Source organism: Carcharhinus amblyrhynchos, chromosome 3 (assembly GCF_965287045.1).
Source record: "Carcharhinus amblyrhynchos chromosome 3, sCarAmb.v2.hapA, whole genome shotgun sequence".
In the NCBI taxonomy this organism is placed as follows: domain Eukaryota; kingdom Metazoa; phylum Chordata; class Chondrichthyes; order Carcharhiniformes; family Carcharhinidae; genus Carcharhinus; species Carcharhinus amblyrhynchos.
This window is the reverse complement of record NC_137326.1, coordinates 117768305-117912483: the sequence shown is the minus strand read 5'-3', so window position 1 is coordinate 117912483 and position 144179 is coordinate 117768305. Positions and strand designations below refer to the sequence as shown.

The 144179-nt window shown below is 41.3% G+C and overlaps 5 protein-coding genes across 12 annotated transcripts in view; 2 read left to right on the top strand and 3 right to left on the bottom strand.

The window, feature by feature from the left end:
- The window catches only part of meltf (melanotransferrin), a 53664-nt gene extending 3719 nt beyond the window's left edge, over positions 1 to 49945 (bottom strand). The window contains exons 1-14 of one of the 2 annotated variants that reach the window (XM_080185839.1): positions 49575 to 49945; positions 43194 to 43348; positions 36302 to 36401; positions 34832 to 35017; positions 30837 to 30993; positions 25884 to 25951; positions 23671 to 23858; positions 20932 to 21106; positions 17481 to 17632; positions 15363 to 15459; positions 12268 to 12462; positions 10023 to 10179; positions 4351 to 4415; positions 1201 to 1388 (exon numbers count right to left, since the gene is read on the bottom strand). In XM_080185839.1, coding sequence (XP_080041965.1) covers positions 1201 to 1388; positions 4351 to 4415; positions 10023 to 10179; positions 12268 to 12462; positions 15363 to 15459; positions 17481 to 17632; positions 20932 to 21106; positions 23671 to 23858; positions 25884 to 25951; positions 30837 to 30993; positions 34832 to 35017; positions 36302 to 36401; positions 43194 to 43348; positions 49575 to 49653 — 1962 coding nt within the window. In that variant the 5' untranslated portion in view covers positions 49654 to 49945. Of the gene's footprint in view, positions 1 to 1200; positions 1389 to 4350; positions 4416 to 10022; positions 10180 to 12267; positions 12472 to 15362; positions 15460 to 17480; positions 17633 to 20931; positions 21107 to 23670; positions 23859 to 25883; positions 25952 to 30836; positions 30994 to 34831; positions 35018 to 36301; positions 36402 to 43193; positions 43349 to 49574 lie in introns of both variants that reach the window. The other variant, XM_080185838.1, reaches the window with a different exon arrangement.
- Positions 49946 to 65094: 15149 nt separating this feature from the next.
- LOC145341063 (GPI alpha-1,2-mannosyltransferase 4-like) lies at positions 65095 to 93861 on the top strand. 5 transcript variants are annotated; one of them, XM_080185835.1, is made up of 4 exons: positions 65095 to 65151; positions 65945 to 66123; positions 67344 to 67485; positions 70865 to 73226. In XM_080185835.1, exons 3-4 carry the CDS (start codon positions 67359 to 67361, stop codon positions 72496 to 72498), a joined length of 1761 nt encoding a protein of 586 aa, XP_080041961.1. In that variant the 5' UTR covers positions 65095 to 65151; positions 65945 to 66123; positions 67344 to 67358; the 3' UTR covers positions 72499 to 73226. The 5 variants fall into 5 exon arrangements, with proteins under 5 accessions (XP_080041961.1, XP_080041960.1, XP_080041962.1 ...); XM_080185834.1 differs by lacking the exon at positions 65095 to 65151 and adding an exon at positions 65306 to 65510; XM_080185836.1 differs by lacking the exon at positions 65095 to 65151 and adding an exon at positions 65519 to 65583.
- Positions 93862 to 100692: 6831 nt separating this feature from the next.
- On the bottom strand, positions 100693 to 102454 carry LOC145341506 (protein NCBP2AS2 homolog). The gene has a single exon (XM_080186483.1). It carries the CDS (start codon positions 102434 to 102436, stop codon positions 102128 to 102130), a length of 309 nt encoding a protein of 102 aa, XP_080042609.1. The 5' UTR covers positions 102437 to 102454; the 3' UTR covers positions 100693 to 102127.
- Positions 102455 to 102532: 78 nt separating this feature from the next.
- Positions 102533 to 109467, top strand: ncbp2 (nuclear cap binding protein subunit 2). Its single transcript, XM_080185832.1, has 4 exons — positions 102533 to 102897; positions 105388 to 105569; positions 106711 to 106849; positions 109130 to 109467. Exons 1-4 carry the CDS (start codon positions 102751 to 102753, stop codon positions 109226 to 109228), a joined length of 567 nt encoding a protein of 188 aa, XP_080041958.1. The 5' UTR covers positions 102533 to 102750; the 3' UTR covers positions 109229 to 109467.
- A 4801-nt stretch (positions 109468 to 114268) lies between these two features.
- On the bottom strand, positions 114269 to 143257 carry LOC145341061 (sentrin-specific protease 5-like). 3 transcript variants are annotated; one of them, XM_080185831.1, is made up of 10 exons: positions 143155 to 143257; positions 136435 to 137935; positions 129112 to 129217; positions 127801 to 127846; positions 127354 to 127401; positions 126567 to 126644; positions 125099 to 125236; positions 120905 to 120988; positions 120235 to 120285; positions 114269 to 116872 (listed from the first exon to the last, which is right to left on the bottom strand). In XM_080185831.1, exons 2-10 carry the CDS (start codon positions 137918 to 137920, stop codon positions 116762 to 116764), a joined length of 2148 nt encoding a protein of 715 aa, XP_080041957.1. In that variant the 5' UTR covers positions 137921 to 137935; positions 143155 to 143257; the 3' UTR covers positions 114269 to 116761. The 3 variants fall into 3 exon arrangements, 2 of the variants coding, with proteins under 2 accessions (XP_080041957.1, XP_080041956.1); XM_080185830.1 differs by having other exon boundaries at positions 114270 to 116872; positions 127699 to 127846; XR_013886334.1 differs by lacking the exons at positions 114269 to 116872; positions 120235 to 120285 and having other exon boundaries at positions 125099 to 125238; positions 126568 to 126644; positions 127699 to 127846.
- Between the last annotated feature and the right edge of the window lie 922 nt (positions 143258 to 144179).

The window sequence follows — 144179 nt, the reverse complement described above, 5'->3', positions numbered from 1 at the left end:
TATAACAAGCATCAGGGTCCTAGGGCAATGGCACTTGCTGCAAATTAAGACCCTGCAGGCTAAGTTTGGATGACAAGTTTTTACTGAGGGTAGGATGTAGAGAAGGCAGCCAGTGTGTTATAACTGTTGAGTTTAGAGTAAACAAAGGCATGAATGAAGGCTCAGCAGCAGATAAACTAAAATGTGGCAAAGTTAGGTGATGTTCTGGAACTGGAAACAGGCAATTTTAATAATAGCACAATAAAATGAAATCAAAAGTTCACCTTGGAATCAATTAACCACTGCAGGAGATGCATTCATACTTGGAAAGGCAGAATTAGAAACATGAAAAGGCAGTAGCATGAGGCTGGATGATAGCACAATCACTGGAGGATGTTGCGGTCAACTATCTCCCTTCCTAACAACATGTGGGTCTTCCTGTGCCCCACGGTCTGCAGCAATTCAAGAAGGTGGCTCTCCATCTCTACCTCAAGATCAGTTAGAGATGGGCAATTTTAAAAAAATATAGAAAAATCAAGGCCGATGAGGAAAGATAATGCACCATGGTCACGATTACGCTGGATATTATTTGTGCTTTGGCTACTCAAGTGATGGATGAAGGTCAGAAACCAAAGCACAGTTATTCAAATAGAGAGTTTCAGGAGGATTGGCCATGGAGCTGAGCATGTTCAAGAATCTGACAGATGAAGTGCAGAATGCGATGGGCCAGTAGTTGTACAGATGTATGGATGATGCGATTTTGACAAAGAAACAACAATAGCAATTCTCAAAGGGAAGTATTGTTAATATCTGCTAACATGCAGGCCACGATGGAGAATTAAGTGGTCAGTAATTGAGGGGGAAAGGGAATATGGGATGAGGAGAACAAGTCATTAGCTTAATGGCTAAAGATAAGCATGAAGAGAGCTAGGAAAATTGAGTGAATTTACAGTTTAAAAAAAAATTCAGGACTGGTATGGTGGGACAACATTGGGAACCAGGGAGAGCAAAGGTGCTGGATCAACTTTGAGGTAACAAATTCAAACTCCTCAAAACTAAATTAAGGAGGATTAGGATGAGTGATTCATAGAGATGATTAATCAAGTTGTTGAATCAAGTCAAGGTGTTCAATCTTCCACACTTAGTGTGATATCTACTTTGCTAGCTCTTCATTGCTTGGAAAAGCAACTAAAATACAGAGATGGTGCCTGAACTACTTACCTGTCCTGCATTAAGTAAACCAAAGACAGCAGTAATGGACGTGGAGGGATGAACCATCACTGCGTGTGATGGAACCCTCGCCAAATTACAGTCTTTCCACTGCATCACTTCTGCCCGTGCCCCATTCAGGCACAGTAGCTGGTAATCAGTGGACTTTAGGTTCTTAGCCCATGGTTCCTTATTTTTTCCTAATGATATAAAAAAAAATTACATTCAAAAATCAATGAAATTTGAATATCTGGTACAGCTTAACAAGTATAATTTAAAACAACGAAAAATATTCTCCCCAATAGACAAAAGGAATACATGGATTTTCAGATATTTAAATAGTTACAAAAAATAAATCACTTGGTAGTAAATTATTAAAAAAAAAGACTGCCTGAGTTAGAGAATTGTAAAGGAGCTGAAAGCAAAGCATAAGGCAAAATATCTTTGGCTTGGCAGAATGTGGATATCGGTATGCCCTCGGGGAAAGTGATAAGTTTATTTATTAGTCACAATAGGCTTACATTCACATTGTTATGAAGTTACTGCAAAAATCCCCTTGTTGCCATACTCTGGCGCCTGTTTGGGTACACTGAGGGAGAATTTAGTATGACCAATGCACCAGTACATCTTTTGGACTGTGGGAGGAATCCAGAGCACCCGAAGGAAACCCATGCAGATACGGGGAGAATGTGCAAACTCCACACAGGCAGTGACCCAAGCCAGGAATCGAACCTGAGTCCCCTGCGCTGTGAGGCAGCAGTGCTAACCACTGTGCCATCGTGCTGCCCGGCAAATGGCACGGAAGAATGTAAAAACAAAGGATGCTGTTTGAGAGGGCAGTTATGTGGCAGATGAATTTCAATGCAGAGAAATGTGAAGGAACAGGTCTTGAGAAAAAGAGCCAAGTGAAATCAAAATACGACTGTAATGATAGAAATACATTATTTATGTGAGAGGTATAGAACCCCTGGCAAAATAGGGGTGGAAACAGAATCTATAATAGCTTTTGAAAGATAAATCTTTGAAAAATAAATATTTAAAAAGGGGTTGAAAAAAATAGTCAGGGAGTGCAAGAAAGTGAATGTTTACTTCAGAGCAAGCTTTGGTGTGGTGGGCCAAATGCTGTAAAAATCTATAATACTAAGAAAATATGTGTCAGCAGTTTGTGGAGATGGAAAACGAGACACCATAGCACAAGAAGCTCAAAATGATATTGAAAATAATACAGCAAAGTGCTAACAATTTGACGTCTGATATTAGATACAAGTTGCAAAAAAAACTACAAAAGCTGAACTTGTATACGGTAGAGAAAACTGAGGACCTCAAACCTATTGAGGTACATTTTGCATTAGATGTAACAGTGAGGTTTTCAGTGCTCACCATTATAATGGAATAAGTTGAAAAGCAACACTGGAGTGCCAATAGATGAACAAATATGGAAGTTGCTGTCCAATCTTTCCTCCTCCTCCACAAATCTTGCTACATGAGTAACTCAGTTAGATGCCCACATAAAGGCATGAAGTTGTCGAACTTCCCCACTAGTTACCCACTAAACATGTCAAAAAATGATGTGGAGATGCCGGCGTTAAACTGGGGTGAGCACAGTAAGAAGTCCCACGACACCAGGTTAAAGTCCAACAGGTTTACTTGGAGTCACGAGTTTTCAGAGCACTGCTTCTTCATCACCTGATGAAGGAGCAGCGCTCCGAAAGCTCATGATTCCAAATAAACCCGTTGGACTTTAACCTGGTGTTGTGCGACTTCTTGCCATATCAGAAGAAATTAAGACTAGTGCATTCAAGGTGTAAGTGAATTTCTAGAGTTGTTTAAGTTTTCACTGCTGCCAAACAACTGCTCTATCATTGAATATTTAATTTTGTAAGTGTAGAGTCTCATTCCTTCAGATATTAATTCAAAAAAATTATCTTACTTTCTATACATAATAATACAATTAAATATGCTAATTTATACGGTCTGATTTAGAAGTTCCCTGCCTGAGAAAGGATCCTTCAATCCTACTGGTTGAAGAGTCATGGCCATTGTTTGTCCTGAGCAGAGGGAACTGCACTTGACAAGATCTCCAGTATCCCGAAGTTAGTGTAGCCCATGAAACTAAATGAGGCTGAATATTTTTGGTTTGACAGAATATGGGCATTAAAATGCCCTGGGGAAAATGGCAAACTGCAAGGAAGAATCTAAAACATTGGAGGTTGGTGGAATGTGCAGTAAGTGGCAGATTAATTTCGATGCAGGGAAATTTCAAAAGCCCAAAAAGTTTATAAACCAAGTTTATTTTACTTATTCGTCACAAATAGACTTACACTAACACTGCAATGAAGTTACTGTGAAAATCCCCTAATCACCACACTCTGGCGCCTGTATGGGTACACTAAGAGAGAATTTAGCATGGCCAATGCACCTAATTAGCACGTCTTTCAGACTGCAGGAAGAAACTGGAGCACCCGGAAGAAACCCACGTAGACACAGGGAGAATGTGCAAACTCCGCACAGACAGTGACCCAAGCTGGGAATCGAACTTGGGTCTCTGGCGCTGTGAGAAGCTGTGCTAAACACTATGCCACCGTGCCGCCCCAGACTGTGGGGCAACTGTCAGTGTGATGAAACATTGAACAATGTTCCTTCACAGCTGGCTGCAGAATTGTACTTTTAAACATAGCTGAGAGTATTTATTGCCAAGCTGAATCCTAAGAAATTGTTTAATAATTCTTGATAATAACAATTAACAGTCACAGGATAATGCTCCAAGAGGAAACTGACAATAAAATTAGTCATTTTAAGATGGAGTTGACAGGCATTTGTGATGGGATTAATTAATTAATCCTCAATTGTGGTGAATTGTGTATTCTGTGTTGAACATTAGAGCTTATTGGACAGTTCAATAATGGTATTTTTATGGTCTACCTATTCCAACATTCATTTGACTAAGATAAAGGAATAAAAGTGAGAAAAAAAAAGAAAATACCTGGGCAGGAAGATTGTGAGGGAGAGATTCGAATGGAAGCGGAGAAGGGGAAATATGTAGGACAAGTGTGGAAGAAAAATAGGCAGGATTATAAATTGAAAGGAAATTCATGACTGAAATAGAGGATTTGGAATATCATGGAAGATGGAGAAATAACTAGAAGAGCCAACTAGACTTACCATCAGTGTTATCTAAAACCGTTGTATGTTTAACAAATGCTACGTCTCCTACTTCTGCAAGACACCTATTGATTTCAAAGAAAATAAGTTACTTTCATGTCATTTCTACAACACACAGAAATTATGCTGGTACAGCAGTACTAAATATTCATGCAAGAATGTACTGTGCTAGAAAATTTCTGAACATCATTTCTCCCTTGTATGCAATGAATTCCAAATCTTGAATTGTGTGCTTAAATATACAATTCAGTACGTTTCATCCTCCTTCTCAATTTGTGCCCTTGCCAACTCCGCCGGTGACATATTTATTTGTAATTAAAGCACCTTATCCGAGTGGTACACTGTACAATTAGACTGAGTAGTCAGAGACAAAGTAACACTACTCGTCACCAATCTGGAAGAAAGCTGCCCATAAAATTCTGTCACTTTCTGTGGCATAGACATCCTGTTTTCTGATAATGGTTTAAATTTTGAATCAAGTCATGGAGATTTCCAGGGGTGCAGCAACACTGACATCACAAAAGCAGGATGAGCAGCCAATCACACTGAGGTAGTTTCACCGACAGCAAACCAGGAAGTTAGAAACATTGAATCCCTTCACCGGAACAGTGGTTAGCTCTGCTGCCTCACAGCACCAGGGACCCGAGTTCGATTCCCAGCTTGAGTCACCGGCTCTGCGGTGTCTGCATGTTCTCCCTCTGTCTAAGTGGGTTTCCACCAGGTTCTCCAGTTTCCTCCCACAATCTGAAAGAAGTGCTGGTTAGGTGCATTGGCTATGCTAAGTTCTCCCTCAGTGTACCCAAAGAGGTGCCAGAGTGTGGCGACTTGAAGATTTTTACAATAATTTCATTGCAGTGTTAGTGTAAGCCTATTTGTAACATTAATAACAAATGTTAACTTTTCTAATTTAAATTCTTGGACACTGAAACAATTGGAGTAAGATGGGAACTAAAATGTTATAAACAAACTTCAAACAAAACTTAAAGAACATAGAATTTTATCATAACAAAGAAATTTGATATTTCATTACCACAACATTAGCATTTCATGTCCTGTGAGGGTTTTTAGCAGTAATACAAAAGTCTGATGACACATACCAACTGACTCAAGAACAGCTTCTTCGCTGCCGCCATCAGACTTTTGAATGGACCTACCTCGCATTAAGCTGATCTTTCTATAACACTACATTCAGCACTCTCTCCTTTCCTTCTCTCTGTACAGTATGCTTTATCTGTATAGCACACAAGAAATAATACTTTTCACTGTATACTAATCAATGTTAATAATCAATCAAATCAAAATCCCTCAATGTCAACAAAACGAAGGAGATAGTCATCAACTTCAGGGAGCATAGTGGAGGACATGTCCCTGTCTACATCAACGGGATGAAGTGGTAGTAGTCAACAGCTTCAAGTTTCTAGATGTTCAGATCACCAACAACCTGTTCTGATCTCTCCACGCCAATACTATAATTAAAAAAGCCCACCACACTTCTGCTTTCTCAGGAAGCTAAGGAAATTTGGCACGTCCACTATGATTCTCACTATAGATGCAACATAAAAATCATTCTTTCTGGTTGTCGCCAACTTGATATGGCTCCTGCAAAAAAAACTACAAAGGGTCATGAACGAAGTCTAGTCCATCACGCAAATCAGCCTCCTGTTCATTGATTCTGTCTACACTTCCCACTGCCAAGAAAAAGTTGCCAGCATTATTCAGGATCCCGCGCACCCCAGACATACTGTCTTTCACCTTCTTCATTGGGAAAAAGATACAAAAGTCTGAGGACATGTACAAACCAACTCAAGAACAGCTCTTTCCCTGTTGTAATCAGACTTCTGAATGGATCTACCTGACATTAAGCTGATCTTTCTCTACACCCTAGATATGACTGGAGCACCCGATTCTGTACTTTCTAGTTTCCTTCTGTATGAATAGTATGCTTTGTCTGTATAGGGCACAAGAAACAACACTTTTTACTGTATAAATGTGACAGTAATAAATAAAATTTTGAATTTTGTACACTGTTGCTTTAAAATGATCATATGAAGCACTTTGGGGTATTTTATTATAAAGCGCATTTAAAGTAAATGCTGCTGTGACATCTCATTCAATGAAGTATAACTTTGTCAAGAGTTTTTACAGTGTGACTGAGTGAAAGTTTTTGTTATTTCATTGCTTGCTTAGGGATTGCAACCTGGAAGACCTCAACTGCATACTCCTTGGAGAAGTATAGGATCACTAATTGCAAGTTCTGTTGATCTCTGCGAACAAGTGGACAAATCATTAACAGTAGCATCACAGGTCAGCAAAGCAGTAGCATTCATTCCCAGGAGTTCAGAACTCGAAAGTAGAGATATTGTTAAACTTGTATAAGGCCTGGATCAGATTAAACATAGATTAAGAACATAAGAAATAGGAGCAGGAGTAGGCCATCTAGCCCTTCGAGCCTGCCCCACCATTCAGTAAGATCATGGCTGATCTGTCGTGGCTCAGTTCCACATTCCCGCCCTCTCTCCATAACCCTTAATCCCCTCGCTTATCAAAAACCCATCAACCTGTGTCTTAAAAATATTTAGCGAGGTAGCCTCCACCACTTCAACGGGCAGAGAATTCCAGAGATTCACCACCCTTTGAGTGAAGAAGTTCCTCCTCAACTCCGTTCTAAACCACCCCCCCTTTATCTTGAGGCTGTGCCCCCTAGTCCTACTATCCTTTCTGAGCGGGAAGAGTCTCTCCACCTCTATCCTATCCATCCCATTCATCATCTTAAACGTCTCAATGAGATCTCCCCTCATTCTTCTAAACTCTAACGAGTACAAGCCTAATTTATTCAGCCTCTCCTCATAGCTCAACCCCCTCAACTCCGGTATCAGCCTAGTAAACCTCCTCTGCACTCCCTCCAAGGCCAAAATATCCTTGCGTAAGTACAGCGCCCAAAACTGCACACAGTACTCCAGCTGCGGCCTCACCAATGCCCTATACAGCCGCAGCAAGACCTCCCTACTTTTATATTCAATCCCCCTCGCTATGAAGGCCAGCATCCCATTCGCCTTCCTGACCACCTGCTGCACCTGCAAGCTGGGTTTTTGCGACTCATACACAAGGACCCCGAGGTCCCTCTGCACCGTCGCCTGCTGCAGTTTTTACCAAATATAGGTCTGCTCTCCATCTTATAAAAAGGGCATAGAACCATTAGAGAACATGCAAAATATTTTTTACAAGGATACTACCAGAAATAATACAGCAGTTGGGAAAGATTGCATAGGTTAGAGATTTTCTTCTCTTTAGAAAAATGACTTAGAAGAGACTCCATAGAAGTATTTAAAATTATGAATTTCTTTGATGAGGGGTGAATGTGGAGGAAATGTTTCCAATTGTAGCAGAAGCCAAAACTAAGGGTGATAAATTTGAGATCGCTACTAATAAATACAATATTGAAATGAGAAATTTATTTGCTTGAACAGTGGTTAGAATGTGGAACTCGCTATCACAAAGTGGTTGAGGCAAACAATTTACATGCTAGGAAACCAGATGAGTACACAAGAGAAAAGGGTTCTGCCGCAAGCAGAGTAGCTCAAATCAGACCATTATAAAATGCCAGCGAATGCTAGCTGAGCTATATGGCCTCTTGCTGTGTAATATTTTATGGATCTAATTTTGGATTTCAGCATTGTTCTGCACATGTGCAAAAACACCTGAATTTTGTCTAAGTTTCAGTGGAATAATGACAGTAAATGCAAATTATTTCACTGCCACTAAAGTCCAAACCAAGAAGTCACTTACTAAATATATGCTTTATCAGTAAATGAATGCAGTAATTATTGTATAATTCTGGAAACAGAAACATTCCTTCTAATGAATTTTCTGCTATCAATTTCTGCTTCTCCCAGCCTAGTTAAGCATTAGCCATGTTTTATAGCATGCATACCTTTGGTTAAACTGTGCGATTGCTATGGTTTTATTGCATTAACAAACTTTTATAGCTGTGAATGCTGACTGAGTTTTGTCTTATCATGCAGTATAATGCAGTTGTCTTCTAAAGCTACACATTTTTTAACTATTGCCCTTGGTGCTGACCTATAATCAAATCTGCCTTCACAAACTGCAAATAAATTTGCACTCTGCTTTTTTGCATGCGAGTACTGTCGACTTTAAACTGTCTCACTTAGTATCTGGACAAAAATCATCAAACATCATGCAGAGAGATCAGCAAAATATGTAACTAAATTTTACATGAAAAGACGTAATTATCAATTGCAGTAGCATCCTCTTCAGTTTCTTTGTAACTGTTACCCCTCCTGAGGGGTAAAGGTTACAGAAGAAATAGTGATCTGTACTTTATCTTTAAGTCTCCCATATTCCCTCTCTCCCAATATACACTGCCTAAATGCTGTGGTTTATGAAGCAGTGAGAACAACACGCTTATTAACTGGATGTTTTATATTTAGTTCTGTTCATTTTCCCCACCAATAAAGGGAAAAATGCTTTAAATCATCAATGATGCTAGATTGCTAATTTAGTAGTCTCTTTCAAACAAATCTCTTACAACAAACTTTGCCCTGATCTAAGGTCCCACTGAGGTCAGGTGTACAGATCTCAGTAAAGTAAAAATGATAATAGCAAGGTTATTGGTCCTGTGTTTGTAATAACAAGGTTCAAACGTAGCAATGATTTCAACAAAACCTAACTGGGAAGGAGGTAGGACATTTTAACCCATTAGATTGCACTTAGATTCTGAGAAGCTATTCTGAGGCTTCACAGAATCCCTGCAGTGCAGAACAAGGCCATTCGGCCCATCAAGTCTGCACTGACAACAATCCCACCCAGGCCCTATCCCCATAACCCCACATATTTACCCCGTTAATCCCTCTAACCTACGCATCCCAGGATACTAACGGCAATTTAGCTTGGGAAATCAACCTAACCCGCACATCTTTGGACTGTGAGGGGAAATCACAGCACCTGGAGGAAATGCATGCAGACGCGGGGAGAACATGCAAATTCTACACAGACAGTGACCCAAGCCAGGAATCAAACCCAGGTCCCTGGAGCTGTGAGGCAGCAGTGCGAACCACTGTGCCACCATATCACCATACTTTAGTTTGTAATTCTCACCTTTGTTTCTGGACTTACTTTCCCCATTTCTTTGGTTAAAAAGGCAGATTGAAGATTGCCTTGAAGGACCTTGCCAGAGACGCACTACACTATCATGTGGTGCATGAGAGATTACATAGATTGCCATAACATCACCTTCCAGATTTTCACCAACAGCAGGACAGAGATTCTGGAGTTAAGTTTCCACTTGCCCCCGGGTGTAAAACTAAAGTTGTGATGTTGCTGAAATGGCCCGATTTTCATTTTCGTTGCCTTCAATGAAACGAAAATCAGATCGTTTCCAAAGCAGGTGTTTGGTCCAGAAAACTAGCTTCACACTTGGCTGGCAAGTTGAAAATTTACCCCCAAGACTCTGAGGAATCGTATGTGGAATAATGCCACTAGATATATATTTTATCACTCTGCAACTCACAAGAATTGATGCACCAAAGAATGGGCCCATCAGGTAATTTTTGTTCCTTCAGTTTACAGTGCCAATTAAACAATTGAATGTTAGATCTTGTAAAGGATTTGGATGCAGCTATTATTTAATGTACTTTATTCTCTCAGATTACCTGAATGCTCCTGTATAGCTACTGTATTGCTCCTCTGCACTGGATGCACACCTTGACTTCCCCTTGGCATCTCCGATGCACAATTCACAAAGGCTTGATGGATAACCTGACTTGTTGGCACCTGGCACACAGCTCGCAGAGAAAAACTCACTGACTGCTGTAAAAGGGAGACAACAAAATTGTCAACTATCTCCATATTTGTTATAGTAACTCATGTTACTGTGCATATGAACTTATCTTCTCCAATTGCACAGCCTAGAATGCATGTTGGAACTAATGCCATTTTGATTAGGTTTGCAGTGCTTGCATGCATTTGGGTGCAAATCAGTGGCGGATGGGTCAGGAGAAGTGGTGGTGGTGAGGCAGAGCTGGGTGTCATCAACGTACATGTGAAAACTGATGCCATGTTTTTGGATGATGTTAGGCAAGGATACATCTTTGGAGACACGAGTGGTAATGATGTGAAAATGCATAAAGAAGCCATTTCAGGTGGGTCTTTGGCTATGGTTAAACCAGGCAAGAGAGTCCTGCTCAAATGGACAAAGGTGGAGAGGCACTGGACAAGGGTGGTGATGTCAACCATGTCAAAGGTTGCAGACAGAACGAGGAGAGCTACTTTACCAAGGTCATAGCCACATAGGATACAATTTATGCTTCTGGGTAATATTTATTTTGGTGCAAAAGCTGATTAGAGGGATGCAAATATGGGGTTCTGGCAATGGTGACTAGATTTGGGAGGCAACTACACATTCATAAGAACATAAGAACATAAGAAATAGGAGCAGGAGTAGGCCATCTGGCCCTTCGAGCCTGCCCTGCCATTCAATAAGATCATGGCTGATCTGTCGTGGCTCAGTTCCACATTCCCGCCCTCTCCCCATAACCCTTAATCCCCTCTCTTATCAAAAACCCATCAACCCGCGTCTTAAAAATATTTAGCGAGGTAGCCTCCACCACTTCAACGGGCAGAGAATTCCAGAGATTCACCACCCTTTGAGTGAAGAAGTTCTTCCTCAACTCCGTTCTAAACCGCCCCCCCTTTATCTTGAGGCTGTGCCCCCTAGTCCTACTATCCTTTCTGAGCAGGAAGAGTCTTTCCACCTCTATCCTATCCATCCCATTCATCATCTTATACGTCTCAATGATTCATTGATATAATAGTAAAGTGACCACGATCAGATTCGCTATGTCAGATGTGGCAATACCAATCCTTTGTTGACTTGGAATTTATGCTCTATACTTGAAGGGGAAGAATTTGACAAGCTTTGAGGAAAGGACAGGTGAACTGGACTCATTAGATAGCTCCATCAAAGAGCTAACACTGACTCAATGGGTCAAATTGTCAGCTGTGGTTGTCATTTTATGATTCTATGATGTCCACTGCCAATGCTGGTTAGCTTCCAGTACTACTACTGCACTGTTACACTATTAGCTTCAATAAGGTATCCACCAATAGCCCCATATTGTGTGTTATGCAATGCAACTTATAGCCATATTGGTTATATTCATACTATTTACTTCCATCCCTCAACGTCATTATCTTGCATTAATGCATTTTAAAGGATACTTGCTACTGATTAGATCCTTTCCGACATCCAGATCCTTTTATACTAGATTTGCTTGTTCCCTTTTATTTGAGCAACCTGCCCCAAAATATGGACTCATCCAAGAAATTGGACAGCTTTGCTTCCGTCCCCACCTCTAGTTTATTTCTAAGCCCCATAAGCAACACTATTCCCTGTGTCATCCCACTGGTGACTCTTCGTTCTGTTTATATGGCTTCTTTCACAGCCACCTTTTGCTTTGCCCGGCTTAGTGAACTTTTAATCCATCCAAGGAACCTGTTTGTAATTTTATAGCTCTCTGTAATCCACTTTGTGGATTAATCACTTGTCTACAGAATTTCAGCTGTCAACAACATCCATTGTTTTCTTGCAGAAGCACAGTACATTTGTAAGACAGGAACTCTCCTCAACTAATGCATGCTGATTTCTTATTATCCTGTTTAGTCATTGCTTTTAGGATGTCATCTAAAGCATATGTTATGCTCACTAGCTTGTGATTGTGCCTCTAGTTCTTCTTAAAGAGTTGTGATATACTAGTTACTATTTAACCCTGTGATTTGTATGATTTCCTATAAACATTGATCATGCCTCCATGAACACTCTTTGAGACTAGCCCATGAATAGTCTTTGTTGAGTGGCTAAACAGCAATTACATTTACTGCAAAATAAATGTTTCTCACCTTTGGCAATGTTACATTTGTTGAACTTGATGTCCCCTCTCTCAATCAAGGTACCAATGGGAATGTTCCATCCAGCTGTCCTGTCCAACCCAGTGTGGCAGGACTTCTTTCCTCTCAGCTGATCAATGGTGAAGGAGTTATGACTCGACCTTTTCACTACTGCCACAGCATAATATGATGCTCCATCATCATCAGCTAGAGCAGAAAATACAAATAAAGACATTAATATTGGACCAAAATGCATTTAGAATCAAGTTCAACTTTGCACTCCATACAAAACAAACTTAGCAGGTCAGCTAACTTAGCAGAAATCTCAATGGAAAGAGAAATCAGGAAAGATGTGCAAAAGATAGTCGTTACATCTCTTTTGCCTATCCTTGAATTTAACCCCCACTGTAACTGTTAAGTGAGCTTGTTCAATGAGACTCATGTAGTGGTCAGGGACAGATTTGTCCCCACCAGGATCTTTATAATTCAATACCCAATCCACTCTCTTTAACTGCATTTGACATGGCACAGTGGCACAGTGGTTAGCATTGCTGCCTCACAGCACCAGGAACCTGGGTTCAATTCCTGGCTTTGGTCACTGTCTGTGTGGAGTTTGCACATTCTCTCTGTGTCTGCATGGGTTTCCTCCGGGTGCTCTGGTTTCCTCCCACAATGCAAAGATATGAAGGTTAGGTGGATTGGTCACCTAAATTGCCCCTTAGTGTCAGGTGGACTAGTAGGGTAAATGCATGGAGTTAGGGGCATAGGGCCTGGGTGATATTGTAGTCGGTACAGAGTCAATGAGCCGAATGGCCTCCTTCTGCACTGTAGGGTTCTATGATTCAATACTACTTTCTTTCTTAAAGATCAATAAATAAAATATGGTAAGAGAGCCACTATTTCATTGTCAATTGCCTGGTCCAGCATCACTAACTTTCTGTACATGGCCACATTGTCTATTCTACCCAAAGTTACCAAGTACATCAAATCATGGAATTGCCAAAAGCTCAAAATTTGTCAGGAAACCCTCAATTAACTATTCCTTAAAATCATAACTCAGTCAAATGATCAGAAGGAATACTGAACTCTAATTAATGAGCTTTGGTTGCTGGCACCAATATTAAAAATCACGTGAAAGCAAATTGTAACTGCAAAGTAACAAGGGAAATCCTGCTGCTGAAGAGTGAACTGGGGCCAGGCTGTGGAAATGCACGGAGAGTTAAATTCCTAGTTGACAGGCAGATCTTGCTTTTCCAAACCAGCTTATCTGCTTAATATTGAACAGGCAAGGGTAGCAAATACAACAGTTGCTGCTGGTAAACGCGAACACTTTTAGAAGGGAATAGGAGAGCCTCATGTAAGAGTTTTCCATTTATTTTGAAAAGAGAGGTTCAGCGCCTGCAGAAGTGTTAATATATGCATGTGACATTTGAAAACATGACGACTTTAGGCAAGCAGGCCTGTCCACCAGGTGTCCAAGCTAGAATTTTTGGCTGACATGGAAATACCTATTTTTCTCAAGATACTTTATTCACTGTACTCAACTGACTTCTATGCCAGACTGAGAAAGAAACCAACCAGCAGGATGCTAAGTACTTACATGGATGTCTTCATAGTGAGAACGCCATCTTCCCTTCTACCACATCTTTCTTTCCCAATGACAAAAATTCAACTTTCCAAGCCAGAAGCAACTAACCCTCACCTGATGCCCTACCAGCGACCTTATTTCCCAGTCTCAAAGGCAATTTGTTGTTGAATCGATGCTCTTATGAGCAACTTAAGTGCTCACTTATGCCATGCTTTAGCCTTGAACTGCACAATCTTAATACTAGCTAAAATATTAAACAGAACTGCTCACAATTTATGGCCCTCTGCCGATATTGCCAGCAACATGGCTTAGTGTTTGAATAAGTTGCTCTAAGTAAGAGTACAATCAATCTACTAATTGGGTTTTATCTGTACATCAATTTAGCCTAAGTCAATAATTACTCTTCCCTTGAGATAAAGACTGGCCTGTGGACTGTTGGAGGTTTCTAAAATCAGTATTTTTGTGAAGTGCACTCAAAAAACGTTGAAGTGAATCCACCCATGGAGGACAAAGCGATAGTTTCATGAGACAAGGGAAATAAATTCATGGGTTGTTATTGGTCTAGATTCAAAAGAATAATCTTTCGATTTTGCTTCTCAAAATTTTTTTTGCTTCATACTTTTGTGCAAGTGTAAACTCCTCAGTTTAATATTTCATCTGAAATATTGCCTTTTGAGTAATCCCATGTTGCTGAACCAATTTGGTGGCACAGTGATTAGCACTGCTGCCTCACAGCACCAGGGACTTTGGTTTGATTCCTGGCTGGTGGGGTCACTATCTGTATGGAGCCTGCATGTTCTCCTTGGGTTTCCTCCAGTTGCTCTGGTTTCCTCCCACAGTCTGAAAGATGTGCTGGTTAGGCGTATTGGCCATGCTAAATTCTCCTTCCGTATATCTGAATAGGTGCCGGAGTGTGGCGGCTAGGGGATTTTCACAGTAGCTTCATTGCAGTGTTAATGTCAGTCTACTTGTGACTCAAATAAGGGGTAGATTTCCAATTATACTATTTCCTATGTTATTGCTTATGCAATACAAATTTTTAACCAGCAAGAGACCTTGTATGAAATCTTTTCTCAGTTTGTCTGAATTGAATAATTGAAGGAATGACTGAGAAGAAATCTAGTAATTACCTGCATTAATCTAGATCAAGCAAGGAGTCCCTCATTGTATTTGTCAAAATTAATCAATGCTAAATGTATTTGATAGAGATAGTAGCCAGAATTTTACTGGCATGCCAGCCCCGATTCCGGAGGAGGGCTCGGTTCGGAGAATGGCATTCTCCGTTGGCCTCGGGCAGGATCATGCGAAACTTGGGCAGACGTGCTGGTAAAATTCCGCCCAGTGCGTTTTAGCTTTCCGAGGGGACCCAATGCCTTCTTATCTTCTGGCTGTTATCGTTTCAAGGTTGCAAAGCAGTTTCAGAAGTATAAGAGCAGGTCTGAATATTCTGGCACATGCATCCGTTAAGTGCAGCGCCTCACCGTAAGCATGAGTTCAGAATTACCCTTTCTTTTCTTACCAGTGTAACTTTCAGCTGCAGCAGGCACTAGTTCATACATCTTTCCAGCTGTGTATATATGCCCGGCATCCAGTGTAACTGCATCAATGTCTTTATTCTGTGAAGAAACAAAATAAATTAATGAATCTCTGCAATTAATTAAAGCTTTGTGAAGAAAGTTGATGTGAATTCCATTTTGTTACAAAACTTAAGAAAATATTACAGAAGGTACTTCCAAAATGAAGACCAGCCCACATAGTTGGGAGTGTCAGAAAGGAGAAAAATGCAGGTGTATTCCCTTTTTATCATAAATCTTTTGTGAGTCATTCTCTTATGAGCAGCTTTGGTCGGCCTAGATGTGGATAACCTGTCACTCAATTGATGGGTTCATCCGTGAATGAAGCTGAGAACATTCTTGGTCCAAGATACCGTACATTTGCCTGTCATTGAGTTTTTTTTTAACACTTATGAAGCTCCAGCATTGACATCAATGGTCTGTGTTGGTGAGTTTCACTTCGTGATTGACTCCATTGCGTTTGAATTAAGCAGCTCTTTAAAACACTAATACTCTGATAACCATGAGTCCTGCAACCAACATTTTTATTTCATTGGCAACATTTTGACGTGTTCTCTATTTTTCCTCTTGCCTGCTTTGGCAATGGCTTGATATGGAATGTGGTTTTGAGGATATTTGTACCTGTACAGTACCTTACAGATGAAAGGCCACAGATCTGAAACACTGGGCTGGATTTAATGGCCACACCGGTGTCAACCATTAGACATAGAAATTAGGAGCAGCAGCAAGCCATTCAGCCCTCTGAGCATCGTGTGCAGCATGGTGGCACAGTGATTAGCAATGTTGCCTCACCACGACAGGGACCCGGGTTCGATTCCCAGATTTGGTCACTGTCTGTTCGTGTGTACATGTTCTCCTTGTGTCTGCGTGGGTTTCCTCCAGGTGTTCCCGTTTCCTCCCACATGTCCAAAAAAACATGCTGGTGAAGTGCATTATCCATGCTAAATTCTCCCTCAGTGTTCCCAAACAGGCACCAGAGTGTGGCCACTATGGGATTTTCACAGTAATTTCACTGCAATGTTAATGTAAGTCTACTTCTGACACTAATAAAAAACAAACAGAAAATAAGATAAAATAAAACTTTTTTATTTTGCTTGTTCGCACGTGACTTTATGTCCTGGCTTAGGTGAGGCTCGTAATATCCCGCCCGAGGCCAATGGAGAATTCCGTTCTGTGATCTGCATCCGCCCCGATTTTGGGGTGAGCATAGCGGTAATATTCCATCCAGTTACACCACAGAATTGTAGAATGCCTATAGCTCCTTGCTGGGTGACAAGACCCCTGTCTCCACCCCACCCCCTAACCCTCCCCAACTAACAATCACATTTTCATGAGGCAGGACTGCTGAATGAAAGCCAAGCTGTTCCTGAAGTGATCAGAACAGTGTGCACTTTATGTTGCTCTTGGACGTGGATCATTAAGCAACATTGGCATAGGCTTTGGAGCAGGTCAGCCCCCTGGCAGGAAATGGTCATTGCTATGGGAAAATTGGAACACAATAAAATGACACCTAATAAGAACCTATTGGACTTCCCAATTACTTTCTTGCATAATTAGTCAACAGATGCCATGATAGTAATCTGCTTGTTTCATTGTTTAGATAAGCTGCTGTAAGTTGGTAATATCTCATTCTTCTGAAATGCCTGCTCACTGACTCCTGACAATCAAATTCAATCATATTCCATTCTAACTGGGCAGAGAGAACAACAAAATATATCAAGCAGAGTATTGAAATCTGCCAGCAATGCAGATGGATTTCAACTTAAGAATTAAAGAGTTTTATAATGGTTTGTGCTATTTCTTTACACTCTTTTGAAACAGCCTGAATACACATTTGGAAATGTTTCTACTTGGGATTGAGATCTGAGATTGACCATTTACTCAATGTACACAACTGAAAAATCCAATAAGTTGCCTAAAAGGTTTGAATTGTTCTGACAAATAACAGATCTGGGTTTAGCTTGTTTTGGCCTTTCTTCAAACTCCTACAGGAACTCCTAAATACATATCCACTCACCTTGAACTTTTACTGTTAATGGCATTGTAGCAGATATGGATCCTACCTTGATCATTTTCATGCAGTCCTCGGGATTGTCACCTGACACGCACTGAACTGGTGGTGTCAGGTTTTTGTTACTGAAAGCTTCAGCCATAGCTCCACATTTCAGCAATTCTCCTCTGGACTGTGTGCACCAACGCAGAACATTGGGCATTCCTGTGTGAAGAAAAGTAGCAGAAAACTTCCTGTTTCTCTGTACAGTGCTGATACAATCTCAATAACACAAATGTCTTTTTTTACATGACAAATGTAAAATACCTCCATTTTACAGCACAGAAGAGCACTGGAATTAGCTTCAATTCAAGCACAGCACTGGCAAAGACCTAACACCTAATGAGCCAAATGTCTACCTCTGCATTCCAGATTGTTGCCCAAGCTCTAAGTGAAATGCCAAGGGTGGACTTACAAACTGCTTCACAAGGAAAAAGGGAAAACAATTGGCTAAATCACATAGAGGCATTGCCTTTGTAAATGTCAGGAAATTGACACTCAATTGACATCCATGGCATGCCTGTGCACACTGCCACCTCCTATATACCTGAAGCATTGCTACAGTTAAACCCCACCTGCAGCGAAAGACTCTCAATTCCCATGCCAGGGGAAATGCAGCTTTATGGTTTTAAACTTGGAGACCTAGGATAGGGTAAGATTCTGTAGTGAAAATCCACAAGTCCTACAAAAATGTGGCTTTCTAATATTATCTGTTCTGCAAAAATCCTTTGTTTCAACTGAGAGAGTACCACATGTCTGCAATTAATAGTAGTCATCTAATACACCAAAACAAACTAAAAAAAAATACAGATTTAAAACAGCCAACACATTTTATTTAAAATCTGCTGAGCAGAGAACAACATGCAGTTTATAAATCCATCCTTCACATATCATGTTTTCTTGTGACCAAACAGAGGAGATTAGAGGATTGGGGAAATAATGGACAAATTTCAGAATTGGATACATCAGACACTTAGTACTCAACACTGAAGGAAGCAGAAAGGAGTATAGAAAGTGGAAAGGAGAAATTCAAAAGGAAAGCAAACAGAGGGCATGAAAGAATATTGGCAAGCAAATCAAAGAGAACCCGAAGATATTTTATCAATACATCAAGGGTAATCAGATAGCTAAGGAAAGAGAAGAATTCATAAAAGACCAAAAAGGTAATCAACATGTGGAGACAGAGGGTGTAGGTATGGTTCTGAATGAATACTTTGCATCCATCTTCAGAAGGAGGGGGACAGTGCAGACATTGTAGTTAAGGAAGAAGCATGTGCAGTATTGGATGTGACAAATGTAGGGAGAGACAAGGTACGAAGAGGGTTAACAGTCACAGTCTGAGCATTTGAGGTAGACCATTTACGACAAAGGTGAGAAGACATTTCTTCACCAAAAGAGTGGTGAGCTTGTGGAATTCATTACCACAGGTAGTAGCTACTGCCAAAACATTGAATGTATTCAAGAAGCAGTTAGATATTGCACTGGGGGTGAATGGGATCAAAGATTATGGGGAGAAAGCAGGATTAGGCTACGGAGTTGGACAATCAGTCATGATCATAATGATTGGCAGAGCAGGCTCAAAGGACCAAATGGCCTCCTCCTGCTCCTACCTTCTATGTTTCTGTGTAATATCCTTGAAAGTGAATAAATTATCAGGACCAGATGAAATGTACTCCAGGCTGCTAAAACAAAACCCAGGGAGGAAATAGTGGAGGGTTTGACCATCATTTTCCAATCCCCATTGGAAATAGGTGTAGTGCTGATGGATTGAAGGTCTGCCAAAGTTTGTACCTTTGTTTAAAAGGGGAGTGAGGGATAGACAAATAACTACAGATCAGTGAGTCTAACCTCAGTGGTGGGCAAGTTATTGGAATCAACTCTGAGGGACAGGATAAACTGTCAATTAGAAAGGTATGGATTAATCAAGGACAGCATGGGTGTGTTAAGGGCTAATGTGACTGAATTTTTGAGGTAGAAATATGGAGGATTGATGAGGATAGTGGAATTGATAAGGTTTACATAATTTTAGCAAGGCTTTTGATAAGGACCCACATGGCAGACTGGTTAAAAATTAAAGCCCATGGGATCCAGGGAAATATGACAAGCTGGATACAAAATTAGCTTAACGGCAGGAAACAAACAGTGATTGTCAGAACGTTTTGGGTGTTTCCAGTGGGATTCCACAAGGCTCAATACTAGGTACTTTGCTTTTTGTGTCATATATCATTTTTTTGGATATAAGTGTAAGGGGAATGATTGAGAAGTTCGCAGAGGACACAAGAATTGGCCTTCTGAGTGATAGCAAGTTGTAAACTGCAGGAAAATATGGATGGACTGGTCAGGTGTGTGGAAAAGTGGCAAACCAAATTCAACCTAGAGAAATGTGAGGTAATGCACTTGGGGAGGTCAAATAAAGCCAAGGATCACACAATAAATAGGAGAGTTATGAGAGGTGTAGACGAAGTGAGGAGCCATGCAGTGAATATCCACAGATCCCTGAAAGTAGCAAGATGGATCAAAAAGGTGGTTAAGCAAGGTTTGGTTATAACAGCAGGGAGATTATGCTGGAACTATATAAAACATTAGTTAGGCCACAACTTGAGTACTGTGTGCAATTCTAGTCACCTCATTACAGAAAGGATATATTTATCTGGAGAGGGTACAGAGAAGATTTCAGAGGTTGTTGCCAGGACTGGAAAATTGTTGCTAGGATGAAAAATTGGAAAGGTTGGGTTGATCTCCTTGGAACAGAGGAGGTTGAGGAGGGATTTGATTGAAATGTATAAAATTGAGTGATAGAGTGGATGGGAAGAGCCTATTTAGCAGAGAGGTTAGTAACTCAAGGGCATAAATTTCGAGTGATTGGTAGAAGAATTGGAGGAGAGAAAAAATGTTTTCAACCAGAGTGTTGTGGGAATCTGGAATTCACTGCCTGAAAGCAAAATAGAGGCAGAAGGATCTTCTTCACTCAAAGGGTGGTGAATCTCTGGAATTCTCTGCCTGTTGAAGTGGTGGAGGCTACCTCACTAAATATATTTAAGTCATGAGTAGATAGGTTTTTGATAGACAGGGGAATTAAGGGTTATGGGGAGAAAGCGGGAAAGTGGAACTGATCCACTTCAGATCAGCCATGATGTCAAAGGGCTAGATGGCCTACTCCTGCTCCTATTTCTGATGTTCTTATGTAGAAACTATCAGCTCATTTAAAAGGTGTCTGAATATGCGCCCCAAGAGCCAAAGCCTGTACGACCATGAACTGAATGCTGGAAAGTGGGAGTAGGCCGAGTGGCTTCTTTTTCTGCTGGTGCAGACACAATGGGCCAAGTGGGCTCTTTCAGTGCTGTAAATCTTTTATGAGTCAATGAAATTTTCACTGCTGGTAAACTTGTTGCCACTCAGTAGCAATAAGATCCAGCTCTGTGTTAATGAGTCTGTGATATCCACAACTGAAATGTATTACTTACTGTAGCAGTCAAGTCCATTCAAGGATTGGAGGTATTCGGAGCCTAACCAGGCCTGATAGGTTTGATTCTTGATGAACATGAATTCTTTGGTGGAGTCCTGGAACAGCAAGTCTATGCCATCGTATGAAGCAGAATCAAACATCTTAAAGCCAGTGGAAGTAATGCCAAACTTTTTCTGTAAGTAAAAGATTTTTTTCCCCCAAATGAATTGTTTGATGTAATTATCTTTCTTCAGAGTTACATAATTTACTACCATCACAGGAAAGAGGTAAGCTTGTCTGCATGTCAACCAGTGAGATTGAAGAGTTACATTTTTTGTTTTAACACAGGCTGACTTAAAGCTATACAATTGTATTGCTTTGTGTGTGCTATGCAGTTAGTCGTTCATTTTCTTGTGCTGTTAACTCTCAAGGTGAAACACCACTCCCAAACTTGTTTTCTCAGCCTAAATGCAAATAGATCTCACTTGTACTCCACATGGGGATTTACAAATGACAATACGGCACAATCCCTGCCACTGGACTGCCAAACCTGCCTGACCCACTTCTGAAGTGCAGTATTGACTGAATGCGAGTTGTTGCATTGTGTGTATGGTGTTCCAAATACTTGGAGGCACTTCTCCCAATTCTTTCACAAACCGTCACATAAATCAAATGACCCAACTCTTTGGCATGAATTCTTATTGTCTAGATTAATAAAAATTTAAAGTTTGATGCAAAGCCCTAAACCTTTAAGATAAATTGGATTATCCCTGAGGGAAGCCACAGAGAAACAATGAGGTTGAATCCAGGCTCCCAGGAAGCTTTATTTTCACCCCACCCTACAATGGGTCCTGATTCTATGATTCACCATTTCCTCTCAAGTACCAATTCTTTTTGATTCTATTAACCCAGGTAAACTTGCTGCTGTATTTTGAAAAACGCATGAATCTGCTGATATGAATCAGGGCTGGAGTTCTATCACAAGAAGGTTTCAGTTTACTGATATTTTCAGATACATGTTCTTTCTTGCAGCTAAGCTTTCAAGAGTCTTTTTGCTCCACCTTCACCTCTCAGATAGTCCTTTTCTTTTGTCATTTGTATGTGAGACTGTTGAGCCAGTCCTCTCCACAATTCCACACTGAGAACTTGAAACCATAGAATCCTACAGTGCAGAAGGAGGCCATTTGGCCCATCGAGACTGCACCAACAATCCCACCCAGGGCCCAATCCCCATAACCCCATGCATTTACCTTAGCTAGTCACCTTGACACTAATAGGCAATTTAGCATGGCCAATGCAACTAACCTACACATCTTTGGACTGTGGGAGGAAACTGGAACACTTGCGGAATTGAACCCGGGTCCATGGCACTGTGAGGCAGCAGTGCTAACCACTGTGGCACCATGTTCTGATCCAGTTTCATGAACTTTACTAGAAGCTCAATCATTCTTCCTTGTGATCCCGAGCAGGATTTAAATCTCTGGTTTAACTGACAATTCATCCCACATTTCTTAAATGCTTTTGGACTTTAAACTTGTTCATTGACAATCTGGTACCTCCGAGCACAAAGCACCAGAAACTGTCAATGCATTCTGCATTATCCAATTCCTCTGTAATCCAGTCAAAAAAGAAATGTGTTCACTTTCCAAACTAGCTAGTCGAAATCCTTCAAGCCAGATCTTCCTTCCAGGAATATCATGCACAGCAATCGACAAGACACCTCAAGTGTAGGTATAACCAATACATCCCAAGAAAGGCTACAGGAAGTCAATGAGATGTTTCAGGGAATGATATATTTATCTCAGTTTACTATGGATGATGATTACTTGAACCATCTTTCACTTCTAGGAATAGCAATAGGTCTCACGATACCAGGTTAAAGTCCAACAGGTTTATATGGAATCACGAGCTTTCTGATGAAGGGGCAGCACTCCAAAACTTTGTGATTCCAAATAAACCTGTTGGACTTTAACCCGGTGCCTTGAGACTTCTTACTGTGCCCACCCCAGTCCAACACTGGCATCTCCATCTCACGACTTCTAGGAATGGCACTCCTGAAATCCCTCATTACCAGATGGAAACTAGTCCCAAACAGTACAAGAATCTGATAGTTTGGGAAATAAGGCACTGCGAAACACTGTTGGAATTAACAACGTAAATGGGTTTAAGCAATAATTGGATGTGTTTCTGGAATCTGAAGGGATTTAATTTAAGATGATTGGCAAAAGATCCAGAGGCTTCAGAGTATCGAACTTACTTGGGTAACAGGTGATTAGGATTTGGAATCCACTGCCTACACAGTGGTGGAAACAAATAGAATAGTCGCGTTTAAAAGAGAATTGGATAAATGAAGGATAGAAATTATAAGGATATTGCGAGAATGGAACTGAACCGCTGTTCAAAACCAAATGGCCTCCTTCTGTACTGTACTATTCTACAATGAGATGAGTGGAGTTAATTTATGAAAACATTACAGCTTTGTCAGCCAAGGTGCCTTTACTGAAACGCTAATTCTTGTGATATATGTCCAAATCCAAGAATAAGTTTATAATACTAAGGTTTACCGTCTTAACTTAATACAGTAATTAATTCCACAATTTCTGAAGTACTGTATTACTTCTGCACTTTTCATATTCTTTATTCAAAAGGCATTTCAATGAAATAAATAGATTAATTTTCTCTCGTCCATAAATATTTTTCAAAGTTTTTTTCAAAAGGTTCTTTTATAGTTGGCTCTGTCAACAGAAAATCTCCGTACCTGAGCAGCATCTAGAGCATTGAAGATAGCTGTGCCATCCGTATCTGGTCTGACTACAATTGCACGGGCAGGCACTCTGGCAAGGTGGCATGTCTTCCAATCTGTTACTTCAGCACGGCTTCCATTACGGCACAGAAGCTGATAGTCGCTTGAATGAAGGTCTTTTGCCCATACCGTGGAATTATTTCCTGTAAAACAGTTTATTGACGTCTTCGGACAAATCAGACTATTTTGCTAATCTACATAATTCATATTTCTCAAGTACCAATGCAGTTATAATTTACAGCAGCCAAGTAAAAATTGCAGCTGCGATTGTTACGTTTTCAGAGTCTGTGATACAAAAAGCGACAGCTTATCAGCGCTGCCTCACTCAGTATTTACTTCATCAAACTTTGGGGCAATGCCTAGCATTCATAGACACTATATGCCTCACATTGGCTCAACTGGGGACATGGCGAATGTATCCGAATCTGGAGCAAGCAAACGCGATTGACTTGAGCTCAAGTGTTACACCACTTGAGCTGAGAGATTACATCAGTCTCAAATCTGTTGTTAAAAAGCAAAATCAAGCATTTCACTGGCATGGGGAACAAAACACAGTCAGGAGTGGGGGGAAGGAAGAGGAAGAACAAGTAACCCTTGAACAAACTCACAGCTGTCATAGTAACACAATTACAAACAGTCATTCTCTAGTACCACAGAGTGCCATGCCTCTCAGCCAGGCACTGCTCCAGTGTTCTTGTTTAAGTTACACAAGGGCTTATATCATCTCTGCCATATATCAGATCTGCAGGCTGTGCTAACGTAGATTCTGAATGTGTTAGCTAACTGCTTTTCTTTCAAGAACTCTACAAGCAGGTGCAACCCAGATAGTCCTTCACTGAGAGTAACAAGTGTTAGAAACAATTGCAGATAAGGAACCCAGATAATTAAAATGGGACTAGCATAATGGTTTTGATGCAGACTTATAAAGCAAAGTACTCCAATGATAACTGCATCAGGACATGAACATCCCATGATTTGTCCTTACTCTACAAGATTGCTTGTGCTTAGGGAACTAATAATCATACCTTTCCTGGCATCCAACCATCGAACACAGAATTTGCTCTTTGCTCTCTAAACATGAATTTTAGCCTAGTGAGACTGATAATCTCTCTGTCTCTCCTTTTATGTAAGATACAAAATTTGATCACATGAAAAGCCTGACCATGTGATGATGTCTGTAACTGTTATTTAATTGACCTTTTTGTAGATTGGGTTCCTGTGATTGAGTCTGGTTTGTGGTTTTGTGCCAACTGCAGTTGTGTCCAAAGTCACAACAAACCAGGAGGCCATCAGTGAGCAGGCAAAGAGGTGAAACCCAGAGTGGAGAAGAGGGAAAACCAAAGATGGAGGGGGTCATTCAGAAAGGGAAAACCAGAGATGAGTGAAACATGGGATTCACCAGTAATTAATAATAGTTCACAGAAATTGTGCCGATAATTTAGACTGAAAGGACTCAAATTTCCCTTGGAATCAGCACTAACATAATAGATTACTAAAAATGTTTGTAGTAGGTGTAATGCTCCAATATTCTATCTAAATCGAGAACACACAAGAAATAAAAACAGCAGTTGGCCACCAGGCCCTTCAAGCCTGCCCCACCGCTCAATACCATCATGGCTAATCTATGTCACCCTCAGTGCTTTGCTGTGCCTTTTCCCCATAGCCCTTTATGATTCCTTGATTTATTAAGAGCACAAGAAATACTAAATTGGAATCCTATGCTCCACTGATATTCATCAGAAACTCCCTGCATTGCATAAAGTGCATTCAGGCTCCCTAGTGGAGAACACTTTTAACAGGCCTGATTTCTCTTGCTATCCATGGTTTGGATTCAGTTTGTGCTTGGAAGTAGTGGAAGCTTCAATTAAAGCTGATTTGTACATAGGCTTCACTCCCCAAAACGGTGCCAGCACAAAGGAATCCAAACCACAGGGCTGTGTGTTTGATGTTTGGGAGAGCACACAGAGGGCCCACTGTCCTAAATCACATTCCACGTGTAAGACAATCAGTGAGAAAGACCGTGGGATTTTTTTTCTAACCACCAGTGCCACAATTAGCAAAGGGAAGACAACTAAACCAATCCAGTTTGCATATCATAATATGGCAATATTCCTTTAACAGATCAAACATAAATGGGACAGGATATAGAAAGTTACACTGTTACTCACCATCTGTATTCTCTAGTACAGTCGAATGTTTAACAAAAGCAACATCACCCGCTTGTTTAGCTAGGCACCTGAAATGAAAGAGGGGTATGTTTAAATAGCCAGGTACAGGTAAAATTACAGGTTGATTGTAAGATGTCAAAGCAGTGCCAAATGACACAGTTGTATGTTGTTATTCCCCCAGCTCCCCCACCCTTTGATCTCCAATCCTAAACAGCAAAGCCAAACCATCCATGAAATGTAACAATCAGCATCCAGGACAAAACACGATGTGAACGTTTTTTTGCCAAATTGAGATCAAATATCCAAGAACTTGTGTGCTATGTGTTTACGTTAAATAACTTTTTCCATCAGTGCCATTTACTGTCAATTACACAACTGTAACTTGTGGACTAAGGAGCGGCATTCGACGCATATACAATCCCAGTGGGAGGGGGTGAGGGGAGAAAAGTATGCACTTCGAAAACTCATGTACCCTTGGGTGCACTGAAGCAGAGAGCTTCAATCTCCACCTCTCTGTTGAGTTCCTGACCTCAGCCTCATTATTATGAAGAGAACCAGTAGTTCATAGAATCATTATCGAACCACCAAGAAAATCATTAAAGAGAAGTACTGGCAAAGCTGACACCAGATCATCCAGAGGTTCATTGATGCTTGTATGATCCCTGGGAAAAATAAAGGCATTTTAACCAACTTTTATCCAGGCTAGGTTTGTCAATGATGTATTTGGGAAATCACTTCAAAATATTTATGCCGTGTCTCATGTTTTGACGGTCTGACAAATCACAACACTCAATATTACTCAACCAGCTAAAGTATCTCACAGGTCAGCAGCATGGGTATTCCATGTAACGGAACACAAGTGTGTATAGAACAGGAAAATATAATGGCTGCTAAAGGTCCTCTGAGGTATCCAAGAAGAAAGCCAGTTTTACTCGCCATTTTGGTAAATGGAGTTGAAGCGCACATTTGGGTCAGCTGCCGGGAGGATCACCTAAATCTGATTACCATTTAAACTGCCTGCTGCTGTTGTCAAGTTCTTGACTGAACAGTAACCAGCTACTTGGGAACTAACAAGACACTGATTTCAAGCACTACTTAAAGGGATACTCACCACTTCATGTTTACTTGCTGTGTAAAGGACCTCAGGAGCATATCTAGAATACTTTGTGAAGACTTCACCAGCACTCTAAGAATATTTATTCTGTTAATTTCATAGGATTTTCTAAAATGATTGAATGCTGTCCTACTCCATTTTATAGGATCACCGTGATGCTTGGTCATCAGCATCTGGCTATGGGGCCCCCCCCTGCGTCCACAGCAGGGATAGAAGGAGGACACAAAGCCAGGCAGAGCAGTATCAGCTGCTACTGCAGAGGAGAAAAGGAAGGTGAGATGACATCCTTTCTCTCCACACTGAGAGGACGTCCTTTCTTCTCTGGATGGCCTCTCACCATAAGAAGTCTCACAACATCAGGTTAAAGTCCAACAGGATTATTTGGGCAGCAGAAGCTTTTGGAGTCTCACTCCTTCATCAAGTGAGTGAAGGCTTGTGTTCACAAACAGGGCATATACAGACACAAACTCAATTTACAAGATAATGGTTGGAATACAATTCTTTACAGGTAATCAAGTCTTAAAGGTACAGACAATGTGAGTGGAGAGAGGGCCAAGCACAAGTTAAAGAGATGTGTATTGTCTCCAGGACAGTTAGTGAGATTTTGCAAGCACAGGCAAGTCGTGTGGGTTACAGATAGTGTGACATGATCCAAGATCCTGGTTGAGGCCATCCTCATGTGTGCAGAACTTGGCTATCAGTTTCTGCTCAGCAATTCTGTGTTGTTGTGTGTCACGAAGGCTGCCTTGGAGAATGCTTACCTGAAGATCAGAGGCTGAATGCCCATGACTGCTGAAGTGTGAACTGGAAGAGAACACTCCTGCCTGGTGACTGTTGAGCAGTGTTCATTCATCCATTGTGGTAGCATCTGTACGGTCTCTCCAATGTACCATGCCTCAGGACATCCTTTGGATGGAAGCTGGAGAAGTGGAGCATTGTGAGGTTATCCATGGGCTTGCAGTACTGTGAAGTGCAGTGTATCAGGGAGACAATGTTGGCCGAGTCGCAAGAGTATGTACAGTGTACGTGGTGAATAGTGCTCTCAAGTGAAATGATGGCATCCATGTCAATGATCCGGCAGAGATTGCTGTGGCAGGGTTGTGGATAATGGTCTGTTTGAGCTTGTGCGGTTGTCTGAAGGCAAGAAGTGGGAGTGTGAGGATGGCCTGGGCGAGATGTTCGTCTTCATCGATGACACGTTGAAGGCTCAGGTGAAGCTGTTGGAGCTTCTCTGGTCTGGGCAAGTACTGGACGACGAAGGGTACACTGTCCGCTATGTCCCATGTTTGTCTTCTGAGGAGGTTGGTGCGGTTTTTCGCTGTGGCATGTTGGAACTGTTGATCAATGAGTATGCCAATATCTTTATGCACAGGTTCGAACAAGACCTCTTCGCTACACAGTACCTCCAACCGAAGCTATACACTAAATACATCGATGACACTTTCTTCCTTTGGACTTATGGTGAACAATCATTGAAACAACTATATGATGACATCAACAAGTTCCATCCTACCATCAGATTCATCATGGACTACTCTCCGGTTGGTTGCATTCTTGGTCGCACACATCTCCATCAAGGACAGTCACCTCAGCACTTCACTGTACTGAAAGCCCACAGATAACCTCACAATGCTCCACTTCTCCAGCTTCCACTCTAAACAGTTTAAAGAAGCCATCCCCTATGGACAACCCCTCCATATACACAGGATCTGCTCAGATGAGGAGGATTGCAACAGACACCTACAGACGTTGAAAGATACCCTTATAAGAAGAAAATATGGCGCTCAACTCATTGATCAACAGTTTCAACGTGCCACAGTAAAAAGTGCGCCGACCTCCTCAAAAGACAAACATTGGACACAGCAGATACAGTACTTCCCTGCAGCAGAGAAGCTATGACATCTTCTCTGGAGCCTTCAAACAGACCATTGTCTGCAGCAAACTATCCAGCCTTCAGGAGAACAGTGACCACAACACCACACAACCCTGGCACAGCAACCTCTGCAAGACGTGCCAGATCATTGACATGGATGTCACCATCTCACGTGAGAATACCATCCACCAGGTACATGGTACATACTCTTGCGACTCGGCTAACGTCTACCTGATATGCTGCAGGAAGGGATGTCCTGATGTATGGTATGTTGCAGAGACCATGCAGATGTTACCACATGAGATGAATGAACACTACTTGACAATCACTGGGCAGGAGTGTTCCCTTCCAGTCGGGGAGCACTTCAGCAGTCACTGGCATTCAGCCTCTAATCTTCGGGTAAGTATTCTCCAAGGCGGCCTTTATGACACACGACAACACAGATTCACTGAGTAGAAACTGATAATCAAGTTCCTCACACATGAGGATGGCCTCAATTGGGATCTTGGGTTCATGTCACACTATCAGTAACCCCCACGGTTTGCCTGGGCTTGCAAAATCTCACTAACTGTCCTGGCTGGAGACACTACACACCTCTTTAACCTGTGCTTAATTCCCTTTCCACTCACTTTACGACTTGACTATCTGTAAAGACTCGCATTCCAACTAGGATCTTGTAAATTGAGTTTGTGTCTGTATATACCCTGTTTGTGAACACAAGTCCTCGCTCATCCGATGAAAGAGCGAGACTCCGAAAGCTTATGCTGCCAAATAAACCTGTTGGATTTTAACCTGGTGCTGTGAGACTTCTTACTATGCTTACCCCAGTCCAAAACAGGCATCTCCACATCATGGCCTCTCACAACCATGTCACATCCAATAATCTGTTAGCACTGTTCCTTTAAACCATCTTGCAGACTGCTAATGTGCACTAGCCAGCGCACTCTGCACCTTTAACGGAAGTATATGGGAGGAGTCCATGTGTGTGCTATGAAAATTGCATCTAATTAGCACTTGAGTGCTCAACCTTCAGGTTTCTGGTTTAGCACCTGCAGTCAAATTCAAATGATGGTAATCAGTGATTAGGACCAAAACTACATGCTAAACCATTTTCAGAAGCCTTGATTTATTATCACAGCACTCACTCACTGCCTGTTTTCACCCTCGGGTACTTCTAGGTACTTCTCATTCCACAACATAAAACATTTTGTAATCCCACATTACTGTTTCTCATGTTCAGAGAATAATGAATGCAAATTTCTTGTTGTAGTAAGTTCCAATAACTGAGCTACAGTCATTAAACCAAAGGTTTATTATATATTTATGTTTTTTTTTGTTAGTGTCACAAGCAGGCTCACATTAACACTACAATGAAGTTACTGTGAAAATCCTCCAGTTACCACATTCAGGCATCAGTTCGGATACACTGAGGGAGAATTTAGCGTGGCCAATGCACATAACCAGCACATTTTTCAGACTGTGGGAGGAACCCGGAGGAAACCCACACAGAATAGAGGGATACGGTCCCCAGAAGGGTAGGTAGTTTTAGTTCAGTCAGGCAGTATGGTTGGTGCAGGCTTAGAGGGCCAAAGGACCTGTACGGCACCTGTTGCTATAATTTTCTTTGTTCAGATGAGGGGAGAACATGCAGACTCCGCACAGACAGTGACCCATGCTGGAAATTGAACCTGGGTCCCTGATGTGAGGCAGCAAAGCGAATCACTGTGCCACCATGCTGCTATTTATCAAGACTTTTTTTGCCATCATCATTCCACGACAGTTTTGTGGTGCGCTACAGAGAAGGCTCTGAAACTGGGAACTTGCAGCTGTAAGAATTGGGACTACACCCATTAGGCCAGTAAAAGGGATCATTCCTGTGATCTTTATATTATGTAAAGTGCTTTAAATGGTTGTGAAACTATTTGTTACAATTTACAATAAAAGGACAGATGTTGAAATGTTATACCTGAATGCCCCACTGTCGCTATAATATCTCTCTCCAGCATTGTCTGCACATTTATTTTCACTTTTTTCATCACCGATACACAACTGGCAAAGGCTTGATGGAAAATTTATATGTTGTGCTCCAGGGATGCAACTTTGACTGAAAAACTCACTCACAGCTAGAAAGAAGCAAAATAAATAATTAAGCAGTAGCAATTAGACTTGTAAGGGCATCTTGTTGATAGTTCACCTTAAATCAGAAGCTTCTGTCATTAATTAAAATTGGATTCAGAATTCATTTGCACAAACTTCAGTTTGGATTACTGAATAAAGTTGTGACACAAAGACTTAAAGAAAATTCCAGGGAATCTTAACTGTTATCACAAGGTGGGACATAAACAGTAGTAAAGTAGTTTCCAATTTATACTCTGCCTGATGTCTCTTTTAACCTTAGTCCCTAATTTATAGAGGATCAATGTCAAGTTCCTGGATGCATTACAATTGTTTTATTACTCATTCGGGGGACCTGCATGTCATTGACTAGCCAGCATTTATTGCCCATCCCTAGTTGCCCTGGAGGGCAGTTGAGAGTGAACCACATTGTTGTGGCTCTGGAGTCACATGTAGGCCAGATCAGGTAAGGATGGCAGATTTCCTTCCCTAAAGGACATGAATGGACCAGATGGGTTTTTCCGACAATTGACAGTGGTTTCACGGCCATCAGTGGATTCTTAATCCATCAATTTAAATTCCACCATCTGCCATGGCGGGATTCATACCCGGGTCCTCAGAACATTAGCTGAGTTTCTGGATTAATAGTTTGGCGATAATCCCACTAGGCCATCACCTCCCCTCTGCCCAGCTTTACACTCAAAAAAGCTTTTGATTACCGACTGTCCAAATAAAATGGGGGTCCTTAAAAGGTCTGTTGTTTTGTGGTTCTTCTCAGCTGTCTGCAATTTTCCATCCACTCAGCTGAAAGGCTACAGTAGCAGAGTGGTTATCTTACTGGACCACTGGCCCAAAACTAATAATCTAGGGATGATGAGTTTAAATCCAGCTTGAAAATTGGATTTTGGTTTTTAAAATAATTGCTATCAATAAAAGTGATAGTGAAGCTGTCAGATTTTTTTAAAACCTAGCTGGTTCATTGATGTATGTATAAAGTTGTCCCAGCCTAAATGAGGTTGCAGTCCCACACCAATGTGGGATTGAACCCCCTTCTGTAGCAGCCCAATAAGCCACTTAGTTGCATCACTAAGATGAGAAACAAATAGCATCCTTAACAACAGTGCTCATGTCCTGAGAGCGAATATTTTAAAATGAATCAGGTGGCTCGTGTCAAAATAGAATAACCTGGATGTGTTCATAGGAGTGGTTCTAAACAGTAAGATCTGTAAATTGTACAATCTTTAACTTCTTCCCAATCTGATGTAAGATTATTGACCTGAAATGCTAATCCTGAGCATGTTCTATTTTAAGTCTTGCAGCAGTAATTTGAGATCATGTTTGAAGCTTTTCTCTTGCTATTGTTATTTTGTTTCTTTCCACCTTTTTGGTCAAGGGGCTGTGTGTTTTGGGACTATCATATTTTTGGTATATTCACCATGCCAGGATAGTGATTTTTTCCCCTGGGGCTCCCCACCTGTCCTTATGTTTGTCAAAGGAAAAAGAGGAGCGATGCCAAGCCTGTCAGCTTGCTTCAGAGGCAAACTGTGCTGACTCACTGCTAACCTCATACCCAGTTTAGGGTCTAGCGACCTGACAGTGAATGTTCAGAACTGGCTCCTCAGCAAAAAAAAAAGATTTGTATCATCTGTACAAGTAAGGAGCCTTACAGTTAACATGCATTATGAAGCCAACACTGACTGTGGCTGTGCTCTCAGTTGCATCTTCTGTTATTCTCTGTCATGTCTAAGGCATGTTGAAATGTTTTCCTATGGTGGACGTGCCCTAAAGTGACAAAGAGGATCTCTCTTGTTTCTACTACATCATTGCCAGACATCAAATAGGAATTTCATGTACTTTATCACACTATGGTTTCGCCAGAGACTGTTTCCTACCTTCACATTTGTCACAAAAACTACTGGATACTTTGTTGAAACATATCCAGTTGAAAAATATGAGCAGCTTTTCCAAATGCTGTGAACATTTTTTGCTCCATATGTGGCCCTGTACCTTTAAAGATTCTTTTAAATCTAATCATCAGCTCTTGTAAGTAATCGGTTCTGGGTCCACTGTTATTTGTCATTTATATTAATGATATGGATGAGAATTTAGTAGGCACGGTTAGTAAGTTGGCAGATGACACCAAGATTGGTGGCATAGAGGACAGTGAAGAAGGTTATCTTGGATTACAACGGGATCTTGATCAATTGGGCCAGTGGGCTGATGAATGGCAGATGGAGTTTAATTTAGATAAATGCGAGGTGATGGATTTTTGTAGATTGAATCGGGGCAGGACTTACTTAGTTAATGGTAGGGGGTTGGGGAGAGTTCCAGAAAAAAGAGATCTAGAGGTACAGGTTCATAGCTTCTTGAAAGTGGAGTCACGAGTGGACAGAGTGGTAAAGAAAGCATTCAGCATGCTTGGTTTCATTGGTCAGAACATTGAATACAGGAGTTGGGATGTCTGGTTGAAGTTGTACAAGACATTGGAACACTGTGTACAATTCTGGTTACCCTATTGTAGGAAGGATATTATTAACTAGAAAGAGTGCAGAAAAGATTTACTAGGATGCTACCAAGACTTCATGGTTTGAGTTACAAGGAGAGGCTGGATAGACTGGGACTTTTTTCTCTGGAGCATCGGATGATCTTATACAGGTCTACAAAATAATGAGGGACATAGTTCGGCGAGATAGTCAATATCTTTTTCCAAAGGTAGAGGAGTCTTAAACTAGAGGGCATAGGTTTAAGGTGAGAGAGGAGAGATGCAAAGGGTCCAGAGGGGAAATTTTTTCGCACAGAGAATGGTGAGTGTCTGGAACAACCTGCCAGAGGTAGTAGCAGAAATGATTACAATTTTTTCTTTTAAAAAGCATTTAGACAGTTACATGGGTAAGATGGGTATAGAGGAATATGGGCCAAATGCGGGCAATTGGGACTAGCTTAAGGGTTTAAAAGAAAGGGCAGCATGGATACATTGGGCCGAAGGGCCTGTTTCCATGCTGTAAACCTCTGACTTTAATCTTTAAGGACTGTTTACATGTAAGTTCCCGATCTGCTTTGTGATGAGCTCCTAAGGTAAGGCTCGATCTGGGCCAAGAACTCACCTATGTTGTAAGACAGAAGTCACAGCTGCGAAATCAGACAATGACAGTACGCTCACATCCCAATTAATGACCAGAGGCCTAATCATCTACTTTATGTGTTACCTTTCTCAGTGATTGATCAGTATCAAAAATGATAGAGAAATTCTTCTTTACCCCAATGACGTAAAGGCTACTGAAGCCAAGTCCTAAGACTTTTTATGAATAGCGTTTCCTATATTAAAATAAATCATCATGTTATATAAGAGGATTTTTCATATCTGAAGTTTTGGATCTCCTCCAAAGCCGTGCAATATTTACAAGGAATTCAGAAGTGTGATGAAATTCTCTCCAGTAGCCTAGATGAGGGCAGCTCCAATCACACTCAAGAAGCTCAACACTATCCAGAATAAAACAGCCCGCAATGGTTAAATGATTGTGCCTAAAGTGGAAACTGTGAGAAAATGTAATTGTAGGAAATTGGACACAATGGAATAGATGATAACAGAAATAAGAGAGGCAGAGAAAATTACACAAAAGATTGACAGAAAGATAAACAGATGAGACAGGAAGCAAGACACAAATAGAATGAAGGCGGCAGACTGACAGAGACAGAAAGTGACGGATGAGAGACAGAAATAGCAACAAATGGTTATAGAGTAGTTGATTAGGGAGAGAGAGAGATAGACGCAGCAAAAAAGACAGAAACAGACAGAAAATACAATCCGCAGACATGGCTGTTAAGAATCAATTACTTCAACTCTACCTTGTGGAATGTTACAACCCATTACGGGCATCTTCCCTGTGTTAATCAGATAGCCAATAGGCGCACTCCATCCTGCTGCCTCCTCATATCCAGTGTGGCAGGATTTTAATGCTTTCAGATTGTTGATAGTGATTGAAGAGTTTGATTTTTTGACAACAGCCACTGCATAATAAAGGGTTCCAGCTTCTAAAGAAGCAAGAAAGAAACAGAAATTGTAATAGCGCCAAAATTAGTCAAAATAAATCAAACAGACCAGTTGAATGTGTCAGAATTTCAACAGTACCACTCAATGCCACACCAAACATTGTTTCTACCCATAGAACTGTTAGGAGATCGCAAACATACTTTAAAAAAATTGCTTCTCAGCCTTTTGGCTAAGGGCAAGTGTAGTATCGACATGCTGTGCTTGGTTGAAGTTATACTGGTTACATTTTAGCTTCATTTGAAGCAATTTTTAAAAGTGGCATCTTGGCCTTTTGGCTAAGATGCAAATGAGATGAAGCCTTGGAGGAGGAGCTATACCTACTCCAATCAGCTTGGATCATGTAGATCAAGCCCAAGACAGGAGGTGAGAGCCCTGTTTTGTCAGCTTGGATCGGGAACGTCCCAACTTGTTGAGACTCTGAATTGGACTTGATTTGATTGAATTGGAATAAAAACAAGAAAAAAAACCTTCAGTCTCCATCCCTCTTCCACCCAATATATAAACGACTTATAAACTAACGCAATTCCCTTTGCAGATTCTCCTACAGCTCTCAAGACTTTTTTTGCACAAAAGGAGAAAAAGATGGAGGAGCGTTTTTGCTTCTGATCTTTAAGTTATTCCAAATAGTCAGCTGGCCACTTCAAGTTTTAAAACAGGAGGGTGGGGACAGGCAACCAAACCATCACAGGGAGGCAGGTTGCCCATTCAAGTATTTGAATTAATCCCAGACATCAAGAAACCCATCAGCTAAAGGGAGGTGAAGACTGCTTGTGGGCCAGCAGGGATTGACGTACCTGTTAGACCACTTGAGAGGGAAAATGGGAATCAACTTTGTTGGTATGGGGTTGAGTCACGGTTGGAGCAGAGTTAAAGCCAGCAAGGTTCCTTACGTGAAGGACATTAGGGAACCAGCCGTAATATTTATGGTGACCTACAGATTCACAATCACTGTTACTGATTTCCAGATTTACTGCCATGGTGGGGTTTGAACTCAGGTTTGCTGGATTATAAACCCACACTGCCAGACTGTTAATCCTATAACATGGCCCTGGGTGGCCAGCACATTTCATTACAGCCTTACTCCAAATATAGACAGAAGTGCTGAACTCAAGAGGCGAGGTGAAAGTCGCAACTCTTGACATCAAGGTAGCATTTAACTGGGTGTGGTATCAAGGAGTCCCAGCAAAACAGGAGTCAATAGGAATTATTGGAGTCATAATAGCCATTATTAATGGTAATAATCGCTGGGTCTCTATGTGCTGTACCTTGCTCAGAAGTCTCACCAACGACAGGCTTTAGCTTATGCTCCTTTGCCGCCTGATAGAGAGCCCCAGCATCCAATGACACTGCATCTGCTTCTTTGTTCTGATAAATGAAAGTGACTAGTTAATTAATTCATTTTGAAGACACAGTTTTAATATTTTCAACAGCAACACTGTGTAATAAAAGAAGAGTTAGTATTCATAAAGCACTTTTCAGAACATCCCAAAGCACTTTTAAGTGTATTCACTATTGTAATATAGAATGCACATCAGCCAAACTGCCCACAGCAAGGTCGCACAGTGATATGTGATTTCAGACAATAGTTGAGAGATATACATTGGCTAGGATCTTCTTCAGAATAGTGCTGTGAAATATACACCCATTCTAAAAGACGGGCCTCATTCTAACATTTAATTGTGCATCACAATCACCTGGCCTGAACTCAGTGGCCAATCAATTTAGCTCCTAATAATTCTAGCAAGCAAGAAGATAAAGTCCTTCAATTTTTAGTGATCTGGTCTCAAATCCACCCCAGATTCATGAAAATAAAAGTATTTTTTGGTTAGCTGTGGGGCTGCTGTGTGAAAAGCATGTAGCCAATTTTGACGTAATCCCTTAAAGTTACAAAACTGAATATAATTTTGTAATGACTGGCACTAAACCAGCAATCTTATTCAGAGTGCCCAAAAAATAGCAAGCGTAAGAAATTGAAACAAATATCATATTGCAGTACAGCTTATTTGAGAGTGCAGTCAAGGGACATTGTTAGGGCAGCAAATTATCTTTAGGAAAGATGGTGTCATAATGGTAATGTCACTGGGCTAGTAATCTGGAAGACCAGGCTAGTGTCTGGGGGATAAAAACAAATTACTGCAGATGCTGGAATCTGGAACAAAAACAGAAAATGCTGGAAAACCTCGGCAGGTCTGACAGCATCTGTGGAGAGAGGACAGAGCTTCAGAATCGTCCAGGCTTGAAACATTGTGTAATATTCTGGGGATAGCAGCTATTAGAATTTAAATTCAATTAAAATTCTGGAATTGAAAGCTAGTCTCAGTAATAGTGGCCATGAGACTATCAAATTTTGTAAAAACCCATCTGGTTCACTGATGTTCTTTAGGGAGGGAAACCTGCCATCCTTACGCGGTCTGGCCTACACGTGACTCCAGATCCACAGCAACATGGTTGATTCTTAACTGCCCTAAGAAATGGCTTAGCAAGCTTCTCTATTCACAGGCAATTATGGATAGGTAACAATGCAGGCCTTGCCAGCGATGCCCACATCCCATGAAAGAATTAATTTTAAAAATAGTAGAAGAAGCTTTGATCTGTATCTTGCCATATGTTTTGTGATCGGACTATGATACTGATGGACAAAAGAAATGTTTCAATCAAATTAATGTTCCTTATTTAAATAAGCATTTTTTTTAAAAACATCGCATTCATGGCCCCAATGACTAGTTGCTCATTTGCCCCATCATGTCCGTCCTATCTCTCTGCGAGAGCAATTGATAGTCCCACTCCCACATCCTTTCATTGTAACCCTTCAATGTTTTATCTTCAGGTGCTTACCGAATTCTCTTTCAAAAGCTGCAACTGAATCTGCCACTACCTCTGTCCCAAACAGTGCATTCTAGATTCCAACCACTCACTGCTTAAAAAGTTATATGGCATGTTTCCTTTGCTTCTTTTGCCAAATCACCTTAAATTTGTGTGCTTTGATTCTTAGCCCCTCTGCCAAAAGGAACAGTTTTCTCTCTATCTACTCTGTCTAGACCTCTCATGATTTTGAATGCTCTTATCAGATTTCTTCACAATCCTCTATTCTTTCAGGAAAACAGATCCATTTGGTCCAATTGTAACTTAAGTCACTCATCCCTGTAAACCTGTCTGCACCCTCTGCAAAGTCTTCATATCTTTCTTAAAGTGCAGTGCCCAGAATCGGACACAATATTCCAACTAATGCCAAAATAGGGTTTTATAAAAATTCAGTACAATTGTCCTGCTCTTGTACTTTAAGCACCTATTTATTAAGCTCAGAATTCCACATCAATTTAACTACTCTCTCAACTTGCCTGCTATTTTCAATGATTTATGCACATATTTATAGCCCCCAGGTTTCTGTGTTCCTGCAGCCCCTTTAGAAATGAACCTTCATCTTCCTACCAAAACGTATCACTTCACACTTACCTACATTAAGTTCAATCAGCCACATGTTCACCCATTCCACCAGCCTATCTATATCCTCTTGAGGTCAATCCCGATCCTATTCAGTTCAAAACACATTCAAGTTTTGTGTGATCTGCAAACATAAATTGTGCCCTAAACACCCAAGAATGCATCATTGATAAAAATCAAGAAAAGCATTGGTTCTCATACTGACTTCTGGAAACCTCACAGTATACCTACCTCCAGTCCAAGAAACAACAATTCACCATTCTCTGTTCCCTATCACTCAGCCAACTTCATTTTCATATTATCACTATCCCTTTTTATTCTCTGGATTTCAACATTGCTGACAAGCCCATTGTGTGCCACTTTATCAAACACCATTTCCACCTCCGCACTACATTACCCTTCTCAACCCTCTCTGTGATCTCATCAAAAAAGCTCGAACAAGTTAGTTAATCACAAATTTTCCTCTTCCATGCTGGCTCTCCCTAATTAATTCACATTTTAAATTAAGTCAACTGATTACAATTACACAATTAACTGATTTTAGACTACCAGACTAAAGCAGTCAGTTTTGTAAGGAGGAGGACCTCCTCGTGAACCTGCTCCTGGGCCTGGCAAAGCTTGCCATCTACAGAGCAAGGCAGCAGCGACTGAGAATGTCATTTGACCCAACTGTCTGCCCCTCTACCGTGGCTATATTCATGGCCAGGTATCCCTGGAGAGGGAGCATGTGATGACCGAGGGTACAGTTAAAACCTTCCGTGCCCGCTGGGCACCACAGGGACTGGGGTGCACTACTGACCCCTTTAATCACATTTTGATTTGATGTTTTAAACTTTCTTTCCACTTTGTCTTTTGTTCCCTTCCTTTTTGGGAGCTGCCCCTTTTAATTTGCCCCTGAGTTAATTTGAGTTGGTTTACTTGGTTAGCCAAAAAGATTAGCAGAGAGTTTTGTGTGTAGTGCTGATGAATTAAACAGTTGGACCAAAAATGGTCCCTTCCTGTGCATGTGTGTGTATGTGTGTGTGTGGTGTGTGTCTGTGTGTGACTCAAGTGACCACTGTTTAGTTGGGTTGAGGGTTGTCTGACTAACATAGAAATTATGAGCTGTAGGGCAAGCTGTTTATTACAGCAAGCAACCTTTTCATGTTTTTTCTCTGGTTCATGGCTTCTGCTGACTTGTCTGTTGTATTGCGAAAGTCTTTGTGGTTAGCTATTTGAATAATGTGGTTAGCTGGAGAATCCGTGTCATCCTGTTTTTTTTCCCCACCAGGTGCCTGCGAAAGGAATGATCAGTAAGCTGTATTTCTTTGACGCAGATTTTGCAACAACAAAGAGGCTTCAACTCTGGTTTTTTTTTGTTTCTTTCCTGTTGGAGATAGCTGGGGGACATCTATAGTGGAAAATAAATAACTATGCTCAGTCGTACAAACATCTAGAGAGAACTTGAAATCCCCCAGTACTGGGTGAGGTGGGATGTAAAACAAAATCAATCAGCTCACGTCCAGTTTGTTTTTAATAGAGCTGGGTTGGGAGGAGGGGGTGGAGCAAGCAATGAATGTGCTCTGAGGAGGTGGGTAGCTCATTTAAATGTTTCACCAAGGCTGAATTGCCTCAGGTTTTATTTTTAACCAAATTGGCTGGGTTTTCTAAGTCTCACCAATCCTGGCAACCAAAGAGAGGCGACTGCTCTCTGGAAGAGATGAGTGTCCTTCAAGCCCTGTATGTGAGCCAGGAGCAGAAGACCTAGCTCCCCGAGCTACCCTGCTTCCCTTCCCACAATCATAACATCCCATCGTGTGACTGACTCCCTGGAAATTGGAGGGCCCCCCCACCACACCCCCAAACCCCCTTTCTCCTCCCCCACCCCCCCTCTCCTCCCACCAGCCCCTCCCCCCTACCACTCCCCTTCCTCCCCTCCACTCCCCCTCCCCCCCCCCATCTATGTCCTATCCACTTCCCAGGATCAGCAATTACCCCAAACCTACAGGCTATACTGTATCTACATTGTAGGTTATTTAGTCTCTTGCGTCTGTTCTGCCATTCAATTGAATCATGCCGATCTTCAATCTAAATGTATCTACATACATTTGGCCCACATTCCTTAGTTCTTTGGTTAACCTGCATGTTTCAATCTCTAGTTTGTAACTGATCGTGCATCAATTTCCGTTTGCAAAATCAATTCCAAATTCCTATCACAATGTGGCTCCTAACTGCACTCCTGCATGGTCAGTTCGAACGTTTAGACCATGCCTTCCCAGTACCAGATTCCTCAACCAGATAAAATAGTTTCTCAAAATGATCTGTTCCTCTTAATTCCTAGAGAGCTACCGTTTCAAAATTGGCCTCAGGCTTTACTGTCCTCTATTCTTCTGAATAGGTTCCTTCTATGGTTTTAATGTTCCGAATTGTAGAGCTGAACTTTCTAAACCTCCTGAAGACAGGATTGGAGGCAAGAAAATAAGGACAAGCCATATGTTGGGTTGGTTGCTGCCATGGGACAGGCATATCATCTGTTCTTGGGTGGGGGTTGGGGGGAGGCGGGGGTCAGCTGAGTGTATTTGTTGAGGTTCCAAATTTGGAGGGCTTTGTGGCCAGCAGAGCAGGCCGTGTTATGTGAGGAGACTTTAAGCACAGCAGGCCTCCATGTAGCAGATCATCAGACCCGGAGATTCCATGTCACACCTGCAGACGGCGAGCATGAAAAGTCACAAGTCTGGCTGCGCCGATGTGGGGATTTCCTCTCCACTGCTAGTCTCGGTTTTGTTTATTCATTTATTGCCGTTCAGCCCCGCCTCCATGTTGAAGCACTTTCATGGTCTACAAACTGCCTCAGCTCTGCTCAACTTTCCATGGTGCTGCCAAGGCTCCAGAGCTGCCAACTCTCTGACTGGGCCTGCAGCACAGACAGTCCGGCTGCCGTCCATAACAGGGTGGCAAACTCAGTAGTAACTTATTAGGAGAACACCTTTTGGAAAATACTGAGCCAGTCTCACTACAGGCAAACGGAAGTTTGGGAGTCCCATGTGATCTCAATGTCAGAGTCTGGAAACCGTCAGCAAATCCTACCCAGAGATTCTAGGGATCCAGAGACACCTTTAATCAGGATGTAGAGATGCCAGCATTGGACTGGAATAAGCACAGTGAGAAATCTCACAACACCAGATTAAAGTTCAATAGGTTTATTTGGAATCATGAGCTTTTATAGTGCTGCTCCTTCATCACTCATCTGAAACTTCTTACTATCTTTAATCAGAGCACTCGCTATTTTAGATATAAATATTGAAATGCCTTGTTACCTTTTGAACTAAAAGTGTGCACATTTTGAGTTTTGGGTGACCAATCAATAACCCAGGGCTTTCCAAAATGTGGGTCATGACAGCCAGTGTTGGGAAACAAGATTTTGGAGTTGTGTGCCCCAAGGTGGGAGTGGCCTATTGACAGTTCTCTGAAGTTCAATTGCTGCTACATAAAAATCGGTGAAAAAATAGGTGTTTGTTTTTATTGACACCCTGACTTTTCAATGCCAAACCAAAACAAACCCATATTTTGGGTATTATGTTAAATGCAGAAGCTCACTATCTCATTTGCCATTGCAATAGCCAAAGCTTGTGCAAATCAATTAACATTTGGGAAGTATATGAACAGTTTTAAAAAGTATATATGTTTACACATTATAAGTTTTATAAGCCATAATACACTTGTAGGGAAGGAAAATATTTTATGACTGTATATCACACCGATAATTTCTTATGTATAACTAAAAACCTATTGCAGTGACGATCATAAAATTTGTGTGTAATTTGCAGTCACGTATATAAAATGTCCTGTATGTGCAAGATTTTCAGCACGTAAGAATTATAGAGAGTCAAAAGGAGGATTATAAAGAGTTAATTATGCACAAGTCCAATTTACAACATAGATTTATACTTAGCTTCTTCGAATGCTCTGCGCAATAATAATAGCACAAGGTGCCTGTCTGAAGCCTCCCCAACTCCCCGCCAATGGACCATGAAGAGTGGACAACAAGATGCATGGCATCAAATGAGTATCTCTGTGCATCTCGTCAAATCGATGCCTGCTCCAGCCCACAGTATGCGGTTGGATCTCAGGCGACAGAAGGAGACAAGGGCACCAGTGATCCAGATTATTTCAACAGAGGTTGGAACAGCACACCGCAACTGCTTGCCCCAGAAAAATAATACATAAATTACCTTTATTGCCCATGGAAATCAGAGAATTCTGGCCACTTCCAACTGATGATGGTCCTAAAACCTGAATTTTCATATTGAATGGCATCTACTCCCATAAGCAGACAAGTTCTTTAAATGCCCAGTGGTATGCCTTTTCAAAGTGTGGTGCTGGTCGCATCTCAGAATTAGGAAGACTGTAAAGCTACTGATCAAATTTTGAGGTCCTTAATACCAGGCCATACAGACTAAAATCAACCCTGCCACATGCGTTGTTACTTGGCAAAAGTCTCTGCCAGGTAGTGCAATTTAATCAATTTCTAGAACTTGTATTTCAACAAAGGAAAATAATGAGAAAGTCATGGAAAATCAGCAAGGCCAAATTATTACTTTAGTAAAACATAGCTGTATAGACAAAGCGGTAAAAACCTAACAAATATTACAGAGATTCAATATGCCTCAAAAAAACAAACGAGGTAGATCCATTATTTTGGCAAAAGGAGGAATGAGGAAAATAACCAAAACATACCGCTATCTTTTTTGCACAGTCCAATGCTGAGGTTGCTGTAACACAGGATATTGAAGGATGTATTTTAGCAGATTCAAAAGTTTCCTTCATTTGGCTGCACTTGTTCAACTCAAGATTGGAAATAACGCACCATCGAATCTCCTTTAACCCACATGCTGCAAGCAAGAAATGACAACTGATCAACTCATATGAGTTTCAGGCTGTTCTTTACTATGTATGTTTCACTGCTGGTGAAAAGCCATTCTTGCACTGATAATGTGTAACTGCAAGTTCTGGTTTACAGAGTGAACCACCATTTATTAGAAGACAATTAAAATACTTTGTTTTTTTTAATGCATAGTCTTTTGGTTGTGAATATGCTACTACAGTAAAAGCAGCCTGAATCAGCCATTAGAAGTCAATTTACCTTCTACTCTTTCCTTTGTCTCCTTACCCATAATGTGGCAACCCAATTGACAGGTAAGTGAATTATTTTTTTTTATTCACATTTCACAAGTAAATCCAGCAACTACCTGCTTACAGGACAAAATTTTCATCAAAAGGCATGTGGGAGTGAGCAAGGGCTCAAATATCAAACTTGGGTCACACCCAAATTCAGACGGAATGAGGGCACAGATTAGATGAATGGTGCAACTGATGCTTTCCGTTGTAGTGCTTCCATTCTTTTCCAAAGAGGTTAACCTTACATAGTATTAATATTAGCCACTGTTTCTTCCATCATATGTTTCCCCCATAAAGTTAAGTCTTCAACAGATCCTGTTCACAGGAATAAATGAATGTCACTAAGCTAGGAATGTTGATGATTGTTGGTTGTTTTTAACAAATCTACTTTGGTGATATAGCTAACTTTGCATTTACTCCCATAACAACAAATGCCTTTCCTGATAAACTATTGACCAATTTTGGAATGTGTAAATGACAAAGTTACTTCAACTCCCAAACCAGATAGCAATGTAGCAGTGGCCCTGGAGGCTGTAAGTTACGCTATCAAATAATTCAAAGTTCAAGGCTCCAGCAACTTAGCGCTGCTCAGGGATTTCAAAACTTGAGAAAGTTTAACAATGAGTCTGGCCTGCATCTATTTTTATTCATTCACAGGATGAGGTGCCACTGGCAAGACGACATTTATCACTCATCCAGATTGTTCTTGAGAAGATGGTGGTTACAACTGAGTGGATCACCAGGCCAGTTCAGAGGGCACTTGGGAGTAAGTCACATTGCTGTAGGGCTGGAATCACATGGAGGCCAGACTGAGCAAAAACTTCCTTCTGTAAAGGACACAAGTGAACAAAATGAAGCTTTATAACATTTAAGTTGTATCACTATCACTAATGCTATCTTTTTCTTTATCATTGAAATAAATTCACAAAGTCTGTTGGGAGTTAAACACATCTCGGTTACTAGTGCAGTAGGATAACCACTTTCTACAAGCCTTGACAAAGAGCCTGAAAATATACAACTGGCAGCTAAATGATAAATAATGTTCTAAGTTTGTTGCATTCTAAATTCTTAGCAACCTTGCAGTGAATTGTGGGCACTAATTTCCATCAGCCTAATTGTAATGCTTTTAATTCTTTGACAGACTAATGCTGGCTATGAGACTGAATCCCTTACAGTAGTAGTTCTCAAATTTCTCCGGTCATGTACTCTTAACTCAGACTTATCAACTTTTTGTATATCCCTACAGACAGTTTCTGTTTGCTGCCATGTTGTATGATTATTGGGCGCAAACAATGCGATCTGCGTTCATTGTATTTTCCTTGGTACATTTGGAAATCATTGAAATACTCCAGCTATATTTTTAATATAGCTGGGGTAGCTGGGGTAAGTTTTTCACTCAGAGGGTGGTGAGTGAATGGAATTGGCTGCCGTCAGTGGTGGTGGAGGCGAACTCGCTGGGGTCTTTTAAAAGACTTCTGGATGAGTATATGGGGTTTAATGAGATTGAGGGTTATAGATAGGTCTGTAGGTTGGTGGGTGATGATGTGATCGGCGCAACTTGTGGGCCGAAGGGCCTGTTTGTGCTGTAGTGTTCTATGTTCTAATATATGTGAAGAAGCTAATTACAAAATGTTGAAAAAATATTTGCTAGCTTCTAGATAATAGAATAAACCACTCTCGCTCCTCAGAATCACTCACTCAGCAATGCTTCTTCCCAAACCCCCTCTCTCTCTCATTCAGCAACCCCCAACCCTCATTCACTCCTTTGTGAGAGAACTCCACCAGGGTGGTGATCTTGGCCAAGCAGGCCATGTTCACCTCACAGTCTGGGTCAAGCAGTCAACTCTCCCACTCAGACAGTGTTTCGGCAGCAATTCTAGCATCACCATCCAATAACAAAAAGGATATTATTAAACTAAAAAGAGTGCAGAAGAGATTTACTAGGATGCTACCAGGACTTGATGGTTTGAGTTATAAGGAGAGGCTGGATGGACTGGGGCTTTCTTCCCTGGAGCGTAGGAGACTTAGGGGGATCTTATAGAGGTCTACAAAATAATGAGGGGCCTAGATAAGGTAGAAAATCAACATATTTTCCCAAAGGTAGGGGAGTCTAAAATAAGAGGGCACAGGTTTATAGTAAGAGAGGAGAGATACAAAAGGGTCTAGAGGGACATTTTTTTCCCTCAGAGGGTAGTGAATGTCTGGAACAAGCTGCCAGAGGTAGTAGTAGAGGCAGATACAATTTTGTCTTTTAAAAAGTGCAGACAGTTACGTGGGTAAGATGGGTATAGAGGGATATGGGCCAACTGCAGGCAATTTTGATAAAACTGGGCGGCATGGACACCTATGTCAAACTCCTATTTACTGACTAACTCAGCCTTTAACACTATTATTCCCACAAAACTCATCTCCAAACTCCGTGGTCTCCCTCTGTGAGTGGATCCTGAACTTCCTAATTCAGACCATAATCAGTAAGGATAGGCACCTCCCCCACAATCATCCTCAACACCAGTGCCCCACAAGGCTGTGTTCTCAGCCCCCTATTATGACTCCTTATACACCAATGCATCTCGCAAACCAGCCTCCCACTCACTGACTCTGTCTATACTTCCAGCTGTCTTGGCAAAGCAGCCAGCATAATTAAGGATCCCATGCACCCTGGTTATTCTCTCTTCCACCTTTTTCTGTCAGGAAAAAGATACAAAAGTCTGAGGTGACGGACCAACCAATTCAAGAACAGCTTCTTCCCTGCTGCTGTCAGACTTTTGAATGGACCTACCTTGCGTTAAGTTGATCTTTCTCTACACCCTAGCTATGACTGTAAGATTACATTCTGCACTCTCTTGTTTCCTTCTCTATGAATGGTATGCTTTGTCTGCAAAGCACACAAGAAACAATACTTTTCACTGTATGTTAATACATGTTACAATAATAAATCAAATCAAGTTGGGCCACAGGGCCTGCTTCCATGCTGTAAACCTCTAACTCTGACCAGACTGTTGCTTAGGCTCAAGAACCACTTTCTCATTAGGATGCCTTTTGAAATGGAAAAGAAAGATTTGGAATTGAAGACGCAGCGAGCAGCAGAAGGTGAGTGACAGCAGAGGACCAGACACATTTTCACTTGGGAACTCCTGGACTACAAACAGGAGGAAGTCGAGGTTGGAAAAAAACGTTACCCCTGCCTCACAATACCAGGGACCTGGATTCAATTACGGCACTGGGTTGCTGTCTGTGTGGAGTTTGCACATTCTCCCTGTGTCTCCATGGGTTTCCTTCGGGTGCTCCAGTTTTTCTCCCACAGTCCAAAGATGTGCAGGTTAGCTGGATTGGTATTGGTAAATTGCCCCTTTGTGTCAGAGGATCAGCAGATTAAATATGTGGGGTTACAGGGCTGGGGCCTGGGTGGGATTGTTGTTGGTGCAGGCTCAATGGGCTGAATGACCTCCTCCTGCGCTGTCAGGATTCTATGATTCTATGAAAATCTGAAAATTGCAAAATTAAGAGAAAAGTACTACCTAGAAACATCTGATGTACCCTCAGGGGTATGCATACCCCACAAAGGTAACCACTGTCTTAGTATCAGCATGCCTTATTTTCAAGCAAAATACTGCTGGAGATTTAAAGCTTTAACAGCCTTGTTCTGTGTCAGATTCAACAAACTCAAACTTTACAATTATCTCATCCATCAACCATTCTTCAAAGAATTCTACCACAAGGATGAAGAATGAGCCAATTATTCACATGATGTTCTGCACTTAAAAATTACACAGAACAACGAGAACAGGAAAACTAGTCTAAAATCAAATATGTGACCACAATGTTCTGTTTGGGTGACTTAACTCTGGTTATACAGAAATAGCAATTTTCTGTTCATCAGTCCACCTTCCAATTCTGCGTGGAGCTATATTGAATTTTCATGTATGCATTATTTCTAAATGTAATAGCTTCCTTACGTAAATAAGGCCCACTAAACAATCCATTCAATATAAATGTCAAAGTAGTTAATTCAGGATGCATTTTCCTGGCAAATGTTCATGCTGATCTTTTAAAACTTAATCTAATTAAATTAAGTTGTGTGTGCAATTTCAGCACATGAGCAGTTAACACATCTGTGTGAAATTTATTTGTCCATTATTTTGGCAGAGGCATGAATTTGTTTATATTGAAGGTATCACACGAATAAATTTGTAGGAATGCGTTACATGTTCATATGCAAACGTCTCAACACACGATACAACTTGCAAAGATGTGAAATCCTATTCTGCCCCTGCCTGTCATGGCCTCATTGTATCTTGGCATTTTAGGCATATGTTTCCTTCACTGATTCTTCAGAAAGTAAACACTCGGACAGTCTTGCCGATCAGATGAAAGGTGCTTTCCCTAACGTCGTGTGTATGTGTGTGGGGTTGGGCAGGAATGAGGAGGAATGCTGAATTATTTAGTGCATTGATGTGAATCTTCCAACAACCAGCCAACAGAGACATGGACAGGATGCCTTTGAGCCAGCCTCTTATCATGTTGTCAAAAAACGTCTATGTTTCAACTTGCTGCCTGGTCATGAAACCGGCATTGTGGAACAATCGCCTGATTTTCATTTTCATTAGGGCAAGGCGTTGGTACAGTAGTTGGCACTGCTGCCTTACAGCACCAGGGATGTGGGTTCAATTCCTGGCTTGGGTCACTGTCTGTGCAGAGTCTGCATGTTCTCCCCGTGTCTGCATGGGTTTCCTCCAGTGCTCCAGTTTCCTCCCACAATCCAAAAGATGTTCAGGTGTGATGTTTTGGCCATGCTAAATTTTCTTTCAGTGTACCCGAGAGTGGAGACTTGGTTATTTTCACTTCATTGCAGTGTTAATGTAAGCCTACTTGCACTAATAAATACACTTAAACTTATAAATCTTCCTTGAAATCAATGTGGAAAGATTTCATCAACTGGATTTGGGTGTACATTGAATCAATCAGGAATTAACCAACAGAAAGCATCAATATGGAATCAGCAATATGGAATTCTGAAGGTTCACACCCAAAGTTGGTTTTTGAGAAGTTTTTTTGTGTCTGATTCATTAGTTTATATCTTCAAGTCTGGAGTACTGTAAAAGTTAATGGTTGGGAATTTAATGATGAATAGGGTTTTAATCTGTTTAGTGACAGTGATAGCTTGGATTCTAGATAGTCGCAAAATAGAATTTGGACTAACAACCTATCAGTTTACTAATGGCTATCTATCCAAGTTCCTCATCTGCTATAATGTGACTCCTACTAATTGTGTTGTGGTTACGTGTGGGACTCCTTGACAGTCTATACGAGTCAATGTCTGTCGATCTAATGGTAGGCATGAGCCTGTGTCACAGTCCCAGTCAATCTCATTGGGTGTCTCCCTATTGTACTGTATTATTTTTCTGCTTCTACTGCACATTCACAGACTTTGGATTTAGTACGCTGATTCCAAATCTGAATTTACTCCTGCACTGGTCTTGAATATTTGATTTGATTTATTATTGTCACATGTATTGGTATACAGTGAAAAGTATTGTTTCTTGCGTGCTATACAGACAAAGCATACCGTTCATGGAGAAGGAGAGGAGAGGATGCAGGGTGTTAGTGTTATAATCATAGCTGGGGTGTAAAGAAAGAATATGCGGTGCCCCCATGCGAAAGCAGTCTAAAAGTAAAGAGCCATGTAGTGCAAAGGACAGAAAGTTTAGCAATACATTTCTATTTTACAACAAATGATAGACATTGACTAATATTTCTACTTGTCGTTTGCAAAACATTTACACTAAAGGCAAGGCGCATTGACTATTTTAAAACTGCCCCCTTGAATTCGTCCCCACACACCTTCTCCAAACAGACTGAACATTATCCACTTTCCTTGCCTTTAGCCTCAGATTACATGCCTACAGTTTGCCTAGAAATGAAAGACTTTTTTGTACTTGCCCAAATTGAAAATGCCGACTAAAATGCACACAGCCCACAGAGCGGAACCCTGCTTGGTGCGTCCCATGGTAAAACCCATCGAAGACGTCCTCAACACCTTGATTCCTTCAGCTCCCTTTGTACCTTCCGGGGTTGTCCTAGTTCCTTTTGTCAAGTTAATGATTGTAAGAAGCAACCGCTGAGGTTAAGAATCGGACTTCACCCGAGTCATATTGCAAGTTGCAAGATGCCCTTCAGGGTTTTTTACTTATCGCTCCAAGAAAAATTGTGCAATTTTTCTCTGTCTCTCCGTGTTCCTTCCAACCCAAGGATACCGCCCAGAGCGTGATTTTTCAAACGGCTTAAAAAATAGGACGCCCAGCTAAGCATATCCATGTACCGTGATCATAGCGTGTCTTTCAGATTCTGATACACTGTGGACTTTGTGTTTCACAGATTTTTTTTAGAAGGGGTATGACCTAGTTCGTCGCAATTTTTACTGCGTGTATAATATCAAGAACAACTGTTTAGAAAAGAAATCCTGCTGGATAAACCAAAGTTGTAGTAGAAATAATTCATAATAGTTTAACAACATTGTAGAAAGAGGCATCATTTAATAAGGAGTATTTTCAAACTTTTACCTATCATGTGTTTGCTTTAGAAATGCCTCATAACACAAATATCATTACTTCATTTATTTATAAGCTTAACATACGGACCTAACTGTTTTTGTTTTCTGTTCTTCCCCAAACAATAAATGGTCTTTTTAGTACTTCTCTTTTTAGGGGGAGAGGGTGTAATTGGGAAATAGTCTTGCTGCAAATAACTTATACATCCTATGGGCAGCACAGTGGCACAATGGATAGCACTGCTGCCTCACAGCGCCATGGACCCCAGGTTCAATTCTCAGCTTGGGTCACTGTGTATGCAGAGTCTGCATGTTTTCCCTGTGTCTGCATGGGGTTCCTCTGGGTGCTCAGGTTTCCTCCCACAGTCCAAAAGACATGCTGGTTAGGTGTATTGGCCATGCTAAATTCTCCCTCAGTGTACCTGAACAGGCGCCAGAGTGTGGCAACTAGGGGGTTTTCACAATAACTTCATTGCAGTGTTAAAGTAAGCCAACATATGACACTAATAAATAAGTTTAAATTATGCACATATTTGTAAATATGATCCACTTACAGGGACCATCGGCAAATACACTCCCAGGATCCCTTGTACAACCTTCAGAAGTACAGTGCCAGTGTTCTAAAAGAAAAGAGAAATGCAACAAAAGTAATGCGTCAATAGACTCAGCAAATACAGAAAATTACAGAAATTTCTTAGCCTCACAGGTCACCTGACTTCCCTTCACCAGCACTTTGGGATTGACTAAGTTTGAGAACCTATGATAATGCCAATCCTCCCTCTAGTTAATGATAACATTCTATTTGCCAGGAAACCACTTCTTGTATGTGTTGTTGGTGTCAAGGAACATAGCAGCAGAAGTAAACTATTGACCCCTCAAGCCTACTCAGCCAGTCAAGTAGATCATGACAGTTAGGATTATATTCACTGGAGTTTAGAAGAGTGAGAGGGGATCTCATAGAAGCGTATAAACTTCTAACAGGGTTAGACAGGGTGGGTTCAGAAAGAATGTTTTCAATGGTGGGGGAATCCAGAACTGTTTGAGGATAATCACAGAATCCCTACTGTATAGAAGGAGACCACTTGACCCATTGAGTCTGTACAGACCACAATCCCACCCAGGACATATTCCCGTAACCCCAGGAATATTTATCTTGCTAATCCCCTTGACACTAGGGTCAACTTATCACGGCAAATCAACATAACCCACACATCTTTGGACTGTGGAAGGAAACCAGAGCACCTGGAGAAACATAAGAACATAAGAAATAGGAGCAGGAGTAGGCCATCTAGCCCCTCGAGCCTGCCCCGCCATTCAATAAGATCATGGCTGATCTGATAGTGATTCAGTTCCACTTACCCACCTGCTCCCCGGAACCCTTAATTCCCTTATTGGTCAGAAATCTATCTACCTGTGAATTAAACACATTTAATGAGGTAGCCTCCGCTTCTTCAATGGGCAGAGAATTCCAAAAATTTACTACCCTCTGGGAGAAGAAGCTCCTCCTCAACTCTTGTTCTAAATTGACTCCCCCTTATTTTGAAGCTGTGCCCTCTAGTTCTTGTTTCCTTTCTAAGTGGAAATAATCTCTCTGCTTCTACCCTGTCTGGTCCCTTCATTATCTTATATGTCTGTATAAGATCTCCCCTCAGCCTTCTAAACTCCAACGAGTACAGGCCCAATCTACTCAATCTCTCCTTATAAGCTAATCCCCTCATCTCCGGTATCAGCCTGGTGAACCTTCTCTGCACTCCCTCCAAAGCCAATATATCCTTTCGCAAATAAGGGGACCAAAATTGCACACAGTATTCCAGTTGCAGCCTCACCAGTGCCCTGTACAGTTGCAGCAAGACTTCCCTGCTTTTATATACCATCTCCCTTGCGATAAACGCCAACATTCCATCTGCCTTCTTGATCACCTGCTGCACCTGCAAACTGGGTTTTTGCGATTCATGCACAAGGACCCCCAGGTTCCTATGCACAGTAGAGTGTTGTAATTTTTCACCATTTAAATGAGGATGCAGACTCCGCACAGACAGTGACCTGAGGCTGGAATTGAACCGGATCCCTGGCGCTGTGAGACTGCAATTCTAACCACTGTGCCACTGTACCACCCGTAAGGAGTAAACTTTTTAGGACTGAGGTGAAGAGAAATTTCTTCACCCAGAGTGTGGTGAATGTGTGGAATTCACTACGGTGAAAGTAATTGAGGTAAAAACATCTGATTTCAAGAAAAAATTAGATATAGCTCTTGAGGCTATAGGGATCAAAGGATATGAGAGAAAGGGAGATCAGGATATTGAATTCAATAATCAGCCATGATCAAAATGAATGGTGGAAAAGGCTCAAAGGGCGGAATAGCTTACTTCTGCTTCTAATTTCTATGTTTTTATGACTGTTCTTCTACAGCAACACCATTTTTTTTCATTTTTTTTGCACCATCCCCGTTTTCCTGAACCATCCCCACGCGCCTTAATGACTTTAATATCAAAAACATCTGTCAATCTTTGTCATGAACATACTCAATGACTGAGCCTCCATAGCCCTTTGGAGAAGAGAATTCCAAATATTCACCATGCTCTGAGTGAAGAAATTCCTTCTCATCTGAGTTGTAAATAGCCTGTCCACTATTCTGAAACTATGTCCCCGGTTGTAGACCTCCCATCACACTCAGGTAGGGAAACATTCTTCTGGCATTCATCCTGTTGAGCTCTGTAAGAATTTTGCATATTTCAATAAGGTCATCTCTCATTCTTCTAAGCTCTAGAGAATACAGACTCAGCCTCTTCAATCGCTCCTCACAGGACAATCCTGCCATCTCAGGACTCAGTCTGGTGAACCTTCACTGCACAAATATCTATGGCAAATATATCCTTCCTTAAGTAAGGAGACCAAAACTGCACATATATTCTAGATGCTGTCTCCCCAAGACACTATAGAATTGCATCCCAGACCTCTTTAGGGTGGCACAGTGATTAGCATTGCTGCCTCACAGTGCCAGGATCACTGTCTGTGTGGAGTTTGCACATTCTCCCTGTGTTTGTGTGGATTTCCCCCAGGTGCTCTGGTTTTCTCCACAGTCCAAAGATGTGTGGGATAGGTTGATTGGCCATGCTAAATAGGCCTTAGTGTCAGGGAGATTAGCAAGATAAATGTGTGGGTTTCCGGGAATGGGGCCTGGATCGGATTGTGGTCAGTGCAGACTCAATGGGCCGAATGACTTCCTTCTGTGCTATGAGGATTCAATGATTCTTTACTACTGTGCTGAATTCTTTTTACAATATAGGCCAACCTACAATTTGCCTTCCTAATTGCTTGCTGCACCTGCATGTTAGCTTTCAGCAACACTAGGACAATGGCATCCAGGCTCCATTGGACATCAATATTTACCAATCTCTCACTATTAAAGAAATATTCTGCACTTCTGTTTTTCCTTCCAAAGTGAATAATTCCACATTTTTCCACATTGTATTCCATCTGCCATGTTCGTTGTCCACTCAAATCATTTTGAAATTTCTTTGCATCTTCCTTACAACTCATATTCCCATCTAATATGTGCCATCAGCAGATTTGGAAATATTATAATTGATCCCCACACCCAAATCATTGATATAAATTGTGAATAGTTGGGACCCAAGCAGTGATTCTTGTGGTACCCCACTCACCATAGTCTGCCAACGTGAGAATGGCCCATTTATTCTGACTCAATTTTCAGAATTTTTGGATTATAATCAGAATTATAAATCCAAATCCCTGGAGAACATCCACTTTAGAGTTCACAGGGAGTTTCAGGTTAGTATCAATTCAGTCTATGCTTCTCTCTATAAGCATCAAATCTATATTTCAATAGCATCTCAAGGCACATCATTAGAGCATTGTCAATCAAAGTGGAAGAAATGAAGTGGAACTGATCCACTTCGGATCAGCCATGATCTTATCGAATGGCGGGGTAGGCTCAAAGGGCTAGATGGCCTACTCCTGCTCATATTTCTCATGTTCTTATGTTCTTAAAGTTTGACACAGAGTGACAGAGATATTAGGATGAGTAACCAAAAATTTAGGAAGGAGGAAGGAGTGCCTTAAAGGAGGTGAAAGAGGAAGAAATGAGGATGAGATTAGGGAAGAGAATTTTAGACCTTCAGGCAGCTGAAGACACGGCCAGTAGCCAGGTAATTTTTCTTTTCTTTTGCACAGCTTTTGTTTTTTTTCATTAATTGGTGGGACATGGGCGTCGCTGGTTGGCTAGCGTTTATTGCCCATCCCTAGTTGCCCTTGATTGATACAGTTGAGTGGCTTTCTAGGCTATTCCAGAGGGCAGTTGAGAATCAACCACATTGCTGTGGCTCTGGAGTCACATGTAAGTCGGACTAGATAAGGAGGGCAGACTTCCTTCCCTAAAGAGGCATTAATGAACACTAGTGAATTTGTGGGCTAGGAGAAGCTGGAATTTTTCCCAGGCCCCAGAAAGAAGCCATAGGCCTCCTGTGCCCTGGTCATCTCTTTCCGCAAACCTGATTTCCTTCTGGGAACAGTTCCTACTTTTTAGTCACAGTAACATTTTGGCTAATATTAGCACAGTGAAACCAACCTTTTGACACAGGCTCAGGTGAAAATCCAGTATTCACAGATAAGGTAAAAACTGCTCTGTTGGAGATCTGCAAGGATTCCTACCGAAACTCCAAACAATCTCAACTTAATCCAATCACAAAACTGTCTACGATTCAGCAATATTATTAGCAGTCTTTCTTGGGAAAACTCAAAGACAAGGAAACATGGAAGGCGCAACAGAGCTTAATCTTCTGAAGAGGCCTAAAGCTAAATGTTGGCGCTTTTGTTTGTGATAAAAGTAGGCTTATGTTATACTGCAATGAAGTTACTGTGAAAATACCCTAGTTGCCACACTCCTGCACCTATTTGGGTACACTGAGGGAGAATTTAGATAAAAATAAAATACTACGGATGCTGGAGTCTAAAGCAAAAACAGAAAATGCTGGAAAATCTCAGCAGGTCTGACAGTATCTGTAGGGAGAGAATAGAGCCAATGTTTTGAGTCTAGATGACTCTTCGTCAGAGCTGAGAGCAAAGGGAATCAGCAGAGATTAGGGTGGGTGGTATGTAGACAAAGGGAGTATAAATGAGAATACAGAAGACCGAGGAGGTGCTGAAAGTGTCCACTAAGTGATAAGAATGTGAGGATAGCAGAACAGAGATACAAGTGGTTAAAGGACTGCCTGAAGAATGTGACAGTTGCACTGAAGTGGAGTGGGGGATGACAGGGGAGAGGGGGCAAGAAGGAGAGCTGCAATGAAGAAGTATAAAAATAGCAGTGAAAAAGAATAATGATAAAATGGATGAATGAGATGAAATTAAATGAAATAAAATAAATGGAAATGGGGTGAAAGTGGAGGAGAGAGTTCATCCTCTGAAGTTGCTGAACTCGATGTTCAGTCTGGAAGGCTGTAAAGTGCCCAGTCAGAAAATGAGGTGCTGTTCCTCCATTTTGCGTTGGTGTCTGCTGGAACATTGCAAAAAGCCAAGGACAAATATGTGGTCAGGATTGCAAGATTGTGCATTGAAATGGCAACTAACAGGAAGGTCTGGGTCCTGCTTGTGGACAGACCAAAGGTATTCGGCAAAGCAGTCACCCGGTCTACATTTGGTCTCTCCGATGTAGAGTAGACTGTATTGAGAACAGCAAGTGCAACAGATCAGATTGAAGGAGGTGCATGTGAAGTGCTGTTTCGGAGGTAAAGAAGCAGGTGTTACACCTTCTGTGATTGCATAGGAAGGTGCTGTGAACAGGGGGTGAGGGGTTGGGTGTGATGGAGGAGTGGACCAGGGTATCCCGGAGAGAACGGCCCCTGCAGAATGCTTGCAACAGGGGTGAGGGGAACATATGATGGGTAGTGGCACCATGCTGGAGTTGGTGGAAATGGTTTAGGAATGGCACTAAAATAGTCATCAATGTACCGATAAAGGAATTGGGCTGGAGCAGGACTATCATACATGACCCAGCTAGCCCTCAATATTAAAATTCTCACCCTTATTTTCAAACACCTCTACAGCCTCAGCTGTCCCCATCTCTGAAAACGTCTTCAATCTAATAACATACTCTTCCAATTCTGCCCCCTTGCTGATTTTCTTAGCTCCACAGTTGACAGTCATGTCTTTACCTGCCTAGGACCTAAGCTCTGAAATTTCTTCCATCTCCAGTCAAACAACCCTTGAAGATCTTTGCGCACCTCGAGTTTTGGCCTCTTGCACATCCCTGATTTTCTTTACTACATCATTAACAGTCATGACTTCAACTGTGAAATTCCCTTCCTAAACCTCTGACTCTCCTTCTCTCTTTTCTCCTTCATGACACTTCATAAAACCTATGTCATGGACTAAACTTTTGGCTACCTATCCCAATATCTCCTCTGTATGTGGCTACATCATAAATTTTGTTTGATAAGGCTTCCGTGAAATGCCCTGGGTTATTTTACTACATTGATGGGCCTATATAAATACTAATTGTTGAAAACTGACAAGAAAATGTTAATTAATTCACTTCATACTTTGAGAAGATCCTGACAGGAATTCGGCTGTGTTAGTGAGAATATACTCCATTGGTTGATCTAAGATGGTTCAGTGAATCATCAGTGAGTCAAATTGAAACAGCATTGGTTCCTAGGCTTAGACTGAGTGGTAAACTCTTGACAAGGTATTGATGTGAAGGAGATAAGGATTCATTAATCCCAGTGTTCTTATATTAATTTCCCATACCATTATAAAAGTTCATTTATCAGTATCGCAAGTAACCTTACAGTGATACGGAATAAAGTTACTGTGAAAATCCCCAAGTCACCACACCCCAGCACTGTTCAGGTACACTGAGGGAAAATTGAGCATGGCCAGTACACCTAAACAACACATCTTTTGGACTGTGGGAGGAAACTTGAGCACCCACAGGAAACCCACGCAGACACAAGGAGAATGTGCAGGCTCTGCACAGTGACCCAAGCCAGGAATCAAACCGTGGCACTGTCAGGCAGAAGTGCTAACTACCCTGCCAACCTATCCATTTAAATGTTATCAACATAAGATTTTGTGGCACAGACATTCATCATAATCCAAGTAATAATATGAAAAGTATAGCTTAACATTCATCAAATTTGATATTAATTGTTGTTAAAATATAAATTAGATTTATCTATGTCTATTGGAACACACAATTCTTTACACTGATTTCTCTTAACTGCACAATAATTGTTCAAATGATATTATGTTATATTGATTGGAAATGCACAGTATGCAAATCTAAATTCACAGACCCGGTAATTACACCACCAGAGCAATGGCAATTCAGCTACTGCATCCAAAGAATAGTGTTTGAATTTCAATCATAGCTATTCATAATCTGGTCATCGAGTCCAATTCATTACACAATGGTTGAATGTAACTCTTGACAGTTTGACCAAGGAACAGTACTGATGTCATGTAGGTGCTGGACTGTTAACCTCCTTTGATTGAGAATGAAACTTGGAAGGGATTGGGAGGGGAAAGCAATGGAAAAATGTTCAAAAATAGTAAGCATATGCATTCTTCCAATCCAGCTTTAAAAGAGTTATCTGGTATGTTTTTTATATTTGCTTTGGACTTACAATTTTGCTTGTTTAGGAATATATTAATCAAGATATTCAAGGGTCATTTTTCCAATGTTTGACTAGCTTTAACTACAGAAAGAATAAGCGCTTTGTCTTTCTGGGAGCAGGCTGCATGGTAGAGTAATTAAAGTGAGAATGACAAGATGACATACTGAACAAAACATCTATTGTATCAACGCTCCATATATCAATTTAATAATAATGTTCATTAAAAATAAAGATACTCAAAGTGAAAACCTGTTGAAAACACTGGAGGTGACTTTGATCCCAATTATATTAGACTGGATAGGTTTACTGTTTCAAATGGAATCTCGTGAAATTATTTAAATTCTTTTCAGCAATCGTTTGTGTTATTTTTGCAGTAATTATTAATTTCAAAATAACAAAAACAGATCATAAAAATTGTAGACAAAACTTTAAACTTAATAATTACATCTGTTCCATTGACAACATATATAACTCCAGGAGTCAGCCGTAAAGGAACAGTGCTTTATTGCACAAAATAAAGTAAAACCACATGCCTTTGGTCAATACCGAAAGATCCCGACTGGGACAAGACAATAATGGACCATTCAGGGATGTGCTATATACAGGACTTACTATATGAGCTCCACCTGGTTGGGACTGGACTGATGTGAAGGGAGGAAACGCCTTGTCTTCCTTGAAGAAGCCCAGTAGAGGTTTGTGATTGGTTTCTGTGGTGAAATGCCAACCGTAGACATACTGATGGGCGTAGAACATTTTCACCGCAAACACTGTGGCCAATCCTTCTTTTTCAACCTGAGCTTACTTCCTCTCTGCATTTGAAAGGATTCGTAATGTGTATGTGATTGGACTTTCTGTTCCATCATCCCAACAGCGCGAATATCTTGATTAATATATTCGTAAACAAGCAAAATTGTAACTCCAAAACAAATATAAATACTGCCCCCATCCCATAGGGGAGGTGTTGTTGATTACAATGAGTGATCTCAGGGAGTCATAGTGGGCTAGTATATTTGTTGACAGCATTTGTTGTTTGACATTTGCAAAGACCTTCCCTTGGGGCATTTACTACAACCATTTCTGTTTTTTCTTTAACAGTACGTGGCGAGGACCAATAGGTACACAAAGTTCAGTTTGAATTTTCCATAGTAATTTATGAGACGAAGGAAAGGTCTGTTGTATTCCTTGGAGTCAGAGCCTCTTTTATGACTTTCACCTTCTCTTCGACAGGATATAAATCATACAATCCCACAGTGCAGAAGGAGGACATTCAGTCCATTGAATCTGCACTGACAACAATCTCACTCTAACCTCACGTATTTACCCTTCTAATCTCCCTGACGTTAAAGGACAATTTAGCATGGCCAATCCACCTAACCCGCACATCTTTGGACTGTGGTAGGAAACTGGAGCACCCGGAAGAAACACAAACTCCACACAGACAGTCCCCGAGGCCGGAATTGAACCCAGGTCCCTGGTGCTGTGAGGCAGAAGTGCTAATCACTGTGCCATCGTGCCACCCTTGGCCATCTTGTAATCCATCCTTGTCAACTCTGTACCCAATGTTCGTTAACTCATTCATCTGGAACACGTATTTTTCCCTTTTTAATCGGATGCCTTCATCAGAAAAAAACTGTAAGATATCCTCCAAACTCTCCAAATGTTCTTTTGCAGCAGCTCCCGAGATTAAAACATCATCCAGATAGACTGCCATTCTGGGCAGCCCTTGAAGGATGTTCTCCATTACTCTTTGAAAAATGGCACAAGCTGAAGACATCCCAAAGGGAAATGGATATACTCATATAGTCCTTCGTGAGTATCTATGGTGACATCCTTCCTGGATGACACCTTAAGCTCCAGGTTGGAGGGAAGCATGGCTCATGTCTAATTTGGAAAAGATGTGACTCCCAGCCAACTATGCATACAAGTTTTCTAAGTGTGGATCAGGATATCTTCTAAGTGTGAAGCTCTGTTGACTGTCAACTTAAAATCCCAACAGTGTTGGACTGAATTGTCAGGCTTTAAAACTGGGGTTACTAGGGTGGCCCATTCAGCAAATTGTACTGGGCATATAATGCCAAGATCCTCTGGATGTTCCAATTTGGCCTCTACTTTGGAACATAGGACTTAGAGAACTGGTTGTGCCTTGAAGTGCTTAGGTTGGGTCTCTGAGTCCACGTAGATCTTGGCCGTAGCACCCCTATTCCCAAGGCCTTCTTGGAACACTTCGGGATATGTCCCAATTACTTTGTATAAATTGCCAGTGTCCATTTTAAAGATCTATTGCCAACCCAGGTGGATTTTTTGTAACCAGTCCCTTCTAAAAGGTTGTACCCTAGTCCTTGCACTACTATTAGGGGGAGTCAGACTATCTTTTGTCCTTGTGTAGCTAGGTTACAGTGGTCCCAACAAAACGCAAGGGCTCCCCAGCATATGTGGCTAATCTAGCCTTCATGTCCTGTCGGCTTAAAGGCAAGATGTGCAATTGGAGTTGCCTAAAGGTTTGCTCCCTAATAATAGGTACAGCGGCTCTTGTGTCTACCTTCATGTCAAGAGGGTGGCCATTTACCTGGAGTTTAATCTTAATTGGAACGACTTTGGGTGTCACAGGGCAATTTAGCTGCATCAATTCCTCATCCTCGGGTTGGCTTATTTGTAAAGTCCTGTCCTGAGGTAACTTTGTCCTTCAGCCTGGATGGTATGCATTTTGCCTATTTCGGCAGCCTTCCGAGGGGTTCAACCTATGACTACAAGTGCAGCATGGACGTAATCACTCCTCACTTTATTATGGAGCGTTTTCCCCTCTAGTTCAGGAAACTTGAAGCCTCCGATTCCAATCACCCTTTCTTGACAGCAAATGGGAGATGTGAGCATTGTCCGCTGGAGGCTTGGTTCTGCAATATGGGGGTTGCCCAAGGCTGAGAATGGTACTGTCTATGGATCCCTGAAGCTCCTGGGTCTCTTTTTCCATGCTTTGTTGAGAAAGGGCCAGTTCTATGGCTTTTTTGAGATTCAGAGTTGGTTCAGTCAGTAGCTTCCTTTTGTCGCAATAATATTAATTCCACATACTAAACAATCCCTTTATATTTCCAGAAGTGCTGATCCGTACTCACAGTGTTCCGCCAATTTTTGCAGTCTCAACAAGAATCCAGTGACTCACCAGGGGGTCTGTTTGCCATGTTAAACATGTAGCATTGCAATATAACAAACAGTTTAGGGTCACAGTGGTCCAATACCATATCCACCAATTCGACCAAAGGTTTTGAATCTGGGGCTACAAGGTAGGTTAAACTTTTTATGATGCTGAAAGCCAGGGATGCACAAGCAGTCAGGAGGATGACTTGTTGCTGGTCGTCCCCTTCTACCCCTTTTGCCTAGAAGAAATATTGCATTCTTTTGGTGTACTGGGGTCAATACTCCACACCGACATCATAAGTTTCCAGTTTCCCAAACAGTTCGATTTTGAATATCTCCCTTTACTGTTTTACTGAGCTCATTGAAACTGTCTGAAACTTTTCTTCTTCCTCGTTGCCAATGTAATGACTCGGGAAGACCAATTGAAAAAGAACATAGTTTAATATAGAATGCAAAGGAAAACTATTACAGTAATGTACATATACTAGACTAGTCTGGGACTACCGTTCAGCTGGTCCAGTCTTGGGTCTGCGTTATAAAAACTCAGGTAATGGGTTCCAACTGAGCAGGCTGTTACCAGGGGAACTCATACTCAGTGACATAGGGAGCTCAATCAGTGATTCCCCGTGGACCTCATGAAGGTTATCATTGGAATTAAGAAGAACGAGATGTAATCTTACTGAAACATTTAAGATCCCAAGATGACTTGAGAGGACGCTGAGATTATATTTCCCCTTGTGAGAGAGACTAGAACAAGAGAAATGGTTTAAAAATACAGAGACTTCAATTAGAGACAGATAAAAGAAGGAATTTCTTCTCTCAGAGTGTTTTAGTCTTTGGAATTCCCTGCCACAGAGAACAATGGAGGCTGGGTTATTGAATATATTCACAGTTGAGTTAGACAATGGAGTTAAGAGTTATGGGGAACAGACAGGAATGGAGTTAAGACCATAGCTCTCTCAATCCTAATCTTGTCAAATGGTTAAGCAGACTTCCTGAGCAAATGGTTTACTCCTCCTCTTATTTCTCATGAATCATTTTTATTCATTAAAGGGATGTAGGCTTCACTGGCTAGGCCCATCCACAACTGTCCTTGGAAAGGCGGTGGTGAGCTGCCTTCTGGACTTGCTGCTTATGACCTTATGATCATGGTGTGAATTTAGAATAACTACCCACCATTCTCTTGCTCAAAGGGGTTGCAAAAGTCAGGGTCCACTGAAATGTAAGTGAGTTTTTAAGGGCACAATAAAGTGATAATTGTAATAAGCAACCTCTCAAGACCTGAAAATTTAATTATACAAATGTGGAGTCTCATTTGTTTTGAAGAAAATTAATGTTGCAGATTTTTGAAAACTATATTTTTATTATAGTTTTCATATTTTGCTCTTTTATGTCTTTCCCTTAATCTATTGTGCATGTATGTCATAATCTTTACATTACTTTCAGTACAATGAGTTAAATGTAATCTGCCAATCAAACATTAAGACTGTCATATAATTTTCTACTTTTGCTCATGTCCCGTACTAATGCTCTGCCAAGCCAAGACCTGAAGAGTTTCTAAAACATTATCATGAACTGCCAGATAGATGAGTAAACAGGATGGTGGCGCCCCTCGGAGGACATAGTCTTATGTTGCCTTTGTATGCTCAAGCATGGTTATTTGCTTTCAACTGCAAATGAATGCATGTATCCAGGGGAGCAGATGATCAGAATCCTATTGACTGAGAAATTACTGGTATTCATCTTTTTGATTCAGTTTAATTTAACTATAATTACATTTTATTGACATCAATCTTAAAGTTCCTCAGTGGTGCTCCTATTTAACTATCGGTTAAAATAACTCATGATTAAATGTACATTTTAATCTCTTTTTATTTATTTCACGTTTTGAACCTTATCAGAATTCACTAGGAATAAGTATTGACCTCAGTAAAGAAGGTAAAATGCTGGGCTGTCTTTGTTTGTTTGGGGAGGAAGCAGATTGAAGTAAAGGAAACAGTGGATACATATTAAAGAAGTGATGACATTCTAAATGGAGCATCCCACACATTGGCAGTCAGATCTCCACTGCTTCTAAAACATGCTAGAATGTGCTTCTAGAAACTCAATGCTATATTTGGAGATGCAAAGATTGAGAGATGAAAATGTCAAAAACTATATATATTTGTATTGCTCATTTAATATAATAAAACACCGCAATGTGCTTTGTAGGAGCCTTACAAAGCAAAATTAGACACCAAGCCACACAAAAAGATATTAGGGCAGGTGGGTGAAAGCTTGGCAAAATGGTAGAGTACCTTAAGGAAAAAAGAAAGATATGGGGCGGAATTTTCTCATCCTACCCACCACTGGATTCATGCAGGCGGGACATGGACCATAAGAACATAAGAACTAAGAACTGGAGTAGGCCATCTGGCCCCTCAAGCCTGCTCTGCCATTCAATAAGATTATGGCTGATCTTTTCGTGGACTCAGCCCCACTTACCTGCCTGCTCAACATAACCTTTAATTCCTTTACTGTTCAAAAATTTATCCTTGTCTTAAAAACATTCAATGAGGTAGCTTCAACTGCTTCACTGGGTGGACCATGCAAAGGTCCTTTGTCTTCGGGTGGGATTTTCCAGCCTTGGGGTGAGCGCAGCCATAAAGTCCCACCCCCTGAGTCAGAAAGATTTAGGGAGGGAATTGCAAAGCTTACTATCTGGGCAGCTGAAAGCATGATCAGCAATTATAGAACAAATAAAACTAGGGATACCTTCAGGTACCTAGCACCAATGCCACTGTGGGGCTCAAGGAGATTACAGCGATAAGCAGGGGAAAAGTCAAGGAGGAATTTGAAATAAGGATGTGAATTTTGAAATCAAGTCATTGCTTGGCTTGGAGCCAAGGATATGGGCAGGAGAGTTTTGGAGGACCTCAGCTTCATGGGAGGCAGAATATGGGAGCCAGCCTGAAGTGTGTTGAAATAGTCAAGTCTACAAGTAAAAATGGCATGAATGAGAGTTTCATAGAAAAAATAGAAATCATAGAAACCCTACAGTACAGAAAGAGGCCATTCGGACCATCGAGTCTGCGCCAATCACAATCCCACTCAGGCCCTACCCCAATATCCCTACATATTTTACTCAATAATTCTTCTAACCGACACATCTCCAGGCACTAAGGGCAATTTTTAACATGGCCAATCAACCTAATCTGCACATCTTTGGACTGTGGGAGGAACCTGGAGCACCTGGAGAAAACCTACGCAGACATGAGGAGAATGTGCAGACTCCACACAGACAGTGACCCAAGCCAGGAATCAAACCCTGGAGCTGTGAAGCAGCAGTGCTAACCACCTTGCTACCGTGCCACCCAATGGCAGAAAAGCTGAGAGGGGGCAAAAACAGGCAATGTTACAAAGGTGGAAATAAGTGGTTTTAATAATGACATGGATATTTGGTCAGAAACTCACCTTGGGATCAAATATGATACCAAGGTTGCAAACAGTCTGGTTTGCTCTCAGACAATTGTCAGAGAGAATGGTGGACCCAGTAGCTAGTGAACTGAGTTTGGGTGGTGGAGTTATAGCTAGTGAACTGAGTTTGGGTGGTGGAGTTATAGCTAGTGAACTGAGTTTGGGTGGTGGAGTTATAGCTAGTGAACTGAGTTTGGGTGGTGGAATCAGTAGCTAGCAGCAGGGACAATAGTTTCAATCTTCCCAAAACTTAACTGGAGGAAATATCTGCTTATCCTGTGCTGAATTTGGGACAAAAAGTCTGATTATTTAAAGACAGCGGGGAAACTGAAAGAGAGCTGATGGTTCAAAAAAAGCAATCAAAGATCTGTAAAAAGGCCACCTAGATTTGAAACATTGGCTCTATTCACTCCCCACAGACGCTGTCAGACCGGCTGAGATTCTCCAGCATTTTTTGTTTTTGTTTCAGATTCCAGCTTCAGTATTTTGCATTTATCCAAATTTAATGCTGAATCATTTGGTAAATGTCCAAACTGAAAACTAATATTTATTGTCCACCGGCAACAAAATACTCTTTGCGGAAAGCGCTCGGCCCTGCGCCTTTAAGGAAAAGAGAGTTGGCCGTCACCTTGGCAACGACGGCGCCCCCTACGTCAGAACGCAGGAGCAAGCAGCCAATCGGCAGCCGCCTGATTTGAACCCCAGTTGTTATGGCGGCGCGGCGGACAGGGCGACTCCGACACAGGTAACGGTCCCGGGGGAATGGCGCAGGGCCCCCTCAGCCCCAACCCCGGGGAACGGCACCGGGTCCCCCAGCCCCAACCCCGGGGAACGGCAATGGACCCCTCAGCTCCAACCCCAACCCCAACCCCGGGGAACGGCAATGGACCCCTCAGCTCCAACCCCAACCCCGGGGAACGGCACCGGGTCCCTCAGCCCCAGCCCGGGGGAAAAGGCGCTGGGTCCCTCAACCGGCCCTTCCCATCGCCACCCAACTCCAATCCGCTCCTTACGCGTCAGCAGTTTAAGACCGAAACTATGCGAGGTGTTCGCTCCGGAAGCTTCTCTTGTTCAAGGAGTGAAGAATTCCTCCTGCATTGACCAGCAAGTTGAACCTAGCACCAATGTCATTGTCCAGTGAGGTGAACCTAGCACCGAAGTCACTGTGCAGCGAGGGGTATGAATCATCTACACCAATATTGCTTAAGTGATGCTGCATTTACCACTATTCGTGAAATATTTTTCTGTACAATATCTCATTTTCCTCCGTTTCCACTCAAGGTTCATTTATTTATTAGTGATCTGGTTGAAACACTTCTTAATAAATGTATTTTTGGGTTTTAGTGATTCATGTATATCCAAGTTGTTAAGGATTGTAGAGCAGTCATCCTGAGTATGCGTGGTTGGCGTTCAATAGATGGTTAAATTCTGTGATTAGCAATGTTGTCTATGCTGAATTACTTGAGGTTGTAATCGTACCGTACAGCATATTTAAGTTTATTACGGAGCTTTTTACTTTTTGCGTGTGTGTTATTCAGGTGGGACTGATGTTGTCTGTGTGATTCTGCTGAGAACATAACTCAAGTTCAAAAAAAAGCAGGCCTGGGATGTGCAAAAGACTGATTTAGAAGAGCATAATGCAATTACCTGGAGAGTTCTAGAACTGCAGGAGGTTACCGAATTTGGAGACGCTATGCCATGGAGGATTTGAATACAGGTATGGCAATTGTCTACGATCCGTCAGGGACCATATTCACCTTTCCGTTAAAGAGAATTGGCAGTTTTATAGTTTGGGCTCAACTCTGCATCAAGCATGGGCCAAGGTGAGGAGGCAGGCCTCCATGAACTGCTACATTTGGTCTGGGGATTGGACCTGTGCTTTCAATGTGATTCTGCAGCACATTCCAGCCAACTGAACCAACTGGCACCCACATTTAAAAACAAGGATGAGAATATTTAATTTAAGCTCTTGCAGTACTGGGAACAACTGTAAATCAGTGTGCACAGGGTTAGTTGATGCATAAACAGGATTTGCTATCTGTTAAAGAAAGGGGAACAGAGGTTTGGACAAGTTCAAGTTGGAGGAGAGTAGAAAGTTATAAGCCAGTCTGGAGACCATTGGAGTGGTCAAGTTTAGAAGTAATCGAGGCATGGATGAGGATATCAGCGGCAGATAAGCAAGCAGGGTGAATAAGCAATTTTAGAGGTGGATATAGATGGTTGTTGTTGAGGTGTTATAATGTAGAAAAGAGAGAACCTGGCAAAACGACCCCATCCTGCCCATTCCAGGCAAGTGCCTACAGTTTGTGAGCAGCATTCTGTGAAAGGCAAAATAACTAGGTGTGGACACCACCAAGAAATTTTTTATCACTGAATTTAACTTGTTCTTAAAATTCTAATGTCCTGGCTAATATTTATCCCTCAACCATCATCACTAAAACATATCATCTTGTCATTATTTCCTGGCTGTTTATGGGATCCTACTGTCTGCAAATTGGTAGCCATATTTCCTACGTTACAATAATTACCGCTTAATGTACTTCATTCGCTGTAAAGCGTTTTGATGGACTGAGGCGATGGAAGGTATATAAATGCAAATTCTTTTGTGTAATGTGCCATTATTCAGAGATGACATTCAGTTATTTTGATGTTAAGACCTATCTATTTTCACAGATATTGTAAAGATAAAGGCAATACCTTACTTTGAAAATAAAACAGGAAACACTAGATGTGCACAAGTCCATCAGAATTTGAAAAAACAGATTAAAGCTTCAAGATTATGCCTTATTTTTCTCTTTAAAGATCATGAATTACCTGTTACATCAGTCTTAATATTTGTTCTTGTATAATTGTTGAAGTAATTTTAAGTTTTTTACAAATTGACTCATCTGCTATTTCTGTTATAAAAAACCTAATTAGCATTTTTATTTTAAACAGTTGTGTGAAGTTTTGATGCTGAGGATGGGATTCAAGTTAATGTGGTTGGTACTTGGAGGAGTCAGGGTGCTATGGTGCCTAGCACCACAAACGGGCTACATACATCCTGATGAATTTTTTCAGTCTCCAGAAGTTATGGCAGGTAAAACACCTAATAACTCTTTAAAAATCTGTTTTTCAGAAAAAACTTTCTGTAATTTACTTTCCTTTGTTTGCTTTCAAAATAAACCACTTTATCCCATGCACATAAACATTGTAGATGTGAGGAAATAAGTTAGAGGGTGATATGATTCAACCCAACCTACTGACATCTGCATAAACCTAGAAGTATCCAGACCCAATTCTTTAGTGCGCTACTTGTCTGTAATCTATTGAGCAGCATTGGCTACATAAAAAAACAAATGAGTCATGTTGCTAGAGATTCAGGGATGAGTGTATAACCAAAATAAACTGAATACTTCAAAAACACAATAAATTAACTTTTTATTAAATGGTTATCAATGAAAATGTTTCTTTGTACAATTTCAGTTAAAAACACCTCTTGATTAAATAATAATCTTGCAGTAAAATGCTGCCTTGCAACAAAAACAAAGCGCTGTTATTGTAGTAAAACATTCCAAGGCACTGCAAATGAGTGGTAACAGATAAAATCTGACATTGAGCCACATGAGGATGTATCACGACAGCCCACTAAGAGCTTGGCCAAAAGGGTAAGGTTTAAGGAGCATCTTAAAGGAGCAAAGAGAAGTGGAGAGGTCCAGGGATGGAATTCCAGAGCTTGGGGCTCAGGCAGCTGAAAACAAAGCTACCAATTGTGGGTATTTACAATTGGAGCTGCAAAAAGGCCAACATTTGAGGAGCGCAAAGATCCCAGAGCATTGTAAGGTTACAGAAGATGAGTGAGTTCATTAAATAGAATTCATAGAATCCTTGCTGTACAGAAGGAGGCCATTCAGCCCATCAAGTTTGCAGCAACAACAGTCACACCAAGGGCCTATTCCCATAACCCCACATATTTACCTTACACGAGGTAACACAGCCAGTCAACCTAATGCGCACATCTTTGGAGCGTGGGAGGAAATCAGTATATCCGGAGGAAACCCACACAGGCACGGAGAATGTGCAAACTCCACACACAGTGACCGAGGCCAGAATTGAACCTTGATTTCTGGCACTGTGAGGCAGCAGTGCTAACCACCGTGCCGCCTGTAGTTAGGGAGGGATTTGAAAACAAGGATGAGAATTTTAAATTGAGACACTGAAGGGCCAGATGTGAATGTAGATCAGTGAGCACAGGTGGTGGGTGAATGGAATTTTGTGAGAAATAGGATAAATTCAGCTGAGTTTTGAATGAGTTTATGTAAGGAGCGCAGACAGGAAATTATTGTAAAGTCAAATCTACGTGTGGTAAAGGCATAGATGAGAGTTTCAGCAGCAGATCAGCTGAGGCAGAGCAAAGATAGGCAATGTTACAGTGGTGGAAGTAGACAGTCTTCTTGATCAATGGGTGGGATTGAAGGCTTATCCTTGAGTCAGATTAGATACTAAGGTTGTGAATGATCTGGTTCAGCCTCTGATATTAACCATGGAGCGGGGTGGCTGGGAATGGAGTTTGTGGGGTAAAATTAAGCTAACAACTTCCTTATGCTTAGTTAGAAATTTTTGCTTGACCAGGACTGAAGGTCTGATGAGCGATGTGGCAATTCAGATGGGGTGATCAACAGACGTGATGGAGTAGAGCTGGGTGTTGTCGGCATACATGTGGTTTTTGATATGATTGATATAGCTGAGGAGCAACACGTATATGAAAACCATTCAAAAGCATTTGTATGTTTTATTGACAGGTTCCATTCCTTATTTAGGCAAGGTACATATTCACAGGAAACAAAGGAGTTCAGTTTTTTTTCACTTTTCTATCGGGAAGCAACCTGACTCCTGAACTGTAACCAAGTACCTATTTATGAATGGGATCACTGATTTGATTTATTATTGTCACATGTATTAGTATTCAGTGAAAAGTATTGTTTCTTGCACGCTAAACAAAGTGTATTGTTCATAGAGAAGGAAAGGAGTGCAGAATGTAGTGTTACAGTCATAGCTAGGGTGTAGAGAAAGATCAACTTAATACGAGGCACATCCATTCAAAACTCTGGCAGCAGGGAAGAAGCTGTTCTCAAGTCAGTTGGTACATGACCTCCGACTTTTGTATTCTTTCCCCAACACTTGGAAGAGAGTATGTCTGGGGTGTGTGGGGGTCTTGATTATGCTGGCTGCTTTTCCGAGACAGTGGGAAGTGTAGACTGAGTCAATGGATGGAAGGCTGTTTTATACGATGGACTGGAATTCATTCATGACCCTTTGTAGTTTCTTGTGGTCCTGAACAGAGGAGGAGCCATACCAAGCTTTGAAACAACCAAAAAGAATGCTTTCTGTTGTGCATCTATGTGAAGAGTCATAGTGGACATACAATAGAAGATTAAAAAAAAATTCTGATGCAGTCTGACATTTATCAGCAAAGCGCATGTAATCTCATTAAAATACTGGCAAGACATTTGTATAAGATCAACCTTTATGGGCTGCTTAAAAAATACATTGTGGAAACCGGGTAGTTGTAAGTATTTTAAATTTGCATTTTGTGGATGCTCTCTTATAACACAAGCTTTCACAAAGCTAACCTATAGCAAAGTATCAGTTTTTTTCTTCAGTCTCTGTTTCGTATCCACATTTGTTAGCTCTGTTTATGACTCCATCTTCATGGTGAGACAAGGGGAAATTATAGAGTTAAAGATAGCTGGCAATTTCCAGGAATGATCCAGTAATACTTGCTTGATTAAAATGCTTCAGAGATTTGTTACTTTTGTTCCCTGATATTTTTAAGAAGCTAGAATATTGTTTTTCTTTATTAGAATGAAACCTCAGTGAAGTATTCTACCACAACCAAAAACCCAGAAGAGGAGTTCAATCAGGAATCAATGATTAGATGATTCCAAGTATGTGCTTTGAAAGCTTAGAGATTGTAGGAGCAATTGAAGACTGAAGGGATAAGAATTTTAATAGATTTTAAGTTCTGGAAAGGAATGATTTTGAGCACAAATTAAAGTAGCAAGTCACACTGAGAACACAAGGAAGACATCGCAATTGTCATTTGAAAGGAAAAGAGTAATGACCATATTAGTTTTTGATTATATTGACAAAGGTTGCCCATGAGGGAGCTTGGAGCCCAGAGGTGAGAGAAGAATCATCAATCAAATTTTTCGTATCTGACCAATGAGTGAAAGAGAGAAAAAGAAGTGTTTACCACAGGGGTAAAAAATCTTGTTTCCTTCAGCCAGCTTTAGCAATACAGGAGATGCAGGTCTATTAGAGATCAGTGAAGATAGTGAGATCAAGAATTGGAGGAGACTAAGATGAAATGAGCAAAGGTAAGATATACTAATTTGATGGCAGGATTTTATAGCATTTATAATACTTAAATATAGTTTGCTTTTGTCATTTCAGATGCATCTTTGTTTTCTTTACAGGTGATATTTTGAATCTCAAAACTTTCCGTACTTGGGAATTCAATGCAAGCCACCCCAGCAGATCAGTTCTGTTCCCATTGGTCACAACTGGATTTTCATTCATAATACTTAAAAGTTTACACAATTCTGGACTTCTTGGCAGCATACAAAACAGCTACAATTTGTTGGTTTTCCCAAGATTCTACCTGACATGCCTGTCCTTTATACTAGATTATTCTGTATACCAGTTAGCCTGTCTCTGGGGAACAAATCCATGGCATGCACTAACACTGCTGGGTGGGTCACATGTGATGCTGGTTTTTTACACCAGGACATTTTCAAATGTTATAGAAGCAGCTCTTTTTGCATTACTGCTGCTGTTGGTGGCCATGGACATAAAGCTAGCAAGTATGGCACTGCATCCTGGGAAAAAGGAAAGAAAGAACAATAAACATCTTATTGGGATTGTTTTGGTTTCGGGTTTTTTTAACAGGCCCACATTCATTGCTTACGCTTTAGTACCAATGCTCCGGTGGCTTTCTCGTGATCAGAAAGGAACATTTCAATTTTGTTTAACACAAGTTATGAAGAATTTGTTTGGTCTTTTATCTTCTGTGATTGCAACCAGCTTTCTTTTCGTCATGACTGATGCCTTGTATTTTGGTTCATTGTTGTCTGAAATGGATTGTCTTTTGAAAGATGGGAATACCATGTATTCACTATTTGTCAACATAAGCCAATGTCTAGTTTTAACCCCTGTCAATCTTATTTTGTATAACTTGGACCAAAAAAGCCTTATTGCACATGGTAGTCATCCCTGGTTTACACACCTGACTGTCAATGGCTTGCTGCTGTTTGGTGCTCTTCATGTGTCTGCTGTTGTAACTGGTGTCAAAACAATGGTCAGCAAATTTGCCTGCAAAGCCAACTATCATATTTCTCACAATGACAATTTGGAAAAGAAATTGCCTGCGCAAGGTCCTGCAGCTACTCAAATTGCTGAATACTTATTGTTGGTTTATTTTATCCCTATCATCATTCTGTCAATGTTTAGTCACCAGGAGCCACGGTATATCAGCCCACTCATTGTGCCACTTGTTATTCTCAGTGCTCCAAAATGTGAAATGCAGAAGTGGAAATTTGTAATAGTCCTGTTTAATGTCTTGGGGTCAGTGCATTTTGGTTGTCTGCACCAGGGTGGATTAATTCCTTGTCTGTCCTATTTAGAAAAAACACTTCACTCAAGGAATCCTCTGGCTAACCCACTTGAGCATAGTTTGGTATTTTACCACACCTACATGCCTCCTAGGTATCTCCTGAATGTTAAATCGGATGAGAAGTTTACCCGAATCATTGACCTGGCAGGGTCTGATGTGTCAATGCTCAACAACACAGTGAATGGGCTATTTGAGGATTTCTCTTCTAAACACATGGGCAATAATCAGGAAATGAATATATACATCATCGCGCCTGGCACTGTTCAACATGATATTGATAACTGTGGTTTGCAGTGGAAAACTGTTGCATCATTCTTTCCTCATTTAACTATGGAAGATCCTCCTGACATTCCTTCTCTTCTTTCTGAAGATGGATTGAACCAATTAAGTCTTTACATTTTCAAAGTGCATACAAAGTCAAAGAAATCAGAAACTTAATAGGACTCTGTTCGGTTTTTGGTGTCTTCCTGTTCTCTATTTCTCTAGTGTGTTTGTGGGTATTTTGGTGTAGGATCTAATTGTTAAAGCATCAAGATCCTTTTGTAGAATTTGTGGAAGTATTTGCAGTAATTGAAACCTGAACACAATGGAATAAGACATCTTTTAAACATGATTTTAATCAAAGAAACATGCAAATAATGTACCTAAGTATTGTAGTTTAGTTTCTCATCTGGAGAATGGTTATCGTGTAACCAAAGTCTTCAGAAAACATTATTATTATTATGGTGATCCCGGGCAGTATATTGAAATGGGTTTATGGCCTCTAGTATCCCTTCTGTAAGCTACTAATTTGGGTGTTGTCAGGCAGATCCCCATTGCCTATACTAGTAGTCTATTAATTCGTGACATTGGTGAAAAAGATTAAAGAAACTTTATATTTTGCTATGTAATGATGTGGGGCAAATGGGTGGAGGAATCCTTAAAGGAATAAAACTTGATATTTATGAGAACAAATGTATTGTTTTTGGAAATAAAATGTTACATTACAAAGCCTCTTTGTAATGCTGGGTGCGTCATAATATCATAGTTCTCGAGATCACATTACGACAATTGTAATATAGAGAAAACGGGACATATCAATTATACCATCTATTTCCCTTCCAGCCTTATGATTCTTGTTACTCATATTAAATGAAGTATCTAAAGGTGTGCACACTAGGTAAGATCATTTTTCAGTTTTTCATGTAGTGAATGTGATCCATTTCTCCTTTTTGTCTTATGATGTATCAGTTAGCATTTGGAACACTTTGACCTACATGTGATGGTGGAAGATTTATATTCACTTTGCAATACTTGAGGTCAAAAAGAAATGGTCAAACTGAACATAAGGTGTATATCATCTTTTCAGATTAAGTTACGTTCCAATTTTATGGATGAAGACATTGTGCAATTTGAGAGTTGTCTTTTCTTCCATGTTAGGGTATATGTGTGTAAAGTAGATAATAAGTATAATTTTAAATGGTGAAGGGAGACACTTTCCTTCCTATTGAACTAATGATAGATAGCTATTCCACTATACTTGACAAGATTAATATAGTCCAATGATGTTGTTCCCAGAAAGAAAGCACCAGTTATTTTCCCTTTTCAGGAAAGTGGCTGATATTTGCAAAAAAGATTATCATGCATTGGCAGTGATCCAGTTATTAATGTAAAATGCAATGAGATGGAAAACAAAACAAAAATGATGTGGGGAGGAGAGAAAATGAAAGTGTAATGTACAAGTGACAATATTGAAAGAGGAACTAAATTAGTTGATTGCTTTTGCAAGTGTTAAATTTTATTTAGGGAAATTTGCAGTATAGAATAGTCATAAAGACCGAATATTGGTGATTATTCTAGAGCCTAAGATTTTCAAAACTTCATACAATTCCAGGACAGAGAATATCCTCATTTAATCCTATTGGAACATTCTCATTCAATAAGGAGGCCTTTTAGGCAATTAGAAGGGAAAACAAATTGGTGATCCCCATGTTGGAAAGGGATGGAGATGATAATTCACAAATTTTAGAAATGTTTTGGTAATTAATTCCTTTGACTACAGGAAATGATGCAATTCAAGTGACAACAGATGGGATGTAAATGCTGCTCTTGCCAGCAATGCTGTCATCTTAGGAAGGAATAAAAAGATTGCGAGCAGCATAGCAGCCTTAGAAATCATTGCCAGCTAAAGCTGGGGGGTGAAAACTGAATCATTATAAATATACCAATAAAGTCTGTACTAGACAGAAAAAGTAATCTTTATTTTACGTTAAGGGACAGATGCTAAAGCAGGCTTATCCAGCCTGTGAGCCGAGAGCCACACTGTGGCCCATGAAGCTCCTTTATGCGGTCCCTGGATCCACTAATCAAAATGCTGGGAAGACCAGTCAAAGAATTCTGCAAACCAATTTTGCTGTATAGGGCATTGGTGAGGCCGCAACTGGAGTACTGTGTGCATTTTTGGGCGCCGCACCTGCGCAAAGATATTTTGGCCTTGGAGGGAGTGCAGAGAAGGTTTACTAGGCTGATACCGGAGTTGAGGGGGTTGAGCTATGAGGAGAGGCTGAATAAACTGGGCTTGTACTCGTTAGAGTTTAGAAGAATGAGAGGAGATCTCATTGAGACGTATAAGATGATGAATGGGATGGATAGGATAGAGGTGGAAAGACTTCCCGCTCAAAAAAGACAATAGGACTAGGGGGCGCAGCCTCAAGATAAAAGGGGGGCGGTTTAGAACGGAGTTGAGGAGGAACTTCTTCACTCAAAGGGTGGTGAATCTCTGGAATTCTCTGCCCGTTGAAGTGGTGGAGGCTGCCTCGCTAAATATTTTTAAGACGCGGGTTGATGGGTTTTTGATAGGAGAGGGCATTAAGGGTTATGGGGAGAGGGCGGGAAAGTGGAACTGAGCAGCGACAGATCAGCTATGATCTTATTGAATGGCGGGGCAGGCTCGAAGGGCTGGATGGCCTACTCCTCCTATTTCTTATGTTCTTATGTTCAAAGGGCTGCCCCCTCAATTCACAGCCTGTTTCTCTACTATGTTTGCTGTTGCTATGGGAAGAGACTATGGGGCACACTGGGCCAAACAGACTTTGCCCCCCCCCGTTGCTTTCTTCCCACTCACTTGTTTTTCCCTTGTTCCTACCAGTCTTTGTATCGCAGTCAAGGCTTCCCACCTGGCCCATTACAATACGTGGCAGACCATCAGCTCCTGGGAGACCCAGACTGCTGCTGCTACCTGGGGAACTAGCCAAGCATGCTGTGTTTAAGGGGATAAAGGTGGTGACCAAGTACATCAGCTCCAAGTACAACTGTGCTGTAGTGAAAAACACACCCACCTCTTGATGCTGTACTTCCTGATTTGACTGTAAATATCACATGTGACCTGGTAACTGATCCATGTGGTGATGTCCCAGATCACAACTTTCTGTGCAAAATCTGGACAACCCACAACCACTTGATAGCCTAGTCAAGTTTTTTTTGTCACTTACTGCGCATGAGGAATGGCTCAAATTTGACTCTAGCCATCCAAGTTAGACCATTGCCCATATTCTGAACTTCTGTCTTGAAAGATCCTTTTTTAGTAGCTTAACAATTCACACTGCATCAGCTGAAGCCATTGAATGGAATATTAACATCAACAGCTTCTCCAGCTATTTGAATAAAAAAGACTCCGAATGTACAAAATTAGTGTGCCGGGATAGTTTTCCATATAACAAACCATGATTTAATGGCTCATCTGAAAGATGACACCTCCGACAATGCTGCAGTACCTCACTACTACGCTGCGGTGTCAATCTAGATTTGTGCCCCACTGTCTGGAGTGGGAATTGAAGCTACAAGCCTCTAATTCATAAGTGAGAGTAGGGAAATGTGATACATTAATAATGCCAGATGTAATGAACTTACAAGTGATGAGAATCACTCAAAGAGCTTTAAGACAGTTTGGAGATGTAAGTTCGGCAAATTTAAACAACCTAGATTTCTTGCTATAACAAAGGCAAAAAATGCTGGAAATAGCAATTGGTGAAGAGAGAAAGAATTGATGTTTCAGATGGATGATTCGTACCTCATTTTTTAGCATATCACTTTTTTGTACTAAATTTATAGCTGTTTAAATTTCTGAAAATTGCTTGACCGATCATTTTGTGCCCACTCAACAGCGTGTGGAAGCTATATTGTTATTTGTAAAGAGCTAGGAACTAACTGTTTATGCAGATGTATTGGGGGGAGTCAGTTAGCTTAGTTGGTTGGATGGCTGGTTAGTTGAAGTAGAGTGACCATGTAGGGTTCAATTCCTATACTGGCTGAGGTTATTCACAGAGGCCCCGTCTTCCCAACATTACTGCTCTTCTGAGGTGTGATGACCCTCTGGTTAAATCACTACCAGTTAGCACTAGCTCAAAGGGGAGACCACCCTATGGTCATCTGAGACTATGGAAACTTTACCTTTTTAGTGAGCAACAGTCTGTCCAGCAGCCACGTGGGGAGTTGTAAGAAACATAGGTGGTGAAGTGCCAACGTTTTCAATGTTAGTAGAAGTATGATTATTTTGAATTTGAACATATACGGCACAGTAGTTAGCACTGCTGCCTCACAATGCCAGGGACCCGGGTTCGATTCCCAGCTTGGGTCACTGTGCAGAGTCTGCATATTTTCGTGGGTTTCCACTGGGTGCTCCAGTTTCCTCCCACGGTCCGAAAGACATGTTGATTAAATGCACTGATCATGTTGAATTCTCCCTGTGTACCCCAACAGGCAGCTGTGGGTAGCGACTAGGGGATTTTCACATTAACTTCATTCCAGTGTTAATGTAAGCCTAATTTTGACACTAATAAACTTTTTTAAAAAAACTTAAACATAGAAAATAAAAGCAATAGTAAATCATCTGGCCTTTTGAGCTTGCTTTGCCATTCATTTTGATCATCAAAATTAATATCCTGCTTTCTGAGAGTTAGAAGGGATTACTGACATACACAATCCCTACAGTACAGAAAGGGATCATTTGACCCATCGAGTCTGCACCAACCACAATCCCACCAGGCCCTACCCCCCTATCCCTACATATTTTACCCATTAATCCCTCTAGCCTACACATCTCAGGACACTAAGGGCAATTTTTTTTTTAGCATAGCCAATCAACCTAACCCACATCTTTGGACTGTGGGAGGAAACCAGTTTTTTTTTCAGGAAAAAAATTAAGGTGGAGGAGGAAGGTCACAGTATAAAGATATTGAACTTAATGTTGAGCCTGAAGGCTAGGACATGTCTAATTGGAAGATGAAGTGTTGGTCCTCCACCTTCCAGCGAGACGGAGAAAAAAAAGTTAAGTTTATTCATTAGTCACAAGTAAGGCTTACATTAACACTGCAATGAAGTTAGTGAAATTCCCCTAGTCGCCACAGTCTGGCGCCTGTTTGGGTTATTGGACCTAACCAGCATGTCTTTCAGAATACTAGGTGGGTGAAACGATCCATTGAACAGTCAAGACAATTCCTGCCCAAAGATGGAGGTGACAGAAGAAGACTTCAGCATTGTGCCAAGCTTGAAATTGATGAGGTGAGGACATATGGGGATGAAACTGAGTCCTTTGCTGAGTACAGAATGTTCAGCATTAGAAAGGACTAGCTCAGAGGATACAGTGAATAAATGGTGAGGGTTTGAATGAAATTGAGGAATGGTATCTGATGGACTGGAAGAGATGGAGAATCCCACATGGACGTTGCTACCATAAGAAATAGGAGGTTGTGTCCCTTAGTATGTGAAGAGAAGAGAAAAAGCTTGTTAAGGCATTGTATGAGACAAGGAATAAAATGGAACTGGGGATAAGGACTGCTTTGAGAGGGTGAGTTGGTGCTACTGGTGTGTGAATCTGAGTGTACATCAGTGACTGGCACTGAGTGTGGATCTCAGAATATGGAAAGAATGGCTGTACAAAGAGTGTTGCATATCCTGGAGACACCTGAATTCCTGCTTTGATTCACAGCATGAGGGACGGACGTTCCCTTGGGGTGAGTCAGATACAGATACTTCCTGAGCAAGAAAATGTGGCTGTGGAAGTGAGTTTTGTTAAACACCACGAAGGAAATGGAGAACAAACGGGAATCGTTAAAACAATGCAGGGCATCAGAAAAATCTCAAATGTAGATGAGAATGGACTGGGTAAGTGGAGAGAGGATGGAGTCAAGAGAGGAACTGAGAGAAATCTACATTGTAGAGGAAAGATGAAAATGCCAAAGGTCACCACCCGTGTAAAGAAGATGATACCAGATATTTGTCATCAACCATTTCAAGAGTGATGACTTCCATACTAATAGTGACTGACATACAGATTATTGTTCATGTTGAATTTGTTGGGAATGATCAATTTGGGGAGGGCGTGGGGGGAGAAACGTTATGTATTTGTATTCTTTTTGGCTTGCTGAGCTCTGCTGTATTAGTATATTCACCAGGACTGACATAATTAATCCCTAGTATGGAAAACAGGCAGAGAAGCAGTAGCCATGTAAGAGAATGCACACCTGTAAATGAAGCTTTTTTGATTTTAACTTGCCATGCTCTCTGATGTTGTTCTCCAATATACAACAGTTAGGCTATGTATTGATACAGTTCACTTGAATAACTCCTTGCAGGTGAACCTTATGAGGATATTATTGATGATATCATTACTTGGGGTTGTACTATGCAAGAACATGATGCATGTCTTTATCTTGTCTTTGACAGAATTAAGACAATCCAATTAACCTTTCAAAATGCAGATTCAGGGTCAATCAGATTCCTTATGTGGGGGACCATTTACTCACAGTCAATGGTGTAAAATCCAATCCAGAAAATGCAGCGGCTATATGACAGATGGCCATTCACATGGACAAGCATGATTTACAGAGATTTCATGGTGTGACAAATTATCTTTCTAATTCCATGTTGTAGTCAGGTCACTGAACCTCTTTGTTAATGTCTCTACCAGGACATCAAAGGGGGCTGGCAAGAGAATCACGCAGCAGCCTTCAACATACTGGAGCACCCACACAAGCACTTGAGCTCCTGTACTCGTATCAGTAGATGCCTTCCAGTATGGACTTGATACGGTCTGCATCCATAATGACTTTTGCTTCAAGGCCACTGATGCTGAGATGCGTAGACTGAAACATAACTTATATTGCTTTACTCTTCTGTCAGAAGTTTCATTAAGCAATATATGGTTGTCCTGCAGCTATTGAAACAGATCACTCAATTATGGCACTAGAGGTGCTGTGCTGTGCTGTCATTGAATTCAGGAACTTACAGGCAGATATCACATGTAGGCAACTGCATGACGCCATTATGAGGAGCTGGCCAGAATCCTCAAGGAAACTTCCTCATGAGCTCTGCATATTCTTCACCATCAGAGATAAACTAACTACAGGATGAATTTGTACTGCATGGTCTGCAATTTGTTATCCCTAATGCCTTCCAGAGCTACTACATACAATAACTACATCAAAGGCACCCAGGTTGGAAGCAACCAGATACAGGGTCAAAAAAATCACCATACTGGCTTCCCATGTGCATGACATGAAAAGAAAAAATCTCCAAATGCACACTGCAATGTACTCAAGCGCATCCAGCATAGGGAGGTCTGGGACCTCGTGTAAAGCAGCTTCCATGGTCATTTACAGCAGCTGACATCTTTGAGTGGAATAGTAAACAGCACATTTAGTCTTAGTTGATTTATATTCTGGGTGGTTTGAACTTGACTACCTGCCAAACGTGACGAGTGAAACAGTTGGAAAGCTTAAAAGACATAGCATCCAACAAAGACTCATGACAGACGCCATTTGCCAGTTTGGCTGCTGAATTTTACAACTTTGCACACATGTGACTTTGAGCATATGAGGAGCAGCCCCCTTATCTACAGTCAGACAGCCTAGCGAAATGTGCAAGGAATTAAACAGACTACTACGTGCACTCCTTGGCCTGCAAAATTTACCGTGGCAGAATCTGCCTTCATCAGCACAGTAACTCTTCCCAGTGCAGCAGGATTACAGTCGCTACTGCCAAGGCTCTGCTGCAGCTCAAACTTGAAAAAATGGAAATGATGCTCTCCTGCAATACAGATTGAGAAGCAAGATGCAGTATGATCGACATGCCCACAGACTTGGCCTTCTAACACTAGATCAAATGGTCAGGATTCAGACCGCATGTGGCCATGACAAGTTGACGGTGTACACAGCAATGCCCTGCGATCAAAGTTACGTGGCAGCCTCAGGCGGAGGCCACTATGTAAGCAATTACCACTGTTGTAGGTAAAATAATGCCTCTGAGACTGTGGTTTTTATTTCAAAACCCTGGGGTTTATTCCAGAATTTTGGGAGAAACTGGTTCCTTACAATGGACTACCAAACTTCTCATAGAACACAAACACAAGTGGGCATTTATACATTGAGTCTTAGTGTCAATCACGATTTCAAGTTTCCCATTCTGGCCAGAACTCCGGGTTATCCTTCCTTGGTTGTGATACAGCCCCAGATTTAATCATGATTCACAGTCCAGCTGGCAGCTGCAGTCATGACACGGGCTTAATCCAGTACGACTCAAAACCCTTTTGCAGCAGCACTGGCATCCCTGTCTTTGAAGTTACTTGTGCGATCGCGGCTGTCCCAGCAGGAATCTTCCTGTTAAAAGTTGGTATCGCAATCTGCCATCAGCAGCTGTCAGAAGCCGGTATCGTAAACTACCATCTGTGTAACGATGTCCGACTAACACAAATTACAAAGTCTACAAGATAACAGTCACATTAAACTATCTGTCTTTATAAAAATGAGAGTTAAAGCATGTGAGACATGAACAAATAACTTGCTTATACTGCTCTTGGCAGTAATATTTGAGAAGATCAGACATGATGAAGGATTATGTTTGTGACATATTCTAGGTACAAAATCCATTAACCCTTTCCCTACTTCACCGCCATCTCCTGCATGTATCAGATCCACCACAAACAGATAACATGGCACTTAGGTCATCTGGGCCCCCTGCAGCAGCACACATGCCGATATTTACAGAGGCCAAATGTAGCATCCCATGTTCCTAGCAGGACACTGGCCCCAGAAAGACTACAACAACAACACCAACTAGTGTAACGACACACTCAGGACTTCTGAGCAGGCCAAACACGAGATTCCAGGACTTTATTACCACTGTTTTTTCAATTTCAGTTTTCTTTCCAGCAGAAAAAGGGAGAGAGAAGGAGATGGCTATGCACGAATTGATACAATCTGTACCTCCAATATATATATGTTACATATATGTAAGTAGTTATGCATTTTTAGCTCATTTGAGTGTATGTCACGCAGTAGTCTCCTATTACACCCACTTATACGTCAAGTCACCTGGTGTTCCAACTAAACAGGAAAGAAGTCAACCGAATAGTCACAGAGAACGTAATGACACGGCTATGAAAAGAAATCACAAGGGTGGAAAGAGGAAATTATATCCAGGAGAGCAGACAGAGTACAAGTGTTTAAACAGTGAAAAAAACTACCTTGTTGAAAATCCTCTTGTCAGTGATTCAGGGAACCTACAACATCTACAACCTTCTCAAACATCTGTAGGGAAATGGAAAACAATGAAGCTAAGGATGGTAAAATATCCAAGCGGAAAGCCTGTCAGAAGAAAACTAGTAATTCTCCAAGATAGGCATTCCTAGAAAAGAAGTGGCAATGGATTAAAGGGCAAAATAAGCAAGATATTGTGGTTATTGGAATCTGAAACGAAAGCAGAGAATACCAGAAACACTCAGGAAAACTGGTAGCATATTGGGCCCTGTAAAGGTTTTGGGAGGAAGGGGAAAAGGTGAAGGCAGAGGTGCAGGAAATGGATCAAATGCAGTTGCGAGCACTTTCAATCACGGTGTTGGAGGGAACTTTTGTTTGGAAAAAGGCACATATGTCAAAAGTGCCATTTTTAACTGTGATATCTTCATAACACTTGCGACAGAGGTGGAGAAAATGGGATGGAGTCCTTAACAGGAAGCAGATTGCAAGGACCTGTAGTCGAGGTAGCTGCGGGAGGTAGTGTATTTGTAGTTAATGTTCGTGGTCAGTCTATCATTAGAAATGGAGATGGGTCAAAGAAGGGAAGGCAATGGAAATGTTAGCAATGAACCGTTTGAAGATGAGGGACGGTTGGAAATTCAAAGCAAAATTGATACATTTTCCCAAGTCCAGATGAAACTACAAAACAACACTAATACAGTCATTGATGTAACATAAAAGGAATTGCAGGACTGGGCCTGAGCAGGACCTGAACAAGGAATGTTCCACAAAATCCACAAAAAGGCAGGCATAACTGTGGCCCATGTGACTACACATAGCCATACCATTTATTTACAGGAAGTGAGCTAAGTTAAAGTGAAATTAATGGCAGAAGAAGTTCAGCCAGGAAGATGAGAGTGTTAGTGGACAGGGATTGTTTAGGCCTCCCCTCAAGCAAGAAATTTGGAGCTCTCAGACCTTCCTGTTGGGGGATATAGGTGCAGACGGATTAGACATCCATGATGTTAATGTCAGGGAATTGGAGATTGTTTCTGTGACATAGACCATCAGAGGAATCACAAGTGTGGGTGGGAAGAGATTGAAAAAAGGAAGGGGATGGAGTCAAGATGGCAAGAATTAGGTCTGTGGGCAGGAGCAGGCTGATACAATGGTTTACCAGGGCAGTTCTGTTTGTGGATTTTGGGAACAAGATGGAAGCATGCTAAGCGGGGTTTGGGGATTATAATGTTGGAGATTATGGAGGGAAGATTCTCAGGTGATGAGGTCAATGACAGTGCTGGAGACAATTGTTTGTTTAGCAGTGATGCCATGGTCCAGGGCAATTAAGGAGAACTTGTCTGAGAGTTGGTGCTCAGCCTCTGTAAGGTAGAGATCAGTACAGCAGACATCAATGCCACTACCATTGTCAGCAGGTTTGATCACAAGGTCAGGGTTAGGACCTAAGGGAACAGAATGTAGCAAGTTCAGAGGAAAATACGTTGGAGTGGTGAGAGGAACAGAGAGATTGAGAGGGCTGATGTTGTGTGAACAGTTCTCAATGAAAAGATAAAGAGTAGGGAGGAGGGTGAGGCCAAGGCAGAGGGTGAATACTGTAAGTGGGTGAAAAGATCCATTGAATGCGGGGAAGACTCCTGCCCAAAGTAGTGAGCATGGATATGGAGGTGATGGAAGAAGAGTTCGGGATTGTGCTGAGCCCGAGATTGATTGATTAAGGTGAGGGAGTCTGGAGATGAAACTGAGGCCTTTGCTGAATACAGAATCGAAGAGGGGCTGATTGGAGTGTATAGTAAATAAACGAGATGAAAAGAAGGAATGGTGTCAGAGTGTAGAGAAGGTGTGAAGGCTCCTAGATAGGCTTTGCTACCTGGAAATTGTTGGAGTTTGTGTTCCTTAGTGCCTGAAAGGAAGAGAAAAAAATCTCCCTGTTAAAGCATCGGATGTGATGAAAAATAAAATGGAACAGGGGACAAGGACAGCATTGAGAGAGGATGAGTGAGTACATATGGAGGCAATTGGCACTGAATGTAGACCTCAGAATGGGATGAGAACAGCAATCTGAGGAATGTTGTATATGCCAGGGATCATAGAAACCCTACAATGCAAAAAGAGGTCATTGAGCCCATCAAGCCTGCACCGACCACACTCCACCTCAGGCCCTATCCCCTTATCCCTACATATTTACCCTCTAACCTACTTTTCTCAAGAAACTAAGGGGCAATTGTAGCATGGCCAATTGACCTAACCCCCACAAATTTGGATTATGGGAGGAAACCAGAGCACCCGGAAGAAACCCACGCAGACACAAGGACAACGTGCAAACTCCACATAGACAGTAACCCAAGCCAGGAATTGAACTCAAGTCCCTGGAGCTGTGAAGCAGCAGTGTTAACCACTGTGCTACCGTGCCATCCCAATATCTGTAACACTGTGTGGATTCAAAACATGAGGGAAAGAATTTCAATTGGGAACCACATGAGCTGAGATAGAGACAGAGACAGCCAGTGTGGAAGGAAATGTGGCTGAGAAAGCGAGTTTTGGTAAACACCAAGAGGGAAATGAAAAGAAATGAAGACGAACATGGTAAAAGGGACATAGGGAAATCTCATCGGAGAGAAAAGCAGCCTTTCTTTACAGTAGGCATTCCTGGAAGGGAAATGGTGGTGAATTAAACACTAAACCAAGTAAAATACTGTGGATGCTGGAATCTGAATCAAAAGCAGAGAATGCTGGAAAAGGTCAGCAAGTCTGGCAGAATCTGCAGGAAGAGAAAATAGAGTTAACGTTTCAAAGGAGGGTTTTTGCATTGAGGCAAGAAACGTATGGGATATGAAACTAAGGGTTTAAGATGGAGGAGAAAGGTTACAGGGTAAAGTTGTTGAACTTAATGTTGAGTTCTCAAGGCTGTAATGTGCTTTATCAGAAGTTGAGATGCTGTTCATTAAGTTTGTGTTTTGTTTCAGTGGAATTTTGCAGCAGGACAAGGATGGACATGCGGGCATTAGAGCAAAGTGTTGAGTTATTGTGGAAAACAACAGGAAGGCTCAGGTCATCCTATAGGCTGAGTTTAGGTGTTCCACAAATTGGTCACCCAATTTGCATTTAGTCTTTCCATTGTAGAGGAGACCACATTGGAAGCAGCTGTAAAGTAGACCATATTGAAGGAGGTGCAAGTGAAACACTGCTTAACCTGATAGGAGTGTTTTGGCCTTAAATGATGTGGAGGGTGGAGGTAAAGGGGCAGGTGTTGCACCTTCTGCAAGTGCAAGGCAAGATGCCACGGGAAGGGAATGGGAATTTGGCTTGAAAGAAGAGTGGACCATAATGTTAGGGAGGGAGTGGTCCCTGCAGAATGCTAAAAGTGGTGTTGAAGCAAGAATGTGCTTTGGATGGCATCATGTTGGAGTTGGTGAAAATGGCAGAGAATGATTTCTTGAATGTGGAGGCTGGTGAGATGGAATTTGAGGACAAGGGGGACTATATCCTGGTCCTGGAAGGAGGGGAAGGGGTCAGGGAAATGGTTAAATCCGGTTGAGTGTCCAATCAACCACACTGGGAATACCTCAGTTATGCAAAAAAGCAGACATGTCAGTAGTGCCATTTGCGGTGGTGGCATAATCATAACATGTAATGGAGTTGAAGAAAATAGGAGAAAGTGATTATGTCCTTCCAGGAAAGACTTGTCAAGGTAGCTTGGGAGTAGGTGAGTTTGTAATAAATATTGCTGGTCAATCTATTACTGGAAATGGAGACAAAGATGTCAAGGAAGGCAAGATAACTGTTGGTTATGAACTATGTGAAACTGAGAGGGATGGAAATTGGAAGCAAAATCAATACATTTTCCTAATGTCAACACTCTTAGGAGGTCCAAAAAGTTTCCAAGACTGGAAAGGTTTGGGCAATCTCGGCCTAAGACGTGCATATTTCTAAGCCTTCCTTGCTGACACTGTTCTAACTGATATGAATCCTGTGAAGTGGATGCACAACTGTGTTGAAGATTGGCAATTAGTCCTTTGCAACTTCCTGAGGTACAGTCAAATTAATATACTTTTATTGATCTTATCACAAACCATAAAGTACGTCTAATCTGCAAAGGCTGTGCAAGTTGACACATTTTATGGTACATGAACAATATTTACCACCTGGATCAGCATGACATTCAGCTAGAAGAGCGATGTTTATTATGGTCATTTGGATCATTTTTTTATTCAAGCATTTACCTAACTGGCTATGGCTCACATAGGTGGACAAACGTTTTTTCACCTCCCATCCTCCAAGATCTTGGAAAAATTCGTGGAATTTGGAATCAACAGGACCCAGCCCAATGTACAACAACAGCTTGTATTTAAATAATATTTTTAACAGAGTGTCACAAAGTGAAATAAGTACCAAGCCAATGGAGGAGACATTGGTACAAGTAAGCAAAGGTTTGATGAAAGATGTAGGTTTAAAAAAAAACTTAGAGGAAGAGCGAGGGGAGTAAGGAAGGAATTGTAGTGTTTATGGCTTAGATGGCAGAAAGCATGACCATCTATTGTTGGATGAAAGAAGTGAATGATACTTAAAAGACCAGAGTTAGAAGAACAGAATTCTTAAAAGGGTGTCAGGCAGAAAGTGATTACAGATTTAGACATGGGAGTGGCTGTGCAGGCATTTGAACACTAGGATGAAATTTTTGAACAGAGGCATTGGTAACTGGGGAAGGAAATGGGGAGTCCTTGTGTAATGACTTCAATGAGGCCATTGAAATTGGCCTTTTGGAGTATGAACTTACTGATTAAGCATCCAATTGATGGGCCAGTCAGAGAATCTTTTCCTAACCAGAAGTGTCAGTTCCTCTGCTAGCAGTCTGTGTATTGCTGTTAGAGTTTGTAAATAAAGGGATTTTAATGAAGAGACTTCTGCCTCCAAAGAGTTATTGTACTATGTGATACAGCATCTTTCAGAACTGAAGCTCAGCTCAGGGCCAAGGCCAGTGATGATAACAATCTGGTTCAGCCTGACACAGCAGCAAAGAAGGCATTAGAACTTGTGGCTAGGAAAAGCAGTTTGTGATGAGAGCTGGACAGTGGCTTCCATCTTCCTGAAATTTAACCAGAAGACATTTCAGCTCATGCAGCACTGGATGTCAGTCAAGAAAACAAAAACCTTTTGTGTGACCACTAATGCCACAGGGGAAGTAAAAGACAATGAGAAGCCCAGAGTTAGAGAAACAAAGTCCAGGCATGGGGATGCAAAAGTATAAAAGGCACCATAGAGCCCTTCACATCACACAATGTTTAAAGTATCCAGCCCAATTGACCAGTTCCTGGGTTGGCAACCTGTGGTTCATGAGCTACATGGGGCTTATTAAAGATTCACGTGGTTGTTGACCTTGATTGATCAAACATACTTTTTCTCATGATCGATGTTTAAAAAATTGACAACTAAATGTGTTTCTAATTAAAAAGAATATTAGATTTCTATATATCTCCTGGGCAATTATTATTTTTAATGGAACAGCTAGAATTTATGTAAGTTTTGATCACAAAAATAAAATTCTGAAAACTTGCTTGGATCAAAAGTCATAAAAAGGTGCATTATTTTGCCAGCCAAAATGACATCACATATTATGATGTTAATGGCTTATGTATTGTCTGCTATCCAATCATTTAAATCGCTCACAGACATTGATGGTAACTAAAAGACTTGTTTTTGTTTTTTTAACCTTTGATCAACACTGTAATTGAGAGAAAGTATCATTCAATTAACAATATTCTTGTAAAAACCTTTAAAATGGTGTTGATAATCAAATGCCCACTTAAATTTATATTAGTACAAATCCATCAGTGTTCTTTTGTAACCAGTAATGTGCTCTTCACATTTAACCATACTTTTATTTTTGTATCACTTGCAAATTTTAATATCCTCAAGCCCATTTATATACATTGAGAAGAACAGTAGTACCAACACTATTTGCTATGATAATGTTTCTAAATGTGCGAAGATATCAAAGATTTTAGTTTATAAACTGTTGGTTAACACTGAGGACATATAGTGATTATATTAACTGTTTTATTTTGCATTGTTTCAAATTGTTAATACTTCAAGGGGACCTAATCACAAATCACTATTACAGTCAGGACTAAGTGGTAGAATCAATCTAGATACGTGAATATAAAAATTGCCCCAGATTTTATAGCATGTATCAAATTTCTTTGCTATGAAATATTCTAATTAATTTTTCATATTTTCTTTTGCTACACATTTGTTCTACCTACGTCAAAAGGACTACTGCTGTTCTAGTGAGTGTTTGCAAAGATGCTCAGGATGGTATGGTTGGCACTTGGGTTTTTCAGGGTGCTGTGGTGTCTGGCTCCACAAACCGGTTACATACATCCTGATGAATTTTTTCAGTCTCCGGAGGTTATGGCAGGTAAAAAAAATTCTGACAATTTCCTTGAATTCTATTTTCTACAATTTTTTTTGCCGTGATTAGTAATTTTGTTTCCTCCAAGCAATTAGCCTTTTGTATCTCAGGTTCAGAAGACAAAACTCAACATGCCTGGTCCACTTGATTGCAGGTGTACCTCTGACAAATGGAACCCTGCCTGTCCACCACACCGAAAGCAAATGAAATTGAAAAAGTCACCTCTACTCTTTGTGGAAACCCAGTTCCAAATTCCAGTTAAGGGTGGGATTCAAAGTCAATGATGTTTGTTTTGGACTTCTTCCCAATATTTTTACTTAAGTTCAATGAAAACGTCAGCTTCTGTAGATTTGATATAACATAGTCTAATGCATAAAGTATACTATATACTTGTGCTTTTGATATCAGGTTACACATCTGGAAAAGATGCCAATAGATATGCTTTACCTCTTGGCAAGGACAGAAAAAGCAACAATGATAGACCAAAGCTATTGATTAAACTTTGAGAGGTTTTTTTTAATGGAAGCGATGATGATTTAGCAGGTTAAAAATATCAACACTTTTTAATAATTTCAGCATAGCATTATTTTGGGATTCTAGTTATCTTTGGATAATTTTGTCAACATCTCAGCCTCCATTTGAGTTCTGCCATGTCAAACTTGACCTAGTGAATTAGACAAATTAAACAAGTTGCCATCAGCAGTCATAGAGTTCCTAATCACACCAGATTTCAAAGACATATGATGTATCACATACCTGATAAACAGACCTACAAAATCGGCACGTGTCTTTGGTCAGTGATATATTTTCTGGTTAGGCAGTATTAGATTTGGTTTTGTTATTGCACTGGCAAATTGTAATATAATTGAAGGAAGTAGATATTGTCTCAGTGAGTCACTGTTTACAGACATGTCCTCTGCTACATTATTTTATACAGCAGCACAAAGTGCTTCTTTCTTTGTGTATTCAATGGTCTCCATTTTAAGTTGGCTGTCTCTGTTTGACATTGCCTTTTTGGTTCCAGAAAAGGGAAGAGAACAAGTTATCATGTCAGCATTTTCACAAGAACAATAGTTCACAATGTTGTGTGTCAAGATATTGGAGTAAAAGAAAGGTTCAAGAATTGAGTAAAATAAAGATTAAAAATAAAATTTGGATAGAATGAAATGAAGAATGAGATTGATAAGAGTGCATTTGTTTGGAAGGATACTTTGAGATGCAAATTAGCATAGCAGCTGAAAAACAAATGTCTATCTGAGTGACATGGGAATGAACAATGATGTATAAAAATAGAAGTTAGAACTTTTGAAGAGGTTAGTTTAAAGTGGTGAAAGAAGAATATAATTTCACCTAAGCGCTAAAAACCTGGTCCACGGAATTATGTAACGTCAAATAGGAAAGCATTATATCCACAGTAGGGTAACTGAGTACAGCAGGAGAGGAAGAAGAGTACAGCTGAGAAGCAGCAAAAATTATAGCCACACCAGCTGGAAAGGTAGTTTGTCTCCTGGAAACAAGTTTGTGCTGAAAGCTTCTGTTTTAAAAACAATTCAGAGAAAAGAACGCTGAACTGAAGAAAGGTTTTTCTGAGCTGGAAGATAACTTGTGGGTAGTAACTATATGCTGGATTTAGCTCCAAGAGATTTACAATACTGGATTTCGCTTGGAAAAGGGAAATTTCTCAGAGTTCAGAAACATAGATAGCTGAGAGCAGTGGCTGATTTCATAAATTGCGGTGCATGTGAGTAGCCATTACTATAGTTAAATGTACTGTTGTATTGTACTGTTTCTTGTGTGTTTTGTTAAGTTCATAAATATTCTTTATTAACTGATTACAACAAGGCTTGACCGTTCCTCACTGTATATCTTTCCTCACATTATACCAAATTGAAAGTATTCACCACTAAGAACTGGTGTTCCAAGTTACCCTTCTGGGTTTTGGGATACCCTCACATTTAACACGTGTACTTCAGATATTGATTACTGATGTTTTCACTTTCTGCAGTTTGCCAACAGAATATAACAAGACTTTAAATTACATGTACTGCATTTTTATTTGTGTACAAGTGTTGAAAATGTTGTTTAAAATTGTTCAGTTTTTCATTTGAAACACATCTTTCTTTTCATTACAGGTGACATTTTAAATGTAAAGACCTTTCGCTCTTGGGAATTCAATACCAGCTACCCCATTCGATCGGTCCTGTTCCCTCTGATCACTACAGGCTTCTCCTTCATAGTCCTAAAAACATTACACAATTCTGGCCATTTTGGTAGCATTCTAAACAGCTACAGTTTGTTGGTTTTCCCCAGATTCTACCTGACATGCCTGTCCTTTATACTAGACTATTCTGTATACCAGTTAGCCTGTCTCTGGGGAACAGATCCATGGCATGCTTTAATATTGCTGAGTGGGTCTCACGTGATGCTGGTTTTTTACACCAGGACATTTTCAAATGCTTTAGAAGGAGTTTTGTTCGCATTATTGCTACTGTTAGTGGCAATGGACACAACACAAGGATGTGTAGCACCACATCCTAGGAAAAAGGAAAGGAGGAACAATAAACATCTTATTGGCATTGTTTTAGTCTCAGGCTTTTTTAATAGACCCACATTCATTTGTTACACTTTAGTACCAATGCTCCTGTGGCTTTCTCATGATCAGAAAGATACATTTCAATTCAATTTAAGAACAATATCAAAGAGATCCTTAGGCATTTTTTCACCTGTAATTGTAACCACTTGTATTTTCATTATTGTGGATATACTATATTTTGGTTCATTGTTTTCTGAAATTGACTGGTTCTTGAAAGGTGGAAATGCCGGACACAAACACATTGTTAATCTAAGCCAACGTTTAGTTTTAACTCCACTCAATTTTATTCGTTATAACTTGGATCCAGAAAACCTTTCCACTCATGGGAGGCATCCTTGGTTTACGCACCTGACTGTTAATGGGCTTCTGATGTTTGGTGTTCTTCATTTGTCAGCTGTTATAACTGCTTTTAGAATTGTAATCCACAAATTTGTTTGCGCAAACAAATGTCATGTGCCAAGGAAACAGCAGTTTGAAAAGAAATTACGAACACATTTTCCAGCAACTCCTTCAGTTGCTGAGTATTTAATTTTGGTTTATTTTGTTCCCTTAATCATCTTGTCCTTATTTAATCATCAGGAAGCACGGTTTCTTAGTCCCCTTATTGTACCAGTTGTTATACATGGTGTTTTAAATTATGACATGTTGAGAGGGAGAACTGTAATTATTGTGTTTAACATTTTATGTTCAGTACTTTTTGGCTGTTTACACCAGGGTGGATTAATTCCTTGTCTGTCTTATTTAGAAAAAGTTTTACATTCAGAGGATCCTGTGGCTAACCAGCCTGAACACAGTTTGATATTTTACCACACCTACATGCCTCCTAGATATCTCCTAAACGTCAGATCAGACCAAGAGTCTATCAAAATCATTGACCTGGGAGGGTCTGATGTTTCTGTCCTCAATAACACGGTGAATGGGCTACTTGACTATTTACCTTCCAAACACAGTGAACATAATCAAATAAATATCTTTATCATTACACCTGGTACTGTTGAATACACTATGAAATATTGTGATTTTCAATGGGTAACTGTTGCATCCTTCTTCCCTCATTTATCTATGGAAAATCCTCCTGAAATTCCTTTACTTTTTTCTAAAGATGGATTGAACCAACTGAGTCTTTATATTTTCAAGGTGCACAAGAAGTTAAAGACTCTGAATTTTAATAGCTTACAGTTTGACTGACAGCTCCAAATGATTATATTGTTTTTGATTGAGGTTATAAATACAAAAGGTTGTCTTCAAATGGGATTAAGTACTTGAAGGAATTTAAATGCATTGAATAGTTTTTCTCTCAACGAGAGTGTGGTTTTAAAGTGAAGTCATCAGTAGAACAGTTAGAACTTGATTTTATTACATCCCAGTATGCCTCCTGAGGTGTGTCCATGGCAGATACTGAGTGAGTTGGCATGGAGGAATAAAGGCAGAGGGTAAGGGGTTATGGGATTGATATGAGTTGGCACTAAGTTGGCACAGGAGCTATAAAGGGCCTTGAAGGATGGGGAGAGAGGCAAAAATTGACTTGGAGATGTGGGACCATGGTGGGTAGGTAGGGGCATAATTTGTCTTGGACAGTATGAGGGGGTCTCAGAAGGCGGGGATAGAGAGATAGCTTGGCATGGAGGATACGAGGAGCTATGGGTGGGTGTGGGGGGGTGGTTTGGCTCGAGTTAGGATAGAAATGGTATGAGGAGTGTGGGAGGTGAGGGCTAGAGGAATGTGTTATGATTTACAGGGTTTTTTTTCCAAAGCATCAAGGTGTGCCTTTTCACTAGCCTGCCCCAGCACGCAGCAGGCCCTGTGGCTTCCTCCAAATTCTTCTTTTTGGGAGTAGTGAACACGACTTTCGCTATTACTGATCCAACTCCACCCCCAGAATGGAAATGACAAGATCCGCTGAGTTCGTTAGTGACATTGGGAATTTTTCCTGACCCTGGACTCCCAAATTGGGGGAAAAAAAATTGACCCTATAACCCTAATTCCAGCTCCTTCACCAAGGGGAAACAACATTTCAGCATCTACCCTGTCAAGCCTCCTCAGAATTTCTTCAGTTTCTTTGAGGTCACCTCTCACTCTTCTAAACTTGAGGTTTATTTTTGAAAACTTTATAATAGTTAATTCTGTGGGGTATTTGTGAGTGTACTTTTTGCTGATGTACAAGAATGGGAACTATCCAGCAAGAATTGAGAGAGCATAGAGATCTCAGAGGTTTGTGGGGGTTGGAGGAGGCTACAGAGTCTTCTAATACAATCTAATTTGATGGAGCTTTTTTAAATTTAAAACAATTGCTAAACTTAGTTCTATGCTCTGATCACAGCTGCCTCAGCTCCAAATGGCTTTTATGTGACTCTACTGTGGAAAGGATTCAAATAGGAAAACATAATTAGCAGCAAAAGATGGAAATTGTAGTTAATCAATTTACTTCACAGACCCCTGTTAATATTAGCAGATTCTGAGGGGAAAAAAGTGAGTCCTAAACCAATATAGGTTTCTACATTTAGTTTATTGATTTATATCATAATCTCATTAAAGATTTAAGAAATGACTGTCTTTGCAGAGAAAGTCTGTAGTAGAAATGTACATTTGCAATATAACACATCTTAGTAATAAGACATTCAGTGGCAGATTTGTCCTTTATCCTTATGAAATTATCTAACAATGTATGTTCTTTCTTATACCTGTTAATCTGAGTGCAAAGTTACTAAAATTGTCTAAATTACCATGTTCTGTTGCTCTTTACATTCTAGATAAGATGCTGAAACATTGTCATGTAATCTTGATACAGCTTGTCACAATTTGTTGAACTGCCACATTAGCTTGTGGTATTATGCATTGTCAGTTGGAAAATTTGATTCAATTATAAGAATAACAGTAACCAACTATATTGTCTGCATTTGATACAATGAACCATCTGCATAAGTAGACATCTCTTAATACCAATAAACATCTGGAACTCAAACATATTTCCCAAGTATTGTGCAGGAAATGGTTGATTTTTGATCGACTATAAAGGGTGACATTGGGTTGCAACTAATATAATTGTAGAATCATAGGAAATTACAACACACAAGGAGGTTGTTTAGTCCATTGTGTCTGTGCTGGCTTTTTGAAAGACACATCACGTTTTTTGTCTGTAATCCACTAAATTTGTCATCCTAAAGCATCTATCCAATCTGCTAAAATTATTTATGGAACCAGCTTCTGTGATTTCAAGTAGAGCAATCCAGACCTCAACAACTCTCTAAATGAAAAATAAAACTTTCTCTTATGATGATTCCCTGTTATTGATATGTTTTATGTTTGAGGAGAAAAGCTTTAAGATGCAGTGTTTTGTTGCAAGCAGTCAGTTTGTCAGAAAGGAATGTAGCGGATGCTGGAAAGCAGAATAATTATTCATTTTAACCATGTAAGTGTTTATTTATCAGAAGGCTTAATGAGATTTTTATCAAATACTGAGGCAAGTGATCATTGATCAGGAGTGTGAATTTCTGTCTGAACTGAGTCTAGTGAAATTTTTGGATTCCAAAAAGGATCTCCAGTGCTTTGATTTGAACATATCGGCTCTCTGCTTCACTTAAAGTCCGCAATGCGAATGCTATGGGCCTTTCCATGTTAGAGAGTATTATGTGTGAGACGATGGTCTCCATGCCATAAGGTGATGCAGCACATGAAAGTTGTAGGGATATTATGGAGGGGTGCTCAGCAGAAATTTATTCCGATAGTCAAAAAGGACCGTAGGAGGAGAGGTAATAAGCCTTGGATAACGAAGGAGGTGAAGGAAAGTGTTAATTGAAAGCGGAGGCGTTTAGAGTAGCTAAGAGTAGTGGGCGAGAAGAGGATTGGGAGAGGTTTAAATGTCAACAAAGATTGACAAAGAAATTGATAAAGAAGGGTAGGATAAACTATGAAGCTGGGCTAGCGCTTAATATAAAAAAGGATAGCAAGAGTTTTTATAAGTATATAAAAAGGAAGAGGCTGGCTAGGGTGAACGTTGGACCCTTAGAGGATGAGAAGGGGGACTTAGTGGTAGGGGATGGGGAAATGGCTGAGGTCTTGAATAACTTTTTTGTTTCAGTCTTCACGGAGGAGGACGTGAATAATTTGCCGGGTGTTAGCGATGGAAAGGTGGTAGGACTGGAGGGTCTCAATGACGTTACTGTTACTAGAGAGGCGGTGCTCGACAGACTGGAGGGGCTGATTGTGGACAAGTCCCCAGGACCAAATGGAATGCATCCGAGGGTTCTGAAAGAAATGGCGGAGGTGATAGTGGATGCCTTGGTGGTTATTTTCCAGACGTCGCTGGATTCCGGGGAAGTGCCGGAAGATTGGAAAGCGGCTAATGTTACGCCGTCGTTTAAGAAGGGTGCCAGGCAAAATGTGGGGAATTATAGGCCGGTTAGTTTAACGTCTGTTGTAGGTAAAATGTTAGAATCCGTCATCAAGGAGGAAATAGCGAGGCATCTTGAGGGGAATTGCTTGATAGAGCAGACGCAGCACGGTTTTGTTAAGGGGAAGTCGTGTCTGACAAATTTACTGGAGTTCTATGAGGATGTGTCTAGGGTGGTGGATAGAGGAGAGCTGGTGGATGTGGTCTTTCTTGATTTTCAGAAGGTGTTTGACAAGGTACCTCACAAGAGGTTATTGCAGAAGGTCAGGGGATATGGAGTTGGGGGTAGGGTGTTAGCGTGGATAGAGGACTGGTTGTCAAATAGGAGGCAGAGACTGGGGGGTCAATGGGTGCTATTCGGATTGGCGGTTGGTGACTAGTGGGGTGCCTCAGGGGTCGGTGCTGGGGCCTCAGCTATTTACCATTTATACAGATGATCTGGAGGAGGGAACCGAGTGTATGGTGTCGAAATTTGCTGATGACACCAAGATTGGGGGAACGGCAAATTGCGCGGAGGGTGTGGAGAGTCTGCAGAAGGATCTAGATAGGCTGGGCGAATGTGCCAGGAACTGGCAAATGGAATTTAATGTTGGCAAGTGCGAGGTGGTCCACTTTGGTAGGAATAATGGTAGGAAGGATTATTACTTACGTGGAGAAAAACTGCAGCAGGTGACGGTGCAGAGGGACCTCGGGGTCCTTGTGCATGAGTCGCAAAAACCCAGCTTGCAGGTGCAGCAGGTGGTCAGGAAGGCAAATGGGATGCTGGCCTTCATAGCGAGGGGGATTGAATATAAAAGTAGGGAGGTCTTGCTCCGGCTGTATAGGGCATTGGTGAGGCCGCAGCTGGAGTACTGTGTGCAGTTTTGGGCGCTGTACTTACGCAAGGATATTTTGGCCTTGGATGGAGTGCAGAGGAGGTTTACTAGGCTGATGCCGGAGTTGAGGGGGTTGAGCTATGAGGAGAGGTTGAATAAACTAGGCTTGTACTCGTTAGAGTTTAGAAGAATGAGGGGAGATCTCATTGAGACATATAAGATGATGAATGGGATGGATAGGATAGAGGTGGAGAGACTCTTCCTGCTCAGAAAGGACAGTAGGACTAGGGGGCACAGCCTCAAGATAAAGGGGGGGCGGTTTAGAACGGAGTTGAGGAAGAACTTCTTCACTCAAAGGGTGGTGAATCTCTGGAATTCTCTGCCCATTGAAGTGGTGGAGGCTGCCTCGCTAAATATTTTTAAGACGCGGGTTGATGGGTTTTTGATAAGAGAGGGGATTAAGGGTTATGGGGAGAGGCGGGAATGTGGAACTGAGCCACGACAGATCAGCCATGATCTTATTGAATGGCAGGGCAGGCTCGAAGGGCCAGATGGCCTACTCCTGCTCCTATTTCTTATGTTCTTATGGGTCAAAGTGCCTGGTATCTCAGAATCTGTCAGAGTTGCCTGTTCCTTCTTGAATGCAGCATCATAGACTTCTTTCCATTTCCAGGCTTTGTTCTGACACAGAAGCTCACACAAGGGTTTCAGCAGGGAATGAATGTCCCATAATAATTCAGCAAACTGAAGAATGAGCAAAGCTGGCTGATATTATGAGAAGTTGGAGCATCCACAATAACTTTGACTTTAGAAGGTGAAGCCTAGCGGCATCAACAAATTGCTCCAAATATTCCACAGGGCTGAAAAAACTTGCATTTGTCTTTGTGAACCCATAGGCCACACTCCTCTAGCCTTTGTAGGTGGCATCCAAGTTCTTGACATCAGTCTTGCCAGTTAATAAGATGTTGTCAATGTAGCACTCTGAACTCCAGGAAAGCCATTCAGGATCTTGTCCATGTCCCTTTGAAACAGCGCTGATGCTGATTTTATTCCAAAAGGCAAATGGAAATATCTGTACAGTCCCATCTGTGTTGCAATGGTAAAATATTCTTTGATTTCTCGTCAACGTGTACAGTAAGTAGTCCCAGTATAGGTCTATTTTGCTGAATTTCTGTCCACCAGCCAGGCCAGCAGAAAGGTACTTAATCTGGGGAAGTGGATATTATTCAGCACACAGCCTATAAATCTTTACCGATGCACATATAACCATCTTCCCTGAGAACTGGAATGATGGCGTTGCCTGTTCACTATGGGGAGCAGCTACCAAGACTCCTATCTTGACCTGACGCAACAGGTCAGCTAAAACTTTTGGTTGTATGGCATAAGACACGGTTCTGACCTGCTGAGATTTTGGTTGAGAATCAGCTTTGATATTCAATTTTATGGTAATTCCTTTCATGTTTCCTAAATTGCCTTTGAAAACAACAGCACATTTTTGTATAACAGATACCAGACTAGTTTCTTCTATTGCAATGTTATGTTCATCCATCCAGTTTGATCTTCTCCAGCCAGGACCATTCAACAAAAATTGAGTGGTTGCCTTTCACCACACAGTAGTAGCTTAGCAGTCTGCCCATTTAGTTCCACATTAATTTACATTCTGCCCATTATAGGTACAGCCTCCCCTGTATATGTTTTCAGAACGATGTTTGCAGGCATCAAGGAAAGATGTTTAAGCTTTTCCTTATACACAGCATCTGGGAAGCTGCTCACCTTGCTGCCTTCCACTCACACATTCATGTCTCTCACATTCACATATACACACCACTCTCACTCACCCCTGTCACATTCATTCCTCTCACACTCACCAATCTCTCACACATTCATCCATCTCTTTCACACACACTTAACCCTGTCAGACACTTAACTGTCTCACACTCACCCATCTCTTTCACACAAACTTCTCCCTTACACACCCTCACCCCTCTCTTACACACGCACCCATCTCTCACTCAAACACACACATCCTCATACACACACTCAGCCTTATACATACAAAACCTCTCAAACACACTCATCTCCCTTTGAAGCCTGAACACCTCCATTCTCTTCTTGAGGCCCTGCCACTGCCTGTAGGCTGTCCCGCAGCCTCTCCTTGCCTCTGCCACTTCTCCACCACTGCTGCCTCCACCTCTCATTGCCTCTTTTCTGCTTCAAGTTGATCCATCTTCTGCGGGCTTCCGTCTCACTTTTGATCTTCACAGTTGGCTGTGGGCCTTTCTGCCCAGCAACAGCAAGTTTGAGTAAGTCAAAAGGACCAATCAAAGTCTCTTGAAGCACTTGATTCTGGTCAGCTGACTTGATTTCTTCAGTGGTTACCTTTCAGGGTTGGATCATGGTTTGGTAACTCCTGGACTAGTATACCTTCTCTGAACTGTTTCCAACATATTTACATCCTTCCTTAAATAAGGAGCTCAACACTGTGCACAGTAATCCAGATGTGATCTCATCAATACCCTATATAACTGAAGCATAACCTCTGTACTTTTGTATTGAATTCCCCTCATAGTACACAATTACATTTTATTAGCTTTCCTTAATCATTCACGTTACCTGCATACTAACCTTTTGTATTGCTGAAAAAGATACTTTTTCTGTCAAAGCTTTTAATCTTACATCAGGACAATTTGCAAGGACATCAAATGTAAAGGGAGCAGCAATTTATACTAAATGAGAGGAGAATGCTGATTGGTTGACAAGTGGACTCCGGTAGAGACTTTGACATGGATTATACACCAGTTGATGGTGACTGACAATTAATGGCCAAACATTGTTCGAAATTTAAACCAAGCAGCTTCATTCCGATTGGTCAAGGTATTACCCTGAGGAATAATTTAATGGATTGCTGTTGCTTATTGTGTTTAGTTGAAACAGTTGGAATTTGTGTACATGTTCTTTGTTTGCAAAGAATAGGGCCCTGTGTATTAATCTATATAGCGTCCAGTACATACAGTCTTAAATTGGTTGTCAGTGTAATTTTTTAAACAGACTGAGGATTGTTTAGCAAATGTCCAAACCCAGAATCACATCTATTGTTCAACACTGTGTTTTGAGCTTTGCACACAGAGGCTGGTTGGGTATGGCCTAAACCTTGTCCATTGCAAACAGTGGAAAGGGCATACAGTATGATACGATCCTCTACTCTTTGGGACGTATGGCATGCCTACTATCACACTGGCACTGAAATTTATATATATTATTCATTTGTGTGACAGGTAGACAGGTGTTGACAGCAGCATCCTGTTTGTAGAAAATGTTGATGTTCCTCCTGATTAGTAACAGTGTGAAACAACTAGCTTCATCTGTTGCTCAAATTCATGAGATATCTTACCCTTCTAGGATAATCAGAGATAAACTGGACATTTCACAGCCGAAAGCGACAGTTTTAAGCATGTTCATGAGTTTGCATGAAAACAGTGCAATGTCCTGCGGGATGCCCTTGATGCACCCTATTTTGGCATCAAGCTTGTAAGGTAAACAAATAACTGAGGCTCCATATATGTGGTTGCTAATAAAACCAATCTCATCATGCTTAGAACTGTGAGAATTCCAACCCATATATTAACAAATGAAGATATACCTCCAGTAGGCCATGGTAGAGAACCTTCTTGGCAGATTTCCCAACTAGTACATTAAGGAAAGGGAGTTCATTTGACTGTTCCATTTCAATCTGAAGTCTCACAACATCAGGTTAAAGTCCAACAGGTTTATTTGGAATCACGAGCTTTCGGAACACTGCTCCTTCATCAGAGTGACTCACCTGATGAAGGAGCAGCGCTCCGAAAGCTTGTGTTCTAAATAAACCTGTTGGACTTCAACCTGGTGTTGTGAGACTTCTTACTGTGGCCATCCCAGCCCAATGCTGGCATCTCCACACCATGGCTACCATTTCAATTTGAGCACACATTAGAGCCTGTTAAGCGGTGTATGGAAATTACCACATGCAGCGCAAACTCAAGAGCAGGCCCAAGGTGACACCAAAGTTGCAAACAGCCTGGGAAATAGTCTGGTTCAGTCAGTCTGAGTTAACCAACCCTTTAAAATCTTAACTCTGAAGCTTGAAAATGATATCTATAATAGAAACACTTATTTTGTTTCTTATGAGCAAGATTTGACCTCTGAGCAATAGTATTGTGCAACAACATTAGTGCCACACCCTAGTTAGAAGCACAACCTCCATGTAACTATTCTAATTACCCAGGCATCGTCTTCAGTCAATGCCATAAGTACCTCTGCTGGTCCATCCTTTTATGATGGCCTGTCTACAGAATGGTCCAGAGCTTCAGTGCAAATACTTCATGAAAAGGGTACCCTTTCTTATACTGTGCCATTGCCTCGCTATGATTTGAAATGTCCAATAACAAAAAAAAATGATCATGTCCCCCACTCTCCAGTCCAGGTCGGTGTCTCATTGTTTCTGTCATCTGCTTTTCCTACTCTCAGACCCTTACAAACAACAGTGATATTTCTACGTTAGCCACTTCTAAGCAGGGCATCTCACAAGCAGGATTAAAAATTCACTTCAATATGAAGTGCTGTCATTTCACAGACAGTGAAAACTATATATAATGTATAAATATATTATGTAACCATATCATCATATTTAAGTTAGCTTTTATTCATTAGCAATATAATCTGAAGTAGGGATGTTGCTAGGTTCTTAGAGTTGCCGAGAAGGATGGAACTTACATATGTTAAAATTTAGCTGTGGGTTCTGTTAAATGTCATCCCATGCCTACTCCAAACACTGCTGCTGCGTGCCAAGGTGACTGAGACTGCTGGAATCCATAATGCCATATTTCAGATAAAATGTTAATGTTTAGGTGAGTGTTAAAAGATCCTATGACATTTTGAGGAACAGCAAGTTCATATAGTTTATTGGCCTTCAATAAGTATCATAAAAATACTGTCTATTTGTTACAGTTCCTAACAAGTCACTTGCACAGCAACGTTAATTAATTGTGGAATTCTTGTTGAGGTGATACATAACATTCCAGTACTATTATTCATGTTGTGACATTTTTGACACACTGCACATTATTATCTCACTCTTTCTCTTGCTGAATGCATTTTTCACTGTTACTTGACTCCTGAAATCTAGAATTTTTGGTACTAACCAAAGCAGTACCATACCCCATGAAGAAAGTGAACTAATAATCCAGAGAATGTGAATCATGTCAATTTGAGAATCTAAATTCAGGTTCTGAATTTGGGAATAAAAGCCATGTGTAAACTTACATTAGTAGTCATTGTGGATGAATAAATATCCCAAATTCTATTCCATGGGATGGTGAGCTGATTTCTGCAGCTGTTAATCATTGAAATGTTGTGGCAAAGAACAAGAAGCGGATCAGTGCTTGACAACAGGAAAAGTGAGATATGATCTTCTGGACTACATTTTCACCCATAACTTCTGCTGTCTAGTCCAAGCTCTGATACCAGATAACTTCACTAAACATCTCATGCACTTTAAAAGCCACTCCTTAAAATCTACCTCTGTGACCAAGTTTTTGATCTCCTGTCTTAATATCTCTTTACATGGTTCAGTCTCAAGTTTTGTCTGATAACACTCCCATTGGACCTTGGAACATTTAAGGTACCATATTATGCAAGTTATTAAAACAAAACCAGATTTTGTTCCTTTACCTCAATTTCTCATTAGAAAACCTTTTTCTTACATTATGGCTCACTGATTAAGATGGTAAGCCAGCAATTTTCCCAAATAAAATTTCCTTATTATTAACAGCTGTAGAGCCGAGGCCATTTTCCTCTTCTACCCTGCCTTTTATTTCAAATTACCTTGAAACATAAATAGAATCACAATATAAGTTTTCCATTTTATGAAAGAAAATGTATTCGCTTGAACAATTTGTCCATGCAATAAGGCAAACCGACATTTTTAAAAATTCTTCGACCCATCACAGATCTGTCTCATCTGACGAACTGTAGGCACGTAGATTGTCGTTAATTTTAAATAGCGTGGAGCTTCATTCATTTCAAATAGTTAAAAGTACAACAGTGATGAAGGGAGAACGGACAAAAATGGCAAATGAAATCCATTTCAAATCCTGGCGAGCTGGTCATGATCCTGGTCTCATCCTCCACGACAGTATATTTGCACAAATCCCAAACTCATTGGGTTGCATTTCCAATTCAAGCATCACGAAGTCTGAAAGTGATTGTTTCTTGTGGCTGTCTTCGGGACTGTTGTGATAACTGTGTTTAAATTGTCCCTGGTTGCTCCAGCCTGGGTGAACAGAGAGAGAGCCCGGCTCCTTCCTGGGCGATCCCTCATTTCTGCTTCTTGCGTCCCGGGGCCTCCTTCGGGGCCTCCCTCAGCCCCCGGGCCCAGCTGTCCCTCAGGCGGGCCGCCCACTGGCTCAGCCCGCCCAGTTGGCGGGGCAGCTCGGTCCGCTCCAGGAGCTTGCGGACGGCACCGGAGCGGCGGACGCGCTCAGCCGCCCTCTGGCCGGCCAGCTCCAGGCGGCTGGCCAGGGAGACGGTGATGCGGGCCGCCTGGCGGATGGGCTGCGTCTCGGAGAGTTTCTCCACCAGCCGCGCGTTGTTCAGCAGCGAGTGCAGCAACCTGCCGAGCACCATGGTGGCGGTGGTGGCAGCGGGGTGGGGCTCCCTCACCTCTCACCCCTGACCCCTCACCCACTCTCGGCCATTCCCCCTCCCTCCCTTCCTTCTCCGTGGAAACGCTTCGACCACCTCGAATCATTACTAACGATTCTCCTTCCCTCTTTGTTTTCCGCTTACATTTTTATCTCGTTATTAACAACAAAGAAGAAACACCGATCGTTGCCATCTTGTTGGATTCTCCGGCCGGGCGGTTCCAGAGCCGGAACTATTATCACGGCTTTGGTAGCGGCCCGGATGGATTTACGGGCGGGGAGCGTGGGGACGAAAATATGGCACGGTTTCCGGTTCGCGCAGGCTATTTCTCGTTCCGGTTGGCTGAGTGCTGCTGGTATTTCGGCGTTATGTCTGTGTTGCTGAACGCGCTGAATAGTGACTCCCATGTGGAGCTGAGCCAGTACCGGGACCAACACTTTCGGGTAAGGGCACCCCCAAGATAAATGATTGGTAACCAGCTAACCAATGTCACCCTGTGTGATAACCAGTTAACCGATGTCACCTCCACCCCCACCAATGATACTGAGTGGTAATCAGCTAACAGCAGGGTAGCACGGTAGCACACTGGTTAGCACTGCTGCTTCACAGCGTCAGGGACCCGGGTTCAATTCCTGGCTTGGGTCACTGTCTGTATCGAGTTTGCGCGTTCTCCCCACGTTTGCGTGGGTTTCCTCTGGGTGCTCCGGTTTCCTTCCACACTCCAAAGGTGTGTGGGTTAGGTTGATTTGCTATGCTAAGTTACCCCTTTGTGTCCCAGGATGTGTAGATTAGAAGGATTAAATATGTAAGGTGATGGGGTTAGGGCCTGCGTGGGATTGTTGTTGGTGCAGACTGAATGGCCTTTTTCTGCACTGTAGGAATTCTATTCTATGAACCAATGTCACCCTAAGTGATGACTGACTGGTAACCAGTTAACTCCTGTTTTTCCAATCATAATCAATTAATAACCACTAACTGCATTAGTACCAGGGTAAATCTTTGCAGTAGTGACCTGGTGTCTATACTCCCAGTTAGTTTGGCTCCATTTTCTTGGTGGGGGAGCAAAAATGACTGTTTCCTCCTGGCAATGAAGTAGTTGCCTTACATCCTCAGCACAGCTTGGAGTGAGGAACAGGGTTTGTTTTTGACATTCTTATTATGAGGTGCAGTAAGTTTGCAGAAGTGAGAAACAATTATAAAGGGGCCTATATTAAGTCAGTGCAGAAAATTGATAGTTGGAGTTCAGTGTGCACGGGAGTGTGGTGACTTAAGAACATAAGAACATAAGAAATAGGAGCAGGAGTAGGCCATCTGGCCCTTCGAGCCTGCCCCGCCATTCATTAAGATCATGGCTGATCTGTCGTGGCTCAGTTCCACTTTCCCGCCCTCTCCCCATAACCCTTAATCCCCTCTCTTATCAAAAACCCATCAACCCGCTTCTTAAAAATATTTAGCGAGGCAGCCTCCACCACTTCAACGGGCAGAGAATTCCAGAGATTCACCACCCTTTGAGTGAAGAAGTTCCTCCTCAACTCCGTTCTGAACCGCCCCCCCTTTATCTTGAGGCTGTGCCCCCTAGTCCTACTGTCTTTTTTGAGCGGGAAGAGTCTTTCCACCTCTATCCTATCCATCCCATTCATCATCTTATACGTCTCAATGAGATCTCCCCTCATTCTTCTAAACTCTAACGAGTACAAGCCTAGTTTATTCAGCCTCTCCTCATAGCTCAACCCCCTCAACTCCGGTATCAGCCTAGTAAACCTCCTCTGCACTCCCTCCAACTTCTTGTGAGCTGTTCCCAGCACACCCTCTAATTCTGTCTGTTACTCTTGTTCTATACTTTTAAAACTGCTCTAACTCTTAACTCTACATTCTGTGCACACTCCTTTTCTCCTTCCCTATATACTCTATGAATGGTATGCTTTGTATGTATAATGCACAAGAAACAAAACATTTCACTGAATACCAATACATGTGACAATAAATCAAATTGGAGTGGACAAGTGCAAGGCTGTATTTGGATCCAAGAAAGGCAAGCGAAAATAGTTTCTTAATGGTAAGAAAGTCGGGACTGTAGGGGAGCAAAGGGATTTGGACGTCCGTATACACTAATCTTAACAGTTAATGCACAGATACAAAAAGCAGTCAAAATCATTAATGGAATATTGGCCTTCATCTCAAAGGGTTTGGAAGGAGCAGGAGTTGTGCTTTTGTGCAATGCCTTGGTTAGACGATATCTGGTTTCTTGTATTCAGTGTAGTTTTCTTGGTGAATATGCATAGTAAGAACCCACAAAAAGCAATGATATAAATGACCACTTAATGTATTTTTAAAGGTGACAATTAAGGAATAGCTCCACTGTTCCTTTTTCAGATTGTGCTAAAGCATCTTTAATGTTTACCTGAACTGGTGGATTTAATTTAAGGTCTTATCTGAAAGATGACGCTTCCAATGTTTGCTGAAGCGTTAGCTTATGTGCTCAAATGCTTGGTATGGAATAAGAAACTCAGAGTGAGACTGCCATCATTAAACCTGGTTATTGCATTCCACTGTATGTTACTGGCCATGAGTTGGACTTGTGAACTTGATGTCAGAATTAGCAGATAATGGAGGAAAAATTCAACATATGCTGCCTTTTGATGTGATTTAAATCACAATGTATCAACACAAGGTATCTAACATTTATTTCAAGCAAGCACCCAGAAGTCACCAGATTGCACTTTGGTACCTGGCATACTTTGGGCCCAGGTGTTTGAGACAAATTTAATTCTCTTCCCCCCCCCCCGCCCCAAAACACAACTACACAAACACAAGATAGGTGCAGTGTTGAATTTCTCCTTTGATGTTCATTAGATTGTAGACTAGTGTGACTGTGCAGAATGTATTTTGTATTTATTGCCCTGACTTTAAATTTAAACTGTTTTGTTTTTAAGGGAAGTCGATATGAGCAGGACAAATTACTGAGATACAGCTGCACACTCTATGTTGGGAATCTATCATTTTACACAACCGAGGAACAGATCTATGAACTCTTCTCAAAAAGCGGCGATGTTAAGCGAATCATAATGGGTTTGGACAAAATCAAGAAAACTTCATGCGGATTCTGTTTTGTGGAGTATCTTTTATGTGTGACTATGTCCTGACCTAAGTTTAATTTTAAATAACAGTTGGTTCTGTTGGACATGTGTACTGATATAAAATATTTTTGGCCTTTAAAAAGGCAAAACTTATATTTCTGTAGTGCCTTTTGTGACCATGAGACATCCCAAAGTGGTTTACAGGCAATTACGTACTTTTGAAGTGTAATGTAGGAAATCCGGCAGCCAGTTTACATACAGCAAACTCCCAGTACAAGCATCAGGATAATGATCAGATAACCTGATTTAGTAGTGTTAATTGAGGGATAATGGTTGGCCAGGGCATTAGTGATAATTCCCCCATCTTTTAAAATAATGCCACAGCATTTTTGACTTCCAATAGAAAAGCAGATTTTGGCTTAAGCTCACATTTGTAAGACAATTGGGAAGCTCCATGACCCTTTTTTGCCAATGAGTGAGATCACTAGTGTATCTTTATTAGTTAGCATCTAATGCTTTTTGTTGGAAACGGTTCTGCATTCATCTTTTGTATGGAGAAGTGTTTTCCAACTTCTTTCCTAAATGGCTGAACTCTGATTTTTAAATTTGTTTTCTCTTGTCCTTAACTTCCTACCAGATTTCTTTTGGTCTACCCCATGAAAACTTTCAAAATTCTAAAAAGCTTAATCAACTTGTCCTTTAACCTATTCCAGGAAATATAAGCCTACCTGATGTAATTGCTTCTCAGAATCTTAATTAGTGGAGTCACCAGTTACATTCTGGTAACTCTGCGCAGCATTCATTGAAAAAGCAATATAAGTTTTCAAAATTGTTTTGCTCAGAATTGTATACATTATTAGACCATGACTTTGTACAGCTACAACAAAATGTTCTCGCTATATTCTAGCTAACTGGTACCTGAGCCTGGATTTTCAGTTTTCCCTTTATAGGATGGACCCAAAAAGGGAGCTTTATTTTTCATGTGTGCCTGCATTATTCCAGACCTGTTGGAATCATATGTAAAGAGCATGGAAGTGTTCTATTCCTATATCAATACACCTCATCTAGACATATGGAAACTTCATGGAAAAACATAGGGAAAGGTTAATTGCTGATGACTCCTATCTTTATGCCTCAGTACTTATTTAAGTGGTACCTTATCCTTAATGATTTAATTAGATATTACACACGTAGTGATGCCGAACAGTGCATGAGATTTATTAATGGAACACGCTTGGACGATCGAATCATCAGAACAGATTGGGACACTGGCTTCAGAGAAGGCAGGCAGTTTGGACGAGGGAAATCTGGTGGTCAGGTACGTTGTTTCTGTATGATACTGTGCATACAATCAAACCTTCTCAAATGAAAACTGAAAAGAGCAAACAGTCTTTTCAAAGTAATGGAATGAGGAAATAATTTTGAAATTTTTGTGAGAATGTCAACTTCCTTGCAATGTAACTGGAATGACTATCTTATAAAATGTGTGTTAACAGGTAGTGGCATTTTGAGAATTTATCATGTTGTGATGCACTAAAGCAATTATCACCATTTCCCAAAAATGTCTACTTGTGTTTAAAATAAGTGGAGTATCACTTGCATTATTGACTAGCAGTCCTTGTTTTAAAAAAAAGCCAATTCCTGCAGTTGAATTATAATTTGAACTTGTCTGTTAACCTGCAAGAATTGAATGACAGTGCTATCATAATGTGTATCACTGTAGCCATTATACAGTTGGATACACTGTTAATTTCAAGTAAGCTTTAATTGCCCTTTGTTTAGAACACAAAGAGCCATCTCACGCATCACTGAATCTTGCAGGGTTAAAAATATCTGGGGATGGAGCCATGAGACCAAATTGGTTTGCCCCCAATGTCATTTGTCTCTAGTTTTCTTTTTAAAAATTGAATGCATGCCACCCCTTCTGTATAATTAGAACTGTGTCTTAACTAGTAATGTGTGTGTGTGTTTGGAGATCCATTTGTTTTTTAAGGCGGTGAGGAGGCCTATGATGCATGTAGTAATGATAATTCATTTAATTTCTGACTGAGACAGTTAGATTCCTAACCATTTTGATTTATTATGGGTGCACTAACTTTGTAATGTATCTATTGAGCTGGTGTTAAGTTCAAATTTTGTTTAGTTGGTTTTTGAATCGTTGACATTTTGATCAATAGTTAGTATTGTTGGCCTGCTCTTAAAGTGGGTGATGAAAAAATCCCTGGTTTGCTGAAATTTAATCTTCATCTTGCATCGAGTATTAACCATTTTTGTAACAGTTATTCATTTCAATTTAGTTTTTTGTAGCAAAGACTTCAGTTTTACACTGAACATGTATTGACATTTTGGTATTGAGTCCATGCTCAATTAATAAGAATATAAGAACATAAGAAATAGGAGCAGGAGTAGGCTATCTAGCCCCTCGAGCCTGCCCCGCCATTCAATAAGATCATGGCTGATCTGTCGTGGCTCAGTTCCACATTCCTGCCCTCTCCCCATAACCCTTAATCCCCTTGCCTATCAAAAACCTATCAACCCGCGTCTTAAAAATATTTAGCGAGGCAGCCTCCACCACTTCAACGGGCAGAGAATTCCAGAGATTCACTACCCTTTGAGTGAAGAAGTTCCTCCTCAACTCAGTTCTAAACCGTGCCGCCCCCACCCCCCCCCCCCCCCCCCCCCCCAATCTTGAGGCTGTGCCCTCTAGTCCTACTGTCCTTTCTGAGCGGGAAGAGCCTCTCCACCTCTATCCAGGCGTTGCAAACTTGGGTGCTGTCAACATAAAGTTTTGTTTTTTAATTGTTTGGTTGTGAATGTTGCTGGCAAGGTTAGCATCTATCATCCATCTCTAGTTGCCCTGAGAAGGTAGTGGTGAGCCTCCATGAACTGCTGATATAGTGTATCTGAAGGCATTTGAGTCAACCACATTGATATGAGACTGCAGTCCCATTTAGTTATTGAACAGTCCAATCCTGCTGACAGTGTTGGAAATCACTTACCTATAGGGATCTGTGGCTTTAAGAAGGTCCTGCAAAGTGGGTCTTATGACATGTGTACCCTTTCAAACCAAAACTATACACTCAGGATTATACCAAAACTGAAACCTGTTGCACCAGTTCTTGGAGTAACTCTTTATATGATGCAAGCCATGATGGCACTGTTATTTATATTTTATTGTGGGTCACAGTTTTAGATTTATAACATGACCTGGTGATGCAATGAAATATGGTATTGGTCACTTACATCAATCAATTCTCCATATCAAATTTTAGGAGAAGTTGAATAAAGGGAATACTGTCATGTTTATCTGGCTAGGACATAGAACAGCTTTTAGTCAATAAGTGGTTTTATTCCCATATAAGAACTGAAAATGCTCAAAACTCTACCGATCAGGCAGCACCTGTGCAGAAACAGTTAAGATTTCAGATTCATGATCTTTTGTTAGAACAGAAGATAGAAATGTAAAGACTTTTTCCATAGAATCCATTAAATTCTTGCAGTGCAGGAGGCCGTTTGGCCAATCAAGCCTGCACCAGAGCATCTTACCCAGGCCTTGTGGGTAGTTTTATTTGCTAATATATTTGGGTTTTTTTTGCAGGTACGTGATGAATACAGGACAGATTATGATGCTGGCAGAGGTGGATTTGGTAAACTGGTCCAGATGCAGAGAGTCCCAGAACCAAGGCAGAAATTCTAGATTTTCACTGGCTGCACATTTGAGATAATTAAGCTGGAATCTTCACCGAAACCTGGGATTGAAGCATACAGCTAAAACTTTAATGCCTACAGCTTTGTCCTATTCATATTTTCATCGGCCCAACTAACTCCTTTTACGGTTTTGAAACAGTGCCCAGTTTTTTGAGGTGAAATCGTTGTTGAATTTTGGTTCCTTTTAAAGTTGCAATTTTTGTCAATCTAATAAAAAGTGAATAAAAACCTGATTCTTTAAGTTGCCTTTGTAACCTCCCAGCACCTCATGCAAAATAAGTTACAAGGGTTGTATGTATTTTCTTATAATGTAAGTTCGAATTATTGTAACATCAATTTGAAATACTTTAGAAATCTTCAAGATCTATTTCTAAGGTTGAGTGCATTGTTTTCATTACGTTTGTAGATTGATGCTGTGCTAAGTGGAAAATTCTGGTGTTGGTGTAGTACAGCCTGCTCTCTAAATGTACATTGGTGGGCAGTTCTGCTCTGAATCTGGCAACCCCCTTGGGAGAGGCTGGATGTCAATTGCAATATGTTCATTGCTTAATTACAGTGATATTAATGCTGGTTTTGGAATTAGACTTTAACTCCATTGTCTCTGGCTCCCCAAGTTTCCTGGAACTCACCAGTAAAAGCCAGATAAGTAGAGATTATACGTAGAGGAGCATGTACCCATGACCGAAATAAGCCAACAAGTACGCGGCTTTTGTAGCTGTTGTCTTATGTTTTTGTGAAACGTGTCTGGTTCCCAATATTTGTGCTGACACATTGAAAATGTCATTTATGTTTGAAGATCTGTCTGCACATCTCATCCATCTGATGCTATAGGTATTCCTTAAGTGGTGTTATTTGTACCTCCACTGAGAATCAAGATGACCAGCAGCAGCAGGAGCAGTGTGACTATGCTGCCAGTAGATACACAACTCTGCAGAGAGAGGGAAGCAACAATGATGCAGCTCCCAGGAGGCCACGAACATCTCTGAGGATCTGCAGGCAGAGGTAAACTTCCTTGATATGTCTACTCCACAGGAGGTTCACCAGTGTTGTATCAGGTGGTGGCAGATAACTGCACCCTGCAGGAATGAGACAGCTGCTAACTGGCTGCCAAAGTAGCATTTGCTCAATGTGATGGAAAAGTAAAGGCGATAGGGGTGGCCCAGTGGTTAGAATTGCTGCCTAGCACCAGGGACCGGGGTTCAATTCGCGGCTTGACTCGCTGTGTGGAGTCTGCATATTCTCTGTGTGGGTTTCTTCTGGGTACTCTGGTGTCCTCGTACAGTCTGAAAGATTGTTTAGATGGACTGGCTGTACCAAATTCTCCCCCAGTGTACCCAAAAGAGTACTGGAGTGTGGTAATTAGGGGTTTTTACAGGAACTTCATTGCAGTGATAATGTAATCCTACTTGAGACACTAATAAATAAACTTTACTTTAAACTTGCTAAAGACTTCTTGTTCAGGAACTGATTTTGACTACAGGAACAGAAAGCACCATTCTCAGTACTGACTTAGGGGATGAGGTTAGCAGTCAAGTCTCCCTCTCCTAATTCTGCTGGCACAATCATTCAGTTCATGATCCAGCTGTACTCCCTGCTTGCAATGAGTCATAGAACACTTAGTTCTAGATCAGTTGAGGCGATGAGTGGTCAAGGCATCATGCAGCCAATTTAAAGAGGCACTTGCGTGTGCAAGCCATTGTTGAGGGCCTGAAGGCAGCTGTTTGATACCTGTGCTTAATGTTTCATATAGGTAGCCACTCTGTCCATGGACAAAGACCATGGATAGACTCCTCCAATCTCCAAGGCCATACAGTGCAGCTCAATGTTGCTAGAATAAATAAATAATACCTTGTGGATTATTTTCTGCTGTTCTGTAAGTATTCTTGTTCGAATATGGTCACCCCACAGTTTAAGGAAGTACAACCAGAGGGAATGGATGACAACCAGTCAGAAGGAGGAGGAGGCAGGGAGGTCATCAGGAAAGCCCGATGAACTGATTTTTTTGTGTGTTGGAAAACGGTGAGCGTGATGGTTCCTCTGGGGAGTGTAGCCAGAGTCAAGTTCACAGCAGTGTGTGGCTCAGCTGCACAACTGGGTAGGAGTAAGAGTGGAAGAGCAATAGTGGGAGGAGACTCAATAGTGAGGGTGCAGACGGATGTTTCTGCAGCTGCTGTTGTGATTCCAGGATTGTGTTGCTTCCCAGGTGTCAGAGTTAAAGATGTCACTGAACAGATACAGCATATTCTGAAAGGGGAGGGTGAACTGTCAGTTTGTAGTTTTCATTTGTACTGATGAGGAATAGGAATTTTAGGGAGTAAGATCTCAGATTGAATAGCAAGGTTGTGATCTCTGGACTATTCCTGGTGCAACATCCTAATGAATATAGGAGGATAGAGCAGATGACTACATGACTTGAGCCAGTGCAGGGAGGAGGGCTTTAGTTTCCTGGCTAACTGGGTCCATTTTGGGGGAATGTGGGATTTGTACAAGTTGAATGGATAGCATCTGAAACGTAACAGGACCAACCCTTGTGGGGAGGTTTACTAAGTGCTTTTGGGGGGGAGGGTAAACTTTAAACTAATTTGACAGGGATGGGATATGGAATGGAGGTACAGTGGAGGGTGATGCACAACCAAATTATAGACAGAGAATATGGCAAGGCTTGATGGCATTTATGTTAATGCAAAGAATCTTATGGGTAGGACAGATGAATTAAGATTGTTGATTAACACATGGGAGTGTGATATTATTGCTATCATGGAGACATACGTGATTGAGGGAGCAGAACTGGTGGCTCAATATCCTGGGGTATAGAATCTTCAGGCAAGACAAGTAGGGTGTAAAAGAAGTAGGATTGCATTATTAATCAAGGAGTCAAGTTTAAGTTAAGTTTAAAGTAGGCTTATGTTACAGGCAGCACGGTAGCACAGTGGTTAGCACTGCTGCTTCACAGCTCCAGGGACCTGGGTTCAATTCCTGGCTTGGGTCCCTGTCTGGGTGGAGTTTGCATATTCTCCTTGTGTCTGCATGGTTTCCTCTGGCTGCTCTGGTTTCCTCTCTCAGTCCAAAGATGTGCAGGTTAGGTTGATTGGCTAGGCTAAAAATTGCCCCTTAGTGTCCTGAGATGCGTAGGTTAGAGGCAGTAGCGGGTAAATATGTAGGGATATCAGATGGGGCCTGAGTGGGAACAAGCCAGGACAGTGCTGACTCAATGGGCCAAATGGCCTCTCTGCACTGTAGGGGTTTCTGCAATTCCTGGCTTGTTCCCAAAGAGCTGACAGAGTTTGTAGATGATTCATTTGGGAGGGTGACAGAAATACAGACAAGGTCGAAATGTTGGAGAGTGCACAAACCTCTTGTCCCACATGTGTGAGAGACAACACATTGTGCATTGAGAGAGAGCTGCTAAACCCATCAAACCAGAAAGTCATTCTTGATCCTGAGCGATTTGCCTTAGAAGATTAAATGTAGACATTTTAATTGCTGTTCTTGTCCAAGCTACTTTTATTTGTAGGCATCAAATAATCTTTAGAATGAGCACCTAGTGGGTAGTGACTGTTGTGCATTCAAGAACCAAAGGCCAAAGTTTTGGCAATTGAATAATTCATCTCTTGCCTCCCCAATATGTTTGCCATTTACAAGGCACATGAGAGAGGTGTGATGGGATACTCATTTTTTTGAAAGGACCTAGTTGAGCAATGCCATAATTTTAAACTTTTCTCTTTATAAAAGTGTGACATGTCCTTTTGTTGTACATTTGTTAGTGCTGTTTATCATCCAAACACAGCATTGTAGCATTTTTTCCCTCTATTTAACACTATTTTGTGCAAATTAACACCCCATTCATTTATCTTTTCCCTTTCTTATTGATTTATTATCGTCACAGTGAAAAGTATTGTTTCTTGAATGGCATACAAAGCACATAGGGTGTTAAAAAAAATCAACAATGTAAAGTAGGTCCATTCAAAAGTCTGATACAGGGAAAAAACTGTTCAACACTTTTGTATCTTTGTCCTGACAGAAGATAGAGAGAAGAAAGCACATCTTGTGTGTATGGGGTCCTTGAATTATGCTGGCTGCTTTTCTGAGACAGGGGGAAGTATAGACAGGATGGCAGGCTGGTTTGTGTGATGCTACATTCATAACCTTTTGTAACTAAGCTATGACAACCGGAAAGAATGCTTTCTGCAGTGCATCTGTAAAAGTTGGTGAGAATTATAGCCATCATGCCCAATTTCCTTAGTCTTTAAGTAGAGGTATTGGTGGGGTTTCTTAACTATAGTGTCAGCATTTGGGGGGGGGGGGAAGAAACCAGGACAAGTTGTCACAAAAGCACTATTTAATACAAGTCCTTTTTCTATACTCCTTCAAAATGCAGAGCTGACAGATTGTTCAAGTTTCAGACAGCCATCTTATGTAAACTGATTCTAATTATTTACTTATCAACTATAAATAAGCCTTGCCTGAAGATATTTTCCCATTTTAAAAATGTAATGCAAGGTATACACCCTGAAACTATCAGCCATATGCTATACCAAGAGCAAGGTTATGACATTGGAAGGGAAAAAGATGCATTTACTCCACTGTCCAACTGCTCAGAAACTTATTCCCATTCCCATTTTCCAAGTAGTTAATGTGCAATTAAGATAGCAGAAAGACTAGACTCCTTATTGGTTTGTTGCAAATGAGATCAAGCAACAAGAGACCACAGTAGTTTAGAGCTTTTGGTGATAATTGAAACTCAAGGGGTGATGGCTATTGAGAGAGACTGGTACCAATGATGTCTTACTCTACCATATTTGTTGATGAGGAGAAAGAGCAACTTCTCCTTTAAGCATAAGTGAAGCCACCTGTAGATGGCAGGTGTGAAACTATTTCACCGATCGTTGTAAAGACAAGACCATTATTATCAACCACAAGCAATTTGCTGTGCATCAACAAACTAGTTGCAAGTTATCAAGAACATTTAGGATTATAACTCCTGTAAGAAAAAAATCCTTTTTATACTTAAATGGTTTACCATTTAAAGCATTGAAATTAACATGCAAACACCAAATTTCAAAAATTTACATCATTTTTATACTTGCAATATTACTACTTCAGATTTAGGGTAACTTAATTTGATCATGTAGATAACAGCATTATACAAACTCTTCTTGGAATTGTGAGGTAATTCATTCTCAGTTAAATGCAGCACACTTAACCAGAAATTTCAGACTGCGAACAAAGTATGAAAAACTTCCAAACGGTTACACCACAGTGAGGGAAAAGAAAAGATGCAGGTAGGGCAATGAGAAGTCAGTAATAGAGGGTTAGATACTTCTCAAATACTTTATTGTCCAATTTTCAAAACAACATAAAACTAATTACAACAGCTCTGTGAGTAAAAAAAGTCTCTCCTACTTTACTCACAGCTTCTATTATTGCACTAATGTTTATAACGTTACACATCTTTCGTCTCCTAATCTGTAAAAGACTTGGTGGGTTCAGGATACAATGGATGGTGTACCAAGATGCTTTCAGCGCAGTACAAAGTAGATCTTGTATAAATATTTAATTGCATCTTTGCACCTTCCTAAAGGGGACTGGCCATATAATGCACTGCCATTGCTCTCTACCATGAATGCAGGTTCAATACAACTAGATGGTGCCCACAAGAGTCTGGAAATTCAGATTTAGAAACTCCTTCCAGGATTGCAAAATCACAGCACTGAAATAGAGCAGTTTATTTTCAGAATCATAACCAGAACCACCATCTGCAAGTATCCAGCACAAATGAGAAAAAGATCAATTTCTGACAGAAATACTCAAATATAAAAGGAAGTTTGAATAATTGTTTCACTTACTGATTTGATTTCAAGTCATTGGGACAATTAACTGTTGCACTGAAATTCATGCTTTGACCAAAGCAATGAATGTATATATTCTAGGTTTATTCTGAGTTCAGGCTGCAAAGTTTGGGACACATTTTGAAAAGATTTAACTATGGGTGAAAAAAAAGTCAAATACTAAAAATCTGAAACCTATTTGCAATATTGTTGCAGAGCAGTAGGAGGTTAGCAGTCTACACTCCTATCCCTCCATGTTTCAAAATTGACCATTATTTAGAAAAAACACTCACCCTCAACTTGACTCAATTAATTTGAGAATTCCCCCACTTAAGGTTCCATCTTTTTGCTTCAAAGAAACGATGAAATTTAAAAAAAAAGTTTATATTGGTCAAAACTAGTTTCCTAAGTTATAAATTCCATGATTTGACCGATCAAAAAACAAAATTAAATGGAAAACGGAACTCAAAGTAGGTACAAGATACAGTGGTGTAATGGTTGCATTATTGAGCGTGTGCTCAAATTTCACAAATTTTAATTCATGTTTAAAAAAAATTCAGTAAAGTGAGTATGAAGGTGCCAGATTGTCATTAAAAAGTTACAAACCTGAGGGTTATCAGGCTTGGCCTAAATGGGACTGCAGTCTCATATCAATGTGGTTGACTCAAATGCCTTCAGATGCATTATATCAGCAGTTCATGGAGGCTCACCACTACCTTCTCAGGGCAACTAGAGATGGATGATAGATGCTAACCTTGCCAGCAACATTCACAACCAAACAATTAAAAAACAAAAGTTTATGTTGACAGCACCCAAGTTTGCAACACCTGGGTACCTGATGTTTTAAGGGAAAGAACTTCTATATGGAGATTAGTCCTTCAGGGCAAAATGTTCAGAGTTATAAATAAAATACAAAAGAATAATACTTTTCTTCAAGCAGAAAGGGAAAAGGCTTTTCATCAGTATGAAGCGTGGCAAATACACACACCAACTCAGATCAAATTATAATTAGATCACTCTAACAAATTCATTCCATTATTTTACTAATGAAATGGGGAAGCACAGCCCATTGAACGAGAGAGAGAGAAAAATTCAGGAAAACAACTCAAAAATGTGCCTTAGTTTAAACATGTAAAATTTATAGTACTGATGTCCAGTGTTATCATTGCCTCTGCCATTCACAGTACTGACCCCAGAGTCACTGCATTTTCTTGAATGAAACTATTTTCACTTTTAAACATGCTGCAGTCAACACAATGACCTAATGGTCATTAAACATCTGTGGAAAAAGTGAAAATCTCCCCAGTGGATATGAAGAGGGGGGTTGTCACTTAATAATACCTGGAACAATTTCTACACTAAGACTTCAGTTTTCCCCTTAAGTTAATGTAAATTTTACTACTTCCTTTACTTTAGAGGTTCTCAAAATATGCAGACAATAAGGAAGTCTAAATTTATAGTCTACTGCTACATGCAATTTGTCAGCAACAGGCCAATCGAGCAAAGTTGTGCTTTTATTAAGTCTGAAGGTGCTCAGGCCATGCATGCACCTGGAAAGGAGGTTAGCACTGCCACTGTGCCTTCAGTACTTCCTCCCTGCCTTCCACATAGCATGTAACAGTACTGGCCACGCCGGTCTCCTGGAATGCAATTTCCTGGTGAGGAGTTTCCATCAGCAGCTTTTTCTTGCCAGCTCACTTCAAAAGCTTGCACTCACACAGTTCTCTGTAGATCAGCTTTCTTACTTCAGGCATGTCCTTCTGAGAAAATTGAAAGGGTCTGCCTAGAGCCAGGCACTTGCAGTACTAAAAGGGCAACAGAAATACACCATCAGCACATTGAAAAGGTTGCAAATTCTTGAAGGAATTGGTGAGGAGCATGTGGGAAAACACACCACCACCAGCCAATTCAACAGAGAATAGAGGAATCAGAACATGACAAAAACGAGGAAAGGAAGTAATTAAAAAGAACTCTGCCACATTTCTCCAAAACAGCTGTACAAATATTACAGTGGCTAATGCAGCATCCATATCCAACACTACAGGAACAGCAATAAAATGAATAATTTATTTTTTGATGGTGATGGTTGAAGGAGGAACTTTGACAAGAATATTGGAATATGTGCCTGCCATTGCTTCTGTGACATATACCAGCAGAACAGACCCTGGAGAGTGCAGAGGAGGTTTACCAGGATGATGCCTGGTATGGAAGGACTGGGTTATGAGGAAAGATTGGGTAAACTGGGGCTCTTCTCCTTAGAAAGACGGAGATTAAGAGGGGATCTGATACAGGTGTATAAAATAATGAAGGGTATAGTTAAACATTGGCAGGCTTTTTCCTAGATTGGAGACAAATATCACGAGGGGTCACGAGCTAAGGGTGAGGGGGGAGAAGTATAATTTGGATACTAGAGGGAGGTTTTTCACACAGAGGGTCGTGGGGGTATGGAATGCACTACCAAGTAAGGTGGTGGAGGCAGGCATGCTGGACTTGTTTAAGGTTTACTTAGATAGGCACATGAGTGAAACAGGGATGGAGGGTTATAGGAGACGGTTTTAAATAAGGGTCAGAGCCTCAGGACGTTACTGGAAATCTAATGCTACATGTGTTGATGTTTTATCTCTTTTACTCCGCAGGTGTGTTGGTCCACCTTGTGTCTAACGAGGGACATGCACACGGTGGGTCATGCGTGGGCTGCTCTTGGATGTTTTGAGAGTGGCCTAGTACTTCACGTCGTGTGTGTGTGCTTAAAACTGGACCAGCAGATGGGCACCACAACAGCTCAGTGACTATCACTGCTAGCTGTGCAGATACATGGATTTGGGCCAGTGTCTGTGGGAGTTTGCGCATTCTCCCTGTGGTTGCGTGGGTTTCCTCCCACACCCCAAAGATGTGCTCTTAGGCTGACTGGTGTAACAAATTGTCCCTAAATTATTCTCCCCTGAATCTGGTTTCCAATGGGGGGGTACCATACGCATACGCAAGGGTCAAGGTAGGTGTAGGAAAATGCTCTGTTAAGATGGTGGCGTGGGCTTGTCGGGCTGAAGGGCCTGTTTCCCGTGCTGTGTTGTTCTTTGTTTTTTTGTATTATGGCTTTGAATCATAATCCTCTGATTCAGTGCTACCAAGCTGACATAATGACAAACTGAAATGTACTATTTGGATTGAGCACACATACCTATATGATAGTAGGTTAAATTACCTTATTGGTACTTGCCTACATTAAACCTCAACAATCCATTCAGTCCATTATAGAGAGCCTCTTCTCATTCTTGTCCGACTCTTCCCACTCACCTACACATTTCAGACATTCCAACACCATTTTACGCTTTAATCTTTCTTTACCATTATTTGCATCAAGTCAAACTTCCAATAACAATCCTGGCTTGGAAGGAAGTAGGAAGGCAAGTCTATTCCAAGTATTATTTTTTTTCTAGAGCTGTGCAACAAGGGTGAGATGCAGCCAAACCAAAACACCTCAACACAACCTGACACTGAGGCAGTAACCTGCAATTGTCAATATAATCAACCCAAGTCATAAAGTTTGAAACAAAGTAAAATCAAGACTATCAGGGTTAAGAAATCCTTAACCACGGTCCATTATTAAAGTCATTTATTTCAGGTCACTCAAGTGTCTTAGGATGTTTTAGTTGTCTCAGGAAGTCTTTAGGAATGCTCAACAATGGCCTGGATGTGCTCTATTGGACATGTTCACTCCAGTGATATGATTAGATAAATTCTGCCCCTCTCATTGTCTCTTTGCTCTTTCAAAAAAAATCTTTAAGTGAGCCAGAAGTTAAATGCTACTTAATGTGGATTCGGAGAAAATTGAGATACTGAAGAGAAACATATTGTTTGTTTAAAGAATACTTGGCAGAAATCAATGCCAATGACAAGGAGAGTATAGTTAGATTATAATAACATGCCTTACGAGCGGGTGTGATGGGGAATGCAGTTGGAACGTATTTTAAAAGCTATAAATTTATGGGCTCATTGAAGTGTGCATTTCAGTAGGATAATAATAGTATCTTGCTATTTTAGCAGCATAACCACAAACTGTGACAATTCTTCAGCAAAGTTAAGATTTGGAAAAACTATAAATGGCAGCCTCAGTTTCCGGCACTTAATTTCATCTTGAATGTTTACATGGGAAATGTTCAACTCTAACCATTAACCATCTAATTAATAAAAAAATGCAGGTTTATTGTATCCAAAAAGAAGAAAAACTTAATGTTTCAGAACTTAGTGACTATTTGCATCTCTTTTCAGGTGCTGATATTTTCAGCATTTTATATCAGTATTAACTGATTTAAAACGTTTGCAATTTAAAAGTAAATTGACAACGAAACAGCATTAAGATATTTCCTGGCACTGCAAAGCCTTTAGAATCGATACTGTAACAGTAGTTCAGCCTGCAAATTACCGATTTCAGATTTTCATCTAGCTACTCTCCTAATAACAACACTTCAAATAGGTCAAAGTTAATGATGCATTTTGACAGAGCTCTGACATGGCAACATGCAAATGAAAAGTTCATTTTCCACTTTCTGGGTGGTACAGTGGTTAGCACCGTTGCCTTACAGCACCAGGGACCTGAGTTCGATTCCTGGCTTGAGTGACTGTGTGGAACTTGCACGTTCTCCTCGTGTCTGCGCAGGTTTCCTCTGGGTGCTCCAATTTCCTCCCATAGTCCAAAGATGTGTGGATTAGGTGCAAAGATGTGTGGATTAGAACACTAAATTGCCCATTAGTATTCTGGGATGCATGAGGGATTAGCAGGATAAATATGTGGGGTTATGGGGATAGGGCCTGGGAGGGATTGTTGCTGATGCAGACTCGATGGGCTGAATGGCCTCTTTCTGCACTGTAGGGATTCTGTGATCTATGATTTCTCCTGCAAAGGTAGTAATTGTTGCTGGGCTGTGGTTTCATTTGGGCCCTTGGCCCTCAGACATTCTAAAAAAATTTAATTAACAAATTGAGGATTGAATCTATTTGTAGTTTTGTTCCTAATACGTATCTAGTCTGCTTTCCCTTCAGAGGTTTCAACTGCTGCGAGCTAGGAACCATTTTCAGCCTTCGTAGGTGATTTGAATATTTTATTAGTCACTAAGCTTCACAACCACTTTACACAAGTAGATCAGGGAAAACAACAAGTTATCCTTACCTGAAGAACAAACACACCACAGTCACTGTCATTTTTCTGTTGAGGAATACACTATGGGAAGAAAGAACAACAAAGGCATCAAGTAAAATATACATGCATTTCAAAGCAACGCATGCAGTTAAAAAAAAATTAGCCCTTCCTGTCAACGTCTTCCACGGACTATCATGTCCAAGGGGAAAAGCAGCGATATCACAGACAACCCAAATCCTTTCCTCAAAAACAGATCCACACACGTGCACTGCCTCGGCAGACTTACATACCAACCACTTCTGTCCCTCATGCTGCAGTAATCTAATTACCAGCCTGAGGTCAGTACAAGGACTAAACATCTGCTCAGTCTGTTTTAGTATGTGTTACTGGAGGTTGCCAGTCTGTTATGAGAAAAAAGTAGTTGCAACTTATTTTCGTATGAATGGGGATATGCAAAATATATGTTAAACAGCCTACTGTGTGCAACCAGGAACAAATATAAAGTTTGTCAGCTTTCATGCAGAATTGAAACCACTCCAACTTCCAACAACAGCAACATAAAGGCAGATACTTTAAACATTTGTTTTTATGAAACCAGAGAAGCACATGTACAATTTATAGCTACATCTGTAGCAATCAGCTAGTTGCAGTCTGGAGCCTACCATAAATTTAACCTCAAGTTAACCAGCTTGAACCTTACCGTCGTGGCAAAAGCTTTCCACCCTTCCAGGAATGCAGGAAGATTCCTCTCACCAGCTTCTGTCTTTAAGTATCTCAGAATGTTCTGTGAACCAGAGAAGTTGGGCAGATCAGTCATAGTGCAAGAAACAAGCAAAAATATGCACCAATTTGAAACTGCTCCAAGTTACTTTGTTGGGTTGGAAGGGTGCAGGCTGGACTCAAAATGTATGTACACTATGCTTTTTTGCCCCTCATTAATTTTAATTCCTCCCTGAATGGAATTACATCTGGAGTATGTTTCTGTAAATGTCAGTTTCCTCCAGTACATTTCCTCAGCGAGAGTAATTGCACTCTTAGTACAATTTTCCATTACAAAGGTATAAAAACAACTACATCAACCCTCCTTGAATCTGAGTTTTACACCCCACAACAGTTCCTAGAGTATTTATTTCAATTACTTGTTCAAGAGCAACATCTCAGTCTATGGACGTGCTGCAAATTCTAAAACAAGAGATTTCAACAAGATTATAAGATGCCATGATGAAGCATCAAACCATGTTAGCGGTGGTTCTTTATCAGGATTCCTCAAATATCAAGTTTTAGTCTTGGCCAAGCCATCATGGGAGCTGGCAAATGGAAGGTGAAGTGATTGCATAGAGGCAGGAAGGTTTACATTTAAGTACACATATATTCACTTGATAACAATGATATTCTAGGTTGCTCTTGCTCATTGTAGCTGACATGACACAGAAACAACATACCTTCTGACCACCTGCTAACTATGAAGTGACGGCACTTAAGCAAAATGTCACTAATAAATAAGCTATAAGTAGTACTTTGAACAAATACTAAATTCTGCATAGGCCAACGTTCAACAGTCAACAATTTTCTTACTAGAAAAGGACTTTCCTCCAATAATATTTCAAAGATTTGGAGTTGTTCAGGATTATTTCACTGGGATGATTTCACAACGCAATCCACTTTTTAAACTGGAATAACCGTACACCAACAATTTATCAAAATCCTTGTAAACAAGAATTTATCACCTAAATGTCCATTGGTAGCATCAAAAAATCTCCTGCTGCTCACCTGATTTTAGTTTTTGGACACGTGCTCGACATTTGGCCCGTCATCTTCAAAGCCCCATTAGTTCCTTTACACCACTTCCTGTTTTGGGAATAACCAACCAAAAAGCTGGAATGTTTTTTAGACTTGGACATTAATTGCATTTTCTCACGCATAGTGGGTGTTGAGAATTCTTATACAGGGATCAGGGAGACCTCACTCCCTTATTCCACATTAACTGCCTAACTCAGGGCAACAAAGCCATGGGATGTGACAAGTCTTTCTCTGCTTTTTTCTTTTGTTTCTGTATCTATTATTCTTCTCTTTCTTATTCCACCATCAAAAATATTGTCCTCTCATTTATGATTCTCCTTCTTTTACTCAGAGCATCAAATCTGGGTGCCCAAAGATTTAATATTTTATTTCTTTTTGGAATGGTGGTCATCACAATCCAAATAAAGAATAACATAACTAACATTAGAAATGGAAAATTAAGAATACAACCTCAACTAGATTTCTAACTGATTCTCGATACTTGCTGATACTGGACTGGCCGACCTGGCTGCACTTTGCCATTTTCCCAGGTTTCTATAAAGAAACAAAACTACAAATCATAGCATGAGTTCTGTCAACAGCACATCAGCCATAATCAAAATGAATGGCGGAGCGGGCAAGAAGGGCCAAATGGCACTCTCCTGCTTCTGGTTTTTATATTTCTATATTACAAAAGGGGCGAGTAGCCTAGGGTAGCTGTGCAACATAGATCAGGTGTCTGAGGAAAAACCTGTGCATACTTGTTAAGTGACGTTCCTGCCTTAGAAGGATGACACAAAGCCGACACAAAGGCAGTGCAGTTGCGATTTACTCCAGGAAGTGATGCAAAGGAACTTCCTGTGCGTATTTAAAAGGTAGTTTTAAACCCCTCCCCAGTTCATACTTCAGTACACGATGTTTGCACACTGTCTCTCATATGGTTAGATAGCATCCTCCATATTAAACCAACGTTGATTTAAAAAAATACGACATTAAATGGTTTGTGAGCAACACACCGAAAACTGGGCGATGCTTATTGTTCTTGCTGACAGTCTGTTTGAATCCAGTTTCAAGCTATGAAATACAGAATTCTCCGCCCACATATGTAAGTGAAATGAGTATGGTGGTAGTCATCGAGTTCTAAATCGTTGTTATTCACACTGCATAACCAAGTGCAAATTAGAGGAGAGAAGGGTAATGGTTTGACAAATCAGAGCCCTTTTAGTTCAGGATTAGGGCATATTTCTGATGGTCCTGGATAGGTCCTGATTTGCATTTAACCTGTGCTCAATTTGACTTTGACATGATTGATTGAAACTTCAGGGACACTAAATTTCTCCATTCCTTTGTTAGTTCACTCGAAGATAACAAAAATCATTGTCTTCAGATAAAGACTGAAACAAATCGGTACTCTCTCAAAAGTGTAATCAGAAAGTTGCTGGGGTGAATTACAGATGCACATGCTGTTCACTCTGGATTATAGATGAGTGGACAGAACACAGATGCAACAATATTCAGAATGATCAGATCAGGCCTAATGGCCAGTTTCTGTGCCATCTATCCTGTGGTGTATCCTATGTCATATTGCCTCAACGCCAAGTAAATGTACCTTCTTCTTTCTCTAGTCTAGTAACTTCTGTTCCATCTGGGAAAGATCACCTTCCCCTAATGCTGCCATTTGAACCCTCATGCTCCATCCTCTTATGAATTCACAACACTATGTACTGTTACGTTTTGTCACACTGGATCACATCTTCAGGTTAATGGAGCAATCAAGCTGAACATTAAAACAAAGATACCTAAGGCATTTTTAAAAGAAGTGAAAAACTCCTACAAATGGCAATGTGATTTTGAGCAAGTAATTTTGTTTGTGATTGAGTGACAAATACTGGCCAAGACATGGATGATAATGGCACTGGTTTTCTTCTAAATAGTGCCATAAATAATGACATCAGATTTTTTGCAACCACGCAAGACAGTAGTATAGCCTTGGTTCAACTTCTCATTTGAAAGATGGACAGAACATAGGCCATTGAGCCAAGGCTCTGACAGTAATTCACTCCCTTAGCACTGCACTAGAACATCAGCCCTGATTTCTGTGCCTGATTGGGACTTGAACCCACAACCTTCTAACTCAGAGGCAAGTGTGCTAGTAAGTGAGCTACTGCTAACCCTGTCATTAATATTAACCATTACACTGCAAACTGTGTTCACTGACTGAATAAATAAGAACTGTGACATTTAATTATTGTTGCAGTATAGAGTTGGTCCAGGAATCACTAGTTTGTTGGGTTACTACTGGTACATTTAGTAAAGCAATGACAACAATTGACAAGTAAATGGATTCTCACATTAAACTATCCAACAGAGCCTTGCTCTTAGACAGAATCTTCCTATTAAGATGTCTGTGCTGTTTGCATATACATTGACTTTATCTTTATCTATTTGGTATCAATCTGTTGTTTAGTGGCTCTCATATGGCACTTACTACAAGGGTACACAAGTTTATTAAATTGTATACTGCATTGTCTGACAATATTCCGCAACTTGAGATAAATTTATTTTAAAACACCACAGGAAAAAGTTTACATCCCAGTTGTGAATATGAACTGCTCAGATGTAAACCAGATATCTGCTTTCTGCATCCAAATATCTGAAAAGACCTTTACCATTAAGTCAAAACTCCACTTGGCCTGTTTTCAACCTAGAAAAAACTTGTGGAGAATGGATACTCTGGAAAACAAAATGCTGTGCAAGAAAAAAGGTTCGATTCCTCGCTTGCACTGAATTAACTGCTCACATTGGGAATGCTACAACTACCGTCACCATGCCTGGTGAAAGGAAAGAGAAAGAAGCAAAAGATCAGGCAGGATTCCTCCTTGACATCCATTAACTTGAAATAGGCATGCGAGTGGAGGATCAAGCTCCATACTTTGAACAATCTAGTAGTATTCGCTGCAGAGACTTACACATGAAAACACCTATCATTCAGGAGGCCTTCTATCAGTACTCACAGAACCATATTTCAGCTGGTCATTGCCTTCAAGAAAGGACAACAAAAAGGGGAAGGTTTAAAACAAAAAGTGACCACAAATTACTCAAATGATCGCCTTACCTGAACACAAGAATTAAAATGGATGCCTTGAGAATCATACAGACAAATTTTCCTATTTGGAAGATCAACTGTTAGCAATGACCAATGGATTTCCAAATGAATAGGGATTAGTAACAGGGCTTTGCTGAATAAATCCACCTAGACAGAAACACAAGAAGAAACACTTCTAGTCAGGCTGACAAATGGTCCAAAGAAAACAAGAACCTGCAGTTTGATTACGAGGTATGGAACCAAGCGTACACAAAAGCAGAGACGATGCAGAACAACACAACAAAAATGGTGGGGGGGGGGGGGGGGGGGAGTTCTATCACTGGTTTTGGAATGGAAGAGAAAACGAAAATTGTTAAGTGTCCTCTTAAAATCATGAATTGGAAATGAGACGTTTTGTAGTGTAGAACTGGGGTATATGCTTAGAAGCTGAGGCCAGTCTGATTTGATTGACATGCATCTTCAACATATCCTGTTTATTCTGATGTACTCTGCCTGCTTTAGCATGTTGATCAAAGGAGGCAATCTTAACATTAGTTTGGCCCATTTTGTGGTAATTTCTATTTATGGGATAGCAACCACAAAATTTGAAACCTCTGATTTATTCCTGTCGAATTTTATAAGTTCTAAGATTATAGGGGCAGAATTAGGCCATTCAGCCCATCAAGTCTGCCCTGCCCTTCGGCCGTGGCTGATATGCTTCTCATCCCCATTACCCTCCAACCTATTACCAATTAAAAATCTGTAACTTCTTAAATTTACTCACTGTCCTAGCACCCACCGCACTTTGGGGCAGCAAATTCCACAGATTCATAATCTTTTGGGAGAAGTAGTTTCTCCTCAACTCTGTTTTAAATTTGTTACCCTTTTCCTAAGACTAAGACCTCTCACCCTAGTGCAGTGCATGAATGAGAACAGGTCAAGTCCAAAATAAAGAAATATCCAAGATTAGAGTATTTAAAATCTGTATATTATATTAGTTAAATACTTTTCAGGTTGGTTATTACAATACGCAAGTCTGTAACAATCTGCTGAGTTATGCTCAAGGTTCATGCTTTTAAATACACATATTTAGAAGGATCTACACCAAAGGCAAAATTCTCTTTAAAGCAACTTGGCTGAAAAATATGGGAGTGCAAGTTCAGATCAACTATGCAAACACCTTGGCAGGGGTTGTCAGTTTTAGTACAGGGGTTGGTTTGGGTCAGAGCATTCACCTATTTTTGAATGCGACTGGAGGCTTTCTAGACTGATGCAAAGACATGCTTCCACAGGGACTGGTCAAGTCAGTCACACATGTGGAAGACAAAAGCTTTATGCAGACCTGTGCAGTGGACAACATTACAATTTGGAAGGAAAAGTACAGTGCACCCCATGGCATTCACCACCACAACAATAGCTTCCACAACAGTTCCTAAAATATGCTGGGCTTGTAAAAATCATGCTGCTTGTCATAATGCACTCTCTCTCAATGACTCACCTTTTTTGTCCACCGCTTCACTCCATTGTATCCTTTAGTTTGAAGTTGCTTGTAAAAGAAGCTATTGAAGAAGTGAACCTGGAAAAAGGGAAGAAGCGAAATGAATGAAGCAGAAACCTGTTTAACAAGAGGCACTTTTGCTTTGTTGTCCTGCCACCTGGAATTTACATATATGATAAAATGCCCACTTCTTGCCAGATTTATGGCCCCTACTTCCCCCAATGGCATTAATAACTGCCAAATGAAAGTTCAATACAGATGCCAATCGCCATCAGTTCAGTGGGCACTTTTCACAAGTGAGTATTGGACAGCTCCTTCTCCGCTTCACAGCTGAGCCTGATCCCACCCCACAAATGGAACTTCAGCAGTGATTGCTGGATTGCAATCATGGGAGGCAAACATGTTGATTTTCCCACATTTTAACCAGGGCACTGAAGCACTAGTGCTGTCCCTCCAGATGAGATCACTTAACAGAGAACTGTGGATAAGACTTGATGCTTCTTGTTATGCACAGACCAGTAGTTCACCACTTGAGGCTGGTGTCTTTTCTCTAAAAGTTCCACCCCCCGCCATGATTCCCAATCAATCAATCAGGAAGGTAAGCTATTCCCTGAGCATTTTTGGTACTTTCTGGAGGCAAATGAGCTGGCCAACTTGCAACACTTTCATTTGTAATAATTGAAAGACATGAACACCAAGGAACTCTGTACCAAATGGCAAGGCACACTATCAAAACTATAATAATGTATCTTCTACCAAAGGTCAGCTTTTGGTATTATAAACTCACCTTATCCGGTACTGCATCTACAATCAATTCTCCGTACATGTTTATTACCTACAAGGAAACCAGACAGTTAATTATTTGTTCATTAGTACAGACTCCATTCAGCTAAGGCGATGCCTCCATTCAATAATGTAGAAAATGCAGTGGAGATTATAAAATTATACATGGTGGATGGTGGCTACTACAAGGCTCTAACCCTTTAATCTAAAAATAGCTTCCTTTATATGTTTACACTCCTACCTCACTAACAATAAAACACGTTGTCACTTTGCTGAGGTACACATGACCCTCCCAAGGATCAATCACAAGTTGTAAACATTTGTGGCACAACTTGTCCCCTTGTCTGACCTGATCGTTCAACCAGTTCTCTCCATAAAGCGTAGCCAGGTCATCCAAAGTCAAAACATGCTTGTTGTAAACCACTTGGAAACTGGACACTGGTTTGTTCACCTGCGCTTTCTGATACTTTCGTACTTCCATTCGGATGAAGACCTTCCTGAAATACACAAAACCGAGGACACAATTTAACATGGCCTTTGTACTCTTTGAAAACCATATTTGGACTTAAAGGAAAGTCCTAAGAGTCTCATTTTTCATAGGAGTACAAAGAGAGGTGAAGACTTGTGAAGAGAATAATTAAACAAAAAAATTAAAAAATGCCTCCTCTTCCCTTCTTAGCCAAAAGAACCAATTGTCACCGAGGTTTGGTCGCACAGGCACGACGTGGAGAAGCCAGCGTTGGACTTGGATAAACACAGCAAGAAGTCTCACAACACCAGGTTAAAGTCCAACAGGGGTCAAACTCCAAAAGCTAGTGGCATTTACTACCAAATAAGCCTGTTGGACTTTAATCTGGTGTTCTGAGACTTCTTACTGTGCACAGACACGAGCAGAGTAAAATACCTCATACAAGTCATAGCCTAGCCCGTGAATACTGGCACACTGTTTCACTGTGGACAATATCACAGCCAACTCACACAACTTTCCAGCTGAAATCGGTTTCTGTTTGGTGGCAGGGGCGGGTTTATGGAAAGGGAAGCATTTGGGTGGTAACTGTAAACAATGCTGCCTTAATAAGATTGGCTGCATTTCACAAGTAATTATTTGAAAGTTAAGCAATAAAGCATGCTATAAATATGAGTTCTATTTCTCATGGTTTCACTAATATATATTGCTGCACGTAAAACAATAAGTGACACATGCTCTCAGAAATCACAGCTATTTTATTGGATAAGTTTTCTTGGTAGAATCTAGCAGTTCCAATAAAGCAGTTCAAAACAGCTTTGAATATTTTATACAAACGTCTAACTGCTGAAATGAAGCAAGCAAAAACGCATATTGGTAAAGGACGTGGGGGGGGCGGGGGGAAGAGGAGCTTAATGGAAAGGGAAGATAATGATTGAGAAAAAAATCTAACAGATCAAAATAAGGAAGTCTTTACATGATATTCCTTTTGAGAAAATTTGCAAATGTGTAGAAGCTTTGCTCGTGTCAGAGTACAGTGTACGTGCTTCAGTATTGGGTTACAGAATTCTCTCCGTCACCCTTACTACTTCCATTTGACCATTTAACGAAGTTAGTTCAACCAAGTCGAACTGCATGAGTTTGAATCCTGAGGCATTTATTAAGGGCCAAAACATTAGCACTTTACAAAAGCTAAATCTCTAGGACATGATGCACCTCAAATTTTTCAAATTCAAAGGAATCAGGAAAACAAACTGTTTAGGACACATCACAAGGTGTTCTCTAAACCACACATACCTGTCGTGGAAATTTTGATGAAAGATCTGCTCTAGCTTCATCAGAACATCATTCTCGGTAAGTGGAATAAGACTCCCATACTTCTTCAAAAACTCATCTAGGAAAGCTGAGAAAAACAAAACACATCAGGAAAATACATTGCCCAGCTTTACTCAGCCTGGAAGTAATCACACACTAAAACACAAGGCAGGAACGAGTTACAGAGCTCACCGTAAACTCCTCATGCTCATTAGCTATTGAAGAAACCTTTGGCACCTACTGGGTTCGTGACCTGCTGTGACAAATTGCACCTGGTACAGTTTTAAATATAATTTGCATTTGCTTTCTCAACTCTGGTTTCTACAGGGTGCATGACGCAGAAAGAGACGTTATTTGCTTTTGTTACATCTATGACTTCACCTGACCCAAACGGAGCACAAGAGGAGTAAGGGATTGATATATGCAAGCGATTAAAATTTGTTGAGTGTCCCCTCTCCTCAGGGTAACTGATTTTGTGTGATAATATTTCTGGAGATAGTAAGATTTTCTTTAAGATCAAAAATATCAACTATAACAAGGATGAATGTGAGTTAGCTTTTAAACAGACATGGAGTGAGACCAACTGAGTTAACTTTCCAGTTTGTATGACACTTCAGAGTACTGAAGAAGTCACACAGACTCGAAATGTTAACTGTTTTGCTCTCCACAGATGCTGCCAGATCTGCTTGAGTTATTCCAGTATTTTCTGTTTTTACTTTACATTTCCAGCACCTGCAGTATTTTGCTTTTAATTCAACATTGAGCTCTTTGAGTCAATTGGAACTGTAGAAAGTCATGACAAACTGATAGATTTCATTTTCAAATTGAACAGTTTCAGTGAGCATAAAAAACCCCACCCATATTTATAAACTTTTGGGTGAGGAACTCACCAAACGTGGAACTCAACTACACAGACCATGAAAGTAAAGGTTCAGTCCACAGTTGATGCTAAGTTAGTCCAGGGGGCATTACAATTGGCCTTAGGTACCTTGACTAAGAAGAGGAAAATAAAAGTCATCAGCCAAGGGAAGAAAGTGAGGTCCATCTTTGAAGAACAGGGCAGACTCAGCTACTGTGCTGTCCTGCAGTCACAAGACCACACAAAAAAATAGACCATCTGGTCCATTGGGCCTGCTCGATCATTCAATATAATCACGGTTGACCTTGGGCCTTCAATTCCATTTTCTGCCTGGTTATCATATCCCTTAACTCCCTGCAAAACCAAAATTCTGTTTATCTCAGCTTTAAATGTAATCAACAATACAGAATCCACAACTCTCTGGGGTAGAGAATTTCAAAGATTCAGAAACCTTTGAGTGAAGTGAGCTCTCCTCATCTCAGTCTAAATGATTGACCTCTTAATCAGAGACTCTGCCCCTGTGCTTTAGGCTTCCCACCTGGAGGAAACAACCTCTCAACATTTACCCTTATCAAGTGTCGGAATTTTGCAGGTTTCAATGGGACTGACTCTCATTCTTCTAAATTGCAGGGGTACAAGCCTAACTCAGTTGGCCTCTCATTATTGTTATTCCCAGGGACCAATCTAATGAATCTTTGCTGTACTACTTCCAATGCAAATATAGTCACCTTCCTTAACAGCAGAGAACAAAACTGCACTGTGCTCCAGGTGTGGTCTTATCAAAGCCCCTGTACAACTGTAGCATGACTTCCTTATTCTTATATTCCAATCCCCTTGCAATAAAGTCCAATATGCCATTTGACTTTGGATTGCCTGCTACACCTGCACGCTAAGCTTGTGTTCCTTGTACAAGCACACTCAAGTCTCTCTGAGCATTTAACACTTATAAGATTCACCCTTTTTGAAAATTTTCTATTATGATGAATGTGACTAACTTCACACTTCCCTAATATGATACTCCGTCTGCCATCTTGTTGACTGCTCATCTAAGCTATCTATATCTCACTGCAGCCTCTGCATCCTCCCACAACTTACCTCCCCACCTAGCTTGGCATAATCAAACTTTGATGCATTACCCTGTCTCTTCAACTAAGTAATTAATACTTGTAAATAACTAAGGCTCCAGCATTAATCCTTGCAGAACTTCACTATTCACTATCTGCCAACTTGAAAAAGCCCGTTTATGCCCACTTTCTGCTTTTGAATTAACGTATCCTTTATCTTTGCTAAAATACTGCCTCCAAATCTACAAGCCCTTATTTTGTCTTTTAATCTTTTGTATGGCACCGTATCAAATGTTTTTTTTGGAAATCCAGATATACTGCATCTACCGGTTCTCTTTTACCTACCACTGTTTAACTAACCTCTCTCTCCCTGCTTTCTCGATAAGTGGTGTAACATTTTCCAACTTCCAATTTAATGGGAATGTTCCCAAATGTGTGAAATTCTGGAAAATCATAGCCAGCAACCCACTACCTGAGAACCCTTGGGTGTAGTCCATCAAGTTTTGGGGACTTCAGCATCCCTCCCCCAAACCCTCATTTCTGCCAATAATAATTTATCTCTGCTGAAATTAATTCTCACTCACGTTAGCCCCTAGATTAAAAGCAAATTATAGCGGATCCTGGAATTGGAAACCAAAAGAGAAAATGGTGGACAAAATGCTTTGACAAAGGGTCATCTGGACTCGAAACATCAGCTCTTTCTCTCCTTACAGATGCTGCCAGATCGATTGAGATTTTCCACCATTTTCTCTTTCAGTTTTGGCCCCTAGATTACCCACTATGTCTGGTATGAAACTTGTCCTTTACTCTGAAGACAGACAACATATTTGTTCAATGCCTCTACTATTTCCTCATTCACGTGATAATTTCTGCTGTCCTTGCTTCTAACTTACTTTAGCTACTCTTTCTATTTATATTCTAATAAAACCTCATACAATCTGTTTTTATATTCCTGGCCACTTACTCATTCTATTTCTTTCCCCTCTGTATCAACTTTTTGGCAGCCCTCTGATTTCTAAAACACTCCCAATCCTCAGGCCTGTTACTGATTTTTGCAACATTGTGAGCCTCTTCTTTTAATCTAATACTACCCTTAACTTCCTGAGTGATTTGTGTATTCAAATAAAATAACTTTTCAATTGTTTACATCTATTCCCTCCAATATCCTTATCCATCAGGGTACAAATGTTGTTAAACATTGCCCTGTCCCACACGATTTGTCTTTACTCACATTGTTATACTGTTGCGATGCCTCAACTTTTGTCTTTGGATTTCTAAACCTTTCTTTGCTTGACCTCTCCCCCACCAACATCTCTTAGTTAAACTGCCTACCACATCTTAGTTTAAAGCCCTGTCACAGCCCTAGTGATACGACTGGCCAGGACATTAGTCCTAGCCCAGTTCAAGTGGAGCCCATCTCAATGGGGTAGCTCATCCTTCCCAGAGAATGGGATGTCAGTGTCCCATGAAACCAAAACCACTTCTTCCTAAACCACTCTTTCAGCCACACATTTAATTCTTTAATCTGCTTGACCCTATGTCAATTTGTGTATAATTTAGGTAACAATCTAGAGATGATTACCTTTGACATTCTATATTTTAATTTGGTCCTTCAAATTATTTATATGTTCTACCTATGTCATTGGTTCCCACTTGGACCATGATAATTGGGACCCCTCATCCCACTGCCTTCCCACACTTTCCAGCTGGAATCAGGCAGGTAACTCCAACTTTGAAGATCCCAGTTACAGCAACAGAGAACAATACTTATTCCCCTGACTATATGTTTTTCTTTCACGACCACATTCCTCTTTAGAGACCCCTACTAGAATGGCATCCCTCACCATGTTGCCAAAGTCAGTCCGCTGATCTCCCTTGTGGTCCTTCTCCTCATGGGTAGCAATTAACTTATACCTGTTGTACCAACTCAGGAGCTGAGCCTGGTTCCCTTTACCTGCCGGACTCTCAGTCACACTCTCTGGTCCCTAACCAACTCTGAAGTTCTGCCTAACTCCAGGGGTGCGACTGCCCCCAGGAATAATGTGCCCAGCTAAATCTCCCTCTCTCTGATGCCTCACAATGTTTGAAACTCCAATTCCAGCATAGCAACTCTGAGCTGAAGTTGCCTAATTTAAGACACTTTCAGCACAGATGTTTGCCTGGGATTGCAGTGCATTCCACACCTCCATATGAAATAGTCAACAACACAACTCGAGCCCTGCCATTTCCGGCCAACTGATCAGTTGATAATTTACACAGCTAGAGTAATAGAAAGTTGCACATGCTAAACGTAGATACAAAGAAATTCACCAAATACTGGTGAGTGAAAAAAGTAAGAAAAAAAAAGCACCTTTTTGCCCCTCTGCACCAAGTTTCCAACTACTGAATATGTCTACATCTCACTCAGGTGCAGTCTCTTAGCTGCATGCCCCTTTTTCCTTCAAACATCTTGCTGACAACATGTCCCTTCATACATGAAGATAGCTTATTTTGGGCAATGGGACAACTCTATCTGCTCTGTCAAGGGCTCAAGGCTTAGAAACAGGGAGGAAACCCTTCCAAGTTAAAATATCAGGTTAGTACTTTGAGCTGGCTGGCCCTAAAATTCCTGCACCTTGAGGGTAGTATCGACGAAAGGCCCAGTTCTGTTGGAACTTTGCCCGTTGCTTCCAAGAGCTTTTCGGAAAGGGTGTGGGATTGGTGCGAGGGGTTTGGGCATGTCATATATTTGTAACACTTCTGACATTATCACAATAAGTAACATGTCTAACGGGCTGGCACCTTCCCCCAAACTGCCAGAAATTCTATCTTTATTGATGCTGAAAATTATGCATTGCACAGAGATTTCCTAGATCATAGTGGGGAGTGGAGCCATCAACAGGGTAACAGAAATTTTGAAGCTGTTATTTTTAGCTGACTGACTGGAAATGTTGCTCCGAAACCACCACCATCCAAACATGAAGCAAGGCTTCAGGCAGCACTATAATCCTTTGGGAACTCATCCCTTTTATGTAAATGAACCTGGCGCTGAAAGTTTGGAACGGAGATTAATGCCAAGATTGAATGGTGGCTGAAATGCCATCTTCTTGAACAGGGCCCAAAAAATTGCAGGGTCCAAGTCTTTATTGCAGGAGAATAGACACTGGAACTATTGGGGAGATTAGCTTGAAAAGACCGATTAAAAATAAAAAGGCCACTATTCACTGATTCAGATTCATAGACGTTTCCGGCTCAGGGGAAGATCATTCAGCCCATCGTGTTCATGCCAGTCAGCAAAGATCAGAAGTGAATATCTAAATACTTCTTAAATATTACAAGAGTTTCTGATTCAATCACTCTTTCAAATGGCGAGTTCCAAACTTCTGTCACCCTCTGGGTGAAAAGCTCTCTCCTCAATTCCCCTCTTAGCCTTTACCTTAAATCTGTGCCCCGTTGCTACCGACCATTCTACTACTATTCCACCCAAACAATGCCCTTCGAAATCTCATACACCTCTATCTGGTCTCTGCTCAACCTTCACTACTCCAAAGAAAATATGGTGAGCAGCACTGCACACAATACTCCAGTTGCAGCCTCACCAGTGTTTTATACAATTCCAAAATTATATCCTTGGTTTTATATTCTATAGTTCTGTCAATGAAAGAGTATCCATATGCCTTCTGAACAACCTGATCTACTTGAACTGCTGTCCTTAGAGACTGGTGTACTTGTATGCCAAGATCTCTCATTTCATCTCTCTCTCTCTGTATATTCCCATTTATTGTGCATTTCCTACAACTGCTTGACTTCCCTAAATGCATTATTACCTCATGCTTCTCTATGTTAAAATCCATCTGTCATTTTACTGCTCACTCCATCAATACGGTTTTGTAGAATACAGCTATCCTCTACACTATCCACTACTTGGCCTATCTTAGTGTCATCTACAAATTTATCAATCGTATCCCCCATGTTCGCATCCAAATCATTAGCACGTAACACAAACAGCAATGGTCCCAATACTGAGCATCACTTGACACATCCATCGACATTACCCTTTGTTTCCTGTTACGAAGTCAACTTTTGATCTACTGTACCACATTACCCTGCATCCCATGGGCTTTTATCTTATTGACCAATCTACCATTTGAGATCATACTAAAATCCATATACACAACACCACCTTCGTCAACCCTTCTCCTCACTTCAAAGAATTCAATCAAGTTTGAGGTAAAACCTTTTTTTAAGCAAATCCATGCTGACCATCCCTGACAAATCGATGCTTTCCAATGTGAAACTCTCTGGATTGATTCTACTGTTTTGCCCCACAACCAATCTAAGATTAACTCTTCCAGGTTCACATATACATTACCTATTTGGTCCCAGTTGGCCCTACTCTTCCCCTACTTATTCTCTTGTTCCTTATATATTTAAAAAAACCTTTTGGGCTTTCCTTTATTCTATCCAACTAAAGTTTTTCATACACTCTCAGTTTTCCTAATTCCCTTTTACAAATTTCCTTTGTCACTTTAGTCTTTTCCTAATTTCCTTTTCCTGTTTTATAAAAAAAATTGATATGACCAACGGTAAGAGTCTTTGTTTCTGCACTTTTAAAAATATTTCGTTGAAACAATTTTATAGGAAGTAACCGAGAGGAGGTACTGAGATGAGGAGGCCCATTAGAAGCTCTCAATTAAAGTTCCTGGTTGTACCTGAAGTATCAATGCAACTTCCCCATGCAGTCAACTTCTCTCAGTTTGCCTCCCATTTTACATTGCCTTTAGCTTTAATCATTAAAACAAATGTTTGTTAGAAGATTTTCAAGTAACAAGCAAGGTATCAAAGCCATGGAATTTCTTAATGAGGTTGAGTACACAATGCGATTCACCCAAGAAAGATACTGTCCATGAGAACAGGACATGGGTGAACCCGCTTCATCACTTTGTGGCTATAGATGGAGTAATTCTCCTTTGACCTTTGCCACTTCTTCTTGTCCTTTGTTACCTTGCATTCTAATTGTACTTTAACAGTTGCCTGGGGAACTACAGATGAATACAACATGAACCACCTACGTCTGACAGCTAAGCCAATTGGAGGGAGGTAGAACCAACCAAATCATACTGAAATAATTAATTTTTATAAGTTTTTTTAAAACCACAGCTTAAACAGTACAATGTACCTTTTGTTCAAAAAAAAAGGTGGTCATGGGAGCATTTTCTTTTCAAACTGACATATTCCTCCTACTCCATTTGCATCTTATCTACAGAACCATTGTGCCAAATAGAGTACAAGAAGCTGGATTGCTGGTTAATTTCTATATTGCTCAAACGATTCCATTTAAAAAACAGCACATGATAATCTTAGAAAGAAATAGAAATGGTTTTCTTAAACCAGCAACTATACCATGAATACAGGATATTAATTGTTCACTGGCAACAGAGCAAGTCTGAGATTCATTCTCCTTTCCCTTTTCGGCCTGACTCTTAACAGGCATTTCAGTCCTCACCAATGTGTGCTCAGCTTGTTCCTTGGTAGATCTATAGTAAATGTGGTCCATCAGCTGTGGTTGAAGCACAGGACATGGCTCACCACTTTGCAAACAGACTGACTGCCTAGATTCATTAAGAGAAGCATTTGTATCTCTACACGATACAGGGCTCGAGTCCATTATGGCACTGATAACCTGCATCTCCCCATCGCAGACTGGGGTTTGGTTTGAAAGTCTCCCCTGCGAGAGACCAAACAACTGGGATGTCTCGTCAGCTTTCGACCACTTATCTGCACCCACAAGCTGGTTGGCACTAGTATCCAATCCACGAGGGCTCGAGGGAGGGAACACTGTTTCTGAGTTTTCATCGACTGTTTGACTACGTTCAACAAGATTTTCATTTGAATGAACAAAATGAGGCAAGGCCTCCTGTGGTTGTGAACTGTCCATCCTTTCATCAAGGGGCAAAAGTGAAACTTCGCAGCAATTAGTCAGGCAGGAATTGTCTTGTTTCATTGTCTCTGATGTAGCACTATTCTGATCTGAACCAAACTGCACCTTCTGGTTGGAATCTTCACCTTTGGGGGATGGCAAAGAAGATATATCACATGCCATTTTATCCAAACATTGGCCAGCCTTCTTTGCATTCAAGGATTGCACCCAATTTAACTTCTCTTGCTTCTGAGTGGTAGATTTTTTCCGCCTATTTTGACTATTAAATATTCTATAATGGAAGCTAAAGAGAGAAGGTTTCCTGTAGAGCAGGCAGATTTTGTGCCCTTTCAGCTGCCGCTTCGTCTTGCGAGGTAAGTTATTAAGCAAGGAATCTTTGTTCCCTTGGAAGTCTATTCTTTTGTAACCATTTAATAGCTTCTGATTTATAATCTTGTCTTGAAGCCCACTGTTGTTTTGCTGGGATTTGGGGCAAGTTACCTTGGCAGGTGTAGTTAGGTTTCTCGAGACTGCTTTACAATATAAAAGTGTTGATTTGCAGTCAGAATCTGGGGCTACAGCATTGCTGTTCCAGTCTTCACAAATTTCAGGTCCCTTACTCTCTCCTTCCTCATGGGGTGCCACAGTGGTTGTACACGTTTCCTCGGTTGGTACGTCATTGAGGCTCGAGGTCAACAATGCAGTTTCCTTCTGTGCTGCCTTCAAATACGCGATGTCTTTTACAGATCTGCACGGTTGAAAATCCGAAAGCTCCTTTCTTAGCACGGACTTGACCCGTTTTTTCCTGATTGACAGCCACAGGCGCTGCTTCTGTTGATAATAAAACTGTCTTTGGGAGCACAACGAGCCTTCCAGTTGCTTCCATTTGCTGTGGTGGGATCGTAGTTGCTCTCTAAGGTTTGCCCTCAAGAATCTTCTATAGCATTTGCCATCGCTGTGCTCCTTCATAGTCTGACAGTCTGGCTGTGAGAAAACATTAAAACAAAATTTTAAAGTATATATTGACAGTAATTTCTTAAATAGCAGAACAAAAACATCAAGTTTAAACATCTTAGTTTGAAAAAGAAAGTTAATTTGGTGGCCTTTTGAAATCTGAGATCGGAGCTGGAATTCAGCCCAAATTGATGGGCGAAGATCTCATTTCATTTCTTCGTTGGTTTCATGGAACCTACAGGAAACAAGAGTCGTAACCCAACAACAAAAACCCACAGCGCAAAATATTAAAATAAACTGAACATAATAGTCACACAGCTTACAGGATAGTCAATCTGAGAAAAAGGGAGCTTTACTTGTTATGTCTTTTTGAGGTTTGGAAGTGAATTTGAGGAGATCACTTCCTCCAATCTCATTTATTAATTATCTCCACCCTATCTCTACACCTCACCCATTGTGCCTAATGTTTTCCATCCTAGAGTGCAGGTATGCAAGCTGTTTCTGTCAACCACATTCTTTAAACGTTGCAGAGTATTGTAAACCTCAATTTTCTTCCATTCCAATTGGAAAGCAAGCTGCCATTTCTCATATTTTCAAGGAACCCACGACTTCCCTGAAAAAAAATGTATGGGCTGTCATCAGGAGAACTCTGTTAAACCACAGTGCTAAGTGCACTAGTAATGGTAAATAACTACAGTTGCACTATAAATTATGAAAAATTCTGTTCAATGAAAAAGACTTGCATTTTTATATGGTTCTTCATGACCCAGAATGTCTGAAAGTGCTTTACAACTTTTGAAGTACAGTCACTGGTGTAATGTAGGAAAATGTAACAACCAATTTGCACACAGCCAGGTCACACAATCTGTTACAATGATGCTTGGAAGGGGATAAATACTGGCACAGAATCTTTAACATCCACCTGAAGGGGCAGATGAAGCCTCGGTTTAACGTTAACGTATAGCCACAAAAGACTGCGCATTGTTGGTTGGATAACCATTACATTTCAAGGACACTTTCTCACCAAACTGTAACCACCTAAAGTATAAAAAGTAAAACTGGAAAGCTGGCTGCAAACGTTTAAAATTAAACATCATTGTAAAGGGCTGCTTGCGGCAGTGGAAATGAAACATGCATGCGAACACCAAAACATTCTGAAAATCAGGACAGAAAAGCAACAAGCAGATTAAGATAGAAGGGTCAGCCGTTTAACATTTTTTAAAGACATATCTTAAGATAAGGGACAAACATTTTTACAAGAAAATGGATTGTTATTCTGCTTAGTTATGTTTGGGTCTGTATTTTCTTTTAGGAATAACAACACGGTTGGGATCCTTCTATGCATAAGGTTCCACGATTCTATGAAATGTTCCCTGACATCAAGTGCAGAAAAAACATGAGCTAGCTGAGCAGATAGATGTTAAAAACAAGAATGCTTCAGAAACATGTTATGGTTATTTGGATAGTGAAAAAAATTAGTTTCTAGAATTTTCTCTTTTGCTAAACAAAAATAATTCTCAAATTCAGTTACAACGAGCTCCAACTGCTTTATTCAGGTCCATTTCAGCCTATTACATGATTTGGTTAACACTGTACTGTCTATCCAGTTAATTCTATTGCCTTTCTTTCATTTGTAAATTAATCGTGCATCTTTTATTATTGCTTGGCATTGGTGTTAAATATTCATTATATGTCCGTCATGCACACTATATTGTTGGAGTGGTCTGATACGTGAATATTTTTAAATCCCAAGAGTGTTTGCTAACTCAGTTGCTGAAGATCACTGTCTATGACAAATCTGTAACAAACTATTTTACTTGCAAAGCGCTCACAAAGCAACATCCTTGAAAATGCTGTTCCAAAATGTCAGATATCAACTCTTTATTTGCAAACTAGAATGGCAGCTGGTTTAATTTATCTTGTTGTGCTGTTCAGAGGAGATCCAGATTTCCTCACGTGGAGCTAGCTCATGCACCCGGCTCTGTTCTTAGACCTGATGCTTTGGCTCAGTGACTGGAGGAAAGCCAGTGCGACAGAGGTTAATGGCCCGTAGTTAAACTGCACATTCTTCAAGCCAATTTCCTACAAGTTAAAGGATCCTTGAACAAGCAATGCTGCCATGAAATATTCCACCAATCAGCAAAGAACACTGGTTGGTCTGGGAAACTGGACACATGATTGTTAAGATTAAGAAAGAAATTAAATTTCAGTTTTTCTACTCATTTTACCATACCTTCGCATTTCAACCAGACTTAACTATTCAATATTCTAATTGACTCCATAATCACAGAATCATACAGCACAGAAGGCCACAATTTGACTCAACATATCGGCAGAAGTTGAAAACTACTATGTGACAGACATCAATACAGTATCTCTCTGTATGCAAGTCATCACTCCCCATCCCCACAGCATCACTCAGATCATGCATTTGCTCTTGCCAGTGCCTCCCCATCTCCAGGACACCGCACACATACTATGCATCATGCCTCCTATCTTTAGGGTTATCTACAAACACTGCGCGTCCTCTCTCCTATTCTCAGGGCTTTCTCTATGCACACTGTGCAACTCTCTCCCAAACCTCTAGGGCTCTTTGAGCTATGCATGCTCCCCTTCCCTTCACCTATTTACAGGATTCAACGCACACTGTCATATCTCCAGGGTCCTCTATGTCAGTGGTTCCCATCCTTTTATGTCATGGCATACCTCTACACTATAAAATAAATTGAGGCCCGCCTCCAATTTTCTGTCTTCTTCCCTTATTGGGAACTTTGTTTTTAACTTCTCTGTCCTCTCTCCTGTTTATTTGTATGTCTCCCTGTCTCTCTTTACATCCAGGACTTCAACACTATCCATACCCAAACCCAATCTCTCTAGGGTTCGTTATATGCAACTTCCTTCCTCTTCTCCAACCCTCACCTTGCAAAACCATCTCCAGGGGTTGTATGCTATTCACCCTCATATCTCTAGGACTCTGTACACAGCCTCCCCCACATATCATTAGGGCTCTGTACGCTGTCTCTCTGCGCCACATATCTCCAGAACTATGTACACTATCTCCTTCACATAACTTCAGAGCTCTGTACACTGTACCCCTTCACGTAACTCCACGACTGTTTTTCACGCACTCTGTGCACACTCTCTCCTCCACATATCTCCAGGGCTGTGTGCACTATCCTGCCCCCACTGTGCACATATCTCCAGGGCTGTGCGCACTACCTTGCCCCCACCGTGCACATATCTCCAGGGCTGTGCGCACTACCTTGCCCCCACCGTGCACATATCTCCAGGGCTGTGCGCACTACCTTGCCCCCACCGTGCACATATCTCCAGGGCTGTGCGCACTACCTTGCCCCCACCGTGCACATATCTCCAGGGCTGTGCGCGCTACCTTGCCCCCACCGTGCACATATCTCCCGGGCTGTGCGCGCTACCTTGCCCCCACCGTGCACATATCTCCAGGGCTGTGCGCGCTACCTTGCCCCCACCGTGCACATATCTCCAGGGCTGTGCGCGCTACCTTGCCCCCACCGTGCACATATCTCCAGGGCTGTGCGCGCTACCTTGCCCCCACCGTGCACATATCTCCAGGGCTGTGCGCGCTACCTTGCCCCCACCGTGCACATATCTCCAGGGCTGTGCGCGCTACCTTGCCCCCACCGTGCACATATCTCCCGGGCTGTGCGCGCTACCTTGCCCCCACCGTGCACATATCTCCAGGGCTGTGCGCGCTACCTTGCCCCCACCGTGCACATATCTCCAGGGCTGTGCGCGCTACCTTGCCCCCACCGTGCACATATCTCCAGGGCTGTGCGCGCTACCTTGCCCCCACCGTGCACATATCTCCAGGGCTGTGCGCGCTACCTTGCCCCCACCGTGCACATATCTCCAGGGCTGTGCGCGCTACCTTGCCCCCACCGTGCACATATCTCCAGGGCTGTGCGCGCTACCTTGCCCCCACCGTGCACATATCTCCAGGGCTGTGCGCGCTACCTTGCCCCCACCGTGCACATATCTCCAGGGCTGTGCGCGCTACCTTGCCCCCACCGTGCACATATCTCCAGGGCTGTGCGCGCTACCTTGCCCCCACCGTGCACATATCTCCAGGGCTGTGCGCACTACCTTGCCCCCACCGTGCACATATCTCCAGGGCTGTGCGCACTACCTTGCCCCCACCGTGCACATATCTCCCGGGCTGTGCGCACTAACTTGCCCCCACCGTGCACATATCTCCAGGGCTGTGCGCACTACCTTGCCCCCACCGTGCACATATCTCCAGGGCTGTGCGCACTACCTTGCCCCCACCGTGCACATATCTCCAGGGCTGTGCGCACTACCTTGCCCCCACCGTGCACATATCTCCCGGGCTGTGCGCACTACCTTGCCCCCACCGTGCACATATCTCCAGGGCTGTGCGCACTACCTTGCCCCCACCGTGCACATATCTCCAGGGCTGTGCGCACTACCTTGCCCCCACCGTGCACATATCTCCAGGGCTGTGCGCGCTACCTTGCCCCCACCGTGCACATATCTCCAGGGCTGTGCGCGCTACCTTGCCCCCACCGTGCACATATCTCCAGGGCTGTGCGCACTACCTTGCCCCCACCGTGCACATATCTCCCGGGCTGTGCGCACTAACTTGCCCCCACCATACACATATCTCCAGGGCTGTGCGCACTACCTTGCCCCCACCGTGCACATATCTCCAGGGCTGTGCGCACTACCTTGCCCCCACCGTGCACATATCTCCCGGGCTGTGCGCACTAACTTGCCCCCACCATACACATATCTCCAGGGCTGTGCGCAATACCTTGCCCCCACCGTGCACATATCTCCCGGGCTGTGCGCACTAACTTGCCCCCACCATACACATATCTCCAGGGCTGTGCACACTACCTTGCCCCCACCATGCACATATCTCCAGGGCTGTGCGCACTACCTTGCCCCCACCATGCACATATCTCCAGGGCTGTGCACACTACCTTGCCCCCACCATGCACATATCTCCAGGGCTGTATGCAGTCTTTCTGTACACTCTCTCCTCCACATACCTCCAGGGCTGTGTACTCTCTCTGTGTACACACTCCATCTCCCCTCATCCCGGGGGCCATTTCTGGATCCTCAATCCCCAGGCCAGCCCCCCAGCTCCGTTCAGTGGACCCGGCCCTCCTGCTGGAGCCGCAGCCCGGTACCCAGGAGACGGCGGCCGCTCCCCGCCCCCGCCCGGAGTGTGTGGGTGTCACGGTTACCTGAGCACAGCGCTACCGCTGCCACCTCCGCCGGTGCTGCCCCCGAACCGCCGCCATGTGTCCCTCCGCCCTGCAGCCCCAGGAGCCCGGCGCACGCGCACGTGTCCCCACTCGGCCCCGGCCCCGCCCCCCGGCGCGCCATTCATGCGTCATCGCCAGGAACAACGATCTGCCAGCGGGCAGCAAGATGGCACCCAGTGCGGCACCCGGGGAGCACGCCCCCTGTCGCACCGGAGCGCAATGATCAGGAGGGGCTGCGAGCGCGTTCATGCTTCAAGCCACTCTAAGAGAATGGGTAACAAACAGGTAGGTTCAGCTTACCTGGCAGCACGGCTGGTTTGCCAACAGCAAGGGTTCAATTCCTGTATTGTCCGAGATTATCCGTGAATGCCCCACCTTCTCAACCTGCCCCTCGCCTGAGGTGTGGTGACCCTCCAGGGGGAGAGCAGCCTATGGTCATATGGACTATGGCAGTGGCATGGTGGCGCAGTGGTTAGCATTGCTGCTTCACAGCGCCAGGGACTCAGATTGGATTCCAGCCTCAGGTCACTGTCTGTGTGAGGTTTGCACGTTCTCCCCATGTCTGCATGGGTTTCCATTGGGTGCTCCGGTTTCCTCCCACAGTCCAAATGCTGTGTAAGTTAAGTGAATTGGCCGTGCTAATTGGCCCTGCTAATTAGCAGGTAGATGTATGGGGTTGTGGGAATAGGCCTTGGATGGGATTGTGGTCGGTGCAGACTCAATGGGCTGAATGGCCTCCTTCTGTACTGTAGGGATTCAATGATTCTATGAATTTTATCTTACAGAGGAAGAAAGCCAACTATCTATGTTCATCTTTTCAAAACAACCTCTCTGTCCACTCACACAACGTAGGAATTTGGAGCAGAAGTAGGTAAATTCATCCCTTCGAGCCTGATTTGCCATTCAATCAGGTCATGGCTGACCTCTCCCGGGTCTCAAATTCACCTTCTCACCTGTTCCTCATCCCTTTATCCCTTTTTTATTAGAAATATCTCCTTTTTGAA

Bases quoted from the DNA above. Each gene is read 5' to 3' on its own strand.
- LOC145341063 (XM_080185833.1), top strand. From the start codon at position 87,870: ATGCTCAGGATGGTATGGTTGGCACTTGGGTTTTTCAGGGTGCTGTGG. The intron at 87,985-90,110 runs GTAAAAAAAATT...TTTTCATTACAG, and splicing joins GTCTCCGGAGGTTATGGCAG to GTGACATTTTAAATGTAAAG.
- LOC145341506 (XM_080186483.1), bottom strand. From the start codon at position 102,436: ATGGTGCTCGGCAGGTTGCTGCACTCGCTGCTGAACAACGCGCGGCTG.
- ncbp2 (XM_080185832.1), top strand. From the start codon at position 102,751: ATGGCACGGTTTCCGGTTCGCGCAGGCTATTTCTCGTTCCGGTTGGCT. The intron at 102,898-105,387 runs GTAAGGGCACCC...TTTGTTTTTAAG, and splicing joins ACCGGGACCAACACTTTCGG to GGAAGTCGATATGAGCAGGA. The intron at 106,850-109,129 runs GTACGTTGTTTC...TTTTTTTTGCAG, and splicing joins GAGGGAAATCTGGTGGTCAG to GTACGTGATGAATACAGGAC.
- LOC145341061 (XM_080185830.1), bottom strand. From the start codon at position 137,920: ATGAAGGAGCACAGCGATGGCAAATGCTATAGAAGATTCTTGAGGGCA. The intron at 129,218-136,434 runs GTATAGTTGCTG...TGTTTTTCTCAG, and splicing joins ATTAATATCCTGTATTCATG to CTTTCCTAGATGAGTTTTTG. The intron at 120,989-125,098 runs GTAAGGCGATCA...TCTGGTTCACAG, and splicing joins ATTTTAATTCTTGTGTTCAG to AACATTCTGAGATACTTAAA.